The 144,179-nt window shown below is 40.8% G+C and overlaps 1 protein-coding gene across 1 annotated transcript; it reads left to right on the plus strand.

The window, feature by feature from the left end:
* Positions 1-1,152: 1,152 nt before the first annotated feature.
* Positions 1,153-68,151, plus strand: LOC126425226 (zinc finger protein ZFP2-like). The gene is made up of 6 exons (XM_050088183.1): positions 1,153-1,302; positions 6,015-6,086; positions 19,068-19,136; positions 22,258-22,316; positions 47,869-48,513; positions 67,365-68,151. The coding sequence occupies exons 1-6, from the start codon at positions 1,249-1,251 to the stop codon at positions 68,149-68,151; spliced, it is 1,686 nt and encodes a 561-aa protein (XP_049944140.1). The 5' UTR covers positions 1,153-1,248.
* The last annotated feature ends 76,028 nt before the right edge of the window (positions 68,152-144,179 follow it).

Below are 144,179 nucleotides of genomic sequence, written 5' to 3' on the forward strand. Positions count from 1 at the left end.
GTTGGAACAAGCCGAAACTGTTTAGTTTCACCGACGAGTTGCGCAAAAGAGCGGCGCGCATGCGCTGTGGCCTATAGCATAGGTGCCTGCAACCTAGTGTCGTCGTGTAAACTAGGCTTTAGATTGTGAATTGGATCTCGAATCCCATCTTCATCACTGTATTGAAAAGGAACTATTGAAGCCTTTTTCGAAATCTGAGAATACTAGCGCGGTTTTGCACTTGCAGAGCTCGGAGCCAGAAGTAAATAAATAGATAATTCTCACTCGTTCATGGGCGACCATCCCTGTGCCGCGCTTGCCTGATACGGACCTACTATGTTCTTTAGCAATGATTTCGTCCTGTTGTTGACAATCCATGTCAGAATTTTACAGAGTCCGTGAGAGTAATCGGCCTGAAATCTTTAATCGTCTTCCGCTGAGATTTGTACGATACCGTATCAATACGGTCATTCCTTCCATGAACTGCGGAGACAGTGATTTGCTTGACGTCAGTTATTACGCATTTTAGTTAGTTAATGTCCGCTCACGGTAGCTGTGTGCTCAGCGCGACAGAATGTCAATCCTCAGGGCCCGGGTTCGATTCCCGGCTGGATCGGAGATTTTCTGCTTTCAGGGACTGGGTGATGTGTTGCCCTAATCATCATCATTTCATCCCCATCGACGCGCAAGTCACCTAAGTGGCGTCAAATCGAAAGACTTGCACCTGGCGAAAGGTCTACCCGACGGGAGGCCCTAGTCACACAATCCTAAGTTAGTTCATTACCGATTATATCCCAGAAAGACTTACAGAACCCTGTTCTAGATCCGGCGAAACCTGCCACCTGACCACGCATGTTCTCAGCTTTCCGCAAGTTGCTGGCAAAAGTAAAACAGGAACAGTGTCACCAACATACAGTTGCAGTCCGCAATAGAGGCGCTGGCAATGTTATGAGCTCGAAGACAAATTACCAGAACTAGTTTGAATCATTTCTTCAACAATTTGATCGTCTAGAAGTCTTGCACATTTTTATTAATCTGTCGTGGAAATAGTATGAATGAAGATTATCGTACATATTGGTAACAACCACGTAGATCGTCTTTCGTCATTTTTGTGGCCCAAGCAAAGCGATAAAATCCTTGTGCGTCTGGAGCGCCGAGCGGGTATTTGGTGCACTGTGCGAATGTTTGTTTACGTTATCTGCTGAAAAGCTTGAGTGGCTGCACGCCTGATTTTTGGATGTGAGAATATTTCTCAGTGTTCGGTTGCAGATGGATGTGACTCATATCAAGAAGGAAAGTACGTTGGATTACAGTACAGCAAAGGTAAATAATTAACTGCTCTTGTAATATTCATTATTACGAAAATACTTATAGAAAATTTCAGATGTCCCCCAGGAGAAGTAAATACATTTTCTCAATTATACTGAAACAAAGTTATTTCACGTGGCTCGGTTAGCTGTTGTGTTGGATAGCTATTTACGGAAATGATTTTAACAGATTGTTTGACAACTTATACCATAAAAGTGCTGCCATTTCTTTTGTGTCCATCAACCAGTCGTACAATCAGGGTTCATAATAGAATTCAGGGATAATAGTAAATTTAGTCGTAGTTGGGACAAGCCATGACTCTTTATTCTTCGGTTGTGAGATGCCATTTTTGAAGAAATTATTGAAAGATTTCATCCATCTTCGGTATTCTGCGAGAGCAGCAGTATCGAACAGTAAATTTAGTGCTGTATGCAGGTAGGCTAGTCAGTGTCTACCTTACGTCCCATATTTTCCTTGAAATTGGTTTTTGCTTATTTAAAATGTTGTGTTAACATTTTGGACGTGCAACACGAGTAATATTGCTGCAACTAGATTAGATATGGTCATATTGAAACCTTGATAAGCCTATCCCATTGACTAAGTGGACAACTCAATGCCCCAGTGGCTATACAGAAGCAGTAAAATAGATGTATTGACTGAAGGAGTCAACAATGTGCAAACTTGCTGAAGGTTTTAAACTTATTTGCATGTTCCCTAGCTCATTTTGTACCTAAATATTTTGATGGAGTCCTGTCATTTGTACCATAGTTAGGCTTATAATTCATATGTGCTTACATGATCATGATGATGATGATGATGATGATGATGATGATGATGATGATTATGTAGCTAGTTAGCTACAATATTCTGTTTAAGAAATCATCTTGTATCATAATTTTATGATTTCTTCCGTTTATGGCATTATAAATAGTTCACATCATGAATAAGAACCATCAGGAATGGGGAAAGAGTTAAGATATAGAAGAAATAGTCCTCTCTTTCTGTTTTTTTCCCTTTTTTTTCCTTGATGGTTTATAAAGTTGTGTGGTGTCACACTTCCAATAATCACCCAAGTACATGGCTGTGTATTTTACTTTGTATTATAATGTTTGTAAATGTCAGTGTTCAGCCCAGACTGTGTAGATTGTTGCTCATTTTCACCACAAAGTGTTGATTTATTGATGATAGATACCAATAAATGGTTTTCCTCATCATCCAATAACAAATGGAGCATAATGAAATTGAAAGTTTCTTGCAAATGTTGGAATACGTGTCAGCTTTTACATATCTGTAGAAATGTTAAAGTAAATGTGATGCCCTTAACTACAATCCCAGAGCTCCTGTCTGTATTTAGTTGTTTCTTTATCACATATGGGGAATTGCCATTGACTTATATTAACCTCCAACATGGGTCCCAACAATTCAGAGGGTTTTTCATGCTGATTTTAGTATTAAAAAATCGGTAAATCACTTTATATTGTGATTAAATCCTATTGACTATCCCTGAGTGTTATCTTTGCAGCAGTAAGACAAAAATATGGTATGGTGTCAAAGATCTTCAGCAAATTGTGTGGGAAGAGGGATTTTAATTTGACCCTTGCACTCATTCTCTCTCCCCCCCCCCTCAAATCCATCGTTCTAATCTTATTGTGTGCAGGTGATTATTATGTTTGCACGCTTGAGTGTGTATTTTACCTCCCATAATATAACTTCTTTCATGTATTTCACACTTGTTCCAAAGCATGCCTATAAATAAATAATTATCTAATTATTTCTCATGTGGCCACTAAACTGAAGACATTTTACTCAGGTCATGTATAACATTTCTTGCCCCAATCTGACATCCAACATCAGTGTCTACTAGATCTGTTGCTAGCTTGTGTCTTGTTGCCTAGGTAAAGTTATTAGTCGACTCAATCAAATTTGTGATTTGGCACACTGAACCTAGATTCTGCTGAAAGTGCTGGTGCACACATCATCAGAACTCTTAGTTTCAAGAACATTCTTTGAAATTGTCATTGAAAACTTGTCCAGATCTAATATATGTTTTCTGTATTTCTGTTGTAGTTTTAATATTGATGACAGAAAAGTACATTAAATAAGGCAAAGCATGTTTCAATGCGGTGTGAATGTAAACATATAGCTACACTACAGGTCAGTCTATTACCACAACTTTTATCTGACATTCAAATTTGTTGACTTTGCCGACTCCCAACAGAGTTATCACCTTTCAACCAAATCTTGCTCTGTGGTTACACTACAGATCAGGCTGTCACTTCAATCAAAATTTGGAGGAAAAAAAGGGGGGGGGGGATGTCTAGTTTCATACCCTAGCTGAGCTTGTCAGGTCGTAAATTGTGACTGTCCAACAAAACCACCTATGTTTTAACCAATACGTGATTTCATGAAGAAGAAGAAGAAGAAGAAGAAGAAGAAGAAGAAAATTGACAGAACACAGTCTTCAATAGGAACATGAGCCCCTGTAGTTGATAACAATTCCTCAGAATTTTTGAGATCCTTGGGATAGCTAACCAGGGCAAAACTATTTCATCTGGTGTGCAATATATGTGTGATAGAGCAAATACCCTCATACCTCAAGAATAGTGTAATAGTTCCAATTTCAATAAAGTAGATGCTGACAGGTGTGAATATTATTGTATTATCAGTTTTATACACATGTTTGAAAAATACTGATTCAAAACATTTGCAGAAGAATAGAAAAACTGTTAGATGCTTGGTTTGGATAAGATCAGTTCTGGAGAAATGTAAGAACACGGGAAGCAATACTGATCCTATGACATATCATTGAAGGTATTTGAAGAAAGGTAAACCTACATTTGTAGATTTAGAGAAAGCTTTTGACAATTTTGACTGGGTTACAGCCTCTGAAATATTGAAGGTAACAAGGATAAAAACAGATAGCAAAAGGTTATTTGCAATTTGTATAGAAGCCTGGTGCAGATATGAGTCAAAGGGCATGAAAGGAAGCCATACTTGAGAAGAGAGTAAGACAGAGTTGTAGCCTATCCCCAATGTTATTCAATCTGTACACTGAACAAGCTGTGAAGGAAACCAAGGAGAAATATTTTATTTGGAATTAAAGTTCAGGTAGAAGAAACAAAAACTTTGAGGTTTGCCAGCAACTTTGTAATTCTGTCACCAGATGAGCATATGGTACATGAAAACTAGTAGATGAGTTTTTCTATCCGGCCAACAAAACACTGATGAAAGATGAAGTAGAGAGGATATGAACTGCAGACTATCGATAGCAAGAAAAGCATTTGTGGAAAAGAGAAACTTGTTAACTTTGAATATAAATCTGTCAGGAAGCCATTTTGAAGGTATTTATGTGGAGTGCAGCTTTGTATGGTAGAGAAACTTCGGTGATAAGCAGTTCAGACAAGAAGAGAATAGCTTTTGAAATTTGGTGCTATAGAAGAATTACAAGTGTGGCAATGGAGGGAAGTATTAGGAAGGGCTGGGGTTAAAATTGTAGAGGGAGACCTAAGTAAGGATACAGTATGCAGGCTCAAATGGATGTAGGTTGCAGTAGTTATTCGGAGACGAAGAGGCTTTCCTGGGAAAGTCTTCAGATGGAGGGGAACAACAGCAGCAGCAGCATGTTATCGTCGTCTTCAGTCCAAAGACTAGTTTCGTGAAGCTCTTCATGCTAATCATACTTGTGAAGGCCTCATCACCTCTAGCTAACTAATGCAACACACATTCATTTAAACCTGCTAACCGTATTTGTCTCTTGGTCTCCCTTTATATCTTTTGCCCACTTCCCTCCAACATTAAATTGATGATTCCTTAATGGTTTCGAATCAACCAGCCCCATGTTTTTAATTACAATGATAAGGTATATTCCTTTAGCATGTATCAGTTGAATTGGTCTTTTCACATAAGAGGAATTAAGTGAAATGGATACATTGATAAAACTGCTCCATTTTCACTTTTTTGTTACCTTTCACCCACATCTTCACCGTGCTTAGTTTGATTGTTCTCTTCCGTAATTCTTGTATCTTTTCCATTGTCTGTTTTTATGGAATTTCACAGAACATTGCATTGCCTTCATCTCTGCGGTCACAAGAGTGAAAGCATGATTTACAGTTTTCACATGACACATTATATTGTATAATAGACTTGTTGTGTAGGACTGCAGCTATGCACAAGGACAACAGCATTCCCATGTCAGTGATACATTTATCCTAACTATGACTATTTTTCATTGGCAAATTGAGTTTGTGGCTGCCCTTTCACCACATATTTAACTTCAGTTAAAAATGGTATGTGTAGTAGTAGTAGTAGTAGTAGTAAAGAAATAAAGTAGTTCTTCTTGACTGATGAACACAGTAGTTAGTATGTCAGCAGACATCCCTGAGACAAGCAGATATTACACTTCGTTTGTGTATTGAAGTATGCTTTACAGCAAATGCTTAAAAATGAAACTTTGCACTGTGCATATTTTTTAATTATATTGTGTTTAGGAAATTAATAAGAATGTTATTTTTTATATTCACCTGTTCCACTGCATTTTTAAATTTTCTGAAACGTCACTTAGCAGCATTAACTGAATCATCTATTCCATATTGTGAAACCTTGTTATAGAGTCTGTTATATTGATATATATTTAAAGAACATAGGGTCTATCTAACTTTTTGTAAGTGGAATAATATAATCACACCTATTTAAGCAAAAGTCTTTAAAATTATCCATTACTGTTTCAGATTTGCCAGCAAGAACATGAAAATGATAATGAACAGACACAAGAAGAGTTTATTTTTGTTAAGCCAGAACTGGTAAGTTTGTGATCATGATGTACTACCACACATTTTCCAAAAATGATTTACCAAACAGGGCTGAAAAAAAAAAAAAAACCTGTGTATGATGTTAGTAGCTACTGTTAGGCAGTCAAAGCCCGAGACCTCAACAATTTGTTGTGTTATCAAAGAATGGATGACACAGTGATGTAACTTTTTTCAGAATAGCTTAACCATTTGCACTTTGGTTACACTGAAACCTCAAATAACAAAGCACTTCGCATACAATAGCTAGAGTCCGCATAAAATACCGTGGCTGGTAGATACGCAGACGGCAGGGCACACGTGGGGAGAGTGGTAGTGGTGGGGGGTTGTGGGCAGGTGTTGTAGGGGATGTGCTGTTCTAAACTGAAGCTTACGTTCACATTTTTTGTAATTATTAAGTGGGGCCCGTCTACACCCACATTTGCATGCTGGTCACTCAAAACGAACTGTCACTTCTGGTTTGGTTAGTATCGAAAAAGAATTCTGCTGAAAGTGCAGGAATTTATTTTTGCCTGGCTTGGTAAGCATTTTTAACTTTCAGAGAAGCATCACTAGTGGTGAATTTTGAGTAAAACCTACACATTTCTCTGGTTGCCGTGTTAGACTTTGCTTCTTTTTCCAAAACACAGCAGGGCTTACACAGTCTCACCTTTGTGAGGTGATGTACAGACACAATTGTGACAGAATTCTGAAACAGTGGTTTATTAAATTTATTATGTGAAGAACTGAGAAAAAGTAAGATCAGTAGCTTATGAAAAAGCACATCTCCTGTGGGGGGGGGGGGGGGGGGGGGGGAAAGAAAAAAAAAGTGTAATGCCTTCACTAATGTTGTTCCAGAACCCATAGCATTTCTTGTTTCATCAGCAATCAATGGCCTGTAAAAATTGCATTTTTTCATCGAAAAAGTCTTTAGTTGGTGGAATAATATGGTAGATAATTAAATTTTGTATAATAATGATATGGCAAAATACTCTTCTATTTGGATGCTATCATTTGCCAAATTCTCATTTAGATGTCTGAAACCATTTACAAAATACGAGGAATGTTGTGGATATTTTGCGTTGGCTTTATCTCTGACATGGTGCGAACGTAAATGAGTGTGCTATATCAGCTCAGTTTTCTCGAAAGTGGTGTCAGACAGACACCTCCAAATTTCTCACAGTAAATATCACAATTACTCTGATCATTAATGAAGTAATGCACACATCGTGATCATCCTGACACACAAAGCTATAAGTAAAGCAAAAATGTGTTTATTTATTTATTTTTTATTATTGAATAGTTACTGTAAATTTTTTTGAGAAGGATTGCATGGTAGCCACCTTGATTCTGGCCTTGCCAACTGGCAGGAAGGTGGCAAAAGCTTGTCGGCCTCCCCTTTCAAACAAACAAAGGAACTTGCCCAGCGCTTTTAATGAAAATTGGTCACTGCACATCGGCCACTGTATGCTGCACAGACACTACAAATATACGATGAGCACTCTATAACTAATGCAAAACTTTTTTTTCGTGGTGAATTTTGGTTGAAAAAATGTGGAATTTGTTGTGGAACATCATGGAGTATTCTCGCTTCAGCCCCTGTAGCTTCAGGAAGCTCAGATAGGTGGCGAACTCATAGGTCCAAATGCCATAAAGACAGATTTGCCTTTGCTTATCCTATTTCCTATGAGAAGTCGTTGGTTCAGTATTGCCTCACATGTTCCTATATTTCTCTGGAATCCAAACTGATCTTCCTCGAGGTCAGCTTCTACTAGTTTGTCCATTCTTCTTCTGTAAAGAATCTGTGTCAGTATTTTGCAACCATGACTTATTAAACTGGTAGTTCAGTAATATTCACACCTGTCAGCAACTGCTTTCTTTGGAATTGGAATTATAATATTCTTCTTGAAGTCTGAAGTTAATTCACCTGTCTCATACCTCTTGCACACCAGACGGAAGCATTTTGTCATGGCTGGCTCTCCCAAGGCTATCTGTAGTTCCAACTGAATATTGTCTACTTGCGGGGCCTTGTTTCGACTCAGGTCTTCCAGCGCTCTGTCAAATTCTTCACATAGTATCATATCTTCCATCTCGTCTTCGTCTGCATTTTCTTCCATTTCTATAGTATTGCCTTCAAGTACATCTCCCTTGTATAGATCCTCTATATACTCCTTCCACCTTTCTGCTTTCCCTTCTTTGCTTAGAACTGGGTTTACATTTGAGCTCTTGATATTCATACAAATGGTTCTTTTTTCTCAAAAGGTCTCTTTAATTTTCCTGTAGGCAGCATCTACCTTTCCCTAGTGATACATGCTTTTAAGTCCTCACATTTGTCCTCTAGCCACCCCTGCTTAGCCATTTTCCACTTTCTGTCAGTTACATTTTTTAGACGTTTCTATTCCCTTTCACCTTCTTCATTTACCACATTTTCTATTTTGTCTTTTCATCAATTAAATGCAATAAATCTTGTGTCAACCAAGGATTTCTACTAGCCCTCATCTCTTTGCCTACTTGATCCTCTGCTGCCTTCAGTAGTTCATCTGGCAAAGCTATCCATTACCCTTGTACTGTATTTCTTTCCCCTGTTCTTGTCAGTCATTCCCTGATGCTCCATCTGAAATTCTCAACCGCCTCTTGTTCTTTCACTTTATCCAGTTCCCATCTCCTTATTTCCTCTCTCTTCAGTTTTAATCTGCAGTTCATTCCCAATAAATTGTGGTCAGAGTCCATATCTGCACCTGGAAATGTCGTAAAATTTAAAATCTGGTTCCAAAATCTCTACCGTACCATTATATAATCAATCTGATTCCTGCTGGTGTCTTCAGATCTCTTCCACGTGTACAACCTTCTTTGTGATTCTTAAACCAAGTGTTCATGATGATTGAATTATTCTCTGTGCAAAATTCTACCAGGCAGCTTGCTCTTTTATTCCTTTCCCTCCAGTCCCTATTCTCCTACCATATTTCCTTCTCTTCCTTTTCCTACTGTTGAATTCCAGTCCCCCTTGACTATTAAATTTTCATCTTCGTTAACTATGTGAATCATTTCTTTTTCTGACCATACATTTCTTCAATTTGTTTGTCTAGGGAACTAGTTGGCATATAAACTTGTACTATTGTTGTGGATGTTGGCTTTGTGCCTATCTTGGCTGCAATAATGCATTCATTATGCTGTTTGTAGTAGCTTGTCCATGTTCCTATTTTCATATTCATTATTAAACCAACTCCTGCATTACTCCTATTTTTGTATTTATAATCCTGTATTCACCTAAGTGGAAGTTCTGTTCCTCCTGCCATCACACTTCACTAATTCCCACTATATCCAACTTTAATCTGTCCTTTCCACTCTGTAAATATTGTAACCTACATGCCCAATTAAAGTATCTTCTTCTGATAATGACATAGTCCTGAGTAGTCCCCATCCGAAGATCTGAATGGTAGACTGGAATATTTTACCCAAGAGGATGCAGTCATCATTTAACTGTACAGTAGAGCTGCATGCCCTTGGGAAAAATTATGACTACTTCCCCCACGATTTTAGCCATTCGCAGTGACAGCACAGCATGGCTGTTTTGGTTGATTTCACAATGCCAGATCAATCATCCAGACTGTTACCCCTGCAATTACTGAGAATGCTGCTGCCCCTCTTCAGGAACACTCATTTGTGTCGCCTGTCAACAGATACCCCTCTGTTGCCATTACACCTACAGTACAGCTACCTGTATTGCTGAGGTATGCAAGCCTCCCCACCATTGGCAAGGGCCATGGTTCATGGGGGAGGGACCCCAGTTACCATTGTGATTATATTATTGTGATAATACTGGCACAACACTGCAAATAATTACTGATGAGCCAAAATGTTACGACCACTGCCCGTTGTGAATTTAAATGCTGCCTGGTGGGACTGTGGGTGAAGCTGGCAAGTTTTCACATGCTACTGCTATGTGCTTCCATGTAAAGTGCTTCAACAGTGGTGAAACCGTGAGTAGGCAACAAGATGTTGGATTTTCATGACTCATCACAGAATGTGGAGGTCAGAGGCTGCTCTGGTGTGTTAAGCAGGCTAGGTGGTGATCTGACAGCAGAGTACAACCACTAAACCTGCAGTTTCATAAAGAATTGAACTCCTGTGTTAGAAACAGTTTCAGAGTGTGATTGCTTGGACTCATTTGTAATGTGTTGAATATTTGACATCAAATGTATAGTAGAAAATGTTCAAAATTATGTCTAAAGTTTGTCAGAAGTCACCAAGTGGTCACATTAAGAAATTCTGGATGAATGCAATACAGGTAATTCGTGTTCCATTTTAAGAAATAGCAAGTTTTCCAGGCATCTCAACATTTATGACATGTCTCCTGAACTGTGTGTCAGGCTGGAAACTGGAGAACGGATCTCAGTCCCAGAGAGCCATCGGAGATTGGCCCACACGGCAGAAGAGAGATTGGAACTGTTAAAAGATCTACTGAATGAAATCCAGCTAGCTTTCTCGCTATCCCGAAGAATGTGATGACACTGTGCCCACATCTGTTTATAATGAATGCAGTTTGCCACCATAGGATGACAGTTAAAAACGCAGAAGACAGGTCTTCACACACAAATTGTGTCGCAGCACACCTCAGGCCACCAAAGGACTGGGACCGAACACGGTAAAGAGGAAGTGTGAGGATCAGCACATTCTGCAGTGGTAAGGATAATGTTTGTAAGGTATTCCACCTGAACAACAGGAGAAATATTGTTCGTCGAAGGTCGCTAGGAAAGACAGAAGCCTCCAGTTGGCCTTGGTAAACTGCCATTTGGGTGTGCACTTATGTGGGGTAGGAGTCGGCAAATGTACGGCACGCGGGAAATAAGTTTGAAGGTACATTCAGTGCTATAAGTGGATACTGTCTGCAAAATGTGTTGTGAACAGGGTTAATAGAAAAGTAGTATCAGATAAAATATAGTGTTTGCTTGAACAGCAGAAATATAGTAGGCAATAAACCATTTCCCGTGATAATTTTGTGGCGCTGTCAGGAGAGAATTTCATAAAGATTTGAAATTGTGTGTAATGTTTGTTGGAATCTGCTAAGTGTTGTCATTCTCAAATACTGGATTAATAAATTCCAGGTATCTGTGCACTGCAGCTATGCTACCTCGTTTCTACCTGTAATACTTGTTGTATTGTGTTAAACTTTTACTACTTAACTCCTCCCGAACAGGCTACGAAGGCCCAATGGTACCCACTGGCCACCGTGTCATCCTCAGCCAATAGGTGTCACTGGATGAGGATATGGAGAGGCATGTGGTCATTACACCGCTCTCCTGGCTGTATGTCAGTTTACGAGACCAGAGCTGCTGCTTCTCAATCAAGTAGCTCCTCAGTTTGCCTCACAAGGGCTGAGTGCACCACGCTTGCCAGTAGTGCTCGGCAGACTGGATGGTCACCCATCCAAGTGCTAGCCCAGCTCAGCAGCGCTGATCTGACGAGAACCGGTGTTACCAGTGCACAAGGCTATTGGCTGTTAAACTTTTAATGCAAGATTATGACTCATAATGAATAGATTATGACAAAATTTTAAATTTCCATTTTGGTCAGTAATTATGAGAAATATTAAACTTTTTGTTGATCCCAGAGCCATTATATAGGCAATTTGCAACTGTTACCGAGTTCCATGCTAGCCGTGTAGTATTATAGATGCTGGTGGAGGCCCAGGTGTTTCGGAGCACACTGTTCACTCCACATTGACGAGTTTACTGGGATCCCGCAGCTAACAGTGTTTGTGTGTCCCCGTGTTGTCCTGACAGTATCACCAGTTAAGATTTTATTTGGCTCCAGACCATAGAGATTGGACCATGGATCAATATAAATGTGGCAACTGGTCAGATGAATCGTATTGTTTGAAACAAATACTAACAAAGAGATAGAGGGGCTGGCCAGTACTGGCCAGTACTTACCTCAGCTCAGTACAGCCGATAGATACACATAAAACAGAACTGAAAATTTACATTCCTAGCTTTCGGAACTTTGTTCCTTCATCAGGGAGGAGAGAGGGGAAAAAAGGGAAGAAGGGAAGAAGGGAAAGTGGATTCAGTTACTCACAACCCAGGTTATGAAGCAACAGGGAAAGGTAAACAGGGAGGGTAGCAAGGATGGAGGCATCGTTGTCAGAGGGAAGCCAAAGATATTCTACTGTAAGTACTGTGCCAGCTTCAAACCAAAGAGGATGCATACAGAAGTAAAGAGGTATATAGTATAAAGATAAACACAACTATGTAGGATGAAAAGATGCGTGAATGGCTAAAGAGGAAAGGGAAAGAGGAGAAGACTGAAGAGTGAATGGGAGTGAGGTTGTTTAACGTAGGTTCAGTCCAGGGGGATGGCGGGATGAAAGGATGTGTTGGAGTGCAAGTTCCCATCTCCGCAGTTCAGAGGGACTGGTGTTGGGTGGGAGAAGCCAAATGGCACATACGGTGTAGCAGGTTCCTAGGTCCCTAGAATTATGCTGGAGGGCATGCTCCGCTACTGGGTATTGGGCATCTCCTAGGCGGACAGTTCGTCTGTGTCCGTTCATGCGCTCAGCCAGTTTGGTTGTTGTCATGCCAATGTAAAAGGCTGTGCAGTGCAGGCATGTCAGTTGATAAATGACATGTGTAGTTTCACATGTAGCCCTGCCTTGAATTGTGTATGTTTTACCAGTAGCGGGGCTGGAGTAGGTGGTTGTGGGGGATGCATGGGGCAGGTTTTGCAGCGGGGTCGGTTACAGGGGTAGGAACCGTTGGGTAGAGAAGGTAGTCTGGGAATATTGTAGGGTTTAACAAGGATGTTACGGAGGTTAGGGGGGCGACGAAAGGCAACTCTGGGTGGTGTGGGGAGAATTTTGTCAAGGGATGATCTCATTTCAGGGGTTGACTTGAGAAAGTCATATCCCTGGCGGAGTAATTTGTTGATGTTTTCGAGGCCAGGATAATATTGGGTGACAAGGGGGATGCTTCTGTGTGGTCTGGGGGTAGGAACATTGTTGTTGGACGGGGAGGAATGTATTGCTTGGGAAATCTGTTTGTGGACAAGGTCTGCAGGATAGTTGCGGGAGAGGAAAGCACTGGTCAGGTTATTGGTGTAGTTGTTGAGGGATTCGTCACTGGAGCAGATACGTTTGCCACGAATACCTAGGCTGTAGGGAAGGGAGCGTTTGATGTGGAAAGGATGGCAGCTATCAAAGTGAAGGTACTGTTGTTTGTTTGTGGGTTTGATATGGACAGAGGTGTGGATGTGAGCTTCAACAAGATGAAGGTCAACATCCAGGAAGGTGGCTTGGGTTTTGGAGAAGGACCAGGTGAAATTCAGATTCGAAAAGGAGTTGAGGTTATGGAGGAAATTAAGGAGTGGTGGTGAGAGGTAAACTACTGTCTGATACAGGAATACGAAGAAGCAATAACGTATAGAAGGTAAAAGCTTAGAGATTTGCCTATAACAGAGCGATTTTGCCAAGGACTTGGTAGATCATTTGAACGAAAAGGACATGGTTTACAGATAGGTTTGTTACACCAGGTTGATGGTTGTGTCCAGATATGTCATCCAAATAAACCATTTCTCAAAATATAAAGCAAGCCATGGATGCAGGCCAGTGGGAGGGGGCAGATAGGAGGCAGTATTATGCTATGAGGAACTTTCACCTCGGCGCCCGTGGGACTGAGGTAGTAATCAAAAGCACTGTGACAGTTGTGGGCTGTGTCAACATTATTCTGGTTCAGCATGCATCACTGCATGCTAGATGTCAACCCTCATAGCAAGGCATCTCCCTTCGGGATGACTGGCCACAAGGCCGGAATTGTACTGTAGTGGTTTGAAGAGCACAATAGAGAACTGGTGTCTCTGCCACTAGAGCACCTTGTATGAATGCGGCGGAACACGTTTGAGATACTGTAGAGTGTCAACTCCGTGCCTGCTAACCAGTGGCAGATAACATACAGAAATTGTATTACCTGTTGCATAGACATATGGTGCCACGTACCTCCAGGAACTACAGAGAGCTTGTCAGATGCGCACACACACAGAATTGCTGCTGTATTCCATTTTAGAGATGGGCTGACATACTATTAGGTGGATAATGGTAACATTTTAGGTAATTCGTGGAGTAAGCCTTGTTTGTTATCTATGCATACGTAAGTGACATAGATATTTGTAGTAGTAACAGAACACCACTTCAGAATCTCCCCCCCAGGGGTCTTGAACTGTGTGCCGGGTTCGTGCTTGGCTGCCGTGGGGCTCCAGCCTTTGCAGTATCTTTGCTCTTCCATGGCGCATGTCTGTCCTCTTGCTGTTCTTTTTTCTTTCCCTTGGGAACATGTCTGGTCTGTTTTCGAATATGTATTCTGTATTTTCGTTCGTCAATATCAGAATACTCTCCACTGTTCCTTTTCTCTTTCTTCATTCACCTGCTCCTATCCTTCATCTGCATCGGCATTTGAGGTTCCTCTTTTTCTTCCTCCCTGAGCGCCCAGGAAGTCCAGCCCACGTGTAACGGGTAATGCGTAATTCCCAGCCCCGGGTCTTCAGGTAGGGTTCGTATGTACCCCGTGGTACAGGCCAGGCCCAGGGAGGGGGTGATTGCCTGAGCTGCTACCTTCCCAAATTGCTGATTGGTCTCTGTCAAGTGTTTGAGGGGTGTGACATGAGGTGGGAACAATCGCCTAAGGCAGTTGCACCCCCTTCTGAGACGCTGGCAATTGTGTGGGATTTTCTCGCAGTGAGCCAATCATCTTCATAGTCAATGTTTACGAAATGTAAACGGAATGAGGCAAATGATTCAAAGACCCTCCCAGTTGCACTAAGGTTCCTTGTGGTTTCACGTACTTCACTACGGAAAATCTGTTTATTATTCAGAAAGGTGTTGATGATGCATTTGCTGGCCCTGTGAAATCTTGCTCTTGTTTACGCAGTGGCACTTTGCTTTTATGAGACTACTACTGATCCTCTATCACAGCTACTGCTTGCAGCTCCACTCCTACATGGCTGTATTGTTCATGTTGAGGCCCATTGAACGCTGAATTCTTCCCATGGTGTTATTTTCACTAGGCTGCCTGACATTCCTTTTTCTTTCCTTGTCATGTCTCTTCTCCAGTGGTACGTTTGTGTTCTTCGATCCAACAAAGAGGGTGTACGCAACGTCCACCTGTTCCCTGCCTTCAGGAAATGAAATTGCAACCTCACGACCTTTTTGAGCTCTTCCATTTTTTCCCGGTCCATTAAGACCTTCCCCCCAAGGTCGGCATTATATCTCATTTGGGGGGGGGGGGGGGTTTATGCTGCTCACATGGGGTGCTGTTCATAGTCAGCCCATCTCCCTGACGCCTTCAAGCTGTTGCAGTTTGCCTTTTGCTTCCTCACATAAACTTTTCCATTTGTACCGTTTACATACCTCCATTGTACGATGTCACCAGGACAGACTTCCTATTGCTTATTAGGCAGCTACCCCACCCCCTTTCTGCTGCTTAGTGACTTTAATGTGCACCATCCATTTTGGGGTTCTCCCAGAACCTTCCCCAGAGGCGCCCTTTTGGCTGACCTTCTTAATCAACTTAATCTCTTCTTCGTTAACACAGGAGCACCAACGTTCCTTTCAGACTCCTCACACACCTGTTCCCATTTGGACCTACCCTTCTGTACTGCCCAGTTTACCCATTGTCTCAAGTGATCCGTTCTGCCTAACATATACTCAAGCGACCATTTCCCGTGTGCCGTACATTTGCCGACTCCTACCCCACATAAGTGCACACCCAAATGGCAGTTTACCAAGGCCAACTGGAGGCTTCTGTCTTTCCTAGAGACCTTCGACGAACAATATTTCTCCTGTTGTTCAGGTGGAATATCTTACAAACATTATCCTTACCACTGCAGAATGTGCTGATCCGCACACTTCCTCTTTACCGTGTTCGGTCCCAGTCCTTTGGTGGCCTGGGGTGTGCTGCGACACAATTTGTGTGTGAAGACCTGTCTTCTGCGTTTTTAACTGTCATCCTATGGTGGCAAACTGCATTCATTATAAACAGATGTGGGCACAGTGTCATCACATTCTTCGGGATAGCGAGAAAGCTATCTGGATTTCATTCAGTAGATCTTTTAACAGTTCCAATCTCTCTTCTGCCGTGTGGGCCAATCTCCGATGGCTCTCTGGGACTGAGATCCGTTCTCCAGTTTCCGGCCTGACACTGGCAGACGATGTTATCGTGGACTCTATTGCTATCTCCAATGCCTTAGGCTGCCATGTGGTGGAGATTTCAAGCTCCTCTCACTGTCACTGTGCCTTCCTCCATTGGAAATGAGCAGAAGAGGCTCGAGTGATACCCTTCTCTTCTCCAAATTGTGAGTGATACAATGTCCCCCTCACTATGAGGGAGCTAGATCATGCTCACTTCATTCCAATCCTCCTCCCCAGGTCTAGAAGCTGTTCACATTCGGGTGTCGCAGCACCTTTCACTTGTGGGAAAGTATTTTCTGCTTGATACGTAGTACTGTATCTGGGCAGAAGACATATTTTCCAGATGCTGGTGTGAAGTCACTGTCATACCCATACCTACACCTGGTATGGACAAACACCTTCTGTCTAGCTACTGCCCCATTTCTCTCACCAGCTGTGTTTACAAGATGATGGAATGTATATTTCATGCCCGGCTGGTACAGTGGCTAGAGACTTGCAATTTACTAATTACTGCACAGTGCATTCTGCAATTGACCATTTCATCACTTTGTCCACTCGTGTCGTGAATGGTTTTCTGCGGAAATTCCAGACTGTGGCCATGTTTTTTTTTTTTTTTAATTTGGAGAAAGCCTATGACACCTGCTGGAGGACTGGTATCCTCTGTCAACCTGGGGCTTCCGTGGCTGTCTGCCCTGTTTCCTTCAGAAATTTTTAAAGGACCGAGTTTTCAAGGTGCGTATGGGTTCTGCCATGCCGGACACCTTTATCCAGGAAAATTATGTGCCTCAGGGTTCCATTTTGAGCATCATCCTCTTTGCTATTAACCCTATAATGCCCTGTCTCCCCGCCGGGCACCTCCGGTTCCATTTTCGTCAACGATTTTGTTATTTATTGCAGTTCTCCAGAGACTTGTCTGATTGAGCGGTGTCTTCACCAATGTATTGATCATCTTTACTCACAGAGCATCAACAACGACTTTCATTTTGACACTGACAAAACTGTTTGTATGAAATTCTGGCAGTGCAATTGGTTTCTTCCATGTCTTTACATCTTGGACCTGTTACTCTTCCATTTGTTGAAACTACGAAATTCCTGGGGCTCGTGCTCAATGCGAAACTCTCGGTCCTCCCAAATGCCTTACCTGGCAGCCCTCTGTGGTACTTCCTGGGGAGCAGATCGTATCACCTTCTCCATTTGTACTGGTCCATTCGTTTGTGCATCCTTTTTACTCCGTCTCAATACTATCCACCATTGTGGTATCCGTTTGGCCACTGGCGTCTTTTACACTAGCCCGGTTGTGAGTCCGTACGAAGAAGCTGCCGAACTACCGCTATCCTCCTGCCGTGACTTTCTCCTCGGCAGGTATGCGTGCCGTATGTCTGCCGTGCTTGGCCACCTATCCTGTGCCTCCTCCTTCAGTGACTCCTTTGACGGCCAGTATGGGGCGTGTCCCTCTTTGGTGTTACCTTGTGGAGTTTGCTTTTGGGTCTTGCTCTGACGACTCAACTTCCCCCTACCTGCCACTTTCCTGGTGGGTGTGGACCCTTCACTACCTCGACTTCACGCAGCGTCCTGTGTTCACTTCGACCTTAATTCACTTCCCGAGGACACTATTCCAGCCTCACTCTATCGCATTCAGCTTCACGACATTAGCGTGGAATTTTGTGATAGTACCTTTGTGTACACTGACGGCTCTCGGAGTGACCGCGGTGTCGGATGTGCCTTCGTCATTGGCTCTGGACATTTTTCAATATCTGCTTCCGGAACACTGCTCAGTATTTACAGCAGAGCCCTTCGCCCTGTATACGGCTACGCAGCACATCCGGCAACACGGGCTTTTCAATTGTGTCATCTGCTCAGGTGTCGAAGCCTCCGTGTGCTGCACACCGTCTGTCACTTAGTGCGACTGGTCCAGGAAAGCTGTCACTTCCTCACTCTTGATGGAGCTTCTGTAGTATTTATGTGGGTTCCTGGTCACATCAGTCTGACAGGAAACTAAGCCGCTGTTGCTGCTGCCGAGGCTGCTGTCCTCGTACCTCAGCCCGCTAGTTCTTCTGTTCCCTCCAATGATCTCTGTGTCACAGTGTATCAGCAGGTAGTGTCATTACCACTGGTCCTCCCTTCATGAGAACCAGCACTGGGTTATTAAGCCTCTCCCAGTGGCTCGGACGACCTCCTCTCGGCCTTCTCAGTGCGAGGAGATCATTTTAACTGGGTTGCATATTCGGCACTGTGTCTTTAGCCGTTGCCATTTGTTAAGTGGTGCTCCCCCACCACTTTGTACACATTGCGCCCAACTTTTGTCTGTCCGCCATTTCCTGGCGGAATGCCCTTTTTTTAACTGCTTACCTCCCCATTTGTATTTGCCATCTGAGTTACAGGCCATTTTATTGAAGGATGCTCTGGGTGTCGAATGCGTTTTACTCTTTAACCGTCGTAGCCATTTGGTGAAGGTCATTTAATTTTTAGTCAGGACCTCCATTGATTGGGATTGATGTGCAGTTGTTTTTACTCCTCTCTTTGCCTTGGTGTTCTACAGTTTTGACACGGGCACATACGACCCTAGTTGTTTTCGCGCCCTGAAACAAAACAAAGCCACTCCATAATGGTGTGCTCTTACAGTCTCGTCTCATTAGCATTTTTTCATTTCGTTTGACAGAATCCTACGATGGCTTTGGACTGAGAATGGTTATGTCACAGATTGTGTGTGACATGGTGTAATCTAAATGAGGAATTACAAATAAAGAGCTGGAATGTATGTTTTACCTAAGCATTAAACACTTCCATATGGTGTTTACACTTGTGCCTTGCTGTTTCAGGAAGATTGCATGGTCGAGGAATCGAGCAGTGCCCAGGACCCTCTCAGTTTAGACAGTGAAGATGTACAGGTAAGTATTTAATTTTGGCTAAATTATTGTAAAAGGTGTTCTTATTTAAGGAAACAGACTGTCTCTCCTTGAACAAAGCTTTCTGTAATGGTAAGCATTAGGCACCAGATGGTAATTTACAGATGTTTATTTTTAAACAGATGTGCAGTGTTCAGCAGATGGCATAGGGATTTTAAATGAACTAAAAATACATGGCATTTTCTGGCATTGTTATTTTTTTGCTACTGATGAGTCAGAAAGTACATGAAGTTGTTTGTATAAATGTGTGCATTTACTGTACTTCACTATAGGTTCCTCTGGCCATCACTGCAATTATAATGAGCAGCCTGTTTTGTCCACATATATGAAGATTGTACAGAAAATGATGGCTTGTTATTTCTCTTTCTATACACAAAAAATGTAAATACAATTTACACAGTTTACATCCACAGCCTTCTGGACTAATTCACATTACCGAAGAAGACACAATATCTTCAAAGGCATGTTGTTGTTGTTGTGGTCTTCAGTCCTGAGACTGGTTTGATGCAGCTCTCCATACTACCCTATCCTGTGCAAGTTTCTTCATCTCCCAGTACCTACTGCAACCTACATCCTTCTGAATCTGCTTAGTGTATTTATCTCTTGGTCTCCCTCTACAATTTTTACCCTCCACGCTGCCCTCCAATGCTAAATTTGTGATCCCTTGATGCCTCAGAACATGTCCTACCAACCGGTCCCTTCTTTTTGTCAAATTGTGCCACAAACTCCTCTTCTCCCCAATTCTATTCAATACCTCCTCATTAGTTATGTGATCTACCCATCTAATCTTCAGCGTTCTTCTGTAGCACCACATTTCCAAAGCTTCTATTCTCTTCTTGCCCAAACTAGTTATTGTCCATGTTTCACTTCCATACATGGCTATACTCCATACAAATACTTTCAGAAACGACTTCCTGACATTTAAATCTATACTTGATGTTAATTTTTTTTTTCTTCAGAAATGCTTTCCTTGCCATTGCCAGTCTACATTTTATATCTTCTCTACTTCGACCATCATCAGTTATTTTGCTCCCCAAATAGCAAAACTCCTTTACTACTTCAAGTGTCTCATTTCCTAATCTAATTCCCTCAGCATCACCTGACTTAATTCGACTACATTCCATTATCCTCGTTTTGCTTTTGTTGATGTTCATCTTATATCCTCCCTTCAAGACATCATCCATTCCGTTCAACTGCTCTTCCAAGTCCTTTGCTGTCTCTGACAGAATTACGATGTCATCGGCGAACCTCAAAGTTTTTATTTCTTCTCCATGGATTTTAATACCTACTCTGAATTTTTCTTTTGTTTCCTTCACTGCATGCTCAATATACAGATTAAATAACATCGGGGAGAGACTACAACCCTGTCTCACTCCCTTCCCAACCACTGCTTCCCTTTCATGCCCCTTGACTCTTATAACTGCCATCTGGTTTCTGTACAAATTGTAAATAGCCTTTCACTCCCTGTATTTTACCCCTGCCACCTTTAGAATTTGAAAGAGAGTATTCCAGTCAACATTGTCAAATGCTTTCTCTAAGTCTACAAATGCTAGAAACGTAGGTTTGCCTTTCCTTAGTCTTTCTTCTAAGATAAGTCGTAAGGTCAGTATTGCCTCACGTGTTCCAATATTTCTACGGACTCCAAACTGATCTTCCCTGATGTCGGCTTCTACCAGTTTTTCCATTCGTCTGTAAAGAATTCGCGTTAGTATTTTGCAGCTGTGACTTATTAAACTGATAGTTCGGTAATTTTCACATCTGTCAACACCTGCTTTCTTTGGGATTGGAATTATTATATTCTTCTTGAAGTCTGAGGGTACTTCGCCTGTCTCATACATCTTGCTCACCAGATGGTAGAGTTTTGTCAGGACTGGCTCTCCCAAGTCCGTCAGTAGTTCTAATGGAATGTTGTCTACTCCCGGGGCTTTGTTTTAGCTCAGGTCTTTCAGTGCTCTGTCAAACTCTTCGCACCATATCGTATCTCCCATTTCATCTTCATCTATATTATCTTCCATTTCTAAAATATTGTCCTCAAGTAAATCGCCCTTGTATAGACCCTCTATATACTCCTTCCATCTTTCTGCTTTCCCTTCTTTGGTTAGAACTGGGTTTCCATCTGAGCTCTTGATATTCATACAAGTGGTTCTCTTTTCTCCAAAGGTCTCTTTAATTTTCCTGTAGGCAGTATCTATCTTACCCCTAGTGAGATAAGCCTCTACATCCTTACATTTGACCTCTAGCCATCCCTGCTTAGCCATTTTGCACTTCCTGTCGATCTCATTTTAGAGACGTTTGTATTCCTTTTTGCCTGCTTCATTTACTGCAATTTTATATTTTCTCCTTTCATCAATTAAATTCAATATTTCTTCTGTTACCCAAGGATTTCTATTAGTCCTCGTCTTTTTACTTACTTCCTCCTCTGCTGCCTTCACTACTTCATCCCTCAGAGCTACCCGTTCTTCTTCTACTGTACTTCTTTCCCCCATTCCTGTCAATTGTCCCCTTATGCTCTCCCTGAAACTCTGTACAACCTCTGGTTTAGTCAGTTTATCCAGGTCCCATCTCCTTAAATTCTCACCTTTTTGCAGTTTCTTCAATTTTAATCTGCAGTTCATAACCAATACATTGTGGTCAGTCCACATCTGCCCCTGGAAATGTCTTACAATTTAAAACCTGGTTCCTAAATCTCTGTCTTACCATTATGTAATCTATCTGATACCTTTTAGTATCTCCGGGATTCTTCCATGTATAAAACCTCCTTTTCAAAGGCCTGTATAAATTTTTTTTTATTTTATGCTACACTACTGAATGGTTTTTGAAACTTTTGAAATTTGAACAGTTTTGATGAAGCAGGAGAATCCTGCATTTAATATGGTGATTATGGAGGATGACAACATTGAAGTCAGTTGTAACACCATGAGTCTGGATGAGCACTTCATCTTTAGAATTTGCGGATAAACATCTATGAAGAGATCAAATGAATAAGCACTTTCATTCTTGAATGTGGTGCTTTAGGATGAATACAACATAATTTTGTGACTTTTGTTTTATTATTTTGTAATGTTCTGTTGTTTCTTAACTAGACTATTCTCTTTTGTTTTAGTTTGCGGAAACAGAGGATTCAGGTCTGCAGCAGAAGAGCTTTGTTGAGGAAGTGAAGGAGTAAGTTCATATTTGTAACATTTATCGTCCTAATAGTTGAGCTCCAGTTAATTTTGTTTAGAATGGACACAAGAGTTAGTAATAACAGTGACCCTATTTTAGACAGGAGAGAAGTTACTGCTATGTGTGTGAGAATATTAGAGGATGAGCCTCATAATAATAAATAATTTGTCTGACCATGATCATCCAAAAAACGCTGACAAAGAAGCATCCCCATCAATCAAGTTTTAACTAAGAGGAGGAAAATAGTTTCATAGATTCATAATGGTCGACTGTCACACGACTCTGAGAAAATTCACAACAGGACTTCTTTGATATCATTACACTTGCTGCTACAGCATGGTGTTTTAAATCCTCTTAACTCATCGGAATGATTGCATAGTCGTCGTCTTTGAGTTTATCCTTGAGAAATAAGTCCATTGATGTCATATCAGGCAGACTTGCAGGCCAATAGATAATGCTTCCACTTCTTGTTCAGTGACAGGAAAGAGCTGCGTGACTGCTTTCTTAGCCACAAGTGAGTTGTGAATTGGGCACTCATTGTATACATCTCTGAAGTGGTACTTCCTCTAGGAGAGCAAGTAGCACTTAAGTAAAAAATTGTGTATTTCTTTTATGTGTTCAGGTTTGTTCAATGAATTAAGGACCAATTGTGCAGTCCCCAGGTTTGTTCAGTGAAGTAATGACCAATCACACAGTCTCCAGGTTTGGTCAGTGAATTAAGAACCAATCACATAGTCTAATAATCCAACGTCAGACATTCACACTCGACTACCTCTGATGTTCAACATGTGAAGATTCTCAGTGGCCAAATAAAGTGTGTTTATTACATTCAGCAACAAGATTTGTAATGGTGGCTTTATGAGCAAAGAGAATTCTTTCAAGAAAAAATCTATTTCCCTAATGTTGGATCAGAACTGTGTGGCACATCATCATCTGAAATCTCGCTGGTTAATCTGCTGGTGAAGTGAGTGACACAGTATGGGCAGGTGCTATTTGCGTGCAAAATGTGTACAACTCTGGGTTGATTTATTCCAGAGGCATTCCTAAATACTCTGGAGCTAACCTGTGGATGAGTATTAATTGCCATCTATTTCGTTTACTCTGCTCATTGCAATACTGTGCCCTACCCTTTGTGTTGTATTCTGGTGCCCTTCCATTAAAATTGTTTTGCTTTTTTATTGAATTATCATTCTTGTTGGGCAACGTCTGTAGAAATACCTTCGTGCATATGTCATCAGTTCTCTTCACGTTCCTTGTGTTCTACATAAAGAAGTAGCATATTTAGTTTATCTTGATTTGTGAAAGACATTTATTTTTTCAGGTAACTGGTATTTCGCACAAATGAAAACACGGACAGAATGAAAGTTACGTTTCCTCTGTGCCCCTTTCATACCGGTTTTGCTGCGGTTTGACACCTTTTTCCCTACGAATTTGATTAAGACGTATTTTGGATATGAAATCACGAATCGAAACCAGACTGTGCCTAAGTTCTAGCAAGTATTTTAATTACTCTGAAAGTGGTGATTGGATTTTGAAGAGTAAAATGCCATTGAATTTCTCTCTTTCAGGATTATGATATTAATAGCAGAAATTACTATGGTTTAATTTGTAAAGCGAGGTTGATGCCAATATATCTGTAATTAAAATGGACTGTACGCTGAGGTTAACAGCTCAGCTTAATCATTCTGTATATTAGTAGAAAACAAGCTACTTTGTGAACAAGAATGCTACTCCTCTTCTCACATTATTCAGTGGCAATCTTCATCTAGTAATTCAAATTACAACTTAACATGAAACACTGTAGTTATCCCCAGGGGCCTCAGGATTCTTTCGTGAGTTCACACGTGACGCACACTGGACCTCGAGCTATTGCAGCCCATTCTTCCTTCCTGCGCTACAATTCCTTCCCTGTGCCACTGCCTCCCTGCCGTGGCTCCTTCCCTGCTGGCCCCTCCTTCCCCTCTCTCGGTGGTCTTGTGTCGACCTGGCTATCCACCCGGTTTCCTATATTGCTCATGGTTTTGTTCCCCTTGCCTTTTATCTGCCATGCTTTCTCTTTGGCATTTTTGATCCCTCTTTGGGGTTTGACTCCCACTTCTAAATTTCCTTTCCGTAGTGTGGGCCACTTGGAGAACAACTTCCTCCCTAGCATCTACATTGTGGATTCCTCTCCCCCTGTCCTTCCTCTTTTTCTTCCCTGTCGTAGCCTCCTCCCGCCCCGCTAGCTCACCAGCCTGTGTAGCCAGTCCGTGTGGTAGGGCTGTTATGTCTCCACCTGAATGAACCCCGTAACAACATAGGTATCACACTTCTGATACCTCAGCTGTTGCCTCCCCATGTCTGCCTAAAGTTCACCTCATGTAGGACGGCGGTCCTATTTTCAGCTGTTCTGCGCATCCCCAACCATTAACTGCTACCGGCCAATAAAATTCATTCTCTCTCCCAGGGCTAGCTGTGAGATACAAATTGGACTGCGAGAATCTCTCTCCCGCCTGCTGCGATGCTGCGCTGTTTCCTTATTTTGCGACAGTGCAGTTTCATTCACGGAGCGACTGAATTATTCATTCAGATGTGAATTTTACTTTCTTGTAGCAGTATAGCTGTGAATGTGTATCTGTAAAATGAATGTCAGATGATGGCAATACATTTGAAATATCAGACAAACAACTTTAATTAAATTGCACAGCTATGGTGTATCATTTTAGTTATGTGACTGGGTTCACGATTTCATGTCCAAGGTCACAGTTTATAGTAATTGACGGAAAATTGTGGAATAAAATAGCAGTGATACTTGGCTTTTGCAAGAAAGGTTCATAGGCCTCCTGCTGTTCCTGAGCTAATAAATGATTTAGGAGACAATCTGAGCAGCCCTCTTATAAAGTCATCGATGATTGAAACAGATTACAAAACGATTTAGACCATCTATCTGTATGGTGAGGAAAGTGGCAATTGATTCTAAATAATGAAAAATCCACACGAGTAATAAAAGGAATCCGTTAAATTGTGGTTTACAGGATAAAACACACATATAAAGGCTGTAAATTTAACTGAATACGTAAGGATTACAATTATGAATAACATGAATTTCAACAATCGCACGGATAATGTAGTGTGGAAAGCAACGCAAAGACTGCAATTAATTGGTAGAACACTTAGAAAATGCAACAGGCCTACATAAGAGACTACTTACACCATGCTTTTCTGCTCTCTGCTGGAGTACTGTTGTCTGGTGTGGGACCCACAGCAAATAAGATTGATCAAAAAAATTCAAAGAAGGGCAGCTCGTTTTGTATTACTGCGAACTGTGGTGGCAGTGATCAAAACAAAGGCATTTTTCATTGTGGCAGGATCTTCTCTTGAAATTTCAGATGCCAACTTTCTCTACAGAGTGGCGGCCACCCACATAAGGAGGAATGATCATAATAATAAAACAAAAGAAATAAAGGCTCACACGGAAAGACTAAAGTGTCCATGTTTATTGTGCACAGTGAGAGAGTGGAATGGTAGAAAAATAGCTTGAGGGTGGTTGCATGACTCCTCTGCCTGGCACTTAATTGTGGATTGCAGGTAATCGTGTAGATGCAGACGTAGATGCTTCACAAGCAGACATGGAAGTTTATTTCCCGCATTTGTAACTTTTTCAAATGTGAATCTGAAAGCGAGACTTCTGTTTTGGACATTTTGAAGTCTCGAGAACGAATGCAGAAGCATGTGTCGGCAAGATAACTGTACAGAGAATAGTAAACAGAAGTGTCGTAGCTGTAGAAACTACAGGAAAATTTGTGTTCATGTTACCTGGAAAGCATTGATATTGCAAGATACCTGTAACACAAATAGATGGTTTTGGCAACGATATTTTAAAGCACTCCGTGTTTTAAATGTTTATAAGAAGAGAATACCTGATATTACAAAAATTTGTTACAATTATGCATGAGTGAATTGGCTTCAAAGGTAGTGCTTCATCAGTGCAAAGAATATTAAAATATATTGGTTTCAAAAATGTTAAGAAGAGAGTTTTTAATTGAAAGAAGTGACACAGAAGCAGCATGAACCACTTGCCTTATAAATGCATGATACAAGAGGAGGAGGTAGTTCTGCAGTGTGTTACCTTGATGAAATGTGGGTGAATCAGAATCATACAGTAAATACCCCCTGGTAAACGAGTTATGGTATTGGCAGTTTTAAAGTTCCTATAGGAAAAGCTTCTCAGATACTTATTCTGCATGCTGGCTCTTCTTCTGATTTCGTTCCTGAGAGTAAACGTGTATTTAGCTGTAAGAAAGACAGTAGTGACTACCATTTGGAAATGAACGCTGTCACTTTCAAGAAGTGGTTCACTGAACAATTCGTGCAATACCTTGCTTTGAAGTCAGCCATTGTAGTTACCATGCCAGTTGTCATTCAGCTGTTACAGAGAAAAGGCCAGGTACGAGCACCAGGAAAGGAGATATTGTGCTCTGGCTGAAAAATATTCCGGACAATATAAGCCAGACTCGTGGTGAACCCCTGAAGCTGGTTAAATGAATGTGGTCCACAGTTATGCGTTGACCCTCATATCACTGTGAGTATAACCTGATAGAATTTATTTGCGCACAGGTTACAATCTGTGTTGGGGGAAAAAACAATACATTCAAGGTAACAGACACTGAAATACTTGTGCTTGAAGCAATAGACAGCATCTCCTTCAGTGTGGCTTCAATTTGTGTGGCACGCTGCAAAGTTTCAGAAATAACACTTTGACAGGGAGTCGAAGGTGGATAACAGCCTTGAACATATCTTCCTAAATTTACAATTAGATGGTTCGGACATGGACTCAGATAGCACATGGGTCATTCCATGTCAGTTCAACCAGGGGCTCCAGCTCATAGTCTCAGATTTGACTGAAATTCAGTACACTAATTCTATCATGTGTGGAACACTCGTGTACAAAGTATTAGTTTCCCCTGCCAATTAGTTCCAGGATTATGACTTGTGAAAGACGGTGGCGTGACCCGGAAACTGCAACCCGCATCTGGCAATCTATCTTCAGACCCAATTTCAGGTCTTAATAACTTTGGAACTATTCCACACAATCCAGTGAAATTTTTACAACCCAGTATCATCCACTTAAAGAACACACTCTATTAATCAAAACACCAACAACATATTTCTGAGGGAAAATAAAAAATTCCAAAATGTGATTAAAAATGTAATATGTTAAAAGGTACATATTGTAGGTGCCCTCTATGCCAAATATAATTCACTCAAAAAGGGTATAAATATTTTTTGGTAAGTGTAATGTGGCCTAAACACACACAGAACTCATCATGTCCATATCAGTCACAAAAACTGAGTTACATGCACATGAAAATACAAAAAATTGTAAAATTACCTGAAAAACATGGATTTTCCAAGTGTGGTAGCACAAAAGGAACAAGTGGTATCCAAGCCAAATTTCACACACTGCATAAGTAGACCATAATGATATATATCTCAAAATGTCAGCATGTTATTGTAAGACATTTGTGTACATTGGAAGTTGACAGATGTATTTAGTGATGGGACCATTGTTCCACAACACAGTTTTGTAAAAACATATCATAAACTGTTTTGTCTCTTCTTGCCCTCTCCCACAACTGTTTAATCACTAAGCAACAACATATAGACAGATTAACACAACCTATCATTAATGTTTACTGCACTTGAACTGCTAAAAACCAGTCGATTGTGCTTCGAACAGAAGTTCTCCCACACTTTAGCTACTGTACTCCGTACATTGAGTGGCAAATTGTACTGTCTTCCTGACACTGTGGTAGGAACTGGAACTGTCATAAGAATATGTTCAAAAGGAATCCAACATCTGTCTGCCAAATGTGTCCAATGAAATGATCTTGCTGGGCCTGCTGGTGCCAGGAAGTTCACAAATACATCACCTTCTGCTTCACAGCACTCTGCAACACATCCTAAGTGCCATTTGTCATTATAAAGAGCAATAACATAGCAACGTGGTTGTATGTTGCTGCTTTTGCTTCTGAATCCTGTTGTGCATGAACCTATAGTTATAACCAGTCAGTCTGCTCATCTGCATATTGTCAGAGTCCACTGGAGAGAAGTGATGATGGCTCCTTGTGCCTGCAACAGTTTTAACGTGATCTAGTCTGCTTTTTAGCAACTCTTTCACTGATTTCACCTCATCTTTCGAAACATAGAATGATTGTATGCCAGATATATTTTTCTGTACCCAGACAAATAATTGAAGAGGTGTTAGAATGTGACCTTCTGTAGGGTGCTGCAGACTAGCTCGTGATGCCATGCACTTAATGATAGCAACAATACCATCACATACATTTTTACCATGAATTGTCGTGAAAAAATTCCGTTCTGCGTGAATCTGAAAATCATGGTAATGCATGCATAAATTTTTGATATTTTTACAGTTTTTGTACTGACTAGCTGCCCCATCACTGAAGTATTTTGCAAAATGTATGTGTGGCAGCTTGTTTGTCACGTATGCCATGACAGTGCGAATGTGGGCGTGAACTGCAATGGCATCATGAATTTAACAGTCGCTACAAACGCACAGGTTCATGACAGACATGTCACCTGATTCACCTCTATAGTAAATCGCAAATGGCTGGAGAGTTGCTTGACTGTTATCCCAATGATATCCTTAGATGGCATCTTGAACTATAAACGCAAAATTTTCAGAAAAGGTTATGTAGTAACCAAAACCAACCGCGGGAACGCCTTGGGCTGCGGATCGGAGCCGCCAGGCGGGGAAGCCGCCGGCTGTGGAGCACGCACCACTGGGTAAACACAAGGACGAGTCGGACGACAGACCAACGACAACTGACCACGACCGACTAAGACCAACATAACAAGGAAGAGATAAACAATGGAGGCTTGTGGAAACCACAACACCAAACACCAACAGTAAATCCACTTGGAACCAGAGCCAGGCAATTGTCAACAACGAGCAACGACCAGAACGCAGTACCGCCGAGATAGAAACGCAATCCAGAGTGAGTACCAGACTGGCTGGACTAGGGCACAGCGGGTCCCTATATACGAAACCGGAGGGTGCGGCTATTGGCCGCTGTCTGCACGTGGCGTAGTGGTGGCGTCCTCGCTGCACGAGAGCCGCTGCGCGGAATAGCCGCCGCGGAGGCGGAGCCCTCTATGGGTTGACCACGTCCATTTGTTCTGGCATGTGTTAGACTTCCGGGGTGGAAGGTACTAGAGTCTAGTACAGTGGAGCGTCAATTATCCGAACGTCGGTCAACCGAACGACTGCTTAACTGAACTGTGTACTCGCTCGCACCTGTTACTCTCCCACCCTACCGTCCATCATCCCCCTTACTCCCAAACCAAGTTTCCCACAGTAGTAGCCGCACTGGGCCACTGCTGGCGGAACATTGCTTCTAATGGGGCCTTCACAAGGCCCTGCTGACCGGCCAAGCCGCCAGTCGCTGTGTTTCAACAATCAGCACACTTCTGTCGGCTTAGCACTGGCAGTAGAAGTAGCGGCAGTATGAAAGCTGTTCACAGCAACAGCTGCACCAGCTTAGAGTTGAGGCATGCCGCTCCGCGCAGTTTGAAGGATTGCGCGCCCCGAAGAAGAGCTTCTCACGGTGCAAACAGTCACCTTCTGTTCTCTGTTACGACCACTTGTGTGCTGCTGCGTGAAGGCTTGCTTAGACAGATCAAAATAAAGGATTTTTTTAAACGTTAATTTTGTATACTGTGTGTATTGTTCATGCAAAATGCGTATGTAATATGTATATATTTTTGTTTAATAAACTGTGCCACATACTATATATTCCTTCTGAAGCTGCCTTTGTATGTTACTTTGTAATACTAAAAGAGATGCCTGTTTTTATGAATAAATTTACTGTACAGTACTTCTTTTTGGCAAATAAACATGTACAGTTCGATTATCCGAACAAACCAGTTTTCTGAACACCAATGTCCCCCAATTACTTCGGATAATCGCTTTGTGTGGTCAGTTTGTCTGTTTTTTGACAACACATTTCAACAAAATATTCCACTGTACTTTGCTTTGTTTAAAGACTTGTGTGATCCATGTGTGTCCATTGTTTATAAGAAACAAGTTCACAATCATCATCCATAAGGAGTTCACCATACAGTTCGTTATTCATGTGTTCTGCAAGATTTGCCTTACCAGGACACTTTTCACACCTGTGTATCATGCACTGGTAGGAACTGATGTCTCACACTAGCAGCTTCGTTGCACCTTTGTAATCCAGACCAGAATCCTTTATAGCAGGAAACATCAGCTTAGCATTTTGATGGGTCTCACGTACACAAACATTGTGTGTGCCCCTTGCACTTACAGGCACAACCCATTTTGGCCGAAGACTGAAAAAAGCCGATAAACCTACTTTGGTATTGGGATACTTTTCTTTGAATTCTACATATAGTTATGATATGTTGCATAGCAACAGTCTTTTTTGCATCTGTACACGTACATTTCCCATTTTCACCGTTACATAGTCTTTTTTTTTCCAGGCATTATTTGGCTGTAGTCATTATTTTCATAAAACTCCGACACTAGCAACTCAATTTCTTACCCTGAGCCTGCTGAAGTTGTGGAAGCACTCCTTGGGCTGCTTTTATTTTCCTAGCTTGCTTTACCATATATGTAGAAACATTGAATTCCTTTGCAGTGTAGTCAATAGACCAGCTGGAAGGTGCAAGAGTAAGAATAACTAATTTTTTCTGGCATGTGGATATGGCACATTTTTCTTTCAAATCATGCACAATTTTGTCCAAATCGGAGCATTTCTGGCATGATTTCTGTTCCTTTGGAGCAGATAGTTCTTCCTCTTCCTCCATTAGTGTGTCAGCTATTTTGTGTTTTAATTCCATTTGAGCTTCTTGTAGTTTTCTTCTACCATAGCTGGGCCTGTCTCTTTTCCCAACTTTGTGTGTCTTCATGGGAGACAAACCAATAGCAGTCACTGAAGTATTTAATTGCTCATCCGCTGTGGTTGTAGGTGGCTGATACTCTTTGTCACTGTCATGTAAATTATCAGAATATTCTTCATTTTCTAGCAGTGTAACACACCTGGAACATAACTTTTGTCCTGGTTTCATGTTAAGACCCATGCACTGATTCACTTTCAATACTGATTTTATATAAATTTCTCTGAGGCTACACTTCACTGTCTTCTTATGAATCTGAAATGGATCAAAACAACTTCTTTGTAGGAGAGAATACTTGTCCATAAACACTTTCATATGATGATAACAAACACAAAAGTTTCCTGGAACTGTACTTCTTGTGCCCACAGGGTGTATCCCATTTCACCATAGCAACAAATCTTGGTCCAATTCATCCAGATCATACAGTACAAAGCGAATGCCACATTTTGTTCCATATGTTGTTTTATGACATTCAGATACTTGTGCTCTACCAATACTGCAACTTGTTTTAACAAACTGCCTCCATACTGACTTTTCACAACAGTACTGACCAGTCTGAACTAGAATCTTAAAAACATGAGTAACCTGTAATTGTTGCTCGTTTCCTTTATTGTTCCTGCCTAACAATGACTCATTCTGTCCCTGAAAACTAGCATTGTTTAACTTCCTGTTGCCTAATGGTTCCCAATAATTGCTGCAGCTTTATCTGAAACAAGCCGTCTGCATCATCACTATTACTTGCTAAATCGTGTTAAAAGAAACGTAACCAAATACATCTCTGTCAACTTTTATTGTACACAAATACCTTTCAATAACAAGTTGAAATTTTGCCACATATTATATTATGGTCTACTTATACAGTGTTTGATATTTGGCTTGGATATCACTTGCCCCTTTTGTGCTACCACACTTAGAAAATCCACGTTTTTCAGGTAATTTTTCCAATTTTTCTATTTTTGTGTGCATGTAACTCTGTTTGTGTGACTGATGGGGGCAAGATGAGTTCTGTGTGTGTTTAGGCCACATTAAGCTTACCACAAAAAATTTACACCCTTTTTGAGTGAATTATATTTGGTATAGAGGGCACCTACAATATGTACCTTTTAACATATTACATTTTTTAATCAAATTTTGGAATTTTTTATTTTCCCTCAGAAATATGTTGTTGGTGTTTTGATTCATAGAGTTTGTTCTTTAAGTGGCTGGTACTGGGTTGTAAAAATTTCACTGGACTGCGCGAAATAGTTCCAAAGTTTTTAAGACCTGAAGTTGGGTCTGAAGATAGATTGCCAGATGTGGGTTGCAATTTCTGGGTCACGCCACCTTCTTTCACAAGCCATAATTCTGCAACTAATTGGCAGGGGAAACTAATACTTTGTACACGAGTGTTCCACACTTGGTGGCATTGGTGTGCTAAATTTCAGCCAAATCTGAGACTATCAGCTGCAACATTTTCTCAAATTGGTTGAATTGACATAGAATGACCCACATGATGATATGATGTAGACTTTTAAGAGGAGTAAAGTAATAACTTTTCTTGGTTTTAAAGGCTCATGGTTTAAAAATATTTTTGTCAACATATCAAAATGCGTACAAAGAACATAAGGATTTCCTAGCTTTTATTATTAGAAATATATAGCCTATGACACAGACTATAATGTTCAACACATTGGCCAATGAGAAGTTAAGCTTTTCCCAGTGTGGTGTGTGCTCTAATTACTCACGAGAATGCAGCCGAATAAATTTGTCAAAAACTCCAATATTTGCACAAGCAAATCCGTCATTTTCAAGGCATGAATTGGAAAATGTCTTAAAATGAAAGGGACAGTTATCTTTGGAGATATCAATGGTTTTCGACATAATTGGTCAACATTTGGTTGAGTTATTCAGAGAAGACAGTTAATTGTTTGCTTGTTTAGTGGATCATAAATGCATTCTCCCATTATAACGTCGTAAGAATTAGTTTAAAATCATAATGCCTGTCAACACCAAAAAATGTGAGAACTTACTGATGATTTTTATGATAGTCTTTTGCACTAGTCTGTGCCTCCAGTAATTCTTTTTTACGCCTAGTGAGTTACACTGAACTGCACCCACGTACATGCGTTATATATATTTAAAAAAAGTAGATGGAGTAGAAGCAGTTATCAAACAAATATAATGATTTCGGTTTGAGTTTGAACTTAGTTTATCGTGTATTCCACTTTTACTTATAATGTATCCCAAATTGCAATAAATGGCAATTATCGCAACCATTTTTGATGATCTTCTCGCTAGATAGTTGTCGTTTTGAGAAAAATTGTAGTTGAAGCCTTCACTTAGCTACATCTGCTGTTCCGACGTCACACGGGCGATTGCAGTAGACACAACCTCAAGACGTGAAGCAAGATTTCTCTCCTGTAGACGACTGACTGAAATCGATTTTAAAATGTATTATTCTCTCATACATTTTAACATAAAATACGATTTACTGAAGGCAAATGAACCTGGTTGTTGTCTGCAGCAACACAATTGGCAATGCGGACTTTGTTTGCCTGCTCTCTGCTGCCACACATGACCAGATCTCTCCCCTCCGCACTTTTCTATCTCTCCACCTCTATGCGTGGAAGCGCGGTCATACGTGACACAGACTATAGGAGAGGTTGCTTACCACTGTGAAGCACTGGAACTTTGGCAACAGCCACTGTGCCAGACGGTGCTTCCTTGGTAGCGCTCATGAAGAGAGCCCTTGATTGGAGTGGGTGGTATCAGGGCAGATTCTTTGCACAGGGGCATTATTTCTGTCTCATCTGGACTATGATTGTAAAGTCACCCTGTCGATGACCTTCTACTTGATGCTGGGATCTCTCCCATTTCCATTTACCTCCGCGCCCCACCTCATTCCCCCCCCCCACCCCGCCCCCTCCCGGGGGCTCGCCACCTTTTGGCGGGTTTGTGCTTGGCTATTGGCTACCAGGAGGCCCCAGCCTTTGCAGCACTTTTTCCCTTCCGTGCTGTCTGTCTGTCTTCTTGCTATTCTTTTTCCCTTGGGGAACACGTCTGGAGTATTATTGGGAATATTCTGCATTCTGTTGCTGACCTGCGAACAGGCTGCACTTTCCTTTTGGCTCCTTTTTCCTTCTTTCCCTTCTCCTCTCGTTCCTCTGCTTCGGCATTAGAGGATCCTCTTTTTTTCTTCTTCCTCCCTGTGGGCTCCTGATGGCCGGCCCACATGTCTGACACGTAAAAAGGTGACCAGGTAACGCGTAATTCCCAACCTCGTGTCAACATGTAGGGTTTGCACGTACCACCTGGTACGGGCCAGGTCCAGGGAGGGTGATTGCCTGAGCTGTAACCTTCCCAAATTGCCCATCGGTCCCCCCGTCAGGTGTTTGGGAGGTATGATCTGAGGTGTGAACCGTCACCTAAGGCGTGTGCCCCCTTGTGAAGGGGGTCCCTACTCGAAGGAGCACACCCTCAGAGGCCGGCAATCGTGGGGAATTTCCTCACGACGAGGACGAGTCAGTCGATCCTCTCTATCGATGTCGACGAAACGTAAATGTAATGGGGCTACTGATTCGAAGACCCTTCCCACTGCACTGAGTTTCCTCATGGTATCACATAATGAAGACGATCGGTCCTTCGCCACGGTCAATCTGTTTATTGTTCAGAAAGGTGTTGGTATCATTGCTGGTCCTGTGAAATCCTGCTCTCGTTTACAGAATGGCACTTTGGGTTTGGAGACAGCTTCTGATTTTCAAACACGACAACTACTTGCTGCCTCACTTCTCCACGGCTACCCTGTTCGTGTCAAGGCACGTAGAACTTTGAATTCTTCCTGCGGTGTAATTTTCACAGCCACTTGACAGTCTAACCGAGGCTGAAATACGATCTTACCTCTCCGATCAGGGTGTCATTGCTGTCCATTGAGTAATGAAAAAGGTGACTTCTTCCTCGGTGCCCACCTGCACTCGTTTCCTCACCTTTGATAGGGTGGTGCTCCCATCCGAGATTAACGCAGGCTATGAAATTGTCACAGTCCGGACGTACATTCCGAATCCGATGCACTGCTACCAGTGTCATCGGTTCAATCACACTAGAATGTCTTGTTGACACCCGACCACATGCATAACCTGTGGCAGCGACGCACACGAGGGTGAATGACCGCTTCCTTCTCCCTTCTTTATCGACTGCAGTGGCGGCCGTGCCGCCTCCTCCTGGGATTGTCCCATGTATCTAGACGAGCGGGATGTTCGAGCGATGCAGGTAAAGGAAAAAGTGCCTTACCCAATAGCTCACAAGCTACTGGCTAGTCACAAACCCTGTGTTCTCCCGTCTGGCACTTATAGTTCAGTTCTCGTTACCCGTCGCTCCACGAAAGACGTGGCCACGCAGACGTGCGACCTCAAATTTGGCTCTGAGATTGTGAAGTTGCCCACTGTCGAGGTAGCATCGCTGTCCCCCTGTCCCGCTGTGCGACAGACTGTCCGACTATTGCCTAAAGGGGTGAAGCTACCCTCTACACAAACGAGAGGCAGGAAATGACAGGACGAGTACTTCCGAGAAGACTCCCTCTGTCCCTCCCGCCTAACGATACCCGAGTCTTCCTCTAACCGGAAGGGCTCGAAGAAGTCCGCTAAAGATGAATGGATTTCTCCTTCCCTGACTCAAAGATCCTGCGTGGCGGTGTCACCACGTGGTCACTTAGCCCAGCCGGCCTCTGTTTTGCAGGTGTGCAACACCAACCGTTTTTCAGTGTCGGACTCCACATACCTACCGCACAACTGTGCCGATGCTTCTGTGGACCCCACGGAGCAGGATCCTCCTGCTTCTGTGCCCTGTAGTGGCGACTCCACCGGCTGTTCCTCGGCAGCCACCGACTTGACACCCCTACATCTCTTCCTCCTCACGACTATCCTCCAATGGAACATTTGCGGCCTTTGATCCCACAGAGAGGATTTACGCCTGCTTCTAGCATCGCAGCATCCCCTTGTACTCTGCCTTCGTGAAACGAAATTGCACCCTCGAGACCGCTTTGAGCTTTCACATTACTTACCAATTCATTTTGACCTTCCCCCTGAGGTCGGCATCCCATCTCGTGGGGGCATTATGCTGCTCATACAGGATGACCTTCGTAGTCAACCCATCTCCCTGACAACTCGTCTTCAAGCTGTTGCTATTCGCTTTGTCCTTCCCCACCTGACTTTCTCCCTCTGTACCATTTGTGTATCTCCGTCCTTCGATGTCACCGAGACAGACTTCCTTCAGCTAATTGGGCAGCTACCTCCCCCCATTTATGCTACTCCGTGACTTTAATGCGCATCATCCCCTTTGGGGTTCTCCCGGACCTGCCAGAGAGGTGCTGTCTTGGCTGACCTTCTTAACTGACTCAACCTCTTCTCCCTCAGTACTGGAGCACCCAATTCTTTCTGACTCCACGCACACCTATTCACTTTTGAACCTATCCTTTTGCTCTGCCCCGCTTGCCCGTCGTCTTCAGTGCTCCGTGTTTTCTTAAACCTACTCGAGTGACCATTTCCTGTGTGCTGTCCGTCTGCTGACTCCTACCCCATCAACATTCGTGCCCAAATTGCAGCTTATTAAGGCTGACTGGCAGCTTTACTCCTCTCTGGCGACCTTCGCAGAACGAGATTTCCTCAGTTGTGATGACCAGGTGGACTATCTCACCAACGTTATGCTTACTGCTGTAGAACATTCCATTCCTTGCACTTCCTCTTTACTACAGCATGTGCCAGTCCTGCATTGCAATTTGTGCACGGTGACGTGCTCTCTGCGCTTTTAACCGCCACTCTTCACTGGAAAACTGGATTCATTATAAACAGATGAGTGCAAAGGGTCATGAAGTTCTTCGGAATAGCAAAAGAACTAGTCGGATTTCATTCACTAGTTCTTTTAACAGTTACACACCTTCCTCTGTCGTGTGGGCCAACCTCCGACGGCTCTCTGGAACCGAGATCCATTCCCCCATTTCTGGCGTGACAGTAGGTGCCGATGTCATCGTGGATCCTGGTGCTATCTGCAACACCTTGGGCCACCATTTTGCTGAAGTTTTCAGCTCTTCCCACTGTCACCCTGCCTTCATCCGTCGGAAATGAGTGGACAAGGCTCGGGCAATACCCTTCTCTTCTATGAATCGTGAGTGCTGCAATGCCGACTTCACTATGATGGAGCTAGATCGTGCTCTTAGTTAATCCCTGTCCTGTGCCCCAGGGCCAGAACCTATTCACATTCAGATGTTGCAGCACCTCTCTCTTGCAGGCAAGCACTTTCTGCTTAACACATACAACCGCATCTGGGCTGAGGGCACATTTCCTGGACACTGGCGTAAAGCCACCGACATATCCATACCCGAGCCCGATAAGGACAAACACGTTCCTTCTAGCTACCATCCCATCTCTCTTACCAGCTGCATTTGCATGGTGATGGAACGTATGATTCATGCCTGGCTGGTGTGGTGGCTCGAGTCTCACCATTTACTCAGGAATGCACAGTGTGGATTTCGAGTGTGTCGTTCTGCAGTTGACCATCTCGTTACTTTTTCCACCCATGTCATGAATGGTTTTCTGTGGAAATCCCAGACAGCGGCCGTGTTTTTTGATTTGGAGAAGGCCTACGACACCTGCTGGATAATTGGTATCCTCCGTACTCTTTACACATGGGGCTTCCGTGGCCACCTGCCCTGTTTTCTTTGGGCATTTTTACAAGACCGAGTTTTCAAGGTGCGTGTGCGTTCTGCCTTGTCGGACACCTTTATTCAGAAAAATGGTGTGCCTCAGGGTTCTGTCCTGAGCGTCATTCTCTTTGCTACCGCCTTTAACCTTATAATGGCCTGTCTCCCGCCGGGCGTCTCCGGCTCTCTTTTTGTTGATGATTTTGCCATCTATTGCAGTTCTCCACAGACCTGTCTCACTGAGCGGTGTCTTCAGTGCTGTCTTGATCGTCTTCAGTCCTGGAGCATGGCCAGTTGCGTTCACTTTTCAACTGACAAAACCATCTGTATGAATTTCTGGCAGCACAAATGGTTTCTACCACCAGCTCTACATCTTGGGCCTGTTGCCCTTCCATTCATTGACACTATGAAATTCCTGGGGCTCATGCTCAATAGGCAACTCTCTTGGTCCTCCCATGTCTCTTACCTGGAAGCCCGCTGTACGCAGTCCCTCAGTGTCCTACATGTCTTCAATGGTACTTCTTGGGATGCTGATGGAACCACCCTCCTCCGTTTGTACTTGTCCCTTGTCCGTTCAAACTGGACTACGGATGCTTTGTTTAGGAACCTGCACACCCTCCCTTTTTACGCCATCCCAACACTATCAGTCATCATGGCATCTGTTTGGCCTCAGGCGCCTTTAACACCAGCCTGATTGAGAGTCTGTATACTGAAGCTGCTGAACTACCACTGTCCTACCACCATGACTTCCTCTTCGGCACACACGAATGCCATTTGTCATGCGTGGCCACCCGTCCTATGCCTCCTCCTTCGATGATTCCTTAGATCGTTAGTATGGGGCTCGTCCCTCTTCTCTGTTATCTCCTGGAGTCCGCTTTCACCACTTGCTACAGCGGCTTAACTTCACGCTACCTGCAACTGTCCCAGTGGATGCAAACCCTTCACCACCTTGGCTTTGTGAAGCAGTGCATGTTAACCTTGGCCTTCATTTGCTTCCTAAGGCCACTACTCAAGCCTCGGTCTATCGCCTTCAGTTTCACGACCTTCGTATGGAACTTAGCGATAATACCTTTGTATACACTGATGGCACTCGACTGACCGTGTGGTCCGGTGTGGCATCGTCATTGGCATCCATGTCTTTTGATATCGGTTTCCATCACACTCCTCAGTATTTACAGCCGAGCTTTTCGCCTTGTATCAGGCCACGGAGTACATCCGGCGACACAGCCTTCCCAATTGTGTCCTGTGCTCAGGCTCACTCAGCACCCTCCAAAGTATCTGTGCACTGCCTACTGCTCATCCCTTAGTGCAGCGGGTCCAAGAAAACTGTCACTTCCTCATTCTTGGTGGAGCCAGTGTCGTGTTTCTGTGGTTCCCTTTTTGTATGGTGTTTTTTTCTTTTTTTTTTTTTCTTTTTTTTTTAGCCATTTTTCCATGAGCCTTGTTTAGCTGTCTACTATTCTGTCCATTGGGACTGACATATAGTCATTTCCCTCGTCTCTGTGTTTGTGTTCGCTAGTTTTGACTTGGGTGCGTATGACCCAGGTTATTTTTTGTGCCCTAAAATAAATAAAAAAAAAACAAAAAAAAAATAAACATTTCAATTTAGTGGTCCCAACTCACAGTTTCCTATGCCATCATTATCCGGTCTTTCCCTGTTCATCTCTTCTATTCTATTATTTTTCACACCTTGGGCTGTCTTTCTCCCAGTGCCCATCGTCAGGTGGGTTTAGCAGTTGGCTTGTGCTTTGCTTCTCTCCGCAGTGACTTACATCTTCCCTTTTATTCCCCTTCTCCACATTAATTTTCGCCAAAGAATTCCTCGAAAGGCAGTCGGCATCCTCGTGTTTGCGTCTGCTTTTGGGACATTGTACTCGTGGGACCTCGGTGCCCATTTTCCCAGTGTACCCGACGGATACTTCAGGATAGTCAGCCAACACAGTGAATGGTAGTCCATCACAACGGCAAATGGTTTGGCAGAGAAATATGACCGGAAGTTGTTGATGGGTCAGACAACTTTGAGGCGCACTTTCTCAGTTGTAGAGTATTAATCTTGGACTTGGAGAGTACTCTGGAAGTATAAGGTATGATGTTGTTACCACATTACTGAAGTTGCACTAAGATTGTATCTGTCTCATAACTGCTAGAATCATTGTGAAGGTCTGTATTTGTATTCTCTTTGTACAATGCTAGGATTGGAGAAAAGACACAAACAAAAGTATGTCCAGGATCTGTGCTGCGACAGATGAGAAAGGAGATGCTGTGGAGGGAGTGAGTGGCAGCTCGTATTAGTGTCTTGGGGGGAGGGAGGGGGGTAGAAGTGGAAGAAATCGAGCACAATTTCTTACGAAACAAAGCCATTGGAGAAGTGTGTTTATTAATCACTGAATACACTAGTGCTACCATTTTGTAATAGGTACAACTGTATACAGTGCAAAACCAAGAGAGCATAGTTTGTATGAGACTCATTCATATTATTTTACTGTTAGGCAGATAATGTTTACATGCGTGTAAATACTTTAATAGTGAACTGAAGGTGCGACACTGCAGGAAACATGTGGTACCTAGAAGAGTTGTCTGGAATTTTCAGTTGTGAAGAGTGTAGCGGTGAATGGTGAAATAATTCTGAGAATAAAGTAAAAGTGTCCCTGGGCACACCTGCTACTAGTCAGTATCCATTGTATGTCACGGCCACCCCTCCCCCCCTCCCCTCCCCCTCCCCCACCCCCCACTTGCTGAGTGCACCCTTGCATTGAAACAATGCCTATATGCAAGCAAGTGCAAACACTGAAATACAAAGTAGACAAACTAGAAGTATTAGAGAGAAAAACAGTGTGGATGTAAAAAGAAATACACAAAGCTAATAATTAAGCAATGGCCAAATAAATTGCCTAAAAAGAGTATTTGACCACCCTCACAACTTGTCCAGTCTATCGGCACACTCTGAAGGGCATTTCCTGTTAGGTAGAGTGTGCATTGTTGCTTTACTACAAGTATCACTGTTAAAGAACAAAGAGAAAAAAGTGAGTCTATATACAAAACATAATTAAGGTCCCTGTAAACAATTAAAAAGTTTGTCAAATTTTACTGTGTTTGCCAAATATTTGACTGTATGGTGGTGCTTAGTGTTTCTCAAACATAGAGCATGTTTGACATGTTTGCAAGAAATTTTGGTTGACGAAAAATTTGACAAGATGGCAGACATTGTTTATGTTGATGTTTTGCTACATATGTTTAATCAAAAATATTTTTATTACAATTTATCTCACTGTATTGTGGGTTCCCACAACTATAGAAACTACGATCAAAGCTAGAAACAAAATATCACTCGCAGTTGCCAAAATGGTAGTGGTGTCACATCTTGCCCAGCCATACATTGAAAGAGGTATGCACAACATACAAGCAGGAGTCCAATAAAATGAAAAAAAAAAAAATAAAAAATGAATTTATCAGGTTCTTCCAAGGATAATGTTCCCATGTTGCAGTATTTTAATGAGCTGTCATTTGATAAGTGAGTAGAGAAGAATATATCTTCGCATACTTATTTTTCAATGAGAAGGTGAAGTAACTCTAAAATAGTTATTAAAAGTTTCACTGTCCATTCACAGAAAGTGATGTAAGCATTGGGTTCTGAATGTAAAATTTCCTTAACAGATTTTTGTGTGTATATTTCTCTTTCAATTTAAACCATTCCCTGGGCCATTGTGTTATTTTCATTTTCTTCTTCTTCTTCTTCTTCTTCTTTAAAAATGCTGTCAGAGTTAATGTTAGAGAGACTTTATCTGCATTTCTAGCAATTCCCGGTAGTGTCAAAATACAGCATACCTGAACAGCATTGCTTCAAAAGCAGACAAACTGTGTTGATACATGTACAGGATCCTTTGACAAATCTGTGGCTCGATAAGAGCAAATTCGATAGAAAAGTTTGATAGTTGACAAGGGCCTTCACAGGTCTCGTTTCACAGGGGAGAGACAAGTAGTTGACTGTGGCCTTCTGTTAGGAACCACCCTGGAATTTGCCTGAAACAGTTTAAGGGAAACTTAGAAAATGTAAACCAGTATGGTCAGATCCTATCAATTACAAGATCAGTCTTTTTAACTTCATTTGTTTTATGTAGTGTACAATATTACTTTATAAAGATATTATTTAATAATGTAAGAAACTAGTACTACAAGGCATTCATTTATCAATCTGAGTCACTGCACTTACTCCACTCACTGTCTACTAACATTGCGACCATGGTAAATATGTTTGATTTCCATTTTGTGCATCACGTCTTCTCTTATGCCTGCGTTAAAAAAAAAAAAAAAAAAATCAAACTGAGTCAGCATCTCTTTGTAGTAAGTGAGATACTGAGTTCAGAATGAGGATAAGACGTATGTGTAACCCATTGCAGAGATTTGGCCAAAAAAATTATTATTATTGTTCAAGATGGTGACTGGGATGCAGGGAAAATGGAAGAGTTAGACAGTTGGGGATGAATGCAAGTTGCAAATTAGAAAAAAATTCTTGCCTTTATTACAGTCTGAGGTTTACATTGGCACCCTCCAGGACGGACATACTTATGCTATATATCAGTCATAGGCAGCAAGGGTGGATGGCCAAAAGTGAAAAGATTTTAGAAAGGAACAATAGTATCTGAAGGGTGAACAGTAGACCAAGGTTCAGACAAAACTTAAAAGAGAGACAGGCAGACAATATATTGGAATGCAAAAGACGCAAGGCCAGTGCACAAGATAGGAATTATAGATAGCTTAAACCTAAATACAAGAGAGTGAAATTCAGAAGTCTCTCTCCACAGGCAGTTGCGGAAGGCAGTCACGTAGCATCTGTTCTGTTCCTCGTGATGGGTTACTATAAGCTCTGTATTCCCCTTAGACCTTGATCCATTAATTCAGTACTTATGTAGTGGCACGTGGAAGTGGGTAGAACAATTGGGTACTGAACGTAAGATTTTCCCCCCGTGGGGCACACCGTTATTTGGCGGGTTCTTGCTTGGCTTCCATGGGACCCCAGCCTTTACAGCATCTTTTCCCTTTGGTGCTGCATGTCTGTCCTCTTGCTATTCTTTTTCCTCTCCCTTGGGGAACATGTCTGGGGTGTTTTTGGGAATGTTCTACATTTTCTGTAGGTGACGTAAGAAGTCTCACCACTGTTTTTTGTTTATTTTTTTTCTTTCTTTGTTCTCCTTGTCCTGTCCTTCCTCCGCTTCTCCTGTCCTTCCTCCGCTTCGGCGTTTGAGACTCCTCTTTCTCTTCTTCCTTCCTCCCTGTGTGCACTTGAAGGCTGGCCCATATGTCTGCCATGTAACAAGTGACTGGGTAACACATAATTCCCAGCCTCAGGTCAACAGGTAGGGTTCGCACATAACCCCTGATACTACAGGCCGTGCCCAAGGAGGTGTGATTGCCTTAGCAGCTACCTTCCCAAATTGCCATTTGGTCCCTCTCTCAGGTCAGGTGTTCGGAGGTGTGACCTGTGGTGTGAACAATTACCTAAGGCAGGTGCGCCCCCTTCCGCAGGGGGTCCGCAGTTGGAAGGAGCGCGCGATTGGAGACGCTGGCAGTCGTGTGAGATTCTCGTAATGAGCCAGTCATCTTCATTGTCAGTGTCTATGAAACAGAATGAGACAAACAATTCAAAGACCCTCCCAGCTGCACCATGATTCCTTGTGGTTTCATGTACTGAAGACGGTCAGTCCTTCGCTACGATAAATTCGTTTATTGTTCAGAAAGGTGTTGATGCAATTTCTGGCGCTGTGAAATCCTGCTCGATTACGCAGTGGCACTTTGCTTTTGGAGTTGACTACTAGTCCTGAAGCACAACTGCTTGCAGTTTCGCTCCTCCATGATCATCCTGCTCATGTTGAGGTCCATTTAATACTGACTTCTTCCCATGGTATATTTACACTAGGCTGCTTGACAGTCTGAAGCAAACGACAGAAGGAATACTCGCACGAAGACTTCTTACACCCCTCCAGCCAACAAACAACTGAGTCTTCCTCTGCCAACTGGGAAGGCTCCAAGAAGTTAAAGGCAAATGGTCTACTCCTTCGCTGACTGGGAGATCCTCTTTGACAGTGTCGCCATGCAGTACTCTCACCCGGCCGACCTCAATGTTGCTGGTGCACAGCACCAACTGTTTTTGTGCCCTGGACTCCGCAGATCAACAGAGATAGTGCCAACACCTCTGTAGATCTCGTGGAGCAGGATCCTCTAGCCCTTGTGCCCTGTAGCAGTGAGTCTTCAAAGTTGGCACTTGGCAGCTGCCGAGGTGACACCCCTTCATTTTATCCCTCCTCCCCTTTCCTTGTTATGGCTCTTCTTCAATGGAACATTCGTGGCCTTCGATCAACAAAGAGGATTTGTGGCTACTCTTAGATAGAATCCCAGTGTCAGGTTGTTCCCTGCCTCCAAGAGACAAAATTGCATCCTCACAACTGCTTGAGCCCTTGCATTTCTTCCTGGTCCATTGTAACCTTCACCCCCATGCTACTCATAAGGGATGTCATTCATAGTCAACACATTTCCCTGACTACCCGCCTTCAATCTGTTGCAGTTCACCTTTTCCTTCCTCACATGAACTTTTCTCTTTGTACTGTTTACATTCCTCAGTCATTCGATGTCACCAGGGCAGATTTCTCCCAGCTTATTAGGCAGCTACATCACCCCTTTCTGCTGCTTGGTGACATAAATGTGCACCGTCCCCTTTGGGGTTCTCCCAGAACCTGTCCGAGAGGTGGCCTCTTGGCTGACCTTCTCAATCAAGTTAACCTCCTCTGCCTTAACACAAGTGCAGACATGTTCCTTTCAGACCTCTCACACACCTATTCCCATTTGGACCTACCCTTCTGCACTGGCCAGCCTGCCCATAGTCTAGAGTGGTCCATTCTCTCTGACACATACTCGAGCGACCATTTCCCGTGTGCTATCCATTTGCTGACTCCTACCCCACCTACATGCACACCCAAACGGCAGTTTACTAAGGCCGACTGGAGGCTTTACTCCTCCCCGGTGACCTTCAATGAACAACATTTCCCCAGTTGTGATGACCAGGTGGAATATCTTACAAACATTATCCTTACCACCACGGAACGTTCAATTCCTCGCACTGCCTCTTTACCACGCCGTGTCCCGGCCTCTCGGTGGACTGAGGCGTGCCACGACACAATTTGTGTGCGGAGACGTGCTCTCCGCGTTTTTATCCATCATCTTATGATGGCAAACTGCATTCATTGTAAACAGATGTGTGCACTGTGTTGTTGTGTTCTTTGGGATAGCAGAAAAGCTAGCTGGCTTTCATTCAGTAGTTCTTTTAACAGTTTCACTCCCTCCTTCGTCATGTGGGCCAACCTCCGGCTGCTCTCTGAACCGAGATCTGTTCCCCAATTTCTGCCCGATCATACCTGGTGATGTCGTAGTGCACCCTACTGCTATCTCCGTCACGGGCTGCCATTTTGCGAAGATTTTGAGCTCCTCCCACTGTGACCCTGCCCTTCTCCGTTGGAAACGAGTGGAGGCGGCTCGGGCGAAACACTTCTCCTCTCAGAATTGTGAGTGCTACAATATCGCTTTTACTATGAGGGAGCTAGATCGTGCTCTCACTTCATCCTGATCCTGAAATGGCTTTCTGCAGAAATCCCAGACTGTGGCCGTGTTTTTCGATTTGGAGAAAGCCTGTGGCACCTGCTGGAGGACTGGTATCCTCCGCACACTCTACACGTAGGGCTTCTGTGGCTACATACCCCATTTCCTTTTCTTCAGGAATTTTTAAAAGACCGGGTTCTGTCTTGTTGGACACCTTTACCCAGGAAAATTGTGTGCCGCAGGGTTCCGTCCTGAACGTCGACCTCTTTGCTGTTGCCATTAACTCTATAAAGACATGTCTCCTGCCAGGCATCTCCCGCTCCCTTTTCGGTGACAATTTTGCTGTCTAATGAATGCAGTTCTCCACAGACCTGTCTCATCGAGCAGCATCTTCAGTGATGTATCGATCGCCTTTACTCGTGGAGCATTGACAGTGGCTTTTGTTTTTTCACTGACAAAACCCTCGGTACGAATTTCTGGTGGCGCAATTGTTTTCTTCCACTGTCTTTACATTTTGGGCCTTTTGCTCTTCCATTTGTTTAAGCTACAAAATTCCTGGGGCTCATGTTTGATAGGAAACTTTCTTGGTCCTCCCACCTGGCAGCCCACTGCCTACGGTCCGTCAGTGTCCTACATGTCCTCAGTGGTGCTTCCTGGGGAGCAGATCGTACCGCCCTCCACCATTTGTACTGGTCCCTTGCCCATTCGTAACTAGACAATGGGTGTTTCTTACACTAGCCCGCTTGGGAGAGTATGCAGAAGCTGCCGAATTACCACTGTCATACCGCCGTGACTTTCTCCTCGGCAGATGTGCGTGCTGTTTGTGTGTCTTGCGTGGCCACCCATCCTGTGCCACCTCCTTCGATGACTCCTTTGATCGTCACTATGAGGTGTGTCCCTCTTGTCTGTTACCTCGTGGAGTTTGCTCTTGGCTCTCATTCCAGCAACTTAACTTCACGCTACCTGCCACTTTCCCGGTGGGCGTGAAGCCTTCACTGCCTCAACTTTGTGCGACGGCCTCAGTTTGCTTCCTAAGGACACTACTGCAGCCTCACTCTATCGCCTTCGGTTTAATGACCTTAGCACAGAATTTTGCAGTAGCACCTTTGTATACACTGGTGGCTCTCAGAGTGACCGATGATGTTGTGTGTGCCTTCATCATTGGCACGGGTGTTTTTCAGTTTCGTCTTCTGGAACACAGCTCAGTATTTACAGCAGAGTTTTTCACCCTGTATCAGGCCATGCAGAGGATCTGGAGACACAGGCTTTTCACCCTGTATCAGGCTACACAGAGGATCTGGAGACACAGGCTTTTCAATTGCATCATCTGCTCCAACTCTCTCAGTGCCATTCAAAGTCTCTGTGTGTTGTACACTGCCCATCCCTTAGTGCAGCGGGTCCAGGAAAACTGTCACTTTCTCACTCTTGATGGGGCCACTGTGATATTTATGTGGGTTCCTGGTCACATCGTTCTGACAGGAAACGAAGCAGCTGCCGCTGTTGCCGAGGCTGCAGTCCTTGTACCTCAGCCCGCTAGTTTTTCTATTTTCTCCGACAATCTCTGTGTTGCCGTCTGTCAGCAAGTGGTGTCCCTTCGGTATCACCACTCGTCCTCCCTTTACAGGATCAAACTCCGGGCTCTTAAGCCTCTCGCAGTGGCTCGGATGACCTCCTCTCGGTCCTCTTGCCGCGAGGAGATCATTTTAGCTAGGTTGCGCATCAGGCACTGTCTTTTAGCCATTGCCATTTGTTAAGTGGTGCTCCCCCACCACTTCGTACTCATTACGCTCTTCTTTTGACAGTCCGCCATTTCCTGACAGAATGCCCTTTTTTTAACACCTTACATTCTCGTTTGCACTTGTTGCTCAAGTTATCCGCCGTTCTAGCAAACAATACTTGGGCTGTCGACTGCGTTTTACCTTTTATCCATCGTAGCAATATGGCAAAGGCCATATAATTTTCTAGTTCGGGACCTGCATTTCCCTGTGGTGTATTTTATAGACCTTTCTCTAGGTCCCCGTTTTAGCTGTGTTCTTGTCAGTAATTTGGGGTTAATGTGTAGTCGTTTTTAACTCCTCTCTTTGTCTTCGTGTTCTACAGTTTTGACGTGCGCACATATGATCCTAGTTGTTTTTGCACCCTAAAACAAAACAAACATCAGATTTTGGGGAAAACTGAAAGATCATCAAATATCTATTTTTAGGGGTTCATTTTGCTGCAACTTGAGGTTGTACCAAATTATAGTGTGGAAAAGTGTAATTTTAAATGACAGATTATTATTATTATTATTATTATTATTTTTATTATTTTATGGTGTCAATTTTAACTAGAATTTATAACACACTTTGTGTTTTTCTCATTATTCAGTGTGAAGTTGACATTTGAAGATGTATCCAATTCGAGAGCCCAGCACGTTGAGCTGTCACCAAATGATGATGACTTTTCGAGGACAGTGAATACGGGATACAAAGTACCAAATGAAGATTCTCCTTTTGCGAAAGGAGAACGTGAGGACCGTGCTGTGCTCCGTATGGTCACAGTTGAGGAAGAGGGAAATTCAGACCTGGAAGAGGAAGGCTCCGAGGATGCAGAAAGCGAGGAGCAGATGGTGACGTGCGACATGTGCCGGAAAGGGTTCCCCTCGAGGAAGGCGATGGTAGGCCACACCTGCAAGGCGGCTGACGTGGTCGCCAGGGAGGGAACTGCGCTGCCGCCCAACGCGTGTGCCGCCTGTGGGGAAGTGCTGGCGACTGTGGAGCTGGCCCGCCGGCACCCGCGCTCGCAGGAGTGTCCGCACAACAGACAGCTGCCCGGTGGCAGGGCCAGGGATGTGGCCGAACCGGGGAAGTTTGCTTGTGACCAGTGCCCGGCACGGTACAGTCGTCGCAGCCACCTACTGCGCCACCTGCGTGTCCATAGTGGCGTCAAGCCCTTCTCCTGCTCCGCCTGTGGTAAAGCGTTCCTGGACCCCAGCTCTCTCAAGGCACACGAAGCCACACACACGGATGACAGGTACTTTATAAATTTTTTATGTATTTGTGTATTTTCTATGGATCCATACAGTGATGAGACCGTACATAATTTTTTTTACGTATTTGTGAAGTAGATGAAATGGTTTGTTTACTGAGATGTCGTGCGTCGTTGCTGGCTGGACACAGCTGAGAACATGCCCTGCTTCCCTACTCCCTCATTCTTACTGCTTCTCCCCTTTGTACCACTCCCCTCAGCTTGCAGTTAGTGTTGCCACCGCTTCTTGCTGCTAGCCTAGTAGCTGCTGACGAGAGGCATGAGGAGTGATTCGTTTCAATCTGATTCGGGAGTGGGTCATTTGGATCCGATTCTCAGAGATTGTTGATGCAGCGGCTGGAGACAGCGGTCGTGAGTGCATAAGTTGTGTCTGAGTGAGTGTGTGAATGTGTGTGTGCTCTCATTTTCTGACCAAGGCTGTGGCCAAAAATTGAGTTGTGAGAGTGTGATTGTCTTTTCTACATGCCTGCCTGCAGCTCAGCGGTCATCTTTACGGTGAGCTGTTACCCATCCTCATTAGTATTGATTCTCAGAGTATTTGCACAAGCTATCTGTTGCACGGATTGATCACGGCAATCTCACTTGATCAACATCCTGTCTGTGACACGTGAATAGCTGGCCATATGAGTGGATTCCTGCGACGGGCCAAAACTGCAGACCATGTCTGCGGGTATCTCTTAACGGATCGGGCGTGCCATTCTGAAGCTCATTGTTTCCCACTAACGTGCAGGCCATGCTCGTCGGATGTTGTCTCACCAATCTGCCTGCAGGCTCACCACATTGTACAGTGTGGCATTTTATAGACTTTTATTTATTGTAGTACATTTTGTCACTTTGAGAGTAGTTTATATATTAGAAAGTATGGACAATAAAAAGAAGAAAATTGTGGCAGTCACTGGCAGTTTGTATACTATATACTCATATACTTCTCAAAAGAAAATTCACACAATACCTGTAAAATAATAGACATAACACAGGGGGTAATAACTGAACATAGTAGAACCAACATTTTATTGGCAATCATTTATAGTTTTAGTTTCCACAACTTTCCCCTGCCTTATACACTTCTTTCAGGAGGCCTACTTTTTCTGAGGTTATTTCTGAAATCGGAGAACGTGTTTTAAATCTGGTTTGCGAGTCCAAGGAAATGCATATTTTTGTGACCAGATGTGTTTCGTTTTATTGAAGTACAATAATAACAGTGGTCTTAATGAAACACAGATACCATTTGGCTTGCTTTCTCCATCGAAAAACAGTTCATTACAAAAGATGTTGATGTTAGTTGTTAAGATTTTTGCTCACATGCGAGAGAAATACAGAAGTTCTTACATTTTTTGTCAACTTATATCTTTACTGACCCTTGAGATCTCAAAATTTCTCGGGGAAAAATGCTAAAACTTGTCTGGAAATCAGGGAAATATCAATAAATTTCACTTGGGGAAACTTGTACCAACTCTGATTATGATTACATATGCTTAAATCTATAGGATTGTTCATAAGGATCTCCGAGTTTCAGGAGATGACTGTGCAAAAACTATGAGACATTTAGATAATAGACACTTTATCTCCAAGTTTTAAACTGATATTGTGGGAGCTTAATATTTATGAAGCAGTAAACACTACATCTACAGCTACATCTACATACGTACTCCGCAATCCACCATACGGTGCATGGCGGAGGGTGCCCCGTACCACAACTAGCATCTTCTCTACCTGTTCCACTCTCAAACAGAATGAGGGAAAAATGACTGCCTATATGCCTCTGTACGAGTCCTAATCTCTCTTATCTTTGTGGTCTTTCCACAAAATATAAGTTGGCGGCAGTAAAGTTGTACTGCAGTCAGCCTCAGATGCTGGTTCTCTAAATTTCCTCAGTAGCGATTCATGAAAAGAACGTCTCCTTTCCTCCAGAGACTCCCACCCGAGTTCTTGAAGCATTTCTGTAACACTCGCATGATGATCAAACCATACTTTTATTTATTGTAGTACATTTTGTCACTTTGAGAGTAGTTTATATATTAGAAAGTATGGACAATAAAAAGAAGAAAATTGTGGCAGTCACTGGCAGTTTGTATACTATATACTCATATACTTCTCAAAAGAAAATTCACACAATACCTGTAAAATAATAGACATAACACAGGGGGTAATAACTGAACATAGTAGAACCAACATTTTATTGGCAATCATTTATAGTTTTAGTTTCCACAACTTTCCCCTGCCTTATACACTTCTTTCAGGAGGCCTACTTTTTCTGAGGTTATTTCTGAAATCGGAGAACGTGTTTTAAATCTGGTTTGCGAGTCCAAGGAAATGCATATTTTTGTGACCAGATGTGTTTCGTTTTATTAAAGTACAATAATAACAGTGGTCTTAATGAAACACAGATACCATTTGGCTTGCTTTCTCCATCGAAAAACAGTTCATTACAAAAGATGTTGATGTTAGTTGTTAAGATTTTTGCTCACATGCGAGAGAAATACAGAAGTTCTTACATTTTTTGTCAACTTATATCTTTACTGACCCTTGAGATCTCAAAATTTCTCAGGGAAAAATGCTAAAACTTGTCTGGAAATCAGGGAAATATCAATAAATTTCACTTGGGGAAACTTGTACCAACTCTGATTATGATTACATATGCTTAAATCTATAGGACTGTTCATAAGGATCTCCGAGTTTCAGGAGATGACTGTGCAAAAACTATGAGACATTTAGATAATAGACACTTTATCTCCAAGTTTTAAACTGATATTGTGGGAGCTTAATATTTATGAAGCAGTAAACACTACATCTACAGCTACATCTACATACGTACTCCGCAATCCACCATACGGTGCATGGCGGAGGGTGCCCCGTACCACAACTAGCATCTTCTCTACCTGTTCCACTCCCAAACAGAATGAGGGAAAAATGACTGCCTATATGCCTCTGTACGAGTCCTAATCTCTCTTATCTTTGTGGTCTTTCCACAAAATATAAGTTGGCGGCAGTAAAGTTGTACTGCAGTCAGCCTCAGATGCTGGTTCTCTAAATTTCCTCAGTAGCGATTCATGAAAAGAACGTCTCCTTTCCTCCAGAGACTCCCACCCGAGTTCCTGAAGCATTTCTGTAACACTCGCATGATGATCAAACCTACCAGTAACAAATCTAGCAGCCTGCCTCTGAGTTGCTTCTATGTCCTCCCTCAATCCGACCCGATAGGGATCCCAAACGCTCGAGCAATACTCAAGAATAGGTCGTATTAGTGTTTTATAAGTGGTCTCCTTTACAGATGAACCACATCTTTCCAAAATTCTACCAATGAACCGAAGACGACTATTCGCCTTCCCCACAACTGCCATTACATGCTTGTCCCACTTGATATCGCTCTGCAATGCTTTACACCGATCACAAATCCTGTCCAAGTCTATATGATAGTCCAAGTCTAATATGATACTCGGACTCTTTCCATTCACATCTCCAGATGTAACGCTTGATATTGAAGCCCCTTAATTAGTCTTGCAACTTTTCCAAATTAATTGGCCTTGGAGGCAGGAATGTGTGATCTTTGATGTAACTCCATAAGAACACAGAGTTGTCAGGTGACCGTGGGAGCCACTGAAGGAGAGGAGAGTCACAATGCGAAGCACATCCAATCCTATGCTGAGGCAGTTGGCCATTGAGTTAATTGTGCACACCTGGGGGAAAGTGTGGTGGGATACCATCATGTTGCAAAATGACGCCTCCATTATCGTGTTGTAATTGTGGCATAAGCCATTGCTGGAGCATGTTCGGGTACATGAAATCAATCAGTATCTTAATTTCATCTGCAGTATTTTGGCGTCCAAAGACAGTTTGTTTAATTTTTTGGATCACTTTTATTTGTTACTTTTGGTTCATCAACTCCTCAGGATCCTCCCTCAAACCCGCATATCAAAAAATACGTTTTCTTGTAATCTAGAGTTTTCATTGTCCACCACTCATAACTGTACAAAAGTATGGCAAAGACCAAAGTTCCATCCATTTTTATTTTTGTTAGTAGAGTGTTTTCTTTCTTTTAGTGATTTGCCAAATGTAATTGTAACTGATTTTCCAAATTGCACCCTTCTTCGTATTCCCTCAGTGCAGGAACTGCTTTCTGTCGTCACAGATCCTAAAGTATGTATTTTACTGATTTCCTCAGTGATTTTTCCATCACCATTTATTTTCATTCCTTTTAATTTTTTGTTTTCTTCAGATTTAGTTGTTGTTCAGATGCTCCAATTTTAATTCCAGATTACAGACAACAATATCAAAATTGCTAATTTTCTCTCTAGTAACTGTGACTGTGATAATAAGTTGGCAGATGAAGGCTTCTTATTTTTTAATTCCCTATTTACTTATTTCCTTTGAGATACAAACATTTCATAATGGAAGTTACAGTGTGAGGGAAGATATTTTGTTATCCATAAGAAACTGGATTACCACTTTTTTATAAATCATTGTACGCCAATTAATATTACTTTGTGACTGACGTTCCAACGATTCGAGTGATAAAGGCCAGCCACTAGTCAGTCGCAATTCTTTCTCGAGTGCCATGTGCTGGCTGGATTGCCTGTTTTGTAGGCGTGTACAGCACTTTGTGAAGCGTGGCTGACTGCGCACTGGCAGCACTCCTTCCTCCATTGTAGACTGTGAGTCACAAAGTAATTTTTAATGCAGTATAATACATTATGAAGAAATGTAACAAAAATATTATGTGTTTATTGATAACTAGTGTAGCACCTGCTGCTTCTCTTGTGTAGCCTGTGTGGTCTGCACAGATTTGTTTGTTTTTTCTTGAATTAAATTTTTATGTTGTTCACAAATTGTAACACATTCTACAATTTTCATGCTTATTGAGGCTATAGAAGCAGGGTCTTCTCTGGATGGACTTCTGACCGTAAACCAGTTCTGGTAGCTGGAGTCCAAGGTTTTTGATAATTATGCCTTTTGTAGTCTTGTGAAAATATTTCATCCTCTAACACCTTTCTTTATATCTAACTGAGAAATGAAATACCAATTTTCATACATTTAGCTTTAAACATTTTTTTAAGATAACGAAATATTTTCTTAAATGTTTGCACCTTCTAAGAGGATGGGGGAAAAAAAATTAAAAAAAATTAAAAAAAATTAGATTGTATTTTTTTTTTAATTTCTAACAGAAAAGCCAAAATGCACATTTTCTTAGGTTTACCTTTGAAAATATTTTTGTAATGAAATAATTTCATACAATTTTTCATCCCCTATTTCATTTCATTAGGCAGCTGAATTTTCAAAAACACTGAAACATACTTTTCTTTATTTGTAACTGAGACATCAAATACAAAATTTCATAGATGTAGCTTTAATAGTACTTTAGTAGTTCTTTAATAATGATTTATTTTCAGTAAAGCTTTCGCCCACTATTTCACTCCCATAGGGTTAGGCTTCTAAAAATGCTGAAACAGGAATTTCTTTGAAACTATCTGGCAGATTACAACTGTGTTGCAGACCGAGACTCGAACTCGGGACCTTTGCCTTTCGCAGGCAAGTGCTCTACCATCTGAGCTACCCAAGCACTCCTGCGAGCTTCTGTAAAGTTTGGAAAGTAGGAGACGAGATACTGGCAGAAGCAAAGCTGTGAGGACGGGGCGTGAGTCGTGCTTGGGTAGCTCAGTTGGTAGAGCACTTGCCTACGAAAGGCAGAGGTCCTGAGTTCGAGTCTCGGTCCGCCACACAGTTTTAATCTGCCAGGAAGTTTCATATCAGCGCGCACTCTGCTGCAGAGTGAAAATCTCATTCAGGAATTTCTTTATTTCTGACTGAGAAATCAAATACTAATTTTTGTAGGTCTGGCTTCAGTATTGGCTTAATAGTGACACATTCAAAACAGTCTCATCCTGTAGGGGTGGAATTAAAAAAAAGAAACCCTTCTTATATTATGCCAACAGTGTAAGACCAACACTCTCTCCATAAAGCCTTTCATATATAGAGGAAAAAAAGGTTAGTGTAACTCAGCTTTAACTAACTGTTGGTGCTGTAAGTGTCCCAAACTGCTGCCTCTTGATACTTAAACAGTATTCTAGCTGCAAGTTTTTAAGTTCCTGTCTATGAGAAACTGTCAACTAACTATTCCGTCATAGATAGCTCGGTGTCATAGAGCTAGGACGCTAGACACACATTCTTTAGCATGTCATTTCAGATACATCCAGATTTAGATTTTCCATGGTTTCTTTAAATAGCTGTGGGCAAATGCTGGTGTGATTTTTTTTTTTTTTTCCGAACAAGGCTGTTTTCCTTTTCCAATATGTGGAACTTGTCTTGTGTTTCTGTTGAATTCTTCATTACAGGTCATTGAACTCTGGTCCTCCTTCCTTTTTCTATACAAACAAAGAATTTTCATGATTGAAATAAAAATTCCATGTTGATATTTCTGTGAAAATATCACCTTGTTACTTGGCAGATTTTGAGGAAATGTTCGTTTTTCATCTGTTCACTTTCTTTAGGCTCACCTTTCTTTTCCCCATTCTCCTGATGTACTAAAAACAATCATTTGAGCATGTGTATAGTATGAACAACAGTATTAAAAAAAAATAGCTGTAGTTCAATTCAGTTGCCTAAGTCGTTGTGTGGCTTTGAATAATGTACATTGCTCTGTAATTTTTTCATTGTTATGCTACTAGTGAATTTTTGTTGTAGCATGAAAATATGTGAGCTGTATTGATAAAACTGGGGCAGATGAGATCAGACTTTAATGAGAAGTCCATCGCAGTACATTTAACTCCCTTCATAAATACTGATAAACTGTACAATTGGTATATGCAGTTTAAAAAGTAATAGCAGATATAAGAACCCTGCCCAGTGCTAGACAGCTGTAATAAAAAAAGCTGCCGTAGCACCTAATAAAATTGGTAATTAAGTGCACATTGAAGAAATATTCTTATCTTTCTGTTAACACAAAGAGCAAGAGTAACACCTCAGTGTGCATGCTGTAGCTTATTTTATTATCTGTTAAACAAGTGCCAGTGTTGTGACAGATCATTTCATTACAGTTGATTCTCACTGGGCAGTGTCCTAAGCTACTGCTTTTAAACTGTTTTTATGCCAATTGTACTTGTGACTGCATGTCACAAGTCTTGTTTGCATGTCATATTTTGGTGACTGGACAGCTTTGAGGCCTATCCTTGTGCATGTCAGATACCACTTCTAAATGTCATGATGGCCAGTATTTATGAGTAGTGTATAACAAACAATTCCAATATCACAATAGCAGAAATATTGCCATTTCAGAAATTTTGTAAGTGTGTGGTACCTATCCAAAGGAGAAAAGAAATATTGTAAACTGTTGAGGGTCTTAATGACTCATTGGAGAATTTTTTATGGGGTTTCACTTTCAGTGAGTAAAGATGAGCCATATGTAAACAAAAAACTCACAAGGCCTTATGGGCAGGCCATTTGCGATTTTCTTCATTCTTTAAACACCAGTGGCCAGACATCAGTTTTCTAGAGCAGTATCAAGCAATTCTCAAGCTCAAAAAAATTGGCTTTTAAGATAGAAGATTTCAGAGTGCTGTTAACTACAAAATATTTCTGTTATGTTAACATATTCACCAGTAGCTGAGTGCGTAATGTAAGAGTCTTGTGTTTGTGAAGTCACTGGTTCAATTCTTGTCAGTAGCAACTTTTTGTTTACTTTTATTTAATTTTTGTATTTGTTGTTTAACAGGAATATTAATTAACAAATATTGAATTATTTTTTTATATATAAGTACTGTCTTTCTGTGTGTGTTTTTGGGGTTTATGTGTGCTCAACAGCAAAGGATATCAGAGGGGCCGTCTTTCTATTTTTTAAATTATTGTTAAAGGAAAGAAGTTAAATACGTCAAAAATAGTGTTCAATCTCTAGAACTAAGTATTCTATTTTCTATTTGACTTTTGCATTTTTGTACCAAATTTCTGAAATATATAATTATTGTGAATACTTAGATTTCCATGCAATTACTAATTAAAACTAAGGAAGAATATTACCTTTACTGCAAACATGATTCAATATTTCTTTGTTAAAATTTCCATTTGTTAGTAAATGTGGAATTTATATTAAAATTGCTGTGGACTCGCCTACTGGCAGCTGTGTTAACAGTTTACAATTTTGTGTACTAAACAGTGCTTGGAAACAAGCAAAGATTTCTGTAAGAGTCTTTGATAATTTTGTATATTGCTTTAGTGAAATTGATGTCAAGGCACTGATTTCCAAATCCTATAAGAAGGAAAATAAATCAAAGAGGACCAGTTGTTTGTAAGATGCTATATTTACAAGCAGAGGTCACGAGGGGTGTGATCGGCTGTTTAAACCCAAGCATACAGTGGTGCAGGTTAGGATTAGTGGTTTCACATGCTGCAGCGATTCGCCCTGACGGTCCCTTACTTGTGTGTATTTGACATAAAAAAAAATTCAGAATTTTTAATAATGCATTAGAGCCTTGAAAATAGCTTTGGTAACAAAAAGAGACCATAACCTTGTGGTTAACTGGCCCATATGTTGAAGGTTGTGGATTTGAATACCACTGGGTATAATATAGATTTGTTTTTACAGCTGAAATAATTATTTTTATTAAATTAATTGGTTTAAAAACTTTTTTTAAAATATGTGATCATTTGCTGCATCATTTTAATCATCACATCAGCTTTTTTATTTGCTGTCATTTTGTTCATTTGAAATCTTTGCACAAATTAGCGGTCGTGTGGGCGAGTTGTGCTTGCTTTTGTGTGTGTGTGTGTGTGTGTGTGTGTGTGTGTGTGTGTGTGTGTGTGTGTGTTCTTTTCTGAAGAAGGCTTTGGTGAAATGTTGAATGCATAACAGTCTATTCATTGTGCCTATCTGTGCAGCTGTGTGTGTCTTTACAGTGAGTAACAACCTATCCTTTTTGTAATATTGTTAATATTCCATCCTGCAGTTTTCATTGTTTAATTATTTTGATATATTTACTTCAGTTTAATTTCTTCCTTTTCATTGCTGTATATTTTTGTCCATTTTGCTTCAATTTCCATTTGTTTATGATACTTCCTTTGTTGAGATGTTATGCTTTTTTGTCGTTGTGTGAGAACAATTTGTTTGAAATGTTTGTATGGTTGCTGGCTGTGGTCATCTGTCCAAAGACTGGTTTGTTGCAACTCTCCGTTCTAGTCTGTCCTGGACCTGATCATATTTGCAACCTGCATCGCTTGGAATGTGTTTACTGTATTTGAGTCTTGGCGTCTTCTCCATTCTTAACCTCCCCCCCCCCCCCCCCCTCCCCCACCCACCCACACACACACACACACACACACACACACACACACACACACACACACACACACACACACACTCTCTCTCTCTCTCTCTCCTCCCCATTACCAAATTGTCATGCAGTTGGGTGGCCATTGCTGATGATGTATGGTATCTTTTGTTTTTTAGTGCTGCCACGTCTTCTTTGAATGTGATCTCAAATGATCTGCCTATATGGCCTATGTAGAAGCAGTTGCAGTCCAACATTCAATTTTGTACACACATGTGTGATGAAGTGGGTTTCATGTGCTGATATTGTGGGGTAACTTCTGTCTAATCTTGTTTTCTGTGATAAAGGATATGTTTACGTCTTTTTGTTTCGACACTTGCAATCTGATATGAAATGTTACCTAGAAAGGGGACTGTGTGGAAGATATTGTTTTCTTTTTGTTTTTTTGTGAGATGATTGCTTTGCCGCAATTGAGTGTTTCACGGTGTCAACTATGGAGCTGTTGTAACAATTTGCAAATAGCTGTCTATTTTGTTATTTCAATTTCTTGTTCATATTTGTCCTCAGAGAGTGGTGTTTTGGATAGCTCTATTGATCATGTACTGGAATGCTGCTATTTTTTGGGGATATGGGGTGACAAGAGGAGCTGTGGATTGTAGTGTGTTGTGGTGGGCTTCCAATAGATTTCAAACAGATGTCTGTTATTCTTTATTCTAATGACTGAATAACTGTATATTGGTAATTTTTACTTATGGACCGTCTGACAGCAACTGAATAAAACACAATTTTAGTGCCATACACGTTTAGCCTTTATTTTCTGCAAGGCATCATCAGTGGCAGGTTGTGTGGACAATTTCTGACATATTACGCTCCTGTTGCATTTTTGGTGTTGTTCTTCTTCTTATGAATGCCAATTTGCAGTTTTTTTCCCACATTCCACAGCACTATGAACTGAACGCTTGTTTTAATGCAGTGTTTTGGTTTCTGTTCAACTGAGGGAGCAGGACTACAAAAGTTGAAGAATTGAATAACTGGTTCAACTCATTGATGTCAGCTTTTGTGCCATTGGTTGAAATGATATCATCTACATATCTGTATTAGTAGATGATATTTTTGGGGAGGTGCTGATTGGAGTTACTTATAAATATTTCACCTAACAAACCGGAAAGGTTTGAGCCTATTGCCAAGCCATCTGTTTGTAGATTTTATTGTTAAATTTAAAATAGTTGTGTGAAAGTGTGAATTTGAGCAGGTCCATTAGTTCAGTAATGTGAGTTGAAGCGATTTTTTTGTGCTTTTGTAGGTTGGCATTAATGATCTGTAGCGTTCGATCTATTGGCTCAGAGGAATAAAGATTTTGTATATCAAATGAGGCAAGTGTGGCTCAATCAGGAACTTCCATGTTTTTGACATGTGTAAATTCTGCTGTGTTTTCAAGTGTATTCTCGTTATTGAATGTGTATGCTTCTTCGAGAATTTTGAAGAGCATTTTGTTGAGTTTGAATGTTGGGCTGTTCCTACAGTTCACTATAGGCCTGATGGGGGTCCCATTTTTGTGTGTCTTTAGTTGTGATCTAAGGCAATGTGCTTGTGGGCTCATTATTACAATATTTCTTGTTTCTTGGATGGTGAGTAGGAAGCTGATGATGTTTGAAATGTGTTCAACCTCTTTGTGTATTCTGGCTGTTGGATCTTTATGTATTTCTGTTATGTTGTTGGTTTGGAAAAAGTCTATAGTTTTTTCTATGTATGGTTCTCTGTTAATTACGACAGTTGTATTACCCTTATCAGCTCTTACAATTATTGCATTATTCACATTTAGTTTAGTCTTAATGGTACGTGTAAGGGCTTCTTCTCTTTCTTGGTATGCCGGGAATGGTTTTGCAATTTCCTTCTCAATAATTTCATTAATTTTGTGTCAGGCTGCTATTCTGTCATTTTGCTTCTGTCCGTCAACACGATGGCAGCACTAAAAAAACACATCAGCAGTAGCCACCCACCTGCATGAAGCAAAACACCGTGTTAACAACACAACAGCATCCTAAACATTCAACCTAAAGGCAGAAAACTAGACACTCCAGATATATGAGGGCTAGTCAAAAATTATCTACACTTTTCATTCTACCATTTATTAACATGTTAACATGACACTAGCAACGGTCAATGAACTTATGTATTCCTTCCAAATAAAAGGTTTTTGGTTGACTGTGAATCCAATTTTGCACCACATTTTGCTTGTCCATATCTGACCCAAATCTGCGACCATGCGTACCATCTTTAGTCCAAACAAGTGAAAGTCACTTGGAGCAAGGTCTGGGCTGTAGGTAGGGTGTTCCAATACCTTGAATTTCATCTTGTTGATGGTTTCAATAGTGTGATGCAGCATGTGTGACTGTACTTTGTTATGCAACACCACCACCTTCTTCGACAGCAAACCTTGGGATTTGGTGCAAATTGCTGGCTTCAACTTCTTTTCCAGCAGTTCACTATATCCTGCACTGTTGATAGTCGTCCCCTTTTCCATGAACTCTGCCAGTATGGACCCCTGTGAGTCCCAAAAAAGGTTAACATAACCTTTCCTGTGGATGACCCCAGCTTGAATTTTTTCCTCATCAGCGATCCAGGGTGTTTCCACTGCATACTCTGGCGTTTTGACTCGGGCTCGTAGTGATGCACCCGTGTTTCATATCCGGTGACAATTCTGCTCAAAAATGCATCATCTTTGTTGTTGAAGCAAGTGAGCAAGTGTTGGCAGACCCTAACATGGGTGAGCTTATGGTCGTCGTAAGTTTTTCTGGTACCCACCGTGCACAGATCTTACAGAAACTGAGGTCGTCAAGGATGATGTGGTGGGCGGAGCCATGGCTGATGTTCAAAGCAGATGGTACCTCATCGACAGTGATTCGCCAGAACCATCTCTCGAGCTTGCTGAATGTTGTGATCTGTAGTGGAGGTTGATGACCATCCCACTTCCTCTTCATGGGCTACACTTGTTCAACCACTTTTAAATTTCTCAATCCACAAAAGCCCAGTTTTACGTGATAGTGCACTTCTCTCATATTGCAATGATAGTCTGTGATGAATGTCTACCACCTTTGACACTCTCCGACCAGAGGAGTTGGATCACTGCCCATTGTTCTTCCTCTTTGGTGCACACTTCTAATGGAGCTGTCATACTATATCTGCAGCAGAAGGAAGAACAATGGCCGAAATAAGATCAAACTGTCACAGCATTACCACTACATTATAACAATGACATGTGCGAGGACAGAAGGTAGTGTGCACAGTGTAACAAATGTTATGGCAAAAGTGTAGATAATTATCTTAAATGACAAAAATGACTATTTACAGTAGTATCATCTGTTTTCAGCAACTGCCTATGTTAGTAAATCTGCAATTCTCTCTCTCTCTCTCTCTCTCTCTCTCTCTCTCTCTCTCTCTCTCTCTCTCACCCACACACACACACACACACACACACACACACACGTGCACACGTGCACCTTAGTATTTTCCATAAGTATTTAATTATGTTACAATATTCCCCAAATGTACAGGGGATTGATCTCATGTACAAATATACAATCACACTAACAGCTTGTTCCCCCCTGTCAGCTTGAAACTATATGTACATCAACTAATGGCACAAACTGTACATCCATCTGCATATTTTAAAGCATTAACCAATGTATTACCCCAAACTTTACAAGTAACAGATGTATCCTAAGAACCCCTGCTTTGGAAAGTTTGCTCCCTTCCAATCACTCCTTACACCATCTCTCTCCCTCTCACTCTCACTTTCACTTTCTGTTTCTGTTTCTCTTTCTCTTTCCCTCGCTCTGCACCCAGCCTTTCATTTCTATCTGTGAACCCCAACCAAAATTGTTATTTGTGTACAATGTTAATACTGTAAACAACATAATTATTGTACTTAAAGGTTGCAACATGTCACCTCATTATATAAACGAATATGAACTTTATGCTATATAAACTTGACAAAATCAGATTTATATACGACCTAAAATATTTATTCCAACACATGTATAAAAAAAAACCTCCAAAATCCTTTAAATTTATCCTGTAATAATGTTGTTACAGTGTTTATTATGTGTACTTTGTGATAATGTTTCTCTTCTGCCTTATGATTCTTGCACCTAATAGTTTCCCGACATCATATTTGTTTACAAAATACGACAGTATACATGTGATGTGTTACGGCAGTGAAAGGAACCTGTGACCGTTAGAGATACTATATTTTACTTATTTTATTTTTACCGCTAGATATACATTTAGTTTTTTGTCAAAAGAAACCCAAAACTGTGTTCTGAAATAGTGTTTGTTTTCTTCCACTAGACAGCACCACAAGGTCCTCAAAAATTGTAACACACACACACACACACACACACACACACACACACACACACGTCATACGTCATGCTAACAAATGTAAATCCACCTGATGATGGAAGTATAAATAATTGAAATGCGTCATGGAGATAAACAAACAGTAACTGGTAACAGTAAACTTGTTGTTTCATTTAATGTCAATAATGGTCATGGTAAAGCCTAACCTAAAATGTTCGCATTTAATAGTCTCCTTTGAACCATGGACCTTGCTGTTGGTGGGGAGGCTTGTGTGCCTCAGCGATACAGATAGCCGTACTGTAGCTGCAACCACAACGGAGGGGTATCTGTTGAGAGGCCAGACAAACGCGTAGTTCCTGAAGAGGGGCACCAGCCTTTTCAGTAGTTGCAGGGGCAACAGTCTGGATGATTGACTGATCTGGCCTTGTAACACTAACCAAAACGGTCTTGCTGTGCTGGTACTGCGAACGGCTGAAAGCAAGGGGAAACTATGGCTGTAATTTTTCCCGAGGGCATGCAGCTTTACTGTATGGTTAAATGATGATGGCGTCCTCTTGGGTAAAACATTCTGGAGGTAAAATAGTCCCCCATTCGGATCTCCGGGCAGGGACTACTCGAGAGAATGTCGTTATCAGGAGAAAGAAAACTGGTGTTCTACGGATCAGAGCGTGGAATGTCAGATCCCTTAATTGGGCAGGTAGGTTAGAAAATTTAAAAAGGGAAATGGATCGGTTAAAGTTAGATATAGTGGGAATTAGTGAAGTTCGGTGGCAGGAGGAACAAGACTTCTGGCCAGGTGACTACAGGGTTATAAACACAAAATCAAATAGGGGTAATGCAAGAGTAGATTTAATAATGAATAGGAAAATAGGAATGCGGGTAAGCTACTACAAACAGCATAGTGAACGCATTATTGTGGCCAAGATAAATACTAAGCCCACACCTACCACAGTAGTACAAGTTTATATGCCAACTAGCTCTGCAGATGATGAAGAAATTGAAGAAATGTATGATGAAATAAAAGAAATTATTCAGATAGTGAAGGGAGATGAAAATTTAATAGTCATGGGTGACTGGAATTCTTCAGTAGGAAAAGGGAGAGAAGGAAACATAGTAGGTGAATATGGATTGGGGGTAAGAAATGAAAGAGGAAGCCGCCTGGTAGAATTTTGCACAGAGCATAACTTAATCATAGCTAACACTTGGTTCAAGAATCATAAAAGAAGGTTGTACACATGGAAGAACCCTGGAGATACTAAAAGGTTTCAGATAGATTATATAATGGTAAGAAAGAGATTTGGGAACCAGGTTTTAAATTGTAAGACATTTCCAGGGGCAGATGTGGACTCTGACCACAATCTATTGGTTATGAACTGTAGATTAAAACTGAAGAAACTGGAAAAAGGTGGGAATTTAAGGAGATGGGACCTGGATAAACTGACTAAACCAGAGGTTGTACAGAGTTTCGGGGAGAGCATAAGGGAACAATTGACAAGAATGGGGGAAAGAAATACAGTAGAAGAAGAATGGGTAGCTTTGACGGATGAAGTAGTGAAGGCAGCAGAGGAGCAAGTTGGTAAAAAGACAATAGTAGATCTCCTAGGGTAACAGAAGAAATATTGAATTTAATTGATGAAAGGAGAAAATAAACAAATGCAGTAAATGAAGCAGGCTAAAAGAAATACAAACGTCTAAAAAATGAGATCGACAGGAAGTGCAAAATGGCTAAGCAGGGATGGCTAGAGGACTAATATAAGGATATAGAAGCAGGTATCACTAGGGGTAATATAGATACTGGCTACAGGAAAATTAAAGAGACCTTTGGAGGAAAGAGAACCACTCGTATGAATATCAAGAGCGCAGATGGAAAACCAGTTCTAAGCAAAGAAGGGAAAGCAGAAGGGTGGAAGGAGTATATAGAAGGTCTATACAAGGGCGATGTACTTGAGGACAATATTATGGAAATGGAAGAGGATGTAGCTGAAGATGAAATGAGAGATGTGATACTGCGTGAAGAGTTTGACAGAGCACTGAAAGACCTGAGTCGAAAACAGGCCCCGGGAGTGGACAACATTCCATTAGAACTACTGACGGCCTTGGGAGAGCCAGTCATGAAAAAACTCTACCATCAGGTGAGCAAATGTATGAGACAGGCGAAATACCCTCAGACTTCAAGAGGAATTTAATAATTCCAATCCCAAAGAAAGCAGGTGTTGACAGATGTGAAAATTACCGAACTATCAGTTTAATAAGCCACAGCTGCAAAATACTAACACGAATTCTTTACAGACGAATGGAAAAACTAGTAGAAGCCGACCTCGGGGAAGATCAGTCTGCATTCCGTAGAAATATTGAAACACGTGAGGCAATACTGACCCTGCGACTTATCTTAGAAGCTAGATTAAGGAAAGGCAAACCTACATTCCTAGCATTTGTAGACTTAGAGAAGGCTTTTGACAATACTGACTGGAATTCTCTCTTTCAAATTCTGAAGGTGGCAGGGGTAAAATACAGGGAGCGAAAAGCTATTTGCAATTTGTACAGAAACCAGATGGCAGTTATAAGAGTCGAGGGACATCAAAGGGAAGCAGTGGTTGGGAAGGAAGTGAGACAGGGTTGTAACCTCTCCCCAATGTTGTTCAATCTGTATGTTGAGGAAGCAGTAAAGGAAACAAAAGAAAAATTCGGAGTAGGTATTAAAATCCATGGAGAAGAAATAAAAACTTTAAGGTTTGCCGATGACATTGTAATTCCGTCAGAGACAGCAAAGGACTTGGAAGAGCAGTTGAAAGGAATGGATAGTGTCTTGAAAGGAGGATATAAGATGAACATCAACAAAAGCAAAACAAGGATAATGGAATGTATTCGAATTAAGTCGGGTGATGCTGAGGGAATTAGATTAGGAAATGAGACACTTAAAGTAGTAAAGGAGTTCTGCTATTTGGGGAGCAAAATAACTGATGATGGTCGAAGTAGAGAGGATATAAAATGTAGACTGGCAATGGCAAGGAAAGCATTTCTGAAGAAGAGAAATTTGTTAACATTGAGTATAGGTTTAAGTGTCAGGAAGTCATTTCTGAAAGTATTTGTATGGAGTGTAGCCATGTATGGAAGTGAAACATGGACGATAAATAGTTTGGACAAGAAGAGAATAGAAGCTTTCGAAATGCGGTGCTACAGAAGAATGCTGAAGATTAGATGGGTAGATCACATAACTAATGAGGAAGTATAGAATAGGATTGGGGAGAAGAGAAGTTTGTGGCACAACTTAACTAGAAGAAGTGATCGGTTGGTAGGACATGTTCTGAGGCATCAAGGGATCATCAGTTTAGTATTGGAGGGCAGCGTGGAGGGTAAAAATCGTAGAGGGAGACCAAGGGATGAATACACAAAGCAGATTCAGAAGGATGTAGGTTGTAGTAGGTACTGGGAAATGAAGAAGCTTCCACAGGATAGAGTAGCATGGAGAGCTGCATCAAACCAGTGTCAGGACTGAAGACCACAACAACAACAACTTTGAGTGATGCACACTTTGCCCAGTGATCCTCCAAGTTTTTCATGCTGTCGGAAAAATAGGTTCTGTCAAACTGCGCAAAATACTCGTTGATTGTAACTATCACTCCTCATTTGATGAAAATTTCTTTCCAACAAGTTAGAGACCAGGAAGATGTCACTTGGGGCTAAGTCTGGTTAATAAGGTGGATGAGGAACCAGTCCAAAGCCAAATTTGTGCACTTTCGTTATTGTTATTATTTATGCATGGAGGAGCATGATTCTGGTGAAAGAACACTTTTTCTGTGCCATTCTTGGTCTTTTTTTCAGCCAACACAGGTTTCAGATGATCCGACCTTGAAGCATGATAGGATCCAGTTTATGGCTCTGCCTTTCTCCAAGTAATCTACGTGGATTATTTCATGGGAATCTCCCCCCCCCCCCCCCCCCCCCTAAAAAAAAAAAAAAAAAAAAAAAGGTCTTCGCCTTCTTTGGTGCACTTTCTTCAGCCTTTTTCCATTGATTTTACTGCCACTTTGAATGTGGTGTGTAATAATGGATCCAGATTTCCTCGAGTCACAAAGTCTTGCAGATTGTTATTGAACATTACCAGTCATTGTGAATCTTCGGTGCTTGTCTGATCATGTTCAAATGCATTATTCTAAATGTATATGGTCTTCAGTGATGGTGCAAAGTCCGCATGAGCTTCATACAATTCTGGTTTGATTTGTGTGGCAGTCCATCCCTTCAAATGAAAATGGTTAATAACAGCACAAAATTTGGTTTTCTCCATTCACATGGCTGTCAACAATGAACTGTAGACTGTACATTGTTGATTTTCCTTATGTGATCCTTGGAATAATCAAGCTTACCAGTCATGAAGGTGCAACACTAATGTTCCTTTCTTTCATGGAAACTAACCAGACTTATCAAACCACCCTCATAAGTAGATAATTAAGTCCTTTGTGTTTTGACCAATAGATTTTTTTCAAACTTGTAAATATTTTAGTGTATAAATAAAAATGATTTAATCATATGCCAGAAGATTCTCAATGAAAAACGAATAAAAAGAAGCAAAACCTAGAAATGAATATAACACAAAGATTAAAATTATACAGAAATGGATTAGAAATGAGAAAAAAAATAAAATAAAATAAAAACCAATTAACTGAGTGAAAATAATGATCAGTCATTTCAGTAAAAATATTAAAGAAATGTATATTGCACGCAAAGGGATTTGAACCTGCAATCTTCAGCATATCAGCCAAATTACTTAACACTAGGCTCTGACGCCATTTGAAATTAAGGCTATTTTCAGTGCTCTAGTAGAGCAAAAGAAACTCTGAAATTTTTTTTATTGTTAAATGCAATTAAGAGCCCACTGGGGAGAATGTTTGCAAGGTGATATCTGGGACCCTACACGCTGTGTGGACGGTTTCAAAAAGTCGATCTCATCCCTTAGGGGCTTCCTTCCTTACAGGTAAATTATTTATAAGAAATAAAAACTGGATTTGGTCTAAAATGGAATCATGTTGATCTTCCTGTGAAGTAGTTTACCAGTATAAGAATAAAAAAATCCTGCTATTAACTGTCATATGATTTCACTCTGTTGAATATGATTTGAACCATTTAAAAGCACTTCTTCCTCTTTTTCTGGCTTCTCTGGTAAGACCAGTTAATGCAGTTCATAATGCTAAGTGCAGAAACTAATGTGCAGGCACATTGCAGGCCATACGTGTGCGGCCTGTGTGAGAAGCTGTTCCGGCAGTCGGCACATCTGAGAGCGCACCTGCGTACGCACACGGGAGAGCGGCCGTTTGCCTGTGAGGAGTGCGGAGCGGCGTTCGGAACTGTGGGTACACTGGCCATCCACCGACGGCAGCATACGGGCGATCGGCCGTACACGTGCAGCGAATGCCCGGCTGCCTTCACCACTGCCAGCAACCTGACGGTGCACCGGCGTACGCACACGGGTGAGCGACCGCACGCCTGCACGCACCCGGGCTGCGGGCGGGCCTTCAACACGGCGCACAACCTGCTGTCGCACACGCGTGCCGTGCACGCCGGCGAGCGGCCCCACGCTTGTCCGCAGCCCGGCTGCGGCCGCCGGTTTTCCCAGATAAGCAATCTGCGCTCCCACACCCGCGCCGTGCACGAGCACCTGCGGCCCTACGCCTGTGACCGCTGTCCCGCGTCGTACTCCTCCGCCAGCTACCTGCGCGCCCACCAGCGCTCGCACACTGGAGAGCGGCCTTACTCGTGCTCCTCGTGCGGTGCCGCCTTTGCCACGTCCGGGGGACTCCGCCAACACGAGCGCGTCCACTCGGGGGCGAGGCCGTTTGTGTGCCCGGACTGTGGCAATGCGTACAAGCAGGCTGGCAGCTTGGCGGAGCACCGGCGCTCCCACACTGGGGACCGCCCACTCGTCTGTGGAATCTGCTCAAAGACCTTCGCTGCTGCCAGTAACTTCAGGAAGCACCGCCTCATGCACGAACGCAATGGTGACTGTACTTGAGATTTAGGATAATCACTTGTGTTAATGTAGTATCCTCTAATTATGCAATTACCATTGCATTTGCTTTTGTAAAAGGCTTCTTTGTGCTGCCAGCAGTTTTGAGAAAGGATAGGTTTTTCTCAAACACAAGGGCATCTCAACCAGACCACCAGTATATCATCAGCACCAGCTTATATATACACACGCACACACACACACATTTGGAAATGCTGAGATGAATTTGCTAAGAGATGGCTCTGTAAGGAAAGAAGGTCAGGATTTAATGTTCTGTCGCCGACAGAGTCATTAGCGAGGATATATATCTGATGACAGTCAAAATTAGTGCAGTGTCCTTCAATTAAGCAATCGCCAGTGCATTTGCTTTTACAAAGGGCGTGTGTCTCCTACCAGCAGATGTGAGAGTGGATACCTTTCTCTCAAATGTCGGTGCACTTCAACTAGACCACTAGCGTTATATGGCATCAGCTTATAGATACACAGTTGGAGAGGCTGGAATCAAGAAAATAAATCATGGCTTCAGAAAGCAGAAAGATTAGGGTTTAATACCCTCTCACCAGCAATCTCGTACTAGGGAAGAATGAGAAAGGAATTGGCTGTGTCCTTTCCAAAGGAACTATCTCACTCTTTACTTTGAGTGGTTTAGGAAAATTACAAGAAAACTAAATGCGGATGGCACACGGGGATTTGAACTGCTGTCCTCCTGAAAGTGAGTACAGCATCTTACACCTCTGTGCTGCCACGTTCAGTGTTCGGATGACAGATGTCCGGCAGTGACTAAATACAGATGCGACCTGCCGTTTTTGAGATACAGTGTTGGACAGTTTTGTAAGACAAGGCAATATGGAACGGAAACTAGACTGTGGCTGTGCCATAGAGGAAACAAAAGAGAAAGCAGTGCATTATCTGAACCAGTGATCATTTTACTCGCGCAGTGTACTCGAAGGGCTTTAGTGTATTGCATAAATTTGTGGCGATAAATATTTTGCTTCCAGCAAAAGGAAGACATTATCAGTCACTTCGATTGAAAAGAAAGGGTGGTCAGAGATGAAAGTTCTACTGTCATCACAGTCCAGTGAGACTGAGACAGTAGCGTTTATGTTTTATAGATGCTTAAAATGGTCACGTGCATGGTGTCAGCAACATATTACTCATAAATGGAGTAATGGGAAGTTCACTATGCTCTCAGTGGCAAACATATGTGATTATGTTTGATGTTGAGGTACAATGCTGCATTCTTAATAGCAAAAAAGGGAATTTTTACTGACCTCGTCAAGACAGGTCTGTATGCGAGTGATCTCAGAAGTCGGCAATAAGAGCAACAGTAGAGCGAACGCTGAACACGAGGCAGTAGCCCCGAGAAGACGTGAGCAGCATCGGCTGCAGGGACAGGCTTTTGGTTGCTATCTCCACAAAGAAGAGCTCCGTTCTGCCTGTACCACCAGACTGCCGAGGACGAGCGGTGTTGACAGCAGTGGCACCAGCAGTATCGGCAGTGGGAGCCGTAAGGAGTGCACCAGTCAGCAGTGTTCACAGCAGCAGTGATGTAAGGACGGGGAGCAGGAGCGGGAGTGCGTCGGCTGGTGCATTTTGCAGCAGTGTCGACAGCAACGACATCAGGACTGGGAGCAGAAATGAGGAGTGCGTCGGGCACTGCCTTCGACAGATGGTCCGGGAGGGTCTTGTAGCAAAACACGAGTGAGGGTAACGTACCTGTCGTGATCACTACTCTGTTTCTATCTCTTTTGTTTGTTTTAACCGTACTGATTTAATTTTGTTCTACTAAGATCAGGCAACCAGAAAAAGTGACTATAATTTTTGTGCAGGAAATGTACGTGTGTAGAGAGAAGAGCCACGTAGGGTTTATGGAACACTCACCTCTCGACATGGCCGGGTACGACATGTTTAGTGTAAGCCCGACATGAAAGCGATGCATAATTTTCTTCATTCGTTGCTACTCAGATAGATTATCCTTCCTGCAGAATATTTAAAGTTCTTCCATATCAGAATTCGAGGAATCTGGTTTACACTTGGAGCTGTCATTTGCTACGTTTACATGTGACACAATTTCTGGAAGATGGAAACTGAATTTTGGAAACAGTTTTCCACTGTCACTTTTCTTTTTATCGAATACCTCAAATACATTGAATACAGTTAGGTGATTCGGTGCAGATGGCGGCCGACTGTGCTTGAAGGTTGCTCTCCTACCGTGGCTCGACTCTTCCACTGACAGTGTGTGCCTTATTTCACTTGCTGATGCTGACATAACGGAAATTGAAAGCTGCTCTTTATAAATTGTTTGCCATAATGGTTACACCATTATTTGTAAGGATAATATTAGAATATTGATTTACAGCATATCTCATTCCAGGAGAGACAGTTATTCGTTTGAATATCACGTGCTCGAGATGAAGCTTCACTGACTGACTGCTTCAGTCTTAATGAAAGTGTGTGACGGTATCAATCTGCTTCGTGTTTATATAGAATTACTGTCAAAGTGACCAGTCTGAAACATACTGTATTTCTACTAGCAGATTTTAGGCATTTCATGGTTAAAATTGCTCTTGGATAACTGCCACATCTGTGGATACTGAGTCATTGGAAGGGTGAGACAACCTGGTGCTCCAGCAGTTTAAGCTAAGTTTAAGCTTTGCATGCAAGTATCTCCAGTAATTTGGTTCTGTATTAATTACCCTTTACAAAAGTATTTATCAGCTGTGACTTGTGAACTTTTACACTCTTTGTCTTCTTGAAGTATACCACATGAGTCCGTAGAGTTGTGGTACACGGCTTATGTATTAAGCTCAGTTCATTATACTCCACTACACGGAAAACAAGTACAGTACTCAAAACCAAGTCCATTTGTAGTCATCTATGAACTGTCGGTGAAAATTTGGACGGTACGGTAAACCTCGCAAAGTTCAGATCTGTTGCAGTGCCATCATATACCATATTTACCCAAATCTGAGGTGCACTCAAAACAGTGACACTCGGAATTAGAAGGTTGATGGGGAAGAGGTAATGAGTGTAAGCCACACATGGAAAATGAGACTCATTTCAAGGGGGAAAAGGTGTAGGCCACACTTCAAACTTCAAAATTAAAACAAAGTTGGTTCATTCTAACTTGAGATATGAATTAGGTTTAATGGGTGATGTTACAGCTACAGTAGTTGGATTCACATCATAAGCTGAGCAGTCAAGCTTAAGCAAGATTGTTTTGTAGATCAAGTTACTCTGTCAAATATTTAAAACCATGTAACTTGCCTGCACTCACAGAAGATTTAATAATCAATACTAGAAGTCAGTTGCTGTGCTTACTTTCTGACTGTATCACTGTTCAGCATAAGAATATGTTGTTGTTGTTGTTGTTGTTGTGGTCTTCAGTCCTGAGACTGGTTTGATGCAGCTCTCCATGCTACTCTATCCTGTGCAAGCTTCTTCATTTCCCAGTACCTACTGCAACCTACATCCTTCTGAATCTGCTTAGTGTATTCATCCCTTGGTCTCCCTCTACGATTTTTACCCTCCACGCTGCCCTCCAATACTAAACTGATGATCCCTTGATGCCTCAGAACATGTCCTACCAACCGATCCCTTCTTCTGGTCAAGTTGTGCCACAAACTTCTCTTCTCCCCAATCCTATTCAATATTTCCTCATTAGTTATGCGATCTACCCATCTAATCTTCAGCATTCTTCTGTAGCACCACATTTCGAAAGCTTCTATTCTCTTCTTGTCCAAACTATTTATCATCCATGTTTCACTTCCATACATGGCTACACTCCATACAAATACTTTCAGAAGCGACTTCCTGACACTTAAACCTATACTCAATGTTAACAAATTTCTCTTCTTCAGAAATGCTTTCCTTGCCATTGCCAGTCTACATTTTATATCCTCTCTACTTCGACCATCATCAGTTATTTTGCTCCCCAAATAGCAGAACTCCTTTACTACTTTAAGTGTCTCATTTCCTAATCTAATATTCTCAACATCACCTGACTTAATTCGAATACATTCCATTATCCTTGTTTTGCTTTTGTTGATGTTCATCTTATATTCTCCTTTCAAGACACTATCCATTCCGTTTAACTGCTCTTCCAAGTCCTTTGCTGTCTCTGACAGAATTACAATGTCATCGGCGAACCTCAAAGTTTTTATTTCTTCTCCATGGATTTTAATACCTACTCCGAATTTTTCTTTTGTTTCCTTTACTGCTTGCTCAATATACAGATTGAACAACATCGGGGAGAGGTTACAACCCTGTCTCACTCCCTTCCCAACCACTGCTTCCATTTGATGTCCCTCAACTCTTATAACTGCCATCTCGTTTCTGTACAAATTGTAAATAGCTTTTCGCTCCCTGTATTTTACCCCTGCCACCTTCAGAATTTGAAAGAGAGTATTCCACTCAACATTGTCAAAAGCCTTCTCTAAGTCTACAAATGCTAGGAATGTAGGTTTCCCTTTCCTTAATCTAGCTTCTAAGATAAGTCGCAGGGTCAGTATTGCCTCATGTGTTTCAATATTTCTACGGAATGCAGACTGATCTTCCCCGAGGTCGGCTTCTACTAGTTTTTCCATTCGTCTGTAAAGAATTCGTGTTAGTATTTTGCAGATGTGACTTATTAAACTGATAGTTCGGTAATTTTCACATCTGTCAACACCTGCTTTCTTTGGGATTGGAATTATTATATTATTCTTGAAGTCTGAGGGTATTTCGCCTGTCTCGTACATCTTGCTCACCAGATGGTAGAGATTTGTCAGGACTGGCTCTCCCAAGGCTGTCAGTAGTTCTAATGGAATGTTGTCTACTCCCGGAGCTTTGTTGCGACTCAGGTCTTTCAGTGCTCTGTCAAACTTTTCACGCAGTATCATATCTCCCATTTCATCTTCATCTACATTCTCTTCTATTTCCATAATATTGTCCTCAAGAACACCGTCCTTGTATAGACCCTCTATATACTCCTTCTACCTTTCTGCTTTCCCTTCTTTGCTTAGAACTGGGTTTCCATCTGAGCTCTTGATATTCATACAAGTGGCTCTCTTTTCTCCAAAGGTCTCTTTAATTTTCCTGTAGGCAGTATCTATCTTACCCCTAGTGAGATAAGCCTCTACATCCTTACATTTGTCCTCTAGGCATCCCTGCCTAGCCATTTTGCACTAGACGTTTGTATTCCTTTTTGCCTGCTTCATTTACCGCATTTTTATATTTTCTCCATTCATCAATTAAATACAATATTTCTTCTGTTACCCATGGATTTCTACTAGCCCTCGTCTTTTTACCAACTTGCTCCTCTGCTGCCTTCACCACTTCATCCCTCAAAGCTACCCATTCTTCTTCTACTTTATTTCTTTCCCCCATTCCTGTCAATTGTTCCCTTATGCTCTCCCTGAAACTTTGTACAACCTCTGGTTCTTTCAGTTTATCCAGGTCCCATCTCCTTAAATTCCCACCTTTTTGCAGTTTCTTCAGTTTTAATCTACAGGTCATAACCAATAGATTGTGGTCGGAGTCCACATCTGCCCCTGGAAATGTCTTACAATTTAAAACCTGGTTCCTAAATCTCTGTCTTACCATTATATAATCTATCTGAAACCTGTCAGTATGTCCAGGCTTCTTCCATGTATACAATCCTCTTTTATGATTCTTGAACCAAGTGTTAGCTATGATTAGGTTGTGCTCAGTGCAAAATTCTACCAGGCGGCTCCCTCTTTCGTTTCTTACTCCCAATCCATATTCACCTACTACGTTTCCTTCTCTCCATGACTATTAAATTTTCATCTCCCTTCACTATCTGAATAATTTCTTTTTTTTCATCATACATTTCTTCAATTTCTTCATCATCTGCAGAGCTAGTTGGCATATAAACTTGTACTACTGTGGTAGGCGTGGGCTTAGTATTTATCTTGGCCACAATAATGCATTCACTATGCTGTTTGTAGTAGCTTACCTGCATTCCTATTTTCGTATTCATTATTAAACCTACCCCTGCGTTACCCCTATTTGATTTTGTGTTTATAACCCTGTATTCACCTGACCAAACGTCTTGTTCCTCCTGTCACCGAACTTCACTAATTCCCACTATATCTAACTTTAACCTATCCATTTCCCTTTTTAAATTTTCTAACCTACCTGCCCGATTAAGGGATCTGACATTCCATGCTCCGATCCGTAGAATGCCAGTTTTCTTTCTCCTGATAATGACATCCTCTCGAGTAGTCCCCGCCCGGAGTTCCGAATGGGGGACTATTTTACCTCCGGAATGTTTTACCTAAGAGGATGCCATCATCATTTAACCATACAGTAAAGCTGCATGCCCTCGGGAAAAATTACGGCTGTAGTTTCCCCTTGCTTTCAGCCATTCGCAGTATCAGCACAGCAAGGCTGTTTTGGTTAATGTTGCAAGGCCAGGTCAGTCAATCATCCAGACTGTTGCCCCTGCAACTACTGAAAAGGCTGGTGCCCCTCTTCAGGAACCACATGTTTGTCTGGCCTCTCAACAGATTCCCCTCCTTTGTGGGTTCACCTACAGTACGGCTATCTGTATCGCTGAGGCACGCAAGCCTCCACACCAATGGCAAGGTCCATGGTTCATGGGGGTAGGCATAAGAATAATACAAATATAAACATTATGTGATATGTATATTGTTTTGCAGTTGCCGTTGTCTCACTAGAGTTTGTTAGGCAGTCAGGATTGGAATGAGGTAACAGTTAACACAGAAAAATAATATGGCATAATGTTTACGTTTGTATTATTATTATGGTGAAGACAGTGCACGATTCACAATTCATGTGGGAAAACATCCAAGATGTATAGTCAGCCATATTGACATAAATGGTAAACAAAGGCTTGCCGGTCAGCTTTTGGTAGTAGACTTTTAGTGCAAACTTCAAATGTGTGACTAACAAAATAGGAATGAAAATAACTTAGAAATTAAAAGCAAGAATATAAAAAAGCTATTAGCTTTTAATACAAATTGTATGAAATGTTTAAAATATCAATTACATAATTTTGAACCACAGTCACTTGACTCCTTGTTGCCCAGTTCTGCGCACAGAGCACCATCCTCAGTACCATCTAGTTCATTATCAAACATTTTTTTTGGTGCCTGTTGCACAGTCTGATTTGGAACAGTCTTCTGTGCATCATCTGTCTCCATTGGCACACTTGCCACAAACTTTTATGTTTTACACATCCTGCTGGTGTCAGTTATCTGTCATTGTTTGAAAGCCAGTCCACGTACATGCGTTTAAGCTTGTCCTTAAACCCCAGGTCTTCATAAAAAAGACTAAACTAGTTGCAGCTAGTCTCAAAATTTCTGACTTTTTTGCACCCGAGAAATTTCATGTGCCTTAATTTTTAAAATTTCAGCTGCTCCTTAACAAACTCATTTAAAATTACTTCAAGAGCATGGTATTGGCCACATTTTGGCCCACTAAAGGCTTTCCTGCTACTGAAACAGTCAAATAATTTACCTCTTTGCGATCACCATCATCTGTTGTTGCTCTCGTCAATCCCGTATCGCAGACGTGCAGCACTAATAGAACTTTTTCCCGTGATAGACATAACTTCTTTCTTGAATTTGGCAATATAATGAAAGCACTTCATTGTGGTTCACTAACACCTGCATTTCACAAAATTCAGTGAAGCAATATATCGAATCAGAATAACCTGCAGCTTACCAACTCATTCAAGAATCCTAAAGCTTTATGCCTTTTGGGTATTTATATATAGAAAATTTATTTATTTATTTTTTGCTACGAATATTACATTCAAAGATGAGCAGTACTGAATTTTTGTTTCCTTTGTTGGATGATGCATTTAGCGATCTAAACTTTAAAAAAAGTGGACTCCTCTTCTACCGCTCCCACCTCCCCCTTTTTTATGCTACTGCAGAAATTTTGACACCAATACTTATTTTTGCACCTGCAAAACATGCCTGTGTAGCACTGCTTATATTAGACGGCAAAAGTTAGCTGTGGCAGGTCCTAGTACCATTTTTCAGAACGTCTGTTTACTTTGCACTTGATTCTGAGCTGCAGTTTTTTTTTAATCTCTAAAACCAGAAAAAAGTATGGCTTAGATTACATATACGATAAATAGGAGCTGGATCGCAGGATGTGGGCATCAGTTGACGATGACGACACGCAAGTGGTCCTGTGGTAGACATGTTGTCACTTTTATTCTGAATTCAAAGAAACTTATTGGTGCCAAGTAATCTTAGGAGGCCCTAAGAGGTGCATTTGTGGCTTGCAGTGCGCAGATTGCAGCATAAATGTGGTGATGTGTGTGATCCTGCTTTAGGGAGCTCGCAAACTTGATCACGTATAGATACCCAAATTGCTGAATGCAGCAGAGTTCATGGCATATCATAATTGCTGTGTAACAACTGTGGACAAAGTTTAGAGTGCTGATACGGTCATGTGCCTATTGCTCGTAGGGAAGCCTCAAACCGGCCAGTTACATACGTCCTACCGCAATAGCAAGAGTGTTTTGTAGATTGAACTTGTTTGCTAGTATCTTCTGGATACTACAGTCGCTTATAAATTTATCGTGTACAGCAGGTCTTGCTTTTCAGTCCCAACTGATTATGTTCTTCACCGTGCTCAGGTCCTCTTCCCCAAAGATTTTGTGAATTAGCTGGAAACGAACTTATTTTTCCCCTCAGTGCAAAGCATTCATAACCAGAGTTCCATAATTTCAACCATATATTGTCAAATTAACCATTAATACAATCTACTTTAGCATGAGCACCAGGCTTCTGCTCTTCTCCGATCCGTATATGAGAGAGTTAGTTCAATACATTACAGAAAGTTCATTGGTAACACAGGCTCTCTGGTTGTTTCTTGGCAGGCCATTGCAACACCTCACACCAGAGGCTGCATGGAACAACATGTCTAGCACAGTAAGTGGTGACGTCCATTCACCTCTCCTGCCCAAGGGAGGCGCAACTGCTGCATAGGTTCTTGGCTCTGCATAAACAGAAGCTTAGCGGCCCTGTTTTGTTCCACTCTAGCTCAATTAAAACAACAGTTTTTCGCTCTCTGTTCACATGAATATCTCCCATTTCTCGAAGAGCTGAGAATGTACTGTGGTATTTCCTAATGAAATGCCATGTTAACTACAATATCTGTGATGAAAATATTTTACTATATTGTTATTATCATCATAGAAGAAACAGGATATGAAGTAGTTTTTTGGCTCATCCATGTATTGGAAGAAATTTTAACTGACGATTATTGTTGCAGCAAAAGAACTCCAAATTTCAATTGCAAGCATTTTTGTCACCCAAAAGCAGTTATTTGAAATTAGTGCAGTTGATTACTCCTGCAAAACACAGACAAAATATGTATATGAGAGAATGCGTCGAGCCCGTGGATTGAATTTTAATCACACTTAGGTTATAATTTTTTTAAAAAAATACAAATTCTTTAAAATAAATGTTGTGATATGTTTTAATTTTTAGCAAGATTAATATGTTAAATGTCTCTTCCACTATTTTTTTTATTAAATAAAATTGCAGCCAAATAGCCATATACAGTTACTTTGCTTAACATTTTACATTTACATTTTACATTTTTGCATATTCATTTATCGATTTCACTCTTTTACTGCACAGTCCTACGTGATATTGTTCACAGGCTTTGTTACACAGTTCACATACACATGTTGTGGTTGGGTCGTGATAAGTTTTGTTTTTGCAGATTAGATGATGAAAGCCGTGAATAGAAAGTCTAGTTACGACATGTCGCTGTTCGAAGTTTGGTGCTGTCCGTGAGCGGTTTGTCATTGCTTCAGTGCCATAGAACTCCGGCCATATTTTTTCTCGTTTGTCCTCCGTGATCTTCAGTTGCTTTCTGGAAGCCCTATATCAAAGTCTGATGTCTTCAATTAGGAACGCCTCTCTCGCTAGCAGGTACACTAGTCTAGATCTTGTTGTCTTTGAGAGACCTAGTGCTCTTTTTAGATAGGTCGATTTTTACCTTTTTCTGTCGGGTGGTCCCATATAACCTCCATCCCATAGGCCAGGATTGGCAAGATTTTTGTGTTTGAATAATTTCATGGCTGTTTCTAGACTGAGTAGGCGGATGTTTTTGATGTCCTGTATTGCTATTATTGCTTGGGCTGCACGTTCTGTTGTATGTTTTGTGAAGCATTTGGCTGTTGGTTGCAATGTCACTCCTAGGTATTTGAAGTCTGATGAAATTTTTATTTTTTGTCCTCTGATCCTGATTTCCGCATTCTTGGCTGTTTTGCCTCCTTTTCTGAAAATTACCATTTCTCTCTTAGTTATGTTTATGTGTAGTTTGTGTTCACTGCACCATCTGTCTACTTTCATAATGATTCTCTGCAGCTTCTGTATATCTGTTGAACCTACGGCTATGTCGTCAGCGTATGCATATACTACACATCTTCTTCATTTTCTCCAATTTGGAGTACTTCTTCAGTGACAAGAATGTACAGCAAAGGGCTCATTGGGTCACCCTATAAGACTCCGTTCGATTGCAGAATGGGGTTCGAAAAAGAGAGGTTCTCTGATATTGTCATTAAGTTGTGTTCGAGGATTGACTTGATTATTCTCGCCCATACGCTATCTTCTCCCATTGTGTTTTCCAGTTTTCGGACTATGAGATCTCTTTCCAATAGGTCAAAGGCTTTGGTAAAGTCTATGAACACTGTGTAGAACATTTGTTTCTTTTGTAGCACTTCGTCGATGTTGTTTAGAAGAAGCCTGACTGCCGTAAGTGTTGATCTGTTGATCTTCCAGATCTGAAACCCATTTGTCGTTCTGGGAGATGACTGTCCAGAGAGGCTTGGATTTTTTGTGTTATTATCTTTGAAAACATCTTGAATTGAGTATTTTCCAGGGCTATGCCTCTGTGCTTGTTTGGGTCCATTGGGCCTCCTCTACCTTTGTAGAGAACTTTTATTGTCGCGTGTCTCCATTGTGACGGAATTCTTCAAAGTTCCAGGCATTTGTTAAATAGTTTGGTCCATATGTGTTGGACGGCCTCTTTTGCATCTTTTATATGTTCATTATATATATTATCGGGTCCTGCTGATTTCTTGTTCTTCAGTGCTTTTATTACTTCTTTCACGTCTTCTTCATTTGGAGGTTCCCATATATTGTCTTTTTCCTTAGTTTGATGTTGTTTCTCTTTCTTTGGGGGTGTTTTGATTCCTCGTTTGTTCAGTATCTTACTGAAGTGGTCTTCCCATTCCTTCAGGTCTATATTTGGTGTATGAGCCATTTTTCTTGGTCTTGCTGCTATGTATGGGTCTTTCTCTGCTTCATCCGCTTCTCTTTTTGCCTCTCTTTCTATGTATTCTTTTTTCTTCTCTTCTATTAGTTTTTTATAGATTCTCCTCTCTTCTGCATACAGTTTGTATGTTTCCTCGTCGTGCTGGTTTCTTAGTCTGTGGAGCGTTCTTAGAACAGTGTTCCTTTTGCTGTAGCATTCAGCGTCGAACCATCTTTTTTCCATCCTTGTTTTGGGGATTGTTTGTATCACTGAATTTTTTAGGAGGTCTTCTATTTGGTCTGTTGCTTTTTCAAGGTCTCCTTCCTCTATTTCATAGTACCTATTTGGGTCCTGTACTTCTTGTAGTTGGCTAGTGGGCACATCTACAAACTGGAGAATAGCAAATGATGACACCTACCAGTCACTGCTTCAGCTCTGAAAATGTCAACCTTGACACTGACTGTAACTCTTGAGAAGAATCAGCTGAGAAGGGTCACAAAATCTCAGAAACTGACTCTAGAATTTTTCTCTTAGAAATGATGCAGATGTTTGTCTCACATTTTTATGATTCCTTGCAGCATAATTAATGAGAAAATTTTACGTCCTTGGGTTCTTTACTCTACATCTGACACACAAATCCTAACCCCCCCCCCCCCCCCCCCCCCTTCCTCGTGAATATTAAAGTAGCAACATGCTCACTTTTTTCCGTTAACCGTGTGTGTGTGTGTGTGTGTGTGTGTGTGTGTGTGTGTGTGTGGTGTTCAAGTTGAGGGGAACTGAGGGTGACATGGAGAATGTGTTTTCTTGCATTTTAGATTTGTTTCTGTCAAGCCCCTCTAACTGGCCAGGATCTCCTCCGTGTTGTGGCAGACTGGGTAATTTTTTGAAAGGCGCTACTAGTGCCTTAATGTAAGGCATGGTAAGTTTCATAGCTTCTGTTAAGTAGTAAGCCGTTTTTTAGCTCCTTAGCCACTTTTAGGTGGATTCATGTTCCGCATTAAAGTGACCTGCAAATTTTTTCTCCTTTGTTCACAGTTGGCCAAGAAAACAAACAGAAAGGGGTAAATTTAGAAACTTCATAGTGAATACTCTGTAACCAACTTAATAAAGCAATGTCTGTCTGTTAAAAGAAACTTAACATTTTTATATTATGCGCTCCACACAGAGCCCTTGGAACTGGAAATAGTTCTGTGCCAGGCATGTCTGTGTGGTCAGTCTCAAGTCATTCAATTCCACACGATTGACATTAGACTTGTGCATCAGCTCTGTCAGAATATCAATGCATTCTACCACTGGTATGTTAGAAAACACAACTGCTGACATCAGAGGATACTAATTTATCACTGTGTGAGACAGATATACTTTTTGACTTATTGACTAGGTCCACGGAGTTTGAAATACCATGCTATGGTTTGAATTTAGTCTTGCTCTTAATTAGGACATCCAGTTTACTTGCTAGTTTGTAAGATGGAGCAGTGAATGATGATACAACTGGACGAATTGGAACAATTTGTTTATGTAGTTTAGGAAGCCCATACATTCTAGGAGGCACTGGGTTCATATAAGTTAACAGTTTTGCTTCAGACTCAAAGAATATGCTTTTGCATGAATTGTTTGCAATATTAATATCCTCTTTGAACAATTTAGTAGTGTCTTTAGGAAGTACTTGGAAGCCTGTGGTATTCAGGAAATCATTAACTTTATCCACATAATCACATCTGTTCAAAAGCACAATACTGTTGCCTTTATCAGATTTTGTGGCAATGATACCTTGGTGTTGTAATTTCTGTTTTAAGGACTTGAGGGTGTGAAAGTCAATAGACCGTGGGATGTTACACACAAATTTGGCTTCATTCTTTAGTTCATTGGCAACTATACATTTTGCAGTGGTGTCTTTCATTAGAGCATATTCAGTATTTATTTTCATAACATCCAGTTAGGTAAGAGCACCTATAGTCAACATGTTAAGAGGATTTTTTCCTACTTTTTAATATTACGGCCATGCTATTAAATAATTATGGGTTCTAAAATTATTTTCTGGAACTTCAGAGACTCAGCTTTCACCTAAAATATCATGTCTTGTAAAAATGAAATTGTATGTTTTTATAAAAAAAGTGGAATGTGAACCCTTGAATTGCACCTAAAATAAACACTCTATAGTGGCCGTGCTCCTAAAGTTGTCAATTTTGGCACCTATAGTTGACATAATTCCCATATCCCAAAAATTAGACAAGGATGGAAAGAAAACTGCAATGCTAGTCACACCAAATATTTTTTTTATTATTTAAGTTTAACTGCAAACATTTACAGTAGGTGTAAATCTCTCATCTGAAGTATCTGAATCGGACACCACCACTTTCTTTTTCCCTTTCTTGGCTGGTCTTTCTTCCCTCTTCTTTTGTTGAATAATTTTCTTGTCCTTTCTAGCCTTCACCCTTTCTTGTTTCTCCATTTCTAGTTTCTTTTTTCATTTCCTCCTTTTTTTTTGGAAGTAATCTATGATTTGAGGAAATGTGACAACAGCTGGCATTTTTCTCTCTTTCTCTTTACTCTAGTTGAAGCAGTATGACTAGGCCAAAACAAAGCTCTTTTAAAGGGTGATGTTACAAATCTTGCACTAATGGATAGTTTTGGCTCATTTGTTGTCATTATGGCTTTTTGTGGAGTGCTAAGTTCTAGAAGTGTCACTGACTGTGTTGTATTTCCCACTTCTTGAAGTTGAGAAGATTGTTCTGGTGATGAAACCTGAGGCAAACTCAGCAAGACATCCTGTGGTGCAGAGTATGGTGCTGGTGAGGTTGCTTGCTGAGACAGATCATGTATAGCTTGTTAACTTATAATATTACTTGAAAATACAGCTCTTCGGTTGCACAGGTAAAAAATTTTCAACTTTACCTAGGTTTCAACTGCTCTAAGGCAGCCTTCATCAGAAGTAAAAAAATTTTACATTACCTATAACAGAGTTTTGGAATAATATAAAAATTATTAAAATAAACATATGTAATAAAATTACATCATAGCTAACTGCTACAGTACAGTAGACAAAAAAAGCATACTTACATAGAGTAAGTAGTTATGAAATGGTTTAGAGCAACAGTGCTCACGTTAAAGATAAAAATATATTTGTACATTATAAAATTTTCCTAGGAATGCACAACTTGATTAAGACGCGCCGCTAAGGGTCACGTGTGCGGCCGGCACTGTAAGCAGCATCAGACTGACAGGCGCGCGCGCCGTCGATGTTAACAAGTCGGCACCTTGTATCGCGCCATCTAGTATTGAATGCTTGTAATTTACAGTGACAACAGCTGTCAGAAGCATTGGAACAGGAGTGCACGTAATGCGCTGATTACATTATGTCAGATAGTATGTAACAGATCGAAAGTTGAACAAAATAGTATACTGTAAAACAGGGAGAGAGAGAACAATATTTAAGGCTACAGTACGGGAAGCATAATAGCAATATACCATGTTAAGTGATTTTAAGCAAGGGCTTTACACCATCAAAGAAATTTTTATCACGTAATTGTAATTGCTCATTTAGGATTAAATGGTCGTTATGGGAAAAATGTTTGAAAATTTCCAACTGTTCAAGAATATCAAGTCTGAAGCCTTTCTTTTCCGTATGTAAGATACTAATATCATGAACATCTTTAGGTTTGTGTTTGTGTCCTCTGATAAGAAGGTGGTCAGCGAATGACGAATTATGTATGTTCGTACCTTTTTTCCCTAATAGGTGCTCTTTATATCTAATCGAAAAAGCTCGTCCAGTCTGTACTATATAATAAGCTGAGCAAGTGTCACAGGCGTTTATAAAAACTCCTGAGTTTTGCAGAGGCAACCGTTTTGGTTTTAAAGTATGGATAAGATTATTTTTGAGAGAGTTGTTGGTAGAGAAAACTATGTTGCAGCCATATTTATTTTTAAGGAGACGTTGCAATGTGTAGGTTATTGGCCCTACATACGGTAAAGAGAGCGATTTCTTCAAATCGCTAGGCTCGTCAATAGTGGTCCCAAGCGTGGTAATTGTTATTGGTTTTCTGCCTGACATCATCTACTATATTTGGTTTGTAACCATTATTAACTGCAATGGTTTTAATTACATTCAATTCGGTTTTTAAATTTTCAGAGGGCAAAGGGGTAGAGATTGCTCTATGAACAGCAGAGTGAAAAAATGCTTTTTTGTGAGATCGTGGGTGTGTGGAACAGGCTGGCACAATTTGGTCAGAAAAAGAATCCTTACGAAAAATATTGAAAGAGATTTTGTCATTCACTATTGTCAAAGTTAAGTCTAAATAATTTAACTGACGGGAGCTGTTTTCAAGTTCACATGTAAAGGTGATTTTTTCATGTAGTTTGTTAAAGATCTCGAACAGGTGGTTAATGCCATCGTTCGTTCCCTTATAGATGATTAAAATGTCATTGACATACCTAGAATATGAAACAATTCCTAAGGTGGTAGTGGAAAAATTTTTGAAAAATGTCTCTTCTAGAGAGTTGATAAAAATGTCTGCTAGGATGCCAGCTAAGGGATTGCCCATAGCAAGACCATCAGGTTGTTGGTACAGCTGTCCATTGAATTCGAAATAATTGTACTTTGTTATGATCTGCATTAGGTTAATGAAATTAGTGATCTGTTCATCAGAGAGTTCTTTTTGGAACAAACGTAAGTTATTCTCTATGATACCTAAAGTCGTTAGTACAGGCACATTGGTATAAAGGTTTTTAATATCAAATGAGAACATCTTTGTGTTTTCGTCGCAGTGTATGTCTTTTATTTTGTTGATAAGGCTCTGACTGTTAGCTATAGAGCAATTATTTCGAAAAACATAAGACCTTTTTAATTTATCATGAAGGAATTGTGCTAGATCGTGGTAAGCACTGTTCATACTATTAGAAATAGGCCGAATAGGGTGATTTATTTTGTGGACCTTAAACTGGGTCCGAAGCTTCAGCGGCTGGGGGTTCATTTTAATCAGCTGTTTTTTCTGGAATGGCTTAAGTAAGGAATTTGCATCATTGACCGCGGATCTAATTCTTTTTGTAAAATTGGGGTAGGAACTAAAATTTTTTACCTGTGCAACTGAAGAGCTGTATTTTCAAGTAATATTATAAATTTTGTCTACGGTTGCTGCATTATCGGCCATGTTCAAAATAGCTTGTTAACTTACTTTCTTCCAAAGGTTATAAAGGGACAAATCTTCAGCACAACCTGCCCACTCTCCCTTATTTTCCACAAAATTTCGTATACGTGCTTTTTCAACTGGGACTCTGGAATTGCTGTTGTTGTTGTTGTTGTTGTTGTTGTTGCCACTTGTGGCTCAGTTACATCTAATTCTGCAGCTTTACGGAATCCATTCTGAAGGATCTCGAACATTATACCATCTAGAACTGAACTGAGCACGTGTGCAAAGTTTTGTTTATTTAAGTGTCTGTGCTCCATGTGCCATTCTTGCACTTTTTGCTTCCAAGACATTTTTAGAGTACGGAACACAGCAACATCCATAGTTTGCAAAATGTGTTGCATTTGGATGTAGGGCCACTATTTCAATGCCCTTCTCTGCACAAAACTGACTCAGGGGCATTGATATGTGTGATGTATGACCATCCAGAAACAAGACAATTGGGAACTAAAATCCTTTCTTTACCAACCATGGGTAGAAAATGTTGGCAATATACTCACAGAAGTTTTTGTGGTTCATTCACCCACTTTCTGAATGCCCAGAGGCCCATCCTTTGGTACTGCTGTGGCTACAGCTGCTGGTATTTTGGTGTACCTGAAAGAAAATATTCATAATGTAAACTAGGCTTGGTAGAGAATACAGGTACAAAAATTAATCAACAGGTAAAACTATTTACCTTAATACAATCATTGGTGGAACAAGCTCCACAACAGAATTTCCCATAATGAGTGTTGTGATGTTCTCCTTTTCATCATTTCCAGCCCCTTGAGACACTGTTTTCGATCGTCATTCAGCCAGAACCTTTCCACCTTTTAGATTGAGGAAGAAGGAACTTTTGTCTCCATTAAAAATTCTACTTGGGTCCTCAAACACTGAAATTAGCCCCCTCTCCTCAAAATAAACCAAAATTTAATATTATCTTGAGTGACATTTCTTTGGTTTGTTGTTAAATTTTGGCAAATTCTTGAGCTGGGACAAGACTCTTTTACTTTAAGCTTTAATTCTTCAGCCAACTTTCTAGCAGAATACAATAATGTCTGTTTTGAAACTGGGAACCCTCTTTCCCCCATCATTATTACCCATTCAGCTAGCAAATTTTCCTGATCTGCTGAAAATCTGTAGAAACTCCCATTTTCATTTGTAATGGGGCCTGCCCCTTATGTTTCCCCATCAAAGTTATGCTTGGAATCCCAAACTGTTTTGAAGCAGAATAATAGCCCGTTCCATGGTGAGTATTGTTGATACTTCTATGGACCCATGTTTCTGGAAGAACAGTTAAAAATAACAAGTATTTAGAATGCTGATACTAGAAAATAAAAGGTTTAAAATTATCAGATAGCACTCCTAAATTAGACACTCGAATACCTAAAGCTGTCACCCTATGTCAATTATGGATTCTAAGTGACATAGCTTAATAAAACTAATATAATTATGAACAGCATTAAAGTTACTTTCAGATACAGTCTAAAACTCAAGGTGTAATAGGAAACCTAAAGTTGACACCCCTGTCATATTTAAGATTGTGCTAATTTGAAAGAACCAGTAGTTTACATACCGGTATATGTGAATGCTTAAAGTACTAATTTTATCCTACACTCAACAAATCAAAGGCAATAATAAAGTCTTCTCAGTAACACAAAAAAATTAAAATTAATCTAACATATACAGAAAGAAGTTGAGACACACTGAATGAAACTTGCGACTTCCTTAAGGTTTGCTTCTTGCTTCTGTCTGCTGTGCAGGTCATAACAAATGTGGCTTTTCCCTCCCAAAACCACGATGCTTTCTCTGTGACTTTGTAGATACCATAGTTAAACAATGTATAACAACAATATTTATTTATTTATTTATTTAGCGTATGGCTCATAACATCACAGTAAAAATTACAGAAACAACACGATTAAAAAAAAGCCACATATGTATAAACAGAACAATAAATAACACTTTGTATATAAGGACACCACCAATTGTAAATTTACACTCACAGAAGAGCAATCACAAACAAACGTCCAGCTTAGATAATATATAGTTGATTGCCTCTTGGGCCGCCATTAGGAAATCCTGTGGGGTCACCCTCATATGCCCTTAGTGGGCACTCCTGCACGACGTGTTTGACCGTCTGCCTCTCAGCACCACAGTCGCAAGTGGCCGAAGGAAGTTTACCCCACCTGTGTAAGGTGTCTGCGCATCTCCGACAGTTGGTTCTGATGCGATTAAGAGTTGCCCAAACTTTGCGAGGGCAATCAAATCCTTTTGATTTACTAAAGATGCATGGGATACTCTGTCAGTTTACTGCTGTTCTGCTCTCCCATTCCTCTTTCCATTGGTCATTTATTTTAAAGTTGGTTTGGTGCAGCGCCTGTGCGGTCTTTAGTGGGGGTGCCTAGACCGGAGTCAGTTTCCTTGGATGTCGTGAGTATCTTCATGGATTTGTAATTGAGGATTGGTCATGATTTTTTGAAATTCTCCACCCTGAGCGTGTTCTCGGCGCAGGTTAGGAGGGTCTGTGTTACTGAGAATGGGCAGCCACACTGTAGGAATTGGCCTGATTGTGCCTGATATAATACGCATTGTTGCATTAAGTGGGCTATCTGCCATGTGTGTGTGTTTGCTGTTGAGCCACACTCGGTCAAAGTATTCTACCACTGGATACACCAAGCCAAGTGCAGATGTTCTTAAGGTAGATGCTGTGGAGCCCCAAGTGGTGCCACAGAGCTTCTGCAATATGTTGTTGCGTGTTTTAAGTTTCGCTGCAGTTTTCGTCAGGTGTTCTTTGAATGTTTTGTCCTATCCAGCGTAACCCCAAGGTTTGTTGTGATTTAGTATTTTCCCGTCTAGATATACAAGTAGTTCTCTGTTGGCCATTTTGTTGTTCAAATGGAAGGCAGATACTTCCGTCTTTGTAGCACTAGGTTGTAGCCTCCATTTTCTAAAGTACTCACTGAGAATCCCTAGGTCACTCGTAAGGATATCTTCGGCAGTTTCTATATTTCTGTGGGCTGTTGCCAGAGCCCAGTCGTCAGCATAACCAAATTTGCACGATCTGGTTGCAGGCATGGCAGCGATGTAAAGGTTGAAAAGATGGGGCGCAAGGACGGAGCCTTGTGGGAGTCTGTTATTGAGTTTCATCTGTTTATTTCTCTCATTCCCCATTATTACTTGGAAGGTTATATTTGACAACATATCGTCAATGAGGTTGGTTATCTTCTTGCAGGGGATGGCACAGATTAATTTATACATGAGCCCCTGTTTCCAAACTGTATCATAGGCTGCTGTTAGGTCTATGAATGCTGCAGCTACTTTGTTTCTTCTGCAACCCTGCCTCTATATATGTTGTCAGTGATAGGACTTGACCTGTACAGCAGCGATAGGGACGGAATCCTGCTTGTTCGATAGGGATTTTTTTGAGTATAGTTTGGCCTATTCTGTTGAGGAGCAGTCTTTCTAGTAATTTATAGATCATACTGAGAAGGGCTATTGGGTGGTAACTCTCTGGTCTATCGCCTGGTTTACCATGTTTCAGGTCTGTGATGATCTTTGCTCGTTTAAGTGAGGGAGGAATGTTTCCCTCTTGGAGAATGTCCGTAAAGAACTTAGCCAGCCATTGTTTTGTGTAGGCTCCGACATGTATGAGGAACTCAGGGTGGGTACCATCGAAGCTCGGAGCTTTGCCTGGTTTAACCTTCTTCAGGGCATTGGTAACCTCCTCGACACGAATATCTGATGAATATTCTGAGTCCATTGCACGGGTCCTTTTTAATGTTCCTCAAGAATGGGGACCGGGAAATAGCGGATGAACTATTACATAACATCGACTTTATTAGACGGCAAAAACGGGAGAATACTGTTGAAAATCTAGACTTTTCAAAGCCAAACCGACAAGCCTAATCCCAACTGAGTAAACTCGGAGGCGCAAATCCACCAGAACATAGAAAGGACGAAATATCTCCCAACAAGGTTGCATCCCACATAGTTTCTGCATCTAGAGCCCCACGAGATAGAAAGCACACAACAAAAATGTATGTTAAAAGCACAGCCTTCCATATTAGGGGAGATTGGGGCACATGGGCACTTCTTTTTCCAAGAATTTGTTGTGGTGAAATTTGACTATATTTTTGGATTATTTCCTGTCTGGCAGGAAAAATATAAAATAAATGAAAGCAAAGTCATGTAGAAGTGCCCACAGTGCCCCCATCATGGGGCACTGAGAGCATTGGTATGGGACACAGTGAGCACTAGTAAAAAAAGAAACACCCTCACACATGCTGAAAACATTTATTTTATTGCTAAACATTATTTGATACATTGAATTGATACATTATATAAAATCACTGGACATTGTATGATTCCATGTCAATGGGGAATACAAACATTCCTACAATTCGTTTTGTGCCGCCAACTGTGGAAGGCTTTGGTAATTTACAAATGACATGTCAAAGCGGTAGGTGGATCAAAACAAAATGTCCAGACACTCTGTGACCAAAATGGTACTGAAACAGAGGATGACAGACTAAAGGCCGAAGTACTAAATGTCTTTTTCCAAAGCTGTTTCACAGAGGAAGACTGCACTGTAGTTCCTTCTCTAGATTGTCGCACAGATGACAAAATGGTAGATATCGAAATAGACGACAGAGGGATAGAGAAACAATTAAAATCGCTCAAAAGAGGAAAGGCCGCTGGACCTGATGGGATACCAGTTCGATTTTACACAGAGTACGCGAAGGAACTTGCCCTCCCTTCTTGCAGCGGTGTACCGTAGGTCTCTAGAAGAGCGTAGCATTCCAAAGGATTGGAAAAGGGCACAGGTCATCCCCGTTTTCAAGAAGGGACGTCGAACAGATGTGCAGAACTATAGACCTATATCTCTAACGTCGATCAGTTGTAGAATTTTGGAACACGTATTATGTTCGTGTATAATGACTTTTCTGGAGACTAGAAATCTACTCTGTAGGAATCAGCATGGGTTTAGAAAAAGACAGTCGTGTGAAACCCAGCTCGCGCTATTCGTCCACAAGACTCAGAGGGCCATAGACACGGGTTCACAGGTAGATGCTGTGTTTCTTGACTTCCGCAAGGTGTTCAATACAGTTCCCCACAGTCGTTTAATGAACAAAGTAAGAGCATATGGACTATCAGACCAATTGTGTGATTGGATTGAAGAGTTCCTAGATAACAGAACGCAGCATGTCATTCTCAATGGAGAGAAGTCTTCCGAAGTAAGAGTAGTTTCAGGTGTGCTGCAGGGGAGTGTCACAGGACCATTGCTATTCACAATATACATAAATGACCTTGTGGATGACATCGGAAGTTCACTGAGGCTTTTTGCAGATGATGCTGTGGTGTATCGAGAGGTTGTAACAATGGAAAATTGTACTGAAATGCAGGAGGATCTGCAGCGAATTGACGCATGGTGCAGGGAATGGCAATTGAATCTCAATGTAGACAAGTGTAATGTGCTGCGAATACATAGAAAGATAGATCCCTTATCATTTAGCTACAAAATAGCAGGTCAGCAACTGGAAGCAATTAATTCCATAAATTATGTGGGAGTAAGCATTAGGAGTGATTTAAAATGGAATGATCATATAAAGTTGATCGTCGGTAAAGCAGATGCCAGACTGAGATTCATAGGAAGAATCCTAAGGAAATGCAATCTGAAAACAAAGGAAGTAGGTTACAGTACGCTTGTTCTCCCACTGCTTGAATACTGCTCAGCAGCGTGGGATCCGTACCAGATAGGGTTGATAGAAGAGATAGAGAAGATCCAACGGAGAGCAGCGCGCTTCGTTACAGGATCATTTATTAATCGCGAAAGCGTTACGGAGATGATAGACAAACTCCAATGGAAGACTCTGCAGGAGAGACGCTCAGTAGCTCGGTACGGGCTTTTGTTAAAGTTTCGAGAACATACATTCACCGAAGAGTCAAGCAGTATATTGCTCCCTCCTACGTATATCTCGTGAAGAGACCATGAGGATAAAATCAGAGAGATTAGAGCCCACACAGAAGCATACCGACAATCCTTCTTTCCACGAACAATACGAGACTGGAATAGAAGGGAGAACCAATAGAGGTACTCAAAGTACCCTCTGCCACACACCGTCAGGTGGCTTGCGGAGTATGGATGTAGATGTAGATGTTAAACAAATTTCACCTGCTTCTGCACCTGCCGGAAGTGAAAAATGTCTGTCAAACTTATGTGACCTTTGCAAATAATTCACAATTGCAGTGCCTTCATTTTTATTCATTGAATTAATATGCGCATCAAAGTAGCGAAATGGTCCTTCACTTTCTGATGAACTACTCTCTGGCTGCAGTTGCCTTCTAACTTTTTTAAAAATGGGCTTCTGGGCTGTTTTGTTTGTAGAATTTGGTCTGTTTCTTTTTTCCCTAATGTTCTCAGATTCTAGAAGCTCCTGCTTCTCTGGGGTGTCAGTAAGAATTCTTGTCCTTCCTCTTTTTCTTCCATGCTGAGGTGTCTTATGGATGGTTGCTTTTGGAATATGTGATACCAAGGATCCTGACATACTTTAACTGCTACTATTTGCAGGCAGACTTACTGCTGGAACAGTGCTTGTGTTGTTGCAGTCTGTTATATTTGTCCCATTGGCATCATCAACAGTATTTTCTGGTTCACTTCCAACTACTGCACCTTGTTGACCACATGTGACCTGTACAGTGAAAACCAGAAACAATATTCTTTGAAGTAAATGCTCATGCGTATGCTTTTCCTACAAGACCTGCAATTTAAAGTATTGTTATAGTTTTTCCTGGATTCATTAGCATGTAATTGTCACAGGAATTGTTATAAAACTTTTTGAATGGACCATATACAGTTCGATCTAAAGGCTGCAACTTACAACTGCAGTGTCGTGGCAATGTCAGAATAGTTACATTTTTTGCTTTTGCCAGATCAATGGTTTTAACACTCAGATGTGAATCATGGTTGTCATATATAAGTAAAACTGGGTGCTCTTTTGATGCATTTGAAAACTGAATGAAATGTTTGATTACACAATAAAAATTATCGACTGTTATCCAGCCAGAAGGATGCACCAGTCCCAGTGTCTGTGCAGGGGCTCCATGAAGGAAACTCTCCTTAAATCAGACTCGGGGAAATATCAGGACTGGTGGAATTGCATTCCCTAGTGCCATTAACACATCCAACAAATGTAACCAGTTGACCACGTTCACCAGAGGTGCATCTTCCAACTTGTTTTTGACCCTTTGGTGCAACGATTTTAGTTGGTGTCTGAACAGTGTTTACACCAGATTCATCTAAGTTGTATATGTCCTCAGGACCATAAGAGTGTCTGGTATATACAGCTCTTAACTTTTTGAAAAAGAATAGCCAGTTGGTTCTATTAAATCCAGTTGCTCTCCCAAGACTTGTTGATTGTGGAACCCTCAGTGATAGTGAATGTCTTCTTATAAATCCCTGGCACCAATCAACTCCTGCCATCTTATTTGTAGTCCAATTTACAGGCACACTGATATTGTTATCAGTAGCAAAGTCAAATGCCAGTTGCCTCAGACTCTTCATTGTTAAGCCGAATAATATGTTGGCTGATTCCCATGCATATTCCACTAACAAGTTTCCTTCTTTTTTCATAAAAACTAATCTGGACTGATACTTTGGACAGTATTGCAATTCATCTGGATTGGCAGCTGCCTTGGCCTGTTTCACATACCTAGAAAAGGCGAATGTAATATGTAAAGCCTGGTTACCTAAATTTAATTTTAACCCAACATAAAATAGAAAAAAAAAAAGTACTCGTTAAAGGAATTGCTACAGGTGTTTGTTCAGAATATCATTATTCAAGGTATATCACTCTCATATTGCAGGAAAAGCTCAATAAAACCTAAAATTAAGGAGCATTTTTTTAAAACTCAGTATATGCACAACAAAAATCAATAGGCACTGAATTAGGCATGATAATAGCATAATGTTGACCTTTTACATGAACAAATTTTAATATCTTTCATTGAAATGTTTTATTAATGTCAGTGAGATCGAGTAGGGCTAGTAATGCAAAAATGTTTAAACGTATCTAGGTACAAATATAAAAACTCATTTTATGTAAAACTGTATCTGTTCAATTTATCAAGTTTTGAAGAAACACTCAGTTATTAGATGAACACTGCAGCTACTGCAAAAACAACCAACCTTTAAAGAGTCTGCCTTGGGATATTGTATAGGTCTGCTGCTGCCAAAACTGTCATTCCATCTGCAATAATACTATTCTCAGCTTTCTTCATTTCTTCAGCAGGTGTTAACGCAAAAGACGTTTTCCTCTTTCTGTAGCGAACCATTTTTCTTTTCTGAAAGCTATGGGATAGGCTACTATTTAGAAATGGAACGACACGTGGGGGGACAGTGAGCACCTATGCTCACTGTGCCCCACGAAAAATTGCTCACTCTGCCCCAAACTCCATCTCCACAATCAAACACATTTTTTTCAGTCACAAACAGGTGTAATAATTCTGTATTTTAAACAATATGTATTAACACTACTTACATTCTCAATCTTTTGTTTCTGCAAAACATAGAAGTACAGTGCCTTACACAAGATGCAGCAAAATTTACTCTGGAAGATGGTAAAACCAAAGAGTCACAATTTCAAATCTACAGCATTATTCCGCCATCTTGTTTTCACCGCCCTCTATATGCTCAGAGACTGTAGTCCCAATGAGCAAAACTTCGCTGGAATCCTGGCAGTCATCGATTATATATAATTGATTGCTCACTGTGCCCCAGTCTCCCCAACTTCATTTCCTTATTTCAAACATTTTAAAATTGTTTATTGACTTTAGGTGACCTGTCAACCATAGGTGCTCTTACCTTTGTTTTTCTGAGGAGGGTGGGGAGGAGCGTATTTAAAACCTTTCTCAAGCACTTTTTGTTCATTTGGAGACAGAACGAAGTTCGATAAGTTAATTAAGCGTTGTGAAAATATTTTGTTTACAGTTTGAGGTTAGATGTACACTCACCTTCCTAATCGTATACAATTTATTCTTCTGCCATAACTATATGTCGTGAATAAGATCACTTACACTTTGAGCAGCTTCTTGATCGAAAATGTCAAACTCACAGGGGTGTAACTTTGATGTGATTGCCATATGTACCAATTTTAGATGTGTACACACGTTGTTACGAACACGATACTATTTCTTCATTTCTTCCTTTATCCACGTGTATCTTGTGACGTCAACAGCTTTATTTGCATCAGCAGATGTTCCTCTTGACTTTATGGAGACATATTTTGGTGTAATTTTGCATTGCAAACACTGTTTGTTAAACCAAATGTGTTGTGTTGACTTTGCTTTTTGTCTCAGTAATCCACTATAAAAGATGGATAATTGTGCTGTTGTGGCACAGTTTATCATGTTAGCAGAATCTTCTGTCGGTTATTGGTAGACTAACATTATAATAAATGAAAAGGACCAGTTTGCTTTTGTTCTAGAATATTATTTTTATTGTTAACTGGTTTTCAATTGGTGTGTACCGACAACTACAAAATTAATAGATATGTATGAAGCTGACGAGGCGCTTTACAGTGTGAGGCACCCTGAATACAAAAATAGATTAAGAAAATTGGAGACCTATCCTATCCTAACCTAAATTGGATTGAATGAAATTTTATTGTCATTTAGCTATTACAGTAATTGACGAAGTCAAGTTACATATATACAAGTTATACAGCATATATACATGGGTTGAAGATCAGTATGTCACTATTGGTTTTCCATAAAATACAATATTTAAAATGAAATAATATGAAAACATTGCATCATAAACTACTCAGTTAAAGAAATTATGCTGCAGTCTGCAAACCGGTACCACTATGACATTTTACAGTCATAAAATTCCTGAAGTGAGTAGCAAGGATTAGCAGCTAACCAACTGAATAATTTGTCTGTAAATAAATTAGATGGAGCTTCTACCCATTCTAGTGGCAGTTTGTTAAACGTCTTCATACCCACCATTTCGTAGCTGTACAGTGACTTGGATAATCTGTAGTAAGGTATGTCAAGATTGGCCACTATTTCTGGTTCCACGAGACTGTAAATATCTTCTATGCTGGTATTCTGATAAGTTGCTCTTTATATACAGTAGGGCAGTGTAAATATACATGTTTATAACAGTTAATATTTTTAAGTTGATAAACAGTGGTTTGCAGGGGGCCAGTGTTATCACTGTTTGTAATAATTCGAATTACTTTCTTCTGAAGTACCAAAATGTCCTGAAGGTGTGAGCTATTGCTCCATATTAAAAGCCCATAAGATATAATGCTTTGGAAAAAAGCAAAGTAGGCCGAGCTTACATAGGCCGCAGGTACATGGTTTTTTAAATTCCTTAACAAATACACCACTCCAGACAGCCTTGCACTAATGTATTTAATATGTGGCTCCCAAGTCAATTTACTATCTATAACAATACCTAAGAACTTAACACTATCCATGAAGTCTTCTACTGGCAGATATCTTAAACTAAATACAATCTTTTGAGTTTTACTCTCATTAAGCAGGAACCAATTAGCTCGAAACCACACTGATACCTGTGATATTGTATCATTTGCCACAGTTTGGAGCATATCCATGTCTGAGCTGATATTGAAAAAAGTGGTATCATCTGCATAGAGAGTGGAGTGAAAATTTATGTAAGATGGTAGATCGTTTGTCATTAAGATAAATAACAGAGGTCCTAATACTGAGCCTTGTGGCACACCGCACTTTACTTCAGCTAGCTGTGATCTCTGTTTACCAATACAAACAATTTGTTTATGGTTACTGAGGAAAGATTCGAGAATGTTGTCAACTTCACTGTTTGTGATTCCGTAATAAACTAGTTTGTTGAGGAGTGAAATATGCTCCACACAATCGAAGGCTTTTCTAAGATCACAAAAGGTAGCCTGAGCAAAATTTTTTCCTTCATAAGCATTAAGCACTTTTTTAATCAGGGAATCAATGAATGGACAGTGGATTTGCCCTTCCTAAAGCCAATTTTATTACGTGTCAGATAATCACACAACTGGGAGTTGATGGTGGGTTCCAAAACTTTAGATTTACGATGGTGTGACCTCTGTTAAAAGGAATTTATCTTTCAGGGTGTAGTCTACATTATGATATTTAATGAGATAAGCTCCAGTTTCTTGCGGCCTCCCAATGCTTTCCCTAATTTGGTTAACAGATTTTATACATTAGTTATTAAATTCATCTGCTGAAATTTCTACCTCAGCTTTCTGCTTGCTTTTGACCATTGAATTTATCATAGTCCATGCTTTTTTGCATTTATTTTTTGATGACCCAATGCTGACTAGATTATGTTGTTTTTTGGCCTCATTTAAAGCATACTTATATTCCTTTTGTGCTCTTGAGTACCTTTGTTTAGCCATATCAGCTTTCTGAAGTCTGTAAGAATCTCTATACAACAACCACCTCCTTTTCATATTGGCTAGTTGAGCGTTATACCATCGATTCTTGTCCCTATGTCTATTACTGTTACTTTTAGGGTTAACTTTACATTTGTATTGAGGGCAGTTGGTCTCGAATATATTTAAGAAAGAATGAAAAAATCTATCGAACAATATATTGGCAGAGCCCTGAGCATTATTGTTAAACATACGTGACCAATCATAATTACTGAGTGAGACCATGAAATTAGACAATTTTTCTTGCGTTATTGGTCTTGTGATGACTATTTTAGGCCCTTTAATCTCATTATAGTCCATATTAGGCCTATCTGTACCTATTTTTACCCAAACTGAGTCATTGTCCGAGAAATCAAAGATGGCTAGATCCGAAGACAGTAACTCCCTATTGACATTTGTAAGTATGTTGTTCAGACAAGCAGGCCGTCTTGTGGGTTTGCAGTTCGTAAAAATGAAGTTTAATTGTCGTAACAGGTTTTTAAATCCATTTATGGTGCGTACGTCTTTGTTTACATCAAATGCGGCATTGATGTCACCACCAATCAATATACTATAGTTCTTCCACTGAGGACTAAGAAAGAAATTCAGTAAAGTCTCAAGTTTTTCTAAAAATATTAGTGGACTTCCATCTGGTGATCTATAAAGAGATACAATAAGAATTTTAAATGACCCAGATACACACCTGTGGCTTCAAAATGTATCACACTGCACAGAAATCCTAGATCTTGTTCATTACTACAATTTATTAATCCTTTATTAATGTAAATTGATACACCCCCATGAATATGCTGCTCTCTGCTATAGCTGTTTGCTAAGTGGAAATCATCTAGTACATGAAAAGATATTTCATTTCCTTTACACCAGTGCTCACTTACGCATAATGCATCAAATAAGTTCTCATTTGCAAATTTGTCATTACTGCTATATTTCTCTCTAGTGTAACCGAAATTTATTATATTATTCTTATCTTTAATCTGGTCGTCCAGTGTGAATCTGGGCAAATCTGTTAGTCTCGGCCCTTCTTTGCTACCTCTAAAAAAGAGTTTTCCCTAAATCTAAGTGGTATTGACTCATGAGCTTTTGATTTTTGCTATGCCTAACTCAATGGCTACTTTTATGATTTCATTACTCACATACTTCTTTCCGAGTTGATTCAGGTGGAGACCATGGGTAGTACACTCCTGGAAATTGAAATAAGAACACCGTGAATTCATTGCCCCAGGAAGGGGAAACTTTATTGACACATTCCTGGGGTCAGATACATCACATGATCACACTGACAGAACCACAGGCACATAGACACAGGCAACAGAGCATGCACAATGTCGGCACTAGTACAGTGTATATCCACCTTTCGCAGCAATGCAGGCTGCTATTCTCCCATGGAGACGATCGTAGAGATGCTGGATGTAGTCCTGTGGAACGGCTTGCCATGCCATTTCCACCTGGCGCCTCAGTTGGACCAGCGTTCGTGCTGGACGTGCAGACCGCGTGAGACGACGCTTCATCCAGTCCCAAACATGCTCAATGGGGGACAGATCCGGAGATCTTGCTGGCCAGGGTAGTTGACTTACACCTTCTAGAGCACGTTGGGTGGCACGGGATACATGCGGACGTGCATTGTCCTGTTGGAACAGCAAGTTCCCTTGCCGGTCTAGGAATGGTAGAACGATGGGTTCGATGACGGTTTGGATGTACCGTGCACTATTCAGTGTCCCCTCGACGATCACCAGTGGTGTACGGCCAGTGTAGGAGATCGCTCCCCACACCATGATGCCGGGTGTTGGCCCTGTGTGCCTCGGTCGTATGCAGTCCTGATTGTGGCGCTCACCTGCACGGCGCCAAACACACATACGACCATCATTGGCACCAAGGCAGAAGCGACTCTCATCGCTGAAGACGACACATCTCCATTCGTCCCTCCATTCACGCCTGTCGCGACACCACTGGAGGCGGGCTGCACGATGTTGGGGTGTGAGCGGAAGACGGCCTAACGGTGTGTGGGACCGTAGCCCAGCTTCATGGAGACGGTTGCGAATGGTCCTTGCCAATACCCCAGGAGCAACGGTGTCCCTAATTTGCTGGGAAGTGGCGGTGCGGTCCCCTACGGCACTGCGTAGGATCCTACGGTCTTGGCGTGCATCCGTGCGTCGCTGCGGTCCGGTCCCAGGTCGACGGGCACGTGCACCTTCCGCCGACCACTGGCGACAACATCGATGTACTGTGGAGACCTCACGCCCCACGTGTTGAGCAATTCGGCGGTACGTCCACCCGGCCTCCCGCATGCTCACTATACGCCCTCGCTCAAAGTCCGTCAACTGCACATACGGTTCACGTCCACGCTGTCGCGGCATGCTACCAGTGTTAAAGACTGCGATGGAGCTCCGTATGCCACGGCAAACTGGCTGACACTGACGGCGGCGGTGCACAAATGCTGCGCAGCTAGCGCCATTCGACGGCCAACACCGCGGTTCCTGGTGTGTCCGCTGTGCCGTGCGTGTGATCATTGCTTGTACAGCCCTCTCGCAGTGTCCGGAGCAAGTATGGTGGGTCTGACACACTGGTGTCAATGTGTTCTTTTTTCCATTTCCAGGAGTGTATTTACAAATTTTCTTCATTTCTTCACTTACTCTTCTCACTTCTGCATTCACACAAGACCAGTATGGAAGATCATTCCGAAATGGTATTTTGTAGTTCCTGCAGTTTCTTCTTTAATGATAACAAGAAGTCTTTTCCTTCATTTCTCGCTACGTCATTTGATCTGGCCCGAAAAACTGCCAATTCCATAGCTTCTGCTGGTGAAGAACCTGCTACAACATCTTTAAATTTTGCACTAGGTTTTATTGTGGCTGAGATATGGTTGCTTGAAGTGTTCTCAACTATATCCTTTAATTTCCTTCATTGACTGTCTGCATATAAATGTATTTTCACAGGCCTAGGTTTGCAGTTGCGACTCGCTTTCTGGGGGTTTTTGGTTTCATTACTTCTATTGACAGTTGATGTAATATTGTTACTGCACCCATTATTCACTTCTTTTCTATTGACAGTTGATGTAATATTGTTGCTTCACCTATTACTCACTTCACTTTCATTAACCTTACTTGTGTTAAGCACCTTGACTTGAGTCTACTTTAATGTTTTTTCCTGTAGCATCAACATGCTCAAGGACACTAAATCTGTTTTCCAAGGGTGGAAAGTTTACACAGCCTCTACCGCATTTTGTAATAGGAACAGCCTGCTATTGTCTTTGTAGGTGGTCTACTGGCCTACATTGATTGCTTGGTTCTTTGTACAGGATGCTAACCTCTTCTTGGGAAATTTGTTTAATGAGTTCCTGATTAATAGCTGCGTATTCCTTCTTCAGTTGTTCGTTTTCTTTAGCCAAAGCTAGGATATCTTCAATTACCACTGATAAGATAGCTTGTAAAGTATTAAAGTCAGTGTTTACCTCATGTTTATCTTCCTCCATCAGCGCCATATTGTCTTTACTCTTCAGACAGACATTGCATCGCCATTTGCTGTTTTCGTCTGGAAGACTGTCTTCTTCTAACTCTGCACATCGAAAATGTAACCAACCATCGCACTCATCACACAGAATTCCGTTTTTCACAGTTTTACTACACTTTAAGCAGTTTACACTCATTAAAATTCTACTTTTCTTGGGAGCTAACTGACTTCTAATCATACTACTTGCCGCCATCTCCTGTAGCAAGGAATCAGAGTGTTACAGTGAGCCTGTCTTCTGCAGATATAGCAGGTCTTCAGTGAATATTGTGCTTTGTGATATGAGGATACACTTCACTGAGCACATACTGAAAAATATGCTCATCCATTCTTAAGTAATTGATGTACGACTTGACGTTCTCCACTATAAGCTCATGTAACAGGTTTTGTTAAATGCTTTTATCGTGTCGTCGTAAAACCCACGGCTTCACCCAGTTACGTTTCCTTTTTTTTCCCTGCTTCTATTCAGCATGTGCACACAGTGCAATTGTGGTACAGGCAACTGCTGCGGTTAATAAGTTGTTGTTGTCAGCCATCTTGAACTTCGACAAAAAATATGATGACCGTGTAATACTCGTATTTAGCACCACGTCAAAGACCTTTGATCAAATCTTTGACAAAGAAATTTGATAGTGTAATACCGGCCTAAGGGGAGATGGCGCTACAGATGTACGCTGTACATTGTTTTGAAGCCAGTGGGTGGGGTCTGCCGCCACCTTGGATCCCCCAAAACATTAGCAGACGAGTGTTTACAATTGCCTCCTATTCGTTATTTCTTGTGTGCACACAATATTTGTTTTATATAGTAAATCTTAAGTGAAATATTTGTTAAGTTACAGAAGAAAAGAACTGAATTTAAGATTGTCAGGGCCATTGTAGTTTACACATCTGCTTTGTTTATAAATTGTACTTACCAGGTGACATTTAGCGTAGCAAATAACAACAGTTTACAGGGTAACAAGACAGCACAGTGATTAATGTAATGACCTAAATAGCCTGGACATAGATAGGGAACTTTGCTTTAACAAAATATATGTAACCCTTTAAGTACTTATAATTAAACCACTTTAACAGGTGTTCCACACATTTTACTGAAGATTTAGTTAACTACATGTAGTTACATTACTTTTATATTAAATTATTGCATTTTAAAACATTAGTCCCCATTTCTAGGATATTTCTTGCCAGAACTTGTCAGTTACTTGAGAATAACCAAGCAATGAAAACCAAGTGTACTGCTCACCTCCTTCCAATTAATTTTAAATACCATTTTCAGGGTTTTAAATTACACAGAGTTACAGCAAATAAGTCGATAACAATAATAATATCCCATGCAACTACTTTTATTTATTTATTCATTCTTTCATCCATCAATTATCCAGATAACGTTTAGCACATTGAACATTTTCAATAAAGTATGTTAGTGAACAAAAGTATGAAAAATAATTTATTTTTTCTCTATACTGAGTGGACAAATGCTGACATTGCAAAATGTACATAAGCAGTTAAGAATTTACTTTTTACAGACTAAACTAAAATGAGACAAATTTGATGAATGCAATACCATCTGAAGAAGAAAAGCAATCTTTTACACAATATTGCTCTTAGAGAGAATTCTCCAGTTTTAAATTCACATTTCAATTGCATGACATTCTGTGCCAACATGCTGCCAATTTTCATCACTTGTACTTGACAAAGTTTCACAGTTCTTTGATTAACATTTTTAAATTTTAAGTATAAAAAGTGTTTTGATTGATAATATGTCTTAACTTATAAGAGCCCATTCTTATATACAATAGCACCAAAAAGTATTGGCGCAGTTACATTTTAGTGGTTGTAGGTTAAAGGAAACATATATTTCAGAACAGAACCCAGACACCTGCCACCTTACATTACATAGGTTACAAATATGTCCAAATGACCTGTCCATAAAGTAACATACAATGTTATGAAAATAACCATCGCTCTTCTGCATCCAAAAAAGTATTGGGACACGTGTATGAATCTGACGGTGTGTTCGTTTTCTTCATTGATGTTCACTTTCTAATAGCTAGTGTGCATCCCTTTAGCATCTATAACAGCATGTAAAGCCTAGGAATGCTTTGTATTAAATTCCGGGTTATATCAGGGGTAATTTTCGACCATTCCTCCAGGAGCACTTTCTCCAAGTCGTTTTTACTGGACGGACGCCTTTTTCTGACTTGTGTGTCAAGATGAATTTACTGACATTGTTGTTGTGGTCTTCAGTCCAGAGACTGGTTTGATGCAGCTCTTCATGCTACTCTATCCTGTGCAAGCTTCTTCATCTCCCAGTACCTACTGCAACCTACATCCTTCTGAATCTGCTTAGTTTATGGAACATGTCCTACCAACCAATCCCTTCTTCTAGTCAAGGTGTGCCACAAATTTCTCTTCTCCCTAATTCTGTTCAACACCTCCTCATTAGTTATGTGATCTACCCATCTAATCTTCAGCATTCTTCTGTAGAACCACATTTCAAAAGCTTCTATTCTCTTTTTGTCCAAACTATTTATCATCCACGTTTCACTTCCATACATGGCCACACTCCACACAAATACTTTCAGAAATGACTTCCTGACACTTAAATCTATACTCAGTGTTAACAAATGTCTCTTCTTCAGAAACGCTTTCCTTGCCATTGCCAGTCTACCTCTAGTAATGAGTTTTGCTATTTGGGGAGCAAAATAACTGATGATGGCCGAAGTAGAGAGGATATAAAATGTAAAGGTGGATAAATGGGCCCCCACTTTATATATATACACCTTTTATTTTTGGGATAATCACCTGAAATTAACATAAGACATTTCTTTAGTATGTTCTGCAATAGTTAAGATATGTTTTGGTTCAACTTTTTAATATTTAAAACAAAATTTTATTTTTTTCCTGATAGTCTGCATTTTGTTGCGTCAAGAATTTGTGCTGGTAATATGGGCCTCAAGGTAGTTTGAAATAAAAAGAAACAAAATTTTTATAAAATAATTTTTTTATTTTTGTGTATAATGAAAGAAAGATTCACTCTGAACATTGTTAATTAGTCTACTGGTGGGATGATTTTCACAGCCTACGCCTAGTCTGTTTACGATAGTCACACACATAAGCATCTTTTTCGCATCCAGTGCCTTCGTTGTGAGCCCACATCTCACAGGCTATACTGCTGGACCCAGAGTTCACCTTTTGTGTCCTTTGAAAAAATCTCTTCACAAAATAGACATACAGCATCGTCAAAATCAGGGACAGAAACACCAACTTCAATGTCTGGGAGGGATTCTCCCGAATCAAAATCTACACTTGCCTCTTCACCTCCTTCATCTAATTCATGTTCATACACTAACTTATTTCTCCTACTTGTTGTAGAATTTGGTTGGTTTTCATTGCCGCCATTCTTCATTGTACTGCTCTTTTCTTTTCCGTCTTGTTTCTTCTTACTTTTCTTATTTTTCTTCTGCCTCTTTTAGTGCACGTTTATAAGGAGAACAAGTTACAACAGCACAAGTAATGGGTTTAGGGCCTTTGTTTCTCAATTTTCTTTTTTGCCTTGGTATCGGCAATACGTCTTGGTGAGAAACATGACCAAAACGTTGTTGGGAAGAGCATCCTGAGGGCCCAGCTTCAGCCAAGTCTCTTGCAGATGGTGTAGTTAATGTCGATGATGTGCTAGGATTAACGCATTGAATTGATTGACTAGAAGGCTTGTCCTTAGGAGTTCACTCTTTAATGGCTTTCAGAGCATCTACAGTCAGACTTTGAATGTCAATATCTTCAGAGGGAGCAAAGTCATTATCATTTAACACTTTGCGATTTACAGGAAAAATTCCTGTGATTCTGAACCCTGAAATGGCTATCTCAGCTGTTTGGCATTTCAGGAATGCATTCCCAAGTAGCTCAGCAATATCGTATAGTCCAAGAGGCCTATTGTTGTGCAGCATCCATTGCGTTATGTAGTCACTATAATGATTCTTAAGGGGTCCCATGAAGCTCTCTTATCTAGTGATTGCAGTTTGTGTGTAGTGTGCAGAGGCAAGGTAACTATTGTAACGTGGTGTTCTCGAGCTATGTCAATTAAGTCAATATTCTTTGTGTGGGTATGGTGGCCATCTAAAATAAGCAAAATAGGATCACCTTTTGATGGCTTTGTTTTAGAGATAAAATGGATTAACCAATCAGTGAAAAGGTTGCTCTGAATCCAACCAGAGGGATGACACATTTCTATAGAGCCAGGCGGAGCCCCTTTCATCAGCGTATCCATCATATTTTTCCTGGGGAAAATTAGCATTGGTGGGACAAAAGTACCACGTGCACTCATGCAGAACACACACGTTACAAGTGATCCTCTTTCAGCTGCAGATAATGCACCAACTTGCCTTTTTCCCCTCAGGCTGATGACGCGAGAAATTTTGCTTTGAACGACACTAAGGCCTGACTCGTCTACATTAAAAACTCTGTCCGCAGGATATTTGTAGTTACTGGACACAGCTTCAAGTAAGTTGAAGAAATTGTCGACAGCTTGTTTATTATTATTATTATTATTATTATTATTCTGGATTTACAATGTGAGTACATTTTTCCAGCACCTATTCTAGATTACAGTAAGTCACTAATTATTGTTCTCCACTCTTCTCTATTTGTCCATAAATCTTCAGGAATGCTGTTCTTCCTCATTGCTGACTGAACTCCCTGTATCCATGTATCAGGTGGTCGTCCCCTTTTTCTTCTTCCAATTGGTACCCAGTCGATTATGCATTTTGGTATCCTTTCCTGTTCCATTCGTCTGATGTGTCCATACCATTTAAGTTGTTTGTGCTCGATGAAATCAATAATTGAATTTTTACATTTCATCTTGTCTCTGATTACTTCATTTCTTATTCTTTCTCGGCTTGATATTCTTGCTGAACGTCTCCAGAAATCCATTTCTGTGGCTAATAACTTTGATTTCAGTTGCCATTTTGTTGTCCACACTTCTGAACCATATGTAATAATGCTCCTAACTATTGTTTTAAAAATCCTTATTTTGTTATCAGTTGTTATGTGTTTGTCCCAGAGAATTCCATTCAATAAAGAGATTGTTGTCTTTCCAGAATTTATTCTTGATCTAATTTCTTTGTCCTGTTTCCCATCATTTGTAATTTTCACACCTAAATATTTATATTCCTCAGTAGCTGTTATTGTTCCCATCCCTTCTTCTAATATTAAGTCTCCATTCACTCCACCAATTACCATGTACTTTGTTTTATTCATGTTTACATTTAGACCTGATTTTTTATATTCTTGAATCAATTTTCTGGTCATATACTCTATGTCCTCATAGTCTTGGGCTATAATCAGTTGGTCATCTGCAAATTGTAACGATTATATTGTTCTATCATTTATTGGTATTCCCATAGCGTGACATTTTTTCTTCCAATTCTGTAAAGTTACTTCTGTATATATTTTATACAATGTAGGTGAGATGCTACATCCTTGACGTAATCCTTTCGTGACTTGGAATCCATGTGATAGATATTTACCAATTTTTATTTTTGAAATAGAATTTCAGCTTGTTTATTAAACCCCTTGTTTATTAAACCCATTAGCACGTGAAATCGAAGTTGCAGATGGCTTCAAAATAGACAGAATATTTTTGTGCCATGACATAAAATGGTCAAACCAAGCTTGACCAGCAACTTCACCCTTTTCAAATGGATGAGGGATTTTGTTTCTTGTGTAAGGCTGGTAGGCCATGCGCCTGACGTCATTTCTGGTAAGTCCGTAGAATTTGGATTCCATAATGAGAAGATATTTAACCAGTTCGTCCTCAAGTCACTGTGGTAAAACCAGTGGACGGCCCAGTTTTATATTAACTATTTCTTCGACCGGTGTATTGATTCGTGAAAGCCTTTGGAGTGTAGAACGAGGGACAGAGTACACTTTAACCGCTTGTTTCAACCCCATTTTTTTCTCTTTAATAGCTACAATAGCATTTGCCATATTTGCTTTGTCCCACGATTGCCGTTTCGATTTTTTTGGGGATACAAGATGTCTTCGAGGCATCTGAAACGTAAAGAGTAGCAATATTTGTAAATGGTCCCATAAAATCTGATTGATTTTATGGGGCCCATAATACCAGCAGCATCCTCGCCATCTTGGAAAAAACGATTTTGCCTACGGCTAGTTTGGTTCGCAACTGACATTAATTAATGTAAAACGGCATTCCAACAACAAGCCAAATACGTACCTTACCTTAGTTTTACTAATAACATTTCTTCATTATAGAAAGTGCTCCTTGCTTGCTTGTTCTCTGTACTAGATGGGATGTATATGTTGATAAAGAACGTCTTATAAAGCGTTTGTGAGGTTTGTATCCTCGGCTGAGGGTCTCCTTCGGTATTTGTCAGGATTATTGCGGGCATTGGGTCCAGTATAGTATTTTGCGCTATTCCTTGGGTGCTTGACCACATTTTAGTTCCGGCAAAGTCGTTCCTGTTTCGTACCATTATTGCCGTGCAACATTGGGTTTCTGGGTCTATGTTTGTGATTGTCGCATATCCTCATATCCGATTTATTTTGATCGTAAACACTTCTTGCAATAGTGCAACATCCGTTCTTCTTTGGCGTGACAAGTCCGCGAGGGCTCCAATTTTTAGTGGTGTGCTCATTTTGTTTATACAGTAGAACCCCTATTTAACCTTTTTCTAGGGACCAGAATTTTTTAACCTTAGGGGTTCACCTTAAATCGTGGTTTCGATAGAAAGCAAACTCTTTGCCTGTATTGACATGAATTGCACCACCACACATAATTTACACAATAACAATAGTAAAACAAGGAGATACATACCCTACACACTATACTGTAATTACAACTTTTTTTTGTAGCACTAATACCGTAATCAAAGATCGTAGTTTCCCAGCACGCTACAAAATTAAAACATCAACAAAATACTTACACAATTACAGTAATATCGAGTTACTTTTCCCATACACAACACACATTTACATAACTTTCACTGTGCCTCATTGTTTGGAATACCTGTAATCAAAAATGGTAGTCTGCTTTTTAGCACTGTTGGATTTTAGGTTCAAAATGTCCATCTCCAATTGATTTACTCTGTCTATAACAGGGTTGTCCACTTTAAATGCTGTGACAAATCTCCAGACAATGTCTATGCTGGCAATAGCTTCACTGAATGATGGTGTTTGCACGTCTTCATCCCTAACATCATCATCTTCTTAGATATCTTCATCATTCTGCTTTACTTCATCTTTGCAGATTTCCTCAACATCTCGGATGGGTGTGGCATCGTCATCAGAAGCCACAAATTCATCAAAAGTGATGGGTAAATTGTTAGATACCTGCACCCAGTCATGAATGTCCACTACTGCTTCGTCCCCGTCTTTGTCGTGTGTGCTCACTTAATTAAATTCAGCCGTATGAAAACAATCTGAGCACTTCATTCGTATCAATAAAAGCAAGTGCCTTAGGGACAAGAGCTTTCCGATACTTGCTTTTCGGGCTATGAATAATCCCTAGATCCATGAGCTGGAGTCTGCTAGTGCAATCTGCAGGAAAGAAATGCACTTTCACATTCCGCAGAAATCCTAAGTCCCTTGGATGAGAGCAGGACACTTGTCCATAAATAGAACAAACTTCCTGTTTCTAGCACCACATTTTTTCCGTCTTTTTGAGATACTGCACACACAATCTACATCACAACACACACTAAAATTTCACACGCATAGCTAAGGTGTGCTTGGCAATGAGGAAATTTGTACTAGAGACGCTCTCTAATTTTAATACTGGCACAAAATTACTGTCAGTTTTTGGGTAACTTTAGTCTTAAAAAGCATAGTTTTTTTCCCATATCTAATGTTCTGAATAAATTAACATCACAATGAAAGGAAATCAGGTGTTAATAAGAAGTAAAAACAACAGTGATTCAGTTTTTAGATTTACTTTGAAATATCAAGATATTTGTATCAACCTGGCAGTGTTCAACTTAAATCACTGTCAGAAGCTTTACTTCACAGTCAAAGCAATTAAAGAAAAATCACAAGCCTAAGAGCTTCTAGGGAGGTGGAAAGACATTTGAATGAATCACAGAGGTAATAAAAACGTTACAAACAGGTGGAACACCAGCCATTTGAAGCAAAAATAGCAATTGGTACATAGATACCATGATTAGTTAAAAGCTACCCTGATATAATGCCCCAAGGAACACCTTCATATATCTATGTACTTTTTTTATCATTTGTAAAGTGATGAATACCGCAAGCATGAGCAAGGATATTGAAATGAGAACACATTGAAACATAAAATATGAAATTTAGTTTTGTCATATCCGTACATTTTTAACCGCTGCTGCAATGTTACAGGCACAACATTACACATTACTGAATAAAATAATCTTACTGAGATTTTGTCTTACACTAGTTTTATTGTGACCTATTGTCTCAGCTGAAAACCTTTTCCCATGTTTCCAGCCGCACCTGAATGTACCTGGATGCAATCTACGTACAAGCTATGTGTCATGCGAATGTTCAACTCCACATTCATTATGGAAGTCATCGTCAAGTTGAGGGAATGAATAGTTCGCAAATTTTTTAAGGATACACATGAAAATCTTACTAATTAAGTGCTTTTGCCTCATGTCACGATTGACAAGAAACATTTGAAACAATTTTTCTGAGTGCTCCACCACAGTATACAGCATTACTTGTTTCAATGAGCTTACCTCGGCCTACAAATTTTGTGAATGAGCTCTTTTGTGCAGTACTGAGAAGTGCATATTTTGTATCATTACATACAACAGGTGGCCTAAGAATGTAGAGGCAGTCCTTACCTGTAACTTGTTTTGAAATTGATAATATTCTTCTCGGGTGTGCAGCCGGATCATAACATCATCTTGAAACAATATTTCAGCGGTCCAACTGGCCGCCATCTTCAGCTGAGAGTGCTGGTACACGATCTTGCCGGAACTGATTTCTCAGCCTTTTTTTTTTTAAGGGAGCAAAATGCCGAACAAATTTGTGAAATAACATAAAATATAACACCATAGGATTGTTTGGTGCTGGTTCACATAAAACATAACATAAATTAATAGATGAAAATAAAATTGTGAGTTTGGAGTTGTTTAACATAAATGATACATAAGGGGATAGAAAATTAAATAGATATTAACTCAATATAATATGGTGAAATGAAAACAAGCCTCTGTATGGATAGTTTTGTGTTGTTTTAGCTTGTTGTGTCAAGCAGGGAAGGGTCTAAGCATTAAGTAAATTAAATTTGTAAATTTATAAATGATGTGAGAAGACGAAAGAGTGGCTTGAATCAGAGTAGGGGTGGGAGTATCCTGTGTCTGCTACGGTACTTATATTTATATTGGGTCAGGGTCCAATGCCAGTAAGTGGGGAGGGGTGGGTTCATCGTTCGCTAGTATGCTAATTTGGCCTGCTTGTTCATGGTTCTCAATGGTTTGTGGGTGTGTTAGTAATGTGTTGTATGTGATGGTGCGTGGTGGGTAGGTGTATTTGTATTTAGGCTTATTCCTGTGGCGTGGTATGGCTGTGAATATGTGTGTCATGTCGTGCCGTCTGGTCAGAGTGCGTCTCCCATACCGCGCTCTAAGTAGTGCGAGTCTGGTTTGCAGTGGTGTGACCCTAGCTTCCTCGTAGACCTCAGTTCGGGGGGTGGTGGGCGGGACTCTTAGTATGCTACGTAGTATACGTCTTTCAGTCTGGTATAGTCGTTCTGTCTGTGTCCGATTCATTCCTGCTAGCGGTACGGCTGCGTATTCGAAGAGGGGTCTAACGAATGTTTTGTACGTGTTAATTGCTGTTCTGTCACAGCAGCCGTTGAATTTGCCTTGTACCAGTCTAATGAGGTTTTGTCTTTTTCAGGCTTTGTTGAGGGTTTGCTTAACGTGTTCTTTTAGGTTCAGATATTTATCTAGGGTCACCCCCAGATATTTGGCTTTGTCGGATATGTTCAGTCCGGTTCCCCACAGCGTGAGTGTGATGTCGTCAGGGTTTTGGTTCGTCTTACTGTGTATATGTCTGTGTTTAAATAGTATGAGTTGCGTCTTGTCAGGGTTTGGTTTGATACGCCATTTGCACATCCAGTCTTGCAGTCGTGTTAGGTAGGTCAAAGTTTGTTGGTTTATGGTAGTCATGTTCGGTCCGGAAGTCCAGTATGCCGTGTTGTCAGCAGAAAGTTGTACTTGTTCGTTGGTCCTTGTGGTAGTCGGTATGTCTGTGGTGTAGAAGGCGTATAGTAATGGAGAGATGATTCCGCCTTGGACCACCCCCGCTTGGGGGCTGAATGGTTCGGAGGTTTCGTCATTGACGTGTACTTGGCATAGTCTGTCTTTCAGTAGGGCGTCTATCATGTTTACCGTCTTTGGGGGGATTCCTGTCTTTAATAGTTTGTATATTAGTCCGTCGTGCCACATTTTGTCGAAAGCCTGCTCGATGTCTAAGAAGACAGCGAGCGTGCAGTGTCCTACGTTAATGTGCCTCGTAATGTCGGTCGTTAGTTTAAGTAGTGGGTCGTTGGTCGAATGGTTTTTGCGGAAGCCGGACTGTATGTGGGGGATTAGTTGTAATTCGTCTGCGTGATTGGTTAGTCTGTCTGTCAGTATTCTTTCGAAAGTCTTTCTTAGTATGTCTATGAGAGATATTGGGCGGTATGATTTTGGGTCGGCTTTAGGTTTACTGGGTTTCGTTATCATAATTGTCTTCGTCTTTTTCCACGCTGTGGGGATGGTGGTGTTCGTCAGGCAGTAGTTAAAGAGTAGTGTAAGAAGGGGGGTGATGGTCTGAAGAGGGAATTTTCGAAGGTGTGTACGTCTTATTCCGTTTTCCCCGGGTGCCGTGTTTTTACCTGACATGATGGCGTGTTCAACTTCGATTTCAGTGATTTCTTTCATTAGCTGGTGGTCGAGTTCTGTAGGTGCGGTGGGCATGTTGAGTAGAGTGGGGAGTTCGTCGTTAACTGTCTGTCGGAAGTCTTCGTCGAAGAGTTGGTCGTGGGGAAAGCCATGTGTTTCAGTTAGTACCTCTCTGAAAGCCTCTGCAATTTCCTTGGGGTTGGTGGTGGTCGCGTTGTTTATTGTCAGTCTGTGGTTCTGTCTGTGGATTGTCTGGTGAGTGTCTGGAATTTAGACCAGAATTTTCGTCCTTGTCGGTAGTCGAGTTTGCTGCAGGTTTCATCCCACTGTTTTTGTCTATGTTCAGAGATCAGTCGTTTTATTCGTAGGTTTAGTCTATTCCAAATTGGGTTAAGGTCACGGTTCTTTGTCCTAACGATTTCTGTGTGAAGTCGTCTTTTTTCCCTGATTAGAAGGAGTATGTCCGGTGGTAGTTGAGGTTTCCAGTTCTGCACTGTTTTGGTCGGTATGGTTGAGTCGATGGCAGTTTTCAGCGTGTTTATTATTCTGTCGTTGATAGAGTTTATGTCTCTGTCGTCCGTTATTGTCAGGGGTGCTCGTAGTTCCTTGTCTATAGTCTTTTGATATTTGTCCCAGTCTGCTTTGTTGTAGAGTCGGATGGTGCGTGAGATTTGAGGTGTTGTTGGGGGATTTATGGCCGAGGTGCCGAAGACGATAGGTAGGTGTTGGCTCGTTATGCTGTCGCCTATTGTGGCTTCTGTCATTGTGTCGTATAGGGTGGGACTGAGTAATATGTGGTCGAGTAGGGAGTTGCCTGCGTGCCCCACGAATGTGTAGGTATTCATGGGTAGTCTAGACATGTTCTCTGTGGTGAGAAAGTCTAATAGGTCCTCGCCATTTCTGTTGATGGCAGTGTCTCCCAGTAGATCGTGCCTGGCATTTAGGTCTCCCATTAGTATATACTCCGGAAACTTGGTCAAGTATCTTAGGAACGCCCTGGGAATTTCGGTTTCAGGGGTGACGTATAGGCAAGCTATTAACAGTCGTCGTCGTCGTCTGGGTCTTGGTACTGTAATCATTACGGCTTCCATGTCTTGAAACTGGAGTGGTAGGGGAGTTTCTTGTGCTGGGATCGACTTCTTGAAATAGATCGCTACCCCTCCTCGTCCGTCTGGTCTGTGTTTGGCAAAGTGGTCGTAGTCTTTGTTAACTTTCATGTTGTGTGTTGGTCTTGTCCACGTCTCTGCGATTCCAAAAATGTCTATGTCTTCCTTCGTTATTAAGTCGTTTAGTAACGGTTTTTTCGGTCTCATGCCTCCTGCATTGACAAACAGGAGGTTGGTAAGTACTCGTCTGGTGTGTCCTGCCATAGTCAGTTGGGGGGAGGGGGGAGTGGGGTGGGGGTGGGGGGTTGAGTGTTTAACTTCTGACTATCTGAGAGAAGGACCGTTTTGTCACGGTCGTGGTCGCTTGCTGTCCGTTCTGATTGTAAATTAGGTCTCTGTCGAAGTAGCGTCGGGCCACTTGTTTCATCGCGTTTCTCAGCACTAGCGGCGGCCCCTATATAGGCAGCAGAAGGCCTACAACGCGTGCGCGAGAAGGTGCCGTAACTGCCCTCTAGCGCAAATAAACATACCGCGCCGCCAGTGGTGGAAACAGGCGAAATCGAGATCTCTCAATTAAAAATTATTCCGACGATCGAAACACAGAACGTTGTGTTTTAATGTCTGATAATAACGGGTTACAAGTCTTACTTAAAAGGTAACCCTTGTCTCTATTAATAAGATTATCAGATAAACGAATCTCAATGGATTCTTTTAAAACACAGTCCCAATAGCGAGGTGCAGTGGCAACCATTTGTGTCTCGTCATGCAGCATTCTATGTCCATCGGTGAGACAGTGCTCCGCCACTGCAGATTTCTTGGGCTGAAGCAACCGTGTGTGCCGCTGGTGCTCAACACATCGGTCCTGAATGGTCCGGATTGTCTGACCAGTATAAGACTTCCCACAGTGGCAAGGGATCTTGTACACACTGGGCTTCCTCAAACCCAAGTCATCATTAACAGAGCCAAGAAGCGCTATAATCTTGGCTGGCGGACGTAGTAACATTGTTTAGAAATTGAGGGCAACATACCCTGCAATGTAGTACAAAATATTTTGCTTGTATGTGGAAAACAGAGTACCCTCTGCAATAAGTGAGCACCATTTTTCTACTTCATCTACAAACGTACAAGAATCATCTACAAGCGGACGCTTTTGTGATCAGAAATCATACAGTCCTACAGGTACTATTGAACACGTGGTAAAATTTGCACAGTTTCCTCCAACAGTGCTATTACAACCGTCTTTATTCACAATTTTGATGCACAAGGTAAAACACTCTTATATCTAGTGTGCCAGTACCCCCCGAGGAGAGCCCACATGGGGCGCTGGTTACCGTTGTTGGTGTAACTGCAAAACCTTATTGCTAGACGCAATACAAAGACCGAAAATTAAATAAGAATACAAGACCGTATTACTCCTGAACTCTCGAAGGCCCCAGGAGTCAGGGCAAACTAACCCAAGGCAAACCGCTCTCTAGTGCACGCCCTCTCAGAACATCGGCCTCAGCGCGGTCATTTTTTCAAAGAGGCCGAAAATCCACGCAGCTCCACTGAGCACCCGCGTGCTAATTACGCTGAGCTCCCGCCTGCGGAAGCCAAGGTGGAGGATCTGGCGGGCAGATGTTGGTGCCCATGTCCCCCTCCGTGGCGAACTCCATGTTGCTGGCTGTCGTCCGCATGCCGTACCGACGGGACATCATACTTTGCCGCCTTCTGCCGGTGACACCAGTCAGTGTCGAGGTGGTCGCCGACGATCTGCACACCGATGCGCCATTCCGCCCTTCGCCGCAACAGTGTCGGGCTTGCGGACTCCCTGTGGTGTACGGAGGTGTGACTCGACGGAGACGTCGAACCCACTCTGTAACAGCCCGCGCGCGACGTACTTGACAACTGCGTCGCGTCGCTGCACACGGGCTCTACTGGTGAGCGCACAACCCTGGACGATGTGGTTCGCAGCCTCGCCGGCGTTGCACCTCGCTCGGCACTTCTTCTCGCAGTCACGGCCGCGACTTCTGCGCGCTCTCGTCGGCAGCGCAGCACACTTCAACTGATACGAATCTGGGTTGTTATTCCAACCCCCTCTGGATCCCTCACGTGAGAAGAAGAGTTCAGTATGATCTTGGGAAAACTTATATGTCAACAAATATTGCAGAGGAGAATTTTCCCTAGTCATTATTTCCAGTGCAGGGGGTTTAATCGAATGTACCAAAATGATGCCAAAGGCAAAAGTATTTCTTGGGTGCTGCGGGAGAGAAACACCATTTACTTTTAAACTTCTTATATAAGATTCTGTCTGATTAAAAGTAACGAGCCCATATGCCTGATTACTGAGTTTCAGGCTGGCTTTATATCCTAAAGCTAGAGGGTTTCTGGAGTTAAGGACATCAAAAATTCTGTCTATGGATCTCAAAAACTCTACTGTTGCCTCACTACCATGGAATCTGGGATTGCGAGCTCTTCTCAAAAAATCTATGGTATCTGCAACACTGGAACTGAGTGTTTGAATTGCTAAGCTGACGTTTATCTTTTTATTAATGTAATTAATATGTTGATATAATAGAGGGAAACATTCCACGTGGGAAAAATTATATATAAAAACAAAGATGAGGTGACTTACCGAACGAAAGCGCTGGCAGGTCGATAGACAGACAAACAAACACAAACATACACACAAAATTCAAGCTTTCGCAACAAACTGTTGCCTCATCAGGAAAGAGGGAAGGAGAGGGGAAGACGAAAGGAAGTGGGTTTTAAGGGAGAGGGTAAGGAGTCATTCCAATCCCGGGAGCGGAAAGACTTACCTTAGGGGGAAAAAAGGACAGGTATACACTAGCACATATCCATCCACACATACAGACACAAGCAGATATATGTCTGCTTGTATCTGTATGTGTGGATGGATAAGTGCGAGTGTATACCTGTCCTTTTTTCCCCCTAAGGTAAGTCTTTCCGCTCCCGGGATTGGAGTGACTCCTTGCCCTCTCCCTTGGAACGCATATCCTTTCGTCTTCCCCTCTCCTTCCCTCTTTCCTGATGAGGCAACAGTTCGTTGCGAAAGCTTGAATTTTGTGTGTATGTTTGTGTTTGTTTATGTGTCTATCGACCTGCCAGCGCTTTCGTTCGGTAAGTCACCTCATCTTTGTTTTTACATATAATTAATATGTTGTTCTGACAACTTGTTAGCAAATGTCATGCCTTCCTGAATTTGCAACTCACTTAGTTCTTTAAGAACTGCCACTTAATAAGGCCATTTGTAGACTCTATAACACCTACTTCTGCTAATGCATTTCGAGCAAGTTGCACTAACTGACACATATCCAAAATAAAGTGAACATTGTGATTTCAAACTCGGTGAAGGAACTGAGAAGAAAAACCTTTTTGATGAAAATTAATACTGCATCCCAATGAACGAAGAGTACTTATATTTGTCCTTGTGCCATCACAAGTTACTGCCGAAAGTCTTTTGCCTGAATTGCTTAGCCTCTCCAGAGTAGAGTTTATTAACTTTGCCTGCACACTACCATCAAAGCCATTCACTAAAAAATACGCTACAGAACACTTAAATTTTCCTTTTATGGACATAAGCATAAAAACTAATGCCTCTGAAGCTTCTTTAACTTCTTTTGATTGTTCAACTTCTCCTCCAAAATCTACAAAACCTGTACACCTCTTAGTTTCCTGGTCCCACACTACCCGTTTTCTAATTGCCATACTGTCTATTATGAGGCTAGAATCATTAAATTCAGTCCTCCCTTGATGGTTGAATTCAAAGCACCTGTACATATCACTTAAAAAGCCAGGATCACAATTCACAGTCCCTGCCCAATGAGAAATGAGTGATGTGTGAGGCAGAGGCATTAATGTCTGTAAAAATTCATATGCCTTAGGAGAGTAAAAATACACTGTCATTGCAAACATTTTAATGTCTGTTTTGTACCTGTTTCCCTTGGATAACACACTATTATTCAACAAATTGCTGTTTGTTGATTCAGGAATTCATGCAGCTTCTCTGTTAGATAACCCTTATCTTTCAGAGCACTTATGTCTTTCATTGAATAGTTTTTCTTCTCTTTTGTCCTAATTTTTTCCTGCACCCTCTTGATTTTTCTTCTCAGTGTCCCCACAACATCTGGTAAAAAATTGCATGTGTCAGTGGCCTTATGAATCATTTCTATTGGTGTTTGAGATCCACATTCCTCAGATGTCTCTCAACCCTGAGAAAACTGAAGCAAGAATAGAATACAAGTAGTACAGGCATGAAACAAAGTTTGGCAAGTACTTATGAGAAAACACGTTTGAAAACAAAAACAATGTTTATGTGAAGTGACTAACCTGTTCAATATAATCATGAGTTTCTACAGTAGACTGTTCAGTTGTTGTTCTAATCTGTCGCCTTGGTTGCTTTTCCTTGGGCATTAAATGCGTCGGAAACGCAAACTGTGATGGCACTGCATCAGGCTTAACATGGCTTCTCGAAGTACCAGGCCTTACTAAATAATTTTCTTCCAAGACGTGAAATCCACAAAACAAATTAACCCTTGTAGGCGTGAAACCTTTGCGTTTAGTGGCAATGGCCCACTGTTTCAGCAAATCGCCTTTTGCAGAGGAAACATGTCCAAAACAGAAGACACATTGTGTCATGCAAGGCAACGACCAAGATATTTACGAGATTGTTGTCATTTCTTGACATTCAATTATTACCTGTGGAAAGTTAAATCACTTTCCTTGCTCCACCGGTTCGTACAGTTGTATGCAGAGCAAGAAATAACCATTTTACACTCACAACATACACTTCGTTAACAGCAGGAGAAACTTTCTACCTTACTAAAAGATGTCGGACGATGTAAACAAACAGTCCTGACGCGGCACGGATAAACACTATGGTCAAAGACAGAAGATGTACATCCAGTTAGTATGGAGATCACTGTAGTTACCGTATTTACCCTACAGCAAGCCGCACCCCAGAAATGAGACTCGCAGAGGGGGGGGAGGGGGGGGGGGGGGGGGAATTACTCAGATTTCAACCCGCACTTAAAAGTGATGGATAGAGTATTAAGTGGCGCTACCTCTCAGGGGTTTTGACACTTAAAATTACAATTACATCGCAAAACACTGACAGCATTGAGAATTCACGATATCTACCGAAATACAGTACAGTATTCTGGATATACACACACGTGAGCTGTGAGCAATGACATTGCAGGCGAGCTCGCAGCACTGCATATCGGAACACAGTCGTGATTTTTCAGCTAGCGACACGTTGTCGCTACTTTCATACAAAACATCATCCCCAGTGCCATCAAGCGCATTATAAATAGGGCAAGGATGCCTAATTCCGGGATATTTTTCATATTGTGTTGCTCAGTGTCCATAAATAATAAGAAGTCATGTAAACAACATGTCATGTAGACAGTTTCAGTGTACTCTAACCATTTTTATTTTGCTAGTTAATGTTAATTTTTATACATACAACAAAAAGTATAGAAATAAATTGACAGAGGCTCCTAAATGTGTGACAGGATTCCTAAATCCGTGATAGTGGTATCCTAATTCCTTGAGTTAAAAAACAAAAACATAAAATATACAAAAACTATTACTTGCTAACATTTCATTGTCTTCTGAAAGGGAAACATCCCACATGCTGTGGCTAAGCCATGTCTCCGCAATATCCTTTCTTCCAGGAGTGGTAGTTCTGCAAGGTATGCAGAAGAGCTTCTGTGAAGTTTGGAAGGTAGGAGACGAGGTATTGGCAGAAGTAAAGCTGTGAGTACCGGGTGTGTGTCGTGCTTCGGTAGCTCAGATGGTAGAGCACTTGCCCGCGAAAGGCAAAGGTCCCGAGTTCGAGTCTCGGTCGGGCACATAGTTTTGATCTGCCAGGAAGTTTCATAGCAGCGCACACTCCGCTGCAGAGTGAAAATTTCATTCTGGAAACATTTAAAATATTTTAACATTAACAGCAAATAGTTGCAAATTAATGGTACAAACCTTCATCCAGAAGTGTTTTCAGTATTTTGTTGGTTTATTCTGTATCAGGAACTGCCATGGGGATGCGGCGTGAGGAACTTCTTTGTTGAAAACAGTCTCATCTCAGGCACAAGTTTTCTCTTGTGACTTCTTTGTAGGCTAATCTGAGAGATACAACTACTGGTACGAACAGCCTTCAGTGAAGTCACCATTTTGTTGGCCAGCGGAGCTTCAGTTGCTGACATACCAGAAACAATTTCTGAAAACCTAGAACTAATTTTTCTCTTCTCTTCTGCCAATGCTACAGGGGTGCAGGAATTAGCATTTCCACGTACTTGATTCAGAATCACTTCTCTCTCATTAATGAAAGACATGTCTTCAACATTTGTAGCTAGTACATCAAGTAATTCAGAAATTTCAAACAGATTTTCTTCTGTACTCTCTAGTTGGCAAACATTATGTATATGCTTGCACTTTTTTAACTTAATGCTACAGTCAGTGCACACTAATTTACACTTACAGTGGATATTATTTTCTTCTACACGGTAAACTTAATGTGATTTTATGGCTAGTACTTCCCAACTGCTGCATACCTTCCTAACTGAGTTTTTATACATCGAAATACTGGATTTGTGCTTACGGCGAATGTTTTTCGTTTTACTTGTTAGTTTTCCCTTCACGTTGACAATGAGCCCGACAAACAGCTTTTCTGTTACAAACGACATCAAAGCAGATACCGTATACCTTTATCCAAACGTTTCACCTGCTTTGCATTACAGTGTATATATTTCAGTGTCTTACGCATACTCTCTAGGTGCATGTTTGTGTTGTGTCTGGCTCGCATCCTATGACAATATGCCCCACACTTTACTTTTTTTTTCACAATACATCTTGAAATAGTGTCCAGATTCTGAAGACTCTGAATCGCTGTCGAGTTTCTTCAGTGCTTTTACCAATGATTCTTGAAACACAGCAACTTCTCTTACCCGCATTAACGACTGTTGTTCAAATTTCGAATTATGCTCTAATATTGGTCCTCCAGGCACTATCGACATGCCAGATACAGAAAAGTCTCATTTCAGGAGGTCTCATTGTTTTGTTCCAAGTGATACTATACAATTCTGCCATATCTGTCATGAATACTTTTGGGGAAATCTGTCCAACCTGAGACGTAACACAATTGAAAAATATATGCAAAACATCAGAGTCATTTCTGTTAGATATGAGGAAAGCCATGGGAATCCTTGCCTCATAATAATAATAATAATAATAATAATAATAATAATATTTTATTGTCGTTAAGCTTACAGAAGCAATAAACAATGTCAAATTACAAAATATAAACAAAATTATATGCAGGAGTACAATATTACAATAGTTTTATAAATAGTCATTAGACAGGAGATACAATATATAAAGTGAGGTAGTTCAACCAAATCAATCAGAATGTACCAGTACAAAATACAAGAAAAAGTCAGAATACAGAATACCAAGACAGGAAAACATATTATACACAAAGAAATATTACATCAGATTATAATAACTGCCCTTTGTAACTGTGTGGAGAAAAACAGATTAATGCTTATTACTAGCTACTAACAAATAGGTAACTAGAACTGCTAATGAAGTAATTTATATAGTATGTCAGGAGCAGCCAAAGTTAACAACATTATTTGTTTTTGACAGTGATCAAGAAATTCATCAAGGGAATAAAAAGGATGCTCGGCCAGCCACTCATACAGTTTTGGCTTGATCTTTTCAATAGGACAATCGAATATACAAAGAGAGAATTTATTGCAACATTTGGAACCTTTTACATGATAGCTTTTTAAAGACTTAGTTAAACGTTGAAAAGATACATCAATGTGTTTCCTGTTTCTCGTATTATACGAAAGTATATTTTCTCTTAATTGCTGGTTTGGTAAATTGTTCATGGTATGTAGAACAACTATATATATATATATATATATATATATATATATATATATATATATATATATATATAAACAAAGATGAGGTGACTTTATGTTTGCGGAGGGAATGTAAATAAAACTTAATGGGGTTGTTGTGGGGGTGTTGTGAGGGTGACATGGCATTAGAAGGTGGAAAGTGCAACATGAGGTGAAATGAAAATAAAAATATATGGGGAGATGTTTTTATATTTAATTTTTCCCACGTGGAATGTTTCCTTCTATTATATATATAAGTTTCACGAACAATGGCTTGCAGGAATCTAGTCTACCAGAATCAGTGATAATTCTTACAACCTTTTTTTGCTGTAGAAGAATATCATGTACATGGCTACAGTTTCCCCATAATAGTAAACCATAAGAAATAATGCTCTGAAAGAAGGCAAAATAAGCTGATCTAATATACTGATCTGATACACAACCTTTTAACCTTCTCAACAAATAGACCACTCTAGAAAACCTAGCAGCTATATAGTTAATATGGTAATTCCAATTAAGTTTACTATCTAAATATATACCAAGAAATTTAACATTATTTGAAACATTCAGAAATAAGATATCTCTTAAGCTGAAAAACATGAACTGTGTTTTATTTTCATTTAATAAAAAACCGTTTGCTCTGAACCATTTTGATGCTTCACTGATGGTATTTTCTGTTATATTTTTTAACAATTCAATGTCAGGGTCATTGTTGATAAAGGTTGTATTGTCAGCATATAAGATTGAATCGGAACTTACATGAGATGGTAAATCATTAATCATAATCAGAAAAAGCAGTGGGCCAAGCACCGAGTCCTGAGGCACACCACACGGGACATCGGGTATATTGGATCTATCTTCATTAATACAAACTATCTGTTTATGGTGCTCCAAAAAAGACCTAAGAATACCCAAGCCACTGTTTTGAAAACGTAAAATCTCTAATTTATGCAGAAGTAACTTGAGGTTCACACAATCAAATGCTTTACTCAGATCACAAAAGGTGACCAGAGCAAACTCCTTATCTTCGACCTGGAGAACCATTTTAACGAGCAAATCAATAGCATGAGTGGTCGATCTATTTTTCCTAAAACCAAATTGCTCATTGTAAATAATAGAATTATTATCTAGAAAGTTACACATTTGGTTATACATAACAGTTTCTAATACCTTGCAAAAACCGGGAGTGAGGGATATGGGGCGGTAACTAGATGGAGATTTTCCATCTCCATTCCTATACACAGGAACAACTCTACATAATTTCAGTACATTGGGGAAAATTCCCTGTGTCAGACACTTATTTATAGCATAAATTAGAGGGCCAACAATGCACTCAATAACATTTTTCAATATCTTACAGGACATGCCGTATATATCGGCACTACTCGAAAACTTAAACTTATTTACAATATTTAAAGCGTTCTGCTACATCACATCAGAGAACACAAAATTATGTCTGTCATGCCTAAACTCCAAATTACAATTTTCCATAATTTGAGCAGCAGTTTCCGCGGGTTTAATGATATTTTTCTGAATATCCCTAACTGACTGTATACAGAAATTGTTAAAATCATTTGCTGAGACAGCTACCTCTTTTGGTTTGTTATTTTTGGCTACTGAGTTTATTATGTTCCAAGCTTTTTTACATTTATTTTTTGATGCCTTGATACTTAGTGTTATGTTGTTTTTTTGCTTCAATAATAGCTGCCCTATATTTTGTCATAGCTTCTCTAAAGAAAAATGTGGTTTGCTGAGTATTAATCTTTTTATTTAGATCGAAAACAACATAACTTTATTCTTTAAATTGGCTAATTTGGGAGTAAACCACTCTTTATTTCTCCTTTTGATTTGAGATTCACTGGCTATCACTTTAATTTTGCATTTTCTTTGCGGTATAGTCATTTCAAACAAAGTATTGAATATTGCAAAAAAATTTGTCAAAAACACACTCAGCTGGCAAATGTTCTATTTTAGCAAACATATCAAGCCAATTGAAGCTGGGATCTAAAATTAAACAATTTTGTGTCATCTACAGGTCTTGTTACAACTAATTTAGACTTATGCGATGTATTGTGAGTTACAAAAGAATTTTCAAAAGTGGGAAATACACCATCATGATCAGAAAAGGGAAAGTTTACTACACCACATGAAAAAGTTGATCTTAAGTAGTTTGTTAGGATGTTATTAAGACAGGCCAAGCCTCTGATTGGTTTGGTATTGTGGTAGACAAAGTTAAATTGCCTAAATAAATTTTTAAATTCTCGTACACTGGGTTTATCTTCTGTGACATCAAAGTCAGCATTTAGGTGCCCACAATTAGTATCTCATAGTTTTCCACTTGTTACCATTAAAAAACTCTAATAATTCCTCCAATTTTTCAACAAACAAAGAGAAATCACCATCTGGGGATCTGTACAGAGATAAAACTACTAACTTTATGTCATTTATACATATTCCTGATACCTCAAAATCAAATTCCTTACACAGAGCACTCACATCTAGCTTGCTACTATAACCCAGCAAAGAGTTTTTAACATAGACTGCAGTACCACCATGTATACACTTATCCCTGCAGAAGTTACTAATCAGTTTAAAGTCATCAAATTGAATAAAGCAAATTTCATCATATTTACACCAATGCTCATTAACACAAATCACATCAAACTGATTTTCTAACGCAAATTCATTCAATATTAGGAATTTACTACTCAGCCCTTGCACATTGAGGCAGCATATTCCGAGACTGTGGTTATTTTGTGAGGAATTAGAATCAGCACTGATATTACTATTCACTGCTAAATCAATGTGCTTAGTTAGACAAAAAAAGTATTATCAGAGTGTACAGGGTGGTTAACATTGTATTCTAAGGCTATTGCATTATGGTACTTAGCTTGATTCAGACAAATTTTTTCTACTATGTCTACAATAACATCTGAGACAAATCTTTTACCTAACCTATTTAGGTGAAAACCATGAGATGTATGAAACCTCCTACCAATGTTGCTGAGGTCAAAGAAAGTGACATTCCTAAAGCGTTTACACATCTTAAAAATTTCCTGGTTAGCCTTCTTCACCTCTTGATTGATGCCTGACCTTACAGGTAGAGCATACCATGTTGTAACAGAAAAAACACAGATAAATTTGGCACTCCGAAGATCTTGCAGCGTATCTTTCAGTGAGGAGATAAGATTTTGCCTTTCATTTCTCGCCACATGGTTTATTCCCGCCAGTAGTAGGCTACAGTAACGTCGAGGTCTGACTTGACACTTCCCGCAGCACTTTGGGTGGCTTCCTGGAAGTGTGCCCCTGGTCTCACAAAATTAGTAACATTGAAGTTGCTTTTCTCCCTTATTCCAGGATACACCTACCTTGGCTATCAGCGTGAATTTGAATGTTTACGGACCTTCTAGGCCTAGGTACAAACTTTCTGGGGATTTGTTTAGTAGTCTTTGTTGTTGGTTTCTATTGTAGGTTAGACCTTGAATTGGTTTGGATGCAGACTGGGGTTATACTCTCTGCCCCATCGATAGCTTCCAAAATACCATACTTATTTGAAAGGGTTGGATCACGTTTCGTGTTTTTCTGGTTATTAACAGATTTTGTGCTGTTTTTAAAGGCACAATATTCCACTGTTCTACCTGACTGGTATCAGGCCTGTTTCTAAGCGGCGGCCAGTTGGCGTCGATATTAGGCCTATAATCTATTTCTAATGACTCACTATTAACCAACCTTTTACATAGTTCCTGGTCGCTCTGCTCACAGCGTTCTTCGAGTCGTCTAATTTCTTCACACAGTAATTCGTTTTCTTCTTTCAATTGCTGAAGAACAGCATCAGATGAATCGTAGTCTTTTGTTGCAACATTGTCCAGGCTAGCGTCATTGCAGCATGGAGGACAGAACCACTCAGTAATATCTTTGGGCAGGCTCTGTTCGTCGACGGTGGCACATTTAAAATGGTTCCACAGATCACATTTATCACAAAGGATGCCGTTTCGCACAATTTTCTTGCATTTCACACACTTAATGTTTAATAAAATTCTACTTTTTAGTGGAGCTGAATGATTACGTCCTTACTGACCGGCGCCATCTTGATTAGCTATAATTTGGGGAATTTTTAATGGACTGTAGCTTGTTAAACCAAAGGTTAACTCGTTGGGCTCTTTATAGTATTCTGTTTCAATCATCTCCAAATTTAATTCAGGATCCTCCTCGATAAAATCATTTGGCCAAGAGGTTCCCAAGTTATCTTCAAGACACTGTTGGTTCACTTGCTCATCCAATTCTTCTTTTACTTTCATGGTAGATATCATCCAGTACAAGTAATGTTGTAACTTCAAAATTATAGCCGTTTAGGCCATAAGTTCCATCAACACTAATACAGTCATTTCCATATTTTGATAATATTTCAGCTTGTGGGTTGTTCATTATAATTACTGGTTACACAAAGTCGTCACTTCTTGGTTCAGGTTGGAGATCATTAATTGTTTCTTGATGCTTATAGAACAATACACATGGATTGTCACTTTGCTGCACTTCTTGCACCCAAGCTCAATGCTGATTGCATAATTTGGATGTCTGACTGACTTTGAAGACAGGTTATACGCAGCTGCAATATTATGCAAATCCTGCATTGCTGTAAGATGCACTCTCTCCAAATTTGAATTCTGCACTGTTTCTTGCATTTTTTGGAGGACAGTAGGAAATGGGATTCCTGCAGCAATGTCTTCAGCTATCTTTATCCGTTCTTTTTCTGTCAGATTCAGATGACTGAGGTCCAGATCGTGATCAACATGAGTGGAAAGAATGTTAACATGGCAGTTTCCTTCCTTGTATTAGACTTTAATCTCTTCAGGCACTTTCTGTTGACTTTGTTGCTTCCTGTCAATTTTAGATGTCTGCTCCTGGAGAATACTCAGTATTGTAGAACACTCTGTATAATATCGTTTATTGAAACTGAACTACACTTCTTGAACAATCACTATATGCACAAAAACAAATAACTTGTGGACGACCATTCATCAAGGGTGAGGTCCGTCGAAGCTGGTCCTAGCTCGGCGAGGAACTGGCTGTACTGCTGCTGTGCTGGCCTTATAAAGCTTGCGGAGTACTCCAACTTTCCCCGTATCTGTGAGGCGACCTCTGCAGAAAAATCTTCGCATTAGTCTCTAGCAGTTCTGTTTGTTTTGAAGAATTGTTTTCCTCTTGGTTGCGCCTGCAAGTGCATGTGTATGTTATATGGTACACAGCGGTGTCTTGAGTGTAGTCTGCCTGGCAGGAGCTGTCTGTGGCAGACAGCTCATCACCTTTGGAGATAAACTGACCTGAGAAATGGCAAATATAATAATTAGTGCCAAAGCTTTAAACTAATTTGGAATGTGTAGCACATTCCACTTTAAAAATTCTTCTTCACTGGAGAATTCTAGGGCTTCTGGTTTCACACATAATGCATGTGCAGACTGGAAAGACCCATCCAGCACTTTCTAGAATTGGTTTCAAATGCACACATCGTACACTTAAACCTTTTCTGTTGCAGTTCACCATGAATATTTTGCTGGTGGCGTTTTAGACTACCTTTACAAGTAAAATTCTTGTCGCATAAGTAGCACTGGTATGTAAACGAACGTTCGTTATTCGTAACAGGAGGTATCATTTGGCTCAGCTTCCTTGGGTGGGCTGTGGAAATATGCCTCTTCAGAGTCTTGCAGTAACTGTACTCGTTTCCGCAAACTTCACATTTACAACACACAAAACGCGTAAACTTTTCTCACGCAAATTGTTCTATAACGCACGACAAAACGCATTTCACACGCAAATAGTTCACGCACAAATGGTACTGCAATGTATTAACCCTCTATGGACTGAATTAAGACGTAACACAAACAAAAAACTCTAAATGCTATATTTGTATTAGTTAGGGGTCACTTTAAACATATTTTGATTAAAAATGCAAAAAGTCATGTTTAAACAATGTGTATTTTTAACGTTACAAATTTGTTACAGTAGGCATTTAAGGATACTGGGTAATTAAATGTTGGAGAGTGAATACAAACATATAAACTTTTCTTACAATTGAAAATATGAATTTAAAACGTTTGACTTGCATACTTTTCATCCCCTATGAAAGTCTAGAAAACAGTTCCTTTTTCTCTCGATACCCAAATGAACACCACACTTGTGGCACACTACTGATGGGCGTCGTTAGCAGTTTGGCTTTTTGCATCTACCTCTCTTGTCAGACACAACTGGCCAATGTCCAACGTTGTCCTGATGAACAATGCTTTGGGGGATTGGGTTGGATGCATGTCCTAGGTTCTTCTTCTTTACATATTCGACATCAATACTTAAAGATGGTCTACCCCTCTTTCTCCCACTCAAGTCCTTGTTCATTTTGCACAACACTTCAGCTATTTCAAACTTGAACTGGCAAGGCTGCTTTTGTTTATTTTTGTTTACAGCAAAAGCAACCGTGCATTCACTACCACCGTATCAAGGAAGTGAAAAAACTAAACGATGGTAGTACTTTTTTGATCTGATGTTTATCCAGTATAGTGCAATCAGTGAGTCTAAAAGATCTACCCCTCCCATAAATTGGTTGTAAAGAAGAATTATTGACGGGCAGCCGGCTTCAACCTTTGCTTCGGCCTTCTTATCCCATTGTTTCACCTTACTTATTGTTTCTGCAGCAAGAAAAGTAGAGGCAAGTACTACAGATCTGTTGTCAAACCATTTTACAAGTCTCACACACTGTCCATCAACTTCTGCCTCTCGTTCATCGTATGCACCTCTCCCATTTTTTTCAAATCTTTATCAGTTGTCAACACACATCCAGGTAATCTATTGTCTCTAACTGTGCCCAGACAAAAAATCTTCATGCGTGCAAGCCCTGTAAGCAGTGGTATTGTCGTAAACCAATTGTCAAAATATAACAAATTGTTTCTTCGTTGTGGAATAGCCTTACAAAGACGCATAACAACATTGGCGTTAGCCCCTAAATCTTCATTCCTTCCAGTGGATCACGTTTCCCACAATACTTCGAAATTGTACACAATTCCTTTGTTGTCGCATAAAATATATAATTTATAACCCCACTTGTGAGGCTATTTTGGCATATATTGTTTCAAACTAGACATTGCTTTGAAGGGTACGGGAGCGAGGGGCTTGTTGTAACAGTTTTCCTGAAAACTAATATATCTTGAGATCCATTGATGAAATTGCTACTAAATAAAGATGGATGGATGTGTAACTCTTCCTCCACCAAATCAAGTAAAAATAATTATTAGTAACTCTTCCTCCACCAAATCAAGTAAAAATAATTATTAGTAACGACAAAAAAAAAAAAAAAAACAATAATACCTCTAATCATTTATTCTTTGTTTATTGTTAACAGAATTGATATCTTTCTAAAGTAGGTATTATGTAATTCTTATAAAAAATCAACTTAAACACACTTGTTAAGTAATCAACACCTAAAAATTAAGTAATTAACACTTTTATTTAGTTACACACTACTTATTATCATCATGGCACTTTTCAATCACAGTAAGTACTTAAATTATTTATATCTAAGGTATGCTTCGTAATTATCTCTTCTTAACATCTATCTAACAAAGTATTGCACTTATATATGAATCAACATTTGGTTGGTTTCATTATAATTAAATTCGGTATTCATCAGAGCTACAATTAATACAAATAAAAGGTATAGTGTCTCCTGTGACACATCCTACATGTGCCCACATCTTACAAATGCAACACTCGACCTGATCTTTATTTGAATCCTTTTAAGCGTCACCACATACCAGACAATACCACTCTTCTGATTCAGGTTCTGAATCTGAACATAAAATCTTTTTATTTAGCTCTGTCCACTCCGGTTTTATGTTTTGTTGATTTACCTTTGCCTTTCCCCTTTCCTTCACCTTTTACTTTAATTTTGTCATCTTTTTTTTCTGTTTTTTCTTCATCTTTTCCTCATATTCTTTTTGTAAAGCTTCTATTTCAGGAGTGTCCATCAATACTGTAGATTTTCTTTTGCATCTGTTATTTGTATTAGTTTTTCTTGGTGGCACCTTTGGTAGAGGTCTAATCTTCGATGGCGAAAAAGGTTTCTGTAGACTGGAGCAACTCGGAGTTGGTTTGTTCGCAGTTTCAATTTGGCTTATAATTTCCGTGGTGCTGATATCTAATTCAGGGGCAGAATCTTATAGATCTGGATTTTCAAGATTCAATGATAAATTTTCTGAGACATATACGACATCTGGCTGTTGTGTAGGATCTGGACGATCAGTAACATAAGATGGTGTAAAGTCGGAGTCTTGGAAAATATCAGCATTCAAAGGCCACACACCAGAAACTTTAAATCCACTCATACTATTAGCAGGGTTTAAGGCAAGCGGTAACGACTCTTTCACAATACTTGGGATGTCGTATATTGTCATTGTTTTCTCCGGATTTTTGTGCATCCATGCTGTCTGTGCCCTATTTATGTGATTTCTAAAAGGGCCGTACATTCCTACGTCTAAAGGTTGCAAATTGTGGGCACAGTGCGGGGGAAATGACAACATGATGACATTATTTTCTTTGGCTTTTTCAACAACTCCAATATTCACGTGTGAGCTATGGTTATCAAGTAGCAACAGAACTGGCTCGTCCTTGGTGGGTTTGGCGTATTTGATAAAATGATCCATAAAAATTATAAATTCTTTTTCGGTCATCCATTCATAGGAATTACCAGCTCCAATGCTGCCTGGTGGTCCACCGTGAATAAACATTTTAGAATATTTGAGCCTGGGAATAACGAACATTGGTGGGATAAAATTACCCGCAGCATTAGAGGCACAAGCAAGTGTTAAAAGAGTTTCCCTCTCAGCCGATGTGATTGCTCCAATTTGCTTTTGGCCACGAGCAGCTACTATTTTCTTAGATTTTTGAACTGTTGTGACCCCTGTTTCATCAATGTTCCATATTCGAGAAGCATTAAACTGATATTTTTGGAGAAGTCGTTGATGTATTGCAAAGAATGAATTAACGTTAGTCTTATTCAATGATGTCGCTCGAGTTAAAGACATCGCTTCTCGTGTCCTTAAAAATACTGTGGATTTCTGCGGATAAAATATTGAAACCAGTCAGTACCAGCCATGTTATTTTGATGCCAAGGAGGAGGAATGTTTTTAGCATTAATCTGCACACTGCATTGATAAGCTAGTTTCCTTACTTCTATAGGAAGTAATTCAAAATATATTTCGGCGCACTTGAGTAGATAGGAAGTCATCTTACCCTCTTTCTCTGCAGTAAATAGGGGAGAGCGGGGCATGTTGAGACAAATTTCAGATTTTATTTTTTACATTTTTTTGTTTGAATTTTGTTTTAATTGGGAAAATTATGATATTATACTTCAATTAGTTGTGCACTTTTCTATGGTACTGACGCTTTGATTAACCACATATATCTCCCAAAATTAAAATATTTGTTTAATGCTGCAAAGTATATCAATGTTCCCTACATGGGGGCAAGTTGATACTAGCGAGAGGCAAGTTGATACAAATGTATGAATAATAAGCTAATTGACATTAAGGTATCAAATAATCACTCAATAGATAATCGAAAAGATTTATTAAGTAGAATATAGCACAAAGGTAACGTAAGACATATTATTAACTTATTTTAAACACACAGATCATGAGATTGTGTCCATAACCTACTCTTTATCACTGATTACAAAGTCAGATGTACAGTGAATACAAGTGCACATCTTACAGTCTTTACCACATTCTATACGGGCCCATTCTTTGCAAGACATGCACTGTATACAGTCCTCACCTGGCTTGGATTCGGAGAATGGCTCCAAACGTATGAGACACAAGGCGTCTTTCTCTTCCTCAGACTCTGATGCAACCTTCATTTTATTCTTTGGGACGCATTTCTTTTTAACATTTTAAAAAGCCTTTTTTTGTCGTTTTCTGACTTGGCTACCATTTTAGCTTCCTTTTCTTTGGCTTCCTCTTCCAGTCTCTCCTTTACTGGTGTGGTTGTAAGGATAACGGATTTTAAAGGTTTCTTCCCTTTTTTGAAATTTTTTCGCTCTCCAGCTTTAGGGTACGGGCAGATGTCTTGAGGGCTTACAGTGAATACACCTAGAGAAACATCCTTACATGTAGATGGAACTGCAGTTGTAGTCTCAGTTCCGTTCCGTTCCGTTCCGTTCACTTTGGACTGTAGACCATCAGCGTTGGTTGTCCCAACCTGAGAAGTCTTGACAGTGCTGTCTTGTGAAGTCATCTCTCTATCCGTGAATGCGCTGGACAAGAAGTCATCATCAGTAAACACTTCTCTGTTGTATGGCGCGATTCCTGTTGCTTGAAATCCAGATATATTTGTAGGATTTATTGCTCTAGGTAGTGCCATCTTTACTATGCCAGGAATGTCGTAGATTGTTACAGTTTTCCCTGGATTGTTGATCATCCAGTCGTCGACTGAAGCGAAGTAAAATTTCTTGAAAGGCCCATAAACCGACCTGTCAAGCGGTTGCATGCGGTGGGAAGTGTGTGGGGGAAACGACAACATGACGATATCATTTTCTTTGCAGAAGTCGAGCACTTCAGTAGATAATGCGATTCATGGTTATCCAAAACCAACAAGCAGGGATTACCCGTGGTAGATCTTACGTGCCCATGAAAATGTTTAATGAACTTCAAAAACGATTCAGATGTAATCCATCTGGATGGGTAGGAAGTTCCAATATATCCTGGTGGTCCGTTAATGATGAAGTGATCCAAGAAGAATATTCTTGGAAATATGAACATCGGAGGAACTGAGTTGCCAATGGCACCGACAGCCAATAGCATAGTGACAGTCTGCCCCCTTTCCGCTGACGTAGCTTTCCCTACTTGGCGTAATCCTTTCTGAGCAACGATTTTGTTTGGTCTCTGAACTGTTTGCACACCGGTCTCGTCGACATTCCAAATATCCTTAGGTTCAAATTTGTATTTATCTAAAGTAATCTTCAAATTGTCAAAAAATAGATCAATATTGGCTTTATTAAAACTGGTAGCGCGACTAAGGCTCATAGCCTCAGGCTCCCTGATTAATAGTCGAGGGTGTCTTTTCATAAATAAGCTAAACCAGTCTTTTGTAGCCATTTTATGGTTAATCCATTGTTGACGAATGGAGTGGGGGTATTGTAGCGTGTCACTTGTAAGGAAACATAAAAGCAAACCAAAAAGACGGATTATATTTACACTACAGTGCGGCTGTTATTCTGGAGAGCGCCTTTGACTTAGAGAAAGGCAAGGAACGGGGGAGTGTGTTGCTTGGTTGCCTTTGCACGAAGAAATCCGAAACAAACAGATATTTTAGAGGTCAGATGTTTTAACTTACATGTCAATGTTTCAATAGGTCATGACTTTTTGATGAAGGCAACTGAGAAATATTTATTTTATTTTGTTTTTATCAGACTAAAAATTTCGTGGGTGCGGCGCACGGTCAACCTTATTTTGTGGGTGCTCGAGCCCCGGCGCTGACCACTTAGTTAAGGGGGCAAACAGTAGCCATTGTAAAGACCTTTCATGGTGCTTGTGAGCCAACCACTAAACTCTGTTTCTTTTCCCCACCGGCGATTATACACTGAAGAGCCAAAGAAACACCAGTGTAATATCGTGTAGGGCAACAGTGCTGCAGTATGACGTGTCGTGGACACGCCTAATGTCTGAAGTAGTGCTTGAGGGAATTAACATTATGAATCCTGCAGGGCTGTCAATAAATCCGTTAAGAGTACGAAGGGGTGGAGATCTGAGCAGCGCGTTGCAGGGCATCCCAGACACGCTCAGTAACGTTCATGTCTGGGGAGTTTGATGGCCAGCGGAAGTGTTTAAACTCAGGAGAGTGGTCCTGGAGCCACACTGTAGCAGTTCTGTGCGTGCGGCGTGTCGCATTGTCCTGCTGGAATTGCCTGACGGAATGCACAGTGGACATGGATGGATGCAGGTGAATCAGATAGGATGCTTACGTACGTGTCATCTATCAGAGTCGTATATAGACGCATCAGGGGTCCCACATCACTCAAACTGCACACGCCCCTACCATTACAGAGCCTCCACCAGTTTGAACAGTCTCCTGCTGACATGCAGGGTCCATGGATTCATGAGGTTGTCTCCATACCCGTACACGTCCATCCGCTCGATACAGTTTGAAACAAGACTCGTCCGACCAGCCAACACGTTGCCAGTCATCAACAGTGCAATGTCTGGGTTGACGGACCCAGGCGAGGCATAAAGCTTTGTGTCGTGCAGTCACCAATGGTACACGAGTGGACCTTCGGCTCCGAAAGCCCATATCGATGATGTTTCGTTGAAAGGTTCGTGCGCTGACACTTGTTGATGGCCCAACATTGAAATCTGCAGCGATTTGAGGAAGGGTTGCACTTAGGTCACGCTGAACGATCTTCTTCAATTGTCGATGGTCTCGTTCTTGCAGGTTCTTTTTCCGGCTGCAGCGGTGTCAGCGATTTGATGTTTTACCGGATTCCTGATATTCACGGCACACTCGTGAAATGACCGTACTGGCAAATCCCCACTTCATCGCTACCTCGGAGATGCTGTGTCCTATCGCTCGTACGCCGACTATGACACCACGTTCGAACTCATTTAACTTTTGATAATCTGCTATTGTAGCAGCAATAACCGATTTGACAACTGCACCAGACACTTGTCTTATACTGGCGTTGCCGATTGCAGCTCCGTATGCTGCCTGTTTATATATCTCTATATTTGTATACGCATGCCTATACCTGTTTCCTTGGCGCTTCAGTGTACTTCTATTTGTCGCAGAGATAAAAAGCTGACAGGTCATAGATCGCCAGGCGGCACTTGCACCGTCTGAATTAACAAGGAGACAATCTCAACCTGGGGTCACAGATTATAAATCCCTTTTGTGATAAGAAAGAACTCGTGAGTAAACTAGAGCCTCAATCCTACCCCGTCTGTTACGGCCGCCAACACACAACCGTTTTCGAGAAAAATTGGTTCGAATAATTTGACGAGATTCATGTACCCGTACGGTTGCATGAGCTACCGCTAAGGCTGCGTGGCCAAGAGGATGAGCACCCTATTACTAACCGGGCAGTCTTTGTTCAATTCGAGGCCATGTCTTTCTTCTTCTGTTTGTTTTTTCTGTTACTATCAGATGGCATGCTCCTCATTCTTCCACGATTTCGTCAACTAATAAGTGGATTTAAAATTAGTTGTTATAATATTTATTACAAAATTTCACAAAAATGTACGGAAAACCCGGGATAGTGTGTTGCATGCAACGTGCTTGCGTTGTGTTGTACAGGTGCCTGACGTCAGTTTGTGGGCTGGAGTTCCATGCCTCTTGCATTTGTGCAGTGACAGTTAATGGTGTTTGTGGATGACGTCCCGATTGGAGACAGATCTGGTGATCTAGCAATTCGAGGCGACACGTCGACACTGTAGAGCATGTTGAATTACCATAGCGGTACATGGCCGAGCGTTATTCTGTTGGAAAATACCCCATGGAATGCTGTCCGAGAAAGGCAACACAGCAGGTCGAATCACCAAATTGACAAACAAATTCGCAGTCAGGGTGCATGGGAAACCACGAGAGTGTTGCTGCTGTCACACAAAATCGCACCCCCACACCATAACCCTAGGTGCAGGCCCAGTATGTCGCAGACAGATTGATTGCAGGCTCTCGCTTGATAGCACTGAAGTCGCAAAATGTGGCGGTTTGGGGTCAGTTGAATGGACGCTGCAGGGCGTCCGGCTCAGAGTTGTCCTTCAAGTAATCAATTTGTACAATTACTTGTCACTGTGGTGTCAAAAGCTCCTCAAACAGTGCCACGTGGCCGTTCGCATTCCTGTTGTCTTATGATCGTACATTCCCGTGACCGCTGCTGCCAGCAGTAATGTACAGTGGCTACATTCCTGCCGAGTCCTTCTGCAATATTGCGGAACGAATATCCAGCTTTGCCCTACTGGCGTCCTTGACTAACATTAGTTCACCGCGTCCAGTTTCAAAGGCAACTAATGTCCACGACCGTTACAGCATGTATTTCAAGCGAACCTTATTTGCATCTTCATAGTGTCGATACTAGCTCCACTCTTAGGCGACTGCAGAACATATGTGAAGCATGGGACACTGAAACTGCTAGTTCCAGTAGTTCTAACAATTTGTAGCTACCTATATTCACAAGAGCACAATTGTGTCTACAGTGATTATTGCACTTCACAAAAAGTTTCACTGCTAGAAAACTACTGGTTCAACATTTGTTAGGGGGCTCCAGTTTGTCCTGTCTATTTACTGCGCTTAATGGTAACGCTTCTATCAAAACACATTAGGGGTAGGGTAGAGTGCGGCCAGTTGATCAACTTTTCACTTGATTGGTTATAGCTCCTCAAAGATAAGTCGTAATGGCTTCCTATGCATACTGGTCAGTAATTAATTTATCCCTTTGCAAAAACGTCCATAGTAATTTATTCCTAACAAGTTGCATTTACGCTCAACGTACCCCATAGGTGAGGTAAGTTGAGCAACAGTATGGGGCAAATTGAGCACTTAGAAATCTAGCCAAACCACGGGTGCAATGTTAGCTAGACATCAAATAAAATTGTTGTTTCACAATCAACTGTTTATTAAATGAAACAACAAGTTTACTGTTACCAGTCATTGTTTATTTATCTCCACGACGCGTTTCGAAGGTTTCAACCTTCATAATGAGGTATATTAACATTTGTTAGTATGACATTTGTGTGTGTTTTGTGTTACTATTTTGTGGAGGAACTTGTGGCACTGTCTAGTGGAGAAACAAAACACTATTGCAGAACATGGTTTTGGGTTTCTTTTGACAAAAAATTAAACTTGTATCTAACGGTAAACATAAAATAAGTAAAATAAAGTACCTCCAGTGGTCACAGATTGCTTTCACTGTCGTAACACATCACATGTATACTGTCATATTTTGTAAGCAAATATGGCGTCGGAAACTATTGGGTGCGTGGATCGTATAGCAGAAGAGAAAAAAGTGTCACAAAGTACAAAGAATATACGTCCAAACAACATTATTACAGAATAAATTTTTTAAAGGATTTTGAGGTGTTGAATACTAACCAACATATCGCACACATTATGCCTAACTGTACAAGGAAAACCTACAGTGTTATAACCCGGAAAAATTGCGTGAACCGTAATATAAGGAACGCACATCAGTAAAATGACCTATACGGTTCCCTCTGGGCCGCAGGGCGCGAAGCTACAGTTGCACGTCGGCGCTCATGCTTACTTCGTCTTGTGGAAGAGCACCTCCAGCCCCAGGCACGGTCACACTAGAACTGCCTACTGCCCCTTTGTCCACTATCGACCCGCGGAGGGCGGCGCGCACCTGAACTGGCGAATCAGAGGGCCGGAATCTCACAGGGAGGCGACCTCGCGACGTTAAAATCGAGCAGAAATAGCAGTTACAAGGTTGGTAAGGCAGGTTGCGGAACTGAGAACAGGAGAAACTTTGGCCACTACTGAACGTTGGTTCTTCAAACGACACCACGTGCTACCCTGGCGATCGGAAAAAGGGTGGAAACGGGAAGCCATCATGGCTGCCATAAGACTGCTGCCCTCGCCCATAAATAAAGAAAATTCCTAGCGCCAAGCTCCTCTCACAGATCAGCGTGAGACAAACTGTAAACATCGTCAAATAAATTAGGCAACCCATAGAAATTATTAACAGGGCCTGAATTATTATATTAGAGAATACCAGAATGCTGGTATTAGAAATATGAAAAATGAGCTCTGAATGGTGAATGAAGTGCACGTCCTTCAGGGTCTTAAGATTATATCTGTTACATGTAATAACTGCATAAAGGTACGGTAATATATTGGTTAATGCTTAAAAATATGCAGATGGATGTGCAATTTGTGCCAGTAGTTGATGTACACATAGTTTCAAGCTGACAAGCGGGAAAAGCTGTTGATGTGATATCTGTAAATGAGGTCAATCTCTTGGACACACGGGGCTGTTGTGGTAACAGAACTAAATATTTACGGTATATATTAGTGTGTGTGTGTGTGTGTGTGTGTGTGTGTGTGTGTGTGTGTGTGTGCGTGTGTGCGCGCGCTTTGCAGTTTTTAATGGCGTAGGCTGTTGCTGAAAACAGATATGATACTATTGTAAATATTGTCATTTTAAGATGGATTCAGGTTGTTTTGTCTGGTGGTTGTATATTTGGAGTGTTTCAAGGATGTCTAGTTTCCTGCCTGCTGTTATAAGCGTTTGCAAATAGCTGTTTGTTTTATTATTTCGATTTCTTGATCACATTTGTCTTCAGAGAGTGGTAGTTGGATAGCTCTATCCTCTTCAGTTCCGAAGAGAAACAAAGAATGGAAAAATGTTTCAGTTGCTTTTTTTGGTGCATCTGATGTCAAAGTAAGACAAAAAAACTAATTTTGAAATTTTATTTTATATAATGTTTGAGTAATTGAATGAATGTACACATGTGTGTACATTGGATCTCAACAGAGAAAAAAATGCCGATCTCATAGTATTTTCATATTTTTATTACCAATGAAAAATGTACACATTACTTCTCATTTTTACGTGCACATTACATTTTATGAACACATTACTTCTCATGTTTATGGAATTTAGCAAAACAATTGTTTTTTAATACGCACAAATAAACTTTGCACTTTTTACACATTATGCGGGAACGTGACTTGCACCCTGGTAACCGATACCTTGAGGCAAAACTACTCTCAATATATTCAGGAAGGTGGTCAACCCTGTCACATTTGCTTTCTGTATTTGGCTTTGGTACAATTCGTCTTCGTTTTGTGGGCTGATGCTGCTCATCTTCATCAGAACTGCTGACATACTCCTGTGTCACACTCGAAGAAATTTCTTTCGACAGTTCCAGTGAGTCTACAATTTTTGAAGACTTTACCAGTCGTGGGACAAGTGAATTCTGAAGTTTATGAGAGACATCCACTTTTGTTTTGGTATCCCTTCTTTTTGACAACACCTTTTGTACATAATGCATGAATTAATTATGGCTAAATCAGTGAAGTGGTTGAATACTCTGACAGTCCACTTTTTTGTTCTGATGTTTGACCTATAGTATGCCATGTATCTATCACAAAGATCAATGCCACCCATATTGCGATTATAGCTTTTGATGATGGCTGGTTGTTTGACACTAACCTTTGCTTTTTCTGTATTACACCATCGTTTGCAGGTACCCTCTGGTTCGCTCTCTATGCACGAGGATAACAAAGTGACGGATTTATTGTCCTTCCATTTGAGGGCACAAATTTCCTGGTCCTCCCGTACGTACTCACCCACTGCCCCCGCTGCAGCTCCTGATCTGTCTTGAACTTAGAAGCTACTTCTTTTATTCTATTGGCCATCACAGTTCCTGTCTGAAATATATTCCTGTCTAGTAAAAGCTGAACAGATTTTGAACTGGTGAAAAATCTGTCACTGTAAATTACATGATTGTAATCATCTGATGCCGCTAAAATAAAATTTTTGAGGCCAAGTGGATTAGGTTTGGAAGGTACATATGTTCGCATCTTACACCTCCCCGTGAATGGAATCATCTGTTCATCCACAGAAAGGTGTTGAGACCTGGGTAAACTAATACATTTATTTCTAAAAGCATCAATTAAAGGTCTAACCTTCCAAAGTTTGTCATTTACGTCATGATCTTCCAAATTATTTACAAAATGCAGATTATTTCGTAATTTGTAGTATCTATCTCTTGTCATGGTTGATGATACAAGTGGAATATCCAGTTGCATGTTCCAGTAAAGTCTTGCCTGGGGCAATTTCAATGTACCCATCAATATCTCAATTCCGACAAGGGACAAAATTTCATTAGTATTTGTATCCAGACTTTTTGAGTTCTTTTGGCAATGATATAAATTAGTTTGTCCTGCAACATTTTTCCCTGAAATTTTTATCGAAGTACTCGAAGAAATACTGTGAAGGGTTTCTCAGTTCACCATCAGTCTGTTGTTCAAAGTTGTCGTCAGAAGGCTGTCGATTACACATCCTGCAAACAAATAGAACCACTGAAAAATACTGATCTAAATCGTGTCAGATGACACACAGAACTACACCAATGTATTGCTTTCTTAGATTGCCTCCATCTTAGTGGACGACAGTGAGAAGATGAAGCTGATACAGGTGCCTCAGGAGTAACATCCACAGTGCATCCTTCAACTTCAAGCACACCAATTCGTTCAGGTGGAGTTGGAGGTTCATCAACAGGATCATCTTCGTCTGACAGGGAACTCAAGTCACTCGTCTCGAGCAGTTTTATAATTTCATCGTCTGTTAGAGCTGAGAAGCGAAAATGAAATAAAGTGAAAGTAACTGTTGATGTAATGGAATAAAGAAATGAAACTGAACCTAATAACAGTCGTGCACATCAGGTCTCAATTCAGGAAAACGTCATTTGGCAGGATGACACTACAAAGACCTGATGTGCACATATGTGTACGTCGGGACTGAAGAGGCTATTGATCATGTACTGGAATGCTGCCATTTTGTGGGCTGTGGGATGACTAGAGGAGTTATTGATTGTAGTATATGTTGTGGTAGGCTTCCAATAAATATCAAACTGATGTCTGTTATTCCTTATTCTAATAGTAAGGTCTAAGAAATTTATACTGTCCTCTGTTTGGTGTCCAACTGTGATTTTATATTTTCATGGGATTTGTTGAATAACTGGTTCAACTCACTGATATTATCCTTAGTGCCTTTGATTAAAATGATGGTTTCATCTACATATCTATAGTAGTAGATGATAGTACAAATCTATTTCTCTTCTCAGAGGATCAGATAATGCCACGTGTGTGGAGTCGTATGCTCTACACTATGCAGACTTGGAGAGTAACCACTGGACTCAGTGCCGGAAATTTCTCCAGCGTACTTCTCTCCACGCTCTCCAAGCAGGGCAGCCAGACACAGCGACTGCTCCGGTCCAGTCGCGACCCCAGAGTCCACTTAGATTTTTGCAAACGTACCCGTTCTTCGCCGCATGGATCCGTGCGCGTTGGTAGCCAATCACGACACAGACGTCAATGTATCCGTGCGCGTCTGTACCAAACCACGACACAGACTTCTCCCGCGGTTACTGTTGCCGCCAAACTTTTAATGTGTATCTCTACGCGGTCTGAGCCAATCCCGTCACATCATTCTTCCGCAAATTTTCCACTGTGTAGCCAAATCGTCTTTCGCATATAGCTCCTTCTCACTTCTTGTCGCGTTGGCTCAGCCTCTCCCAATGTGCCAGCCAACAAAGGGGTCTGGCCGTCTTCCAGCCTCTGAGCCCATCTCGTTGGTTTAACATCACACACAACTTCCTTTTCTGTGTCCATTCTCTCCTTCCGGTGGGCCAATTATCTAGTTTTGTTAAATGGCTATCTCTGCGTATTAGTACTGATTTAGCTTCATGTATGGTGCAAAATCTGCTACCTTACACAGTAATGTGGGTTGAAGGGATTTGTTTGGTTTTTGTAGGTTGGCATTGATTATACTGTAGTGTGGGATCTATTGGCACAGAGGAATAAAGGTTTTGTATGTCTAATGAAGTAAGTGTGGCTCCATCAGGTTCTTCTATGTTACTGACATGTAAATTCTGTTGCGTTTTTAAGTGTTCTATCATTATTGAATGTGTATCCTTCATTGGGAATTTTGAAGAGCATTTTGTTGAGCTGGAATGTTGGGCTGTTCCTGCAGTTCACCGGATCTCAGATGGGGGTCCCATTTTTGTGCATCTTAGGTTGTGATCTAAGGCAAGGTGCTTCTGGGCTCATTGTTACAATATTTCTTGTTTCTTGGATAGTGAGTAGAAACTTGATATTGTTTGAAATGTGTTTAATCTCTTTTCGTATTCTGGCTGTTGGAACTTTATGTATCTCTGTTATATTGTTGGTTTGGAAGAAGTCTAAAGTTTCTTGTACAGATGTTGCTCTGTTCATTACAACAGTTGTTACCCTTGTCAACTTTTACAGTTATTGCATTATTCATGTTTAATTTAGTTTTAATGGTACATGTAAGGACTTTTCTTTTCTTGTATGCTGGGAATGGTTTTGCAGTTTCCTTCTCAATAATTTCATTAATTTTATGGCAGGCTGTTATTCCGCCATTTTGCTTCTTAAAGGCGATGTTGAGATCTGTTTGACACTAGCAATGAGCTTTATTTGGTTATTTTGTTACAGTGGAGCTTGAACGTTGTGTTTTAAACATCTGCATAGTACTGTCTCTTCTTCTGCAGCGAATATTATGTTCGTGTTGTTGAGGAAAGGTGTGTAGAATGTGTGTTTCCTCCGGCTGTTATGGTTCAGTTTGGAAGGTAACGGTTGCTTTATAAGATTGGCTAGTTTTTTCTTCTGTGTAGTTTTTGTTTTCTGTACAATTAACTCGATGTACTTTCTGACTTTTTCGGTTATGGAATTATATTCTAGTCCATGAAGCAACTTTCCCAACAGTAATTCTGCATTTTAAAGCTGTGTGTTGAACATTAGTTCTTTCAGTTCGTTTTTCACCCAGAGTTTTCGTGCGTTTTCCAGTGTTGTCTTTGCAGTCGTCGTGTTTGTTCTGACGTCAGTCTTGATATAATTTGGATTGACGTTATTTTTGAGACAATTTCTGTGGAGGTGAATATGCTGTGTTGTCATTGCGAGCTTTTCTGTACTCGGAAATAGCCTTGATTGCCTGACTGGGCAGATTAAATGCGAACATTTTATTTATAGTCTTCTAATGACGTAACAGTAAAATTAATTTTCTTTTAATAAAAAAATAGAATCAACAAAACATTAACGTATCTCAAGATTAACTTCTGGATTAGACCCAGTCTTTGTATTCAAAATCAGACTTGAATATTTATGTAATTATTAATATAACTTATATTAAAAAAGAAAATATTAATACTATAGTGGAAACTTAATCGTCGTTGTCACTGTTGTAATTTATATAAATGAAAGTAAGACCAGCATTTGGCGCACATTTTATATGTGTCAATCGCCTGCAAACTTGAGACTGGATCAATGTTTCAACTGGTAAACTTGCACAATTGCCTTCGCAACAAACCAGACAGAAACAGTCATCATTGTTGCTTTCCTCACTTGACCGAGGTATTTATTTTAGGAACACTCCTTTTTTTCTTTCGATGTTTTTTCTTGGCTTTTTAATTTTTGTAGTGGTTTTATTTTGTTCTTCTTGCAACGCGTTCTTTTTGGGAGTGTCTGTTAACAGCAGTTTTCCTCTTCCTTCTGTTACTCTTGGTTGATTTTCTAGGTCCTGCTTTTGGATATGGTGGAACAATTTGTGGAGAAATGTATGCGTTCGATCGAACTGCTGGTTTTCTTGATTGCTTTTCAGCTTGGCTGGTGTACGTAGTGTAACACGCCCGGGGGTGCAAATGGGGGTGGGGGTACCTTTAGAGTGGTTGTCGTTTCGACCGTTTCTCACTTAGTCCGCACTACGTACCTGACAATCCCGCGGCGGTCGTATTGTCCTGCTCCACACTGCCGCTGGCTTGCCTGAAATTATCTGTCTAAATATGCAAGCGGGTTTATGGGAGCCACTCAACGTCAAGCACAACACCGTCCTACGTCTGGTATGAACATCTGTATTCTGAGACGATAAGAAATCACAGGTTGCACTGCTTACATTCTAAGTCATAAGTTTTGATGTCAACTTCTAGGTGATTGTGCACAAAATCACTTGGACGAGCGGACGCGTAACCGAACACGGCGGGGATGATAGTTGATGATGCGAAAGCCGAATAATCGAACGAAAGTTCTTACGCTCGCCACGCATACAAAGATATTTGGTACCAGTCCTCCTTGACACTAGTAATAAATTTTAACACTGTTCACAAAGTTAAATTTACAGTTCACAGTTCTCAGTTGTACGAGCGTGCGCGTAACCGTCGCGGCGCGGCTGATAATTGATGATGCGGGAACGCGATGACCGAACGCACGTTCTCACGCTCGCTACAAGGCAGTGGCACTTGTTTGCACTCATTCATGGTAACTAATTAGTGCTGATTCACATCAGTTCATTCTGAGAGACCGAACACGGCGCGGATGTTGATACTGTACGGTACGACACGCAACGAGAGGATACGCAAATAATTATCGGCGGCACTGCTCATTTTTTAATTGCTTTTGACGCACTTTCCAAATCATTTGCATGTTTTATCACTTTACTATAATAGCACTTGTAGCAACTCTTCAACTTCCGTGCTAACAATGCCTCTCACATCCAGAGCTACCTGCAACACAACAAAACAGTTCCGTGTCCAGCGCTCGACTCTGCAGACGCGGCTGCCCACAAACATACTCCACAACCAATCCAGCGATATCACAGTACGCTTACATTACCGCACGAAAAAGTTTTCGAATTGTCGAAGAGAATATCGAAATCCAGATAATTTCCTACTGCAGGAGGTTAGAGAGATGGTGTGAGGGTAGGGGGGTATACTGCCCCATCCCACGGGCATAGACCCACTGCCACATTGTGGACCAGACGTGGGTTACTCACAATCGTAGAAACATAAACTACAGTTCGTAGCGTGTAGGCTTTCACGGCCGGCGTCTTCAGTAATTAAAATTTCCGGGCTGAGAGGCCGTGGTCTAATAGTAGAAATACTTCTTCCTGACGTTTCGTTGCCAGCTGCGGGCAACATCATCTGAGGTGAGTCTACGACTGGCTGCTAGGCCGTGGAGGTCCTGTTTATATAGAGCGTGTAGAGGGCGCCACCGCTCGTCACGTGTTGTCGACAGTAAAACTATCTCTGGCTGGCGTCATTACTCTCGATCGAAGGTAATCGATTGTCACATCTTTGGTACAAAGTCGATCGCCATATCTTATCTAACTTCAAGCCTTCTTCTTTCCTGTTAAAATTATTGTGGTGTTTAAAAATCTCTACAGCCTCTCTATACATACGTGCATAATAATGCGATGTCTTAGCTAGCACGCTCGTCTCACTAAATTTTATTTCATGGTCACCCGTTTCAAAAACATGTTCCGCTACAGCCGATTTGTCCGTGTGTCCCACTCGACAGTTCCTTTTGTGTTCAGTTAGGCGAGTATTGATACTTCTTTTTGTGGTTCCAATAAGAAATAATAATAAGGAACAGTTGCCAAATACGCAAAATTTTACATAATTAAAGGACCCTACCTACAGTGCAACCTTACAGCAAAACTCACTCACAGAACAGTGGATATACAAATAGTTAATATTCTTAGGTCTTAATGTATTAAGCCTCTGAAATAGAAAGTTCTACAAATACAATAGGTTGGATATGATAAGCAAGTGCCTGAAAGAAATAGATAAAAAAATAGTAGAAAAACACACGCGGATTTAGGATGATGTCTGGGATTCATAGAAAATGCAGTTAACTATAACAATTTTTACCATATTCTGAAAACGATAAAGCGTACAGTTCCAGTCAATAGTTTACCCAAGCAATGCTACCATCAGCTCTTGTACTATCAGAGCTGTTCAGAGTCTATTGCACGGATCGTGTTATCCCGAGATAACGAAACTGTTCAATAATCGTTAACGATGTAAATGTTGAAAGTGAATGCTGACCAAAATTTGATGTTAATACTAAAGTGACCTTATTTTCTAGACTCAATATTTGAGCCGGTAAACGAGTCTCACTTTAACAAATATCTTGATCAACAGCAGCTTAGTTTCTTCACAACATCCAGGAGGAAAACTTGGGATAGGCATCAACAAGTCCACATATAATTCACGACAGTTTTTCTTGTGAGAATGTTCATCCAAAACTGAAGCCATCTGATTTGCACAAATCCTCAAAAATAAACAAACATTTTCATTGCAAATAACTAAGCTCCCAAAATTGTCTTTATAACTTTTGAAATGGCAATAAAATTTGTCTTTTGCATCTAAGTCCTGGCTGTTGTCTACAAGTAGATTCCTGCACTTGACACAATTATGTAAAGAAAAAAGTTTCTTCAAGATGTAACCAAACACATATCTCATACTGTTTTGTTCTCCAAGGTCTGCTGGAACTTCCACATTTGGTAGCTTTGTTGTAGAGCTTGTATCACTACTGCATAACAACAGTGAGACCTTTAATGTTTGAGCAGATTTCATGTCCAGTATTGCCTGACCCCAGTCAATTCCTTCACAATTACTGCTTGCCACATTAGAAGAGTTAATCAGTTTGCTTAGTGTACAGTTGTTAAATGCAGCACAAAACTGCCATGGAGATGGGTTGCTGCAAAATCACCTCTCTACCTTATAGTTGAAGAAAACGTTTTCCGATGTGTCTTGGTTAATTTTATGTGAGAATAAGTACAATTTTGTTCCAGCCAGGCCGGCCGGGGTGGCCGAGAGGTTCTAGGCGCTTCAGTCTGGAACCGCGCGACCGCTACGGTCGCAGGTTCGAATCCTGCCTCGGGCATGGATGTGTGTGATGTCCTTAGGTTAGTTAGGTTTAAGTAGTTCTAAGTTCTAGGGGACTGATGACCACAGATGTTAAGTCCCATAGTGCTCAGAGCCATTTGTTCCTGTCAGTACCTCGGCAGCAAGCATTTCCAAAGCACATTTATTGCTTAGAAGCCCCTTTACACATTTTATCCCCAGGGAGTAATCTTTCCCATCACAGCCTACAAATTTCCAAGAGTGAATCCATGGCTTCATCACGTGTAGAACATCCAGATGCTCTGAATCACTCCTAATACAGTTCCTTAGATGCGCAGGCCCTTTAACAC

The sequence above is a fragment of the Schistocerca serialis genome, chromosome 10 (genome assembly GCF_023864345.2).
Source record: "Schistocerca serialis cubense isolate TAMUIC-IGC-003099 chromosome 10, iqSchSeri2.2, whole genome shotgun sequence".
Lineage (NCBI taxonomy): Eukaryota > Metazoa > Arthropoda > Insecta > Orthoptera > Acrididae > Schistocerca > Schistocerca serialis.

Coding starts and splice junctions, on each gene's coding strand:
- LOC126425226 (XM_050088183.1), top strand. CDS start 1,249: ATGGATGTGACTCATATCAAGAAGGAAAGTACGTTGGATTACAGTACA. Junction 6,087..19,067: donor TTTTTGTTAAGCCAGAACTG/GTAAGTTTGTGA, acceptor TTGCTGTTTCAG/GAAGATTGCATGGTCGAGGA. Junction 19,137..22,257: donor TAGACAGTGAAGATGTACAG/GTAAGTATTTAA, acceptor CTTTTGTTTTAG/TTTGCGGAAACAGAGGATTC.